General features: G+C 43.2%; 2 protein-coding genes across 3 annotated transcripts; one reads left to right on the top strand and one right to left on the bottom strand.

The window, feature by feature from the left end:
* Positions 1-24,448: 24,448 nt before the first annotated feature.
* Positions 24,449-75,385, top strand: slc25a26 (solute carrier family 25 member 26). 2 transcript variants are annotated; one of them, XR_009922040.1, is made up of 11 exons: positions 24,449-24,591; positions 26,054-26,210; positions 27,126-27,244; positions 34,220-34,324; positions 34,648-34,695; positions 57,540-57,584; positions 61,280-61,349; positions 64,000-64,064; positions 67,193-67,266; positions 68,461-68,623; positions 74,534-74,642. XR_009922040.1 is itself a non-coding variant. In XM_062397158.1 (10 exons), the coding sequence occupies exons 1-10, from the start codon at positions 24,559-24,561 to the stop codon at positions 74,628-74,630; spliced, it is 813 nt and encodes a 270-aa protein (XP_062253142.1). In that variant the 5' UTR covers positions 24,449-24,558; the 3' UTR covers positions 74,631-75,385. The 2 variants fall into 2 exon arrangements, 1 of the variants encoding a protein (XP_062253142.1); XM_062397158.1 differs by lacking the exon at positions 68,461-68,623 and having other exon boundaries at positions 74,534-75,385.
* Positions 75,386-76,705: 1,320 nt separating this feature from the next.
* On the bottom strand, positions 76,706-112,691 carry lrig1 (leucine-rich repeats and immunoglobulin-like domains 1). The gene is made up of 18 exons (XM_062397154.1): positions 111,686-112,691; positions 101,519-101,590; positions 100,615-100,689; positions 94,750-94,887; positions 94,281-94,424; positions 92,956-93,099; positions 92,249-92,392; positions 90,423-90,566; positions 87,726-87,806; positions 85,203-85,274; positions 84,646-84,717; positions 84,239-84,402; positions 83,568-83,921; positions 82,470-82,751; positions 80,420-80,854; positions 79,937-80,071; positions 79,416-79,694; positions 76,706-78,749 (listed from the first exon to the last, which is right to left on the bottom strand). The coding sequence occupies exons 1-18, from the start codon at positions 111,886-111,888 to the stop codon at positions 78,547-78,549; spliced, it is 3,141 nt and encodes a 1,046-aa protein (XP_062253138.1). The 5' UTR covers positions 111,889-112,691; the 3' UTR covers positions 76,706-78,546.
* Positions 112,692-129,995: the final 17,304 nt, after the last annotated feature.

Raw genomic sequence — 129,995 nt, 5'->3', positions numbered from 1 at the left:
TGAATATAATAGTATGTAATTTGCATACAGTTGGTCTGTCAAGTATCAGTCTTGCAACAATTCCCTCTGCCCATCTAAAATTCACAAGGGGCCTCTAAAACTATCAAACGGAATGCTGAATCATCAGTTCACCTGCAGCTCTGTGGTGCTTACAGCTACACAGTTGACTGTGCTGTTTATCCATTTTGTTGAAATGCGTTAATTCTCAACCATTTGTCCACAAGTTAGCAGTATCAATGCACAAGTTGATTATAACTGTCTCAATTCAAACCTACAAAGATGGTGGCCACGAAGGCTGAACTAATATGAGACGGACTGATCAACGAAGAATTTCCTATTTGTGTCACTGGTTTGTTTCGCTCTTACCATTGCATCATTTGCTACTTTGAGCGGTTACACTTACTGCAGCTCAGCCACCCAGGTAGCTTGCTCGTTATGTCGTCACTAGCGAGCAATGAATCCTGGGATAGGTTGACATGAGCACGATCCAACAGGTGGATCCTGTTACCTGGGAATGAAAGGGCGCATTTGTCGGCCTTGACTTAAAGAGTATGGTCTTGTCGCACCGCTGTTTTGCAATAACATAGCAGTCTTCAAATGTGGCCTCCAAAGGATGAGTCAGTGTTGTGTTTAACACTTGTTTCAGATGGCCTTTAGTTGCCAAAATAAGGCCATCTGAAAATAAATCTGGCTTTATAAATTCAAAGAAAGATTTTATAACATTTTTCAGACCCGGAAAAGGTTCTTTCCTTTATAAAAGTTATTTTCACCTTGTACTTGCATAGATGATTCAAACAAAAACTATATCCCTTCAAATTATCAAATTATTGAGAACCTTTTCTGCAAAGCCAGATCAAATGAAGACCATAGGAAGGAAGTGAAGAAATAGGAAAAAAGGGCAAAGCAATGAAAGTGAGAGAGAGGATGAAGATCCCCGATGAATGGCTATGCATGAGTGAGATCACGTGTGCCATGTTAAAGCATAAGTAAATAATTCAAAGTCACACAACACAACGTCTGCACAGAGCAAGGGCTTTTTCTTTGCCTTCTATGCGTTCACAGATGGGTGGTTAATGTTTGGACCATATGAGCTATGCCCTCTCTGCCCTCCTTCCTCTTGCCTCAAGCCAGTACTCTGCATTTCTCCTGATTTCAGATGTGATTACATGAAGATGCTCGGCCAGGCCACATGAGCGATGCAGATGTCTCTCCTCCTCTTCCTCCTTTTCCTTTCATTGTTTCCCTGCCTCTTTTGCCATCTTCGCTATGTAGAAGTGTGTTTCGACCTGTCACAGCCGCTGATCAGAAAATTCTAAGAATAAAACGGATTATCGATTGTTGCGAGGACAACATGAAGGAGTATCATCTCGTGGTAACATGTGGAAAAGTGTTTTTACAGACTAACTAAAGAAACTTAAACAAAAAACAAGCCGTGATGTTCAGGCCCTGAACCTAAAAATCCGGTCAACAACTTGGCTCTCAGAAGAGTGCATATCTCCACAAAGGCCCAACAGTCCCCTAAATCAAGCTGCTCCAAATTACACACACTCATAGATCAGCTCCCTTTCATCAAGATCCATGAACTATTCCCAGGGAAATTAGTGAAAATGTGATCTCAATCTGTTATTTACAATGTTAAAAATTGTGCAAATCAGTGCCAACATTTACTGAGTTCTTTCTTAGTCCATCCTTCTACCAAGCTTTGTGGAAATCAGTTCTGCAGCTTTTGTCTAATTATGTTGATAAACAAACAAACCAATGGACAGGCCTGAACACATAACCTCCTTGACTTGATTAATACCATGTAAAGATACATGGAGTGGATCTTTTAAGCTTGATGACTTTATACCTATTTGGTAAAAACTTGACCATAATTGCTGATACTGGAGAAAATCCCTGCTAAATGCAGTTGAGTGTAGATATGAAGCAATTCTTAAATGAGCATTCCTTCTGCTCCTAATGTATTTCCACATAAAAAAGGTTATGGTTGAATTGAGTTATGTGACATCTCCCATGCTGGATAACTTTTGCAGATTGTTTTGAGGACACTTGTGTTTAGTTGAAGATGAAATTCCGACTTTCTGCAGTGGTGTTCAGTCAACTTAACCTGTTCTGACTTAACTGTGAGGGAATCTCTGATCCCTAGCGTGATTACCAGTTCTACAGGGTCATACCTCCTTCTCCTTTGGGTGTGGCTGCCAGCTAGAACCAGATTTTTTAGAGAGTGTGACAGAACATAGATAATGTATTTATTAACAATTCAGGTCAACTGGTTGTTTCCCTAACCCCCCTAAGGAGGCAAGAGTGAACCCTCTCCTGAAGAAACCCACCCTCAACCCGTCTGAAGTAAACGACTGCAGACCTGTCTCTCTTCTTCCTTTTCTCTCCAAAGCACTCAAGCGTGCTATCTTTAATCAACTGTCCTCCTATCTCCACTATAACAACCTTCTTGATCCTCAGAAGTCTGGTTTCAAGGCAGACCACTCAACTGAGACCGCCCTCCTTTCTGTCACTGAGCAACTTCACATCGCTAAAGCAGCCTCTCCTCTTCTGTCCTCATACTTCTAGACCTTTCTGCTGTGTTTGACACAGTGAATCCTTATTTCAGGATCTGGGTCATAGGCTCTGATATCTCCCTGTTCTCCTCCTACCTCAAAGACAGTGCCTACCGGGTAACTTAGAGAGGATCTGTGTCAGAACCTTGTCCTGTCCTGTGTCCCCTCCTTTTCTCTATGTACACAAACTCTCTTGGCTCTGTTACTCAAAAGCTTCTCTTACCACAGTTTGCAGATGAAACCCAACTAATTCTCTCATTTCCCCAGTCTGAAACACAGGTAGCAGCCTGTGCCTGTCTGACTGACCTCTCTCAGTGGATGACACACTACCTGAAAATCATCCTTGACAAGACCGAGCTACTTTTCCTTCCAGGGAAAGGCTCCCCCACCCACGACCTGACTATTACCTTTGACCACTCCGTGTTAGCCTCCACCCAAACTGCTAGGACCCTGGGTGTGACAATCAACAGTCAACTCTCCCTACCGCCAAAACATTACTGCAACAACCAGATTTGTAGATACACCACATAAGGGGAATAAGTCCCCTTCTCTCTCAGAAAGCGGCACAGGTTCTGGTGCAGGTTCTTGTCATCTCACGCCTGGACCACTACAACTCCCTCCTGGCTGGTCTACCTGCTAGTGCCATCCGACCTCTGTCGTTCATCCAGAATGCAGCAACTCATCTTCAACCTACTGCCTAAGTTCACTCCCACTACACTGCTACTCCGCTCCCTTCAATGGTTACCAGTAGCAGCCCGACTCCCCTCAAGACGCTAGTACTTGTGTACTGTGCTGCGAACGGATTGGATCCAGTTTTCATCCAGGATATGGTTAAACCTTCCACCCCAGCCTGTCCACTACGCTCTGCACCAGCCAATTGGTGTGATAATAAACCATTGTCAACTCTGGTCAAAATGGTTTTGAACATATTGTATTTACATGATTCTTGCTGCACTAGGTTTGTACCTTCATGGTTGGATGCACATATTGTAGCTCGCTTTGAATGAAAGCGTAAGCTAAATGATAAGTAATTTAATATAATTTACAGTTCTCTCGTAGGCTGTGAGTCAACACTGACAGACAGCTTAATACAATCCGAGGGAGCACTTCACCTCCTGCTGCCTGCTCTCGGCCTCAGCCCTGAAATACCTGTCATGCTGTCACATGACGGCAGAACAAGGTGGCTATTGTGTAAAGGTGCTGCTTTGTTTGCTTGACCGAGCTGGACGACTCGGTTGGCATGACGGAAGACTAAAGTACACAAGGGGTTGTATGCAAGGGTGCTGATGGCCTTGGCAAATTCCTCGCCACATCAAGCGTGACCCCTACCGCTGCTCACTTTTGGATTTGGTGGGAAAGTTGCCTCAAGGTTCTGGAGTTGCATGATTGACAAACTCAAACATGTTATGAACACTATTCACAGCCCCTTAAGAGTAACTGCTCTGCTGGATTTGGTATCAAATTTCATATAAAGCGTAACAATATCCTTTTTCCTAAATATGTAAATGTCACAGTGTTTCTGTGGCCTTGTTTCCTGTCCTATTTCACCCAGCCAGCAGACACACAAGCCTTTCTGCAGCGTCCCTGTAAAACTGACAGTGGAACCAGTGGAATCTGGATGTGGTCCAAAGCATACTAAAAAGGTTTGTGTTCATACTTTATTCATACATTAGTGACATAATGGTAATTTCCCATGGCTCCACCAGATGGCTCTAAATCAAACTTGAAGGTAATCCCCTTTTCAAAGTCGTTACATCAACATTACATCGTTGTTTTCCCAAGCAGTGGGAAAGCAATATTTTGGCGTCAGCTCTGAAAATGTATAGGCCCCTATATTTGTCTGCTGAGGTCGACGGATGACTATATTTTCAATAAAGAAAACATTGGATTCCACAAGCCGCGGCACAAGGCAGGTTTGGCCAAATTTAGCTACCGTGCAGGAAGCTTATGGGCCCTTCTGTCACTGTGCAGGTGGATCTCCTCTCAAAGACTGGAGAGGCTCCATCAAACAGCCAACACAGAGCTTTGTTCCACAGCAGTGTAAACTGATATATCCACATCTGCTCTGTGCACTAGAAAAGCCACAAGGTTTATGATCTATAAAGTGTGCGCCATGTTAGTGAGGTTGACAACTACATGAAACACACTGATACATATTGTGATAATGTTTGTGCTTGATGGCTGTATGCATGAAATGTTCGGACTGAAAAATCATGAAACTTTCTGAAACACTGAAACTAAAGAGGGTTAAGGGTTAGGGTTAGATTTATGCAGCCTCATGCAATTATGTTGTTGCTGTTAACATGGTGCAGTGAAATAATTTCATGTCTTAGTTGTGAGAATGCAAACATGGCCTGATGTACTGATGCACAACTAATGCACCAGTACAACAGTAAGCGATTTGCAAACAAAAACACACATGGTTAACTAGAGTCCATATAGAGAGGGTTATCACACCAGCCACGACGTCCCTTAAGGCTGTGCTGGCAGTTTGTGATTGACGTCTGATAGAGAAACTGTACTGTATGAATAAGTGTGTAAATGGATGAATGGCAATACAGTGGTCATCAAGACTAGAAAGATGCTTCATGCAGGAAATCAAGTAAAAAACAATATGTACATGGATACAAAAATGACAAAGTACTTAGATGCACGTCTGTGGTGGTTAGCTACTGTAAGTGTCTCCACTCTCCAGGACCACATTTTGCCAGGATGGCACACACACAAGGTCAAATCATACTGTTGTGGCTGGGAATAGTTTGAATGGGAAACAGGGAGCAGTAACAGTGGCAGGCAGGCCAACACGACCGCAGCTCCACTGACTGCCAGCTGACCTGCCTGAAGCTGCGTGGCACTACCCACCCTCCGTCTGCAGCGCTGCACAGAGCCAGGCTTTGTGTCTGAACCCAACGCTGATCAGAGGAGGGTGGATTTAACGTTAAGAAAAGATTGTTCTCTCGAGGTTCACTGTCCGGGCCCCAGTTGATGATTGTCAGGATATGTACTGCTGCCTGTCAACACAACAAGTGGCTGGGATATATATAATATAATTTGGATCTTATCAAATGCTGCGACATATTCAGCAACCAGTATCAACCAAAACAATGTTAATGCAGTATAACGTTATATTCTACACATTGGGTTTGACTGAACAAATAGAACACATTACAATATAATACTATATAATAACCTTGATATGCTATCGTTTGTGAATCATGGAGGTTTTCATTTCTGTTATCTGAGTATTGGAAGGACTACGCGAAAATGACTGAACCGGTTTTCTTTGGTAGGAGAAGAATTTGGTAAAAGACTGGGGTATGGCCAAAACATTTAGTAGCTGATTCAATTACGGAGGTGAATCCTGGATCTTATGTTTGTCTGCACCAGTGTTGCCAGATGTTCGATAATTATTGTATTTGTATGATAATTTAACCCTCTGTAATATATACGATCAACAATGCATCATGTATGATAAATTTATAATTTTATCACACTTTTAACATCAGTTGTAATCTGAAATATAAAATATTGATCAAATATTGATTCGCATTTCTTCTCACGTGACGTCTTTTCAAGCAATCATGCTTGTGATGGTGAACCCCCAACCCCTAACCCTAAGGAAGCTGGAATTTTCTAGATCAAAGACCAACAGTCAACCTGTCATAGCCAATGTGCTGGCAAAAGGTTATCTATTGGCACATTCCTCAAATATGGGGTGACTTTAGCTTTTATTTGGTTTTAGGTTTTTCAGCCACAAGTCAAATACCTTTTTTTGTCAGTTTATCACTAGCAAAGGTGTGATGCACAGTACAGTGGATTAATCTGCACTTTTTAAATGAAAGCAACCCCGACAGCTGCAAACTATAGCGATCAGCATGAGAGTAAAACAAATTATTGAAGTTGTGGACTATAAATCATGAGCAATGGGCTGATGGTCAGTAACAAAAAACAGTGAACAGGAAACTGCTGCAACTTTACACCTTGTTATTTGACCCATTGTTAATACTGTATAAAACATATACATAACTGCACCTTTAAATGGATGCAACAGTCTTTAACTTAAGATCTACTATACAGATCCAAATCAATATGTACCACAACAGTAAAAGTTTGCTCAATCTGCTATCCCCGTGGTGGATGAAGCCTTGGCAGAGGTCCAGGAGATGTAGGGGGGAGACTGAGCGAGATGTCCCCCAGGGAGAGCATCTGTAGGCTCGTAGGGCGAGGGCCGCAGGACCTGGGCGTGCCTGCTTGTTACTGTGCTCCAGTTATGTATTTCACGGCTGTATAAGGTTTCACATGGAGAGGCGGCGGGAAGTAGCCTGGGAGAACATTCAACTTCAGGGAAGTCAGCAGTCAGGAAGTGGACAATAATTCAAAACAGAGCCCCAACAAAAGAGGCCCTTCAAATGTATTGACTTTAAACCATATCTTTTATCCACACATGTATGGCATCACAGTGAAAAGGCACATAAAGACTGTTAAAAGGTCACAGAAGCAGTTTGAAATGGAAATAGTACATCTAAGCAAGTTTGGATGGAAGCAAACGTTTTTTGGAATATACTGATATTGTGCCAGTAGATCCTAGATGTTTATTATAGTGTAGGAATGGAAAAATTGATGGATATTTTCATAGATTTTTCCTCTTCTGCTCACATCCATTGTAACTGACTTGTTCACAAGCTGACCACATCTGCGTTCAATGAAGAAAAACAGTACAAAGGTATTTTCAATCCTACAGGGAGTGAGTGATCTTCAAAACATTGGATTATGGGTGGAGTATCACTTTAGGCTCATTATCCCTATATCAAAAGTCATGCGCTGTTTGCTTGTTACGTAAATGGAGCCGTGTCATTGTCCAACACACCACATCCCTCGTATTGTCAACAGATGGCATGGAGTCTTTTCCTGCATTGACACTACACCACAAACAGGCCACACAGATGTTTATATATATTTTAATGCATCTTTATGTGAATATTTTATGCTTTAGAATTTTCCAAGTGCTAAAGTTCTGAAATGCATTTTTACCAGAGACATGCACATGCCAGACCACATGTATGTAACCACTCACTCACACACACACAAACACACACACACAAACACACACACACACACAAAGAGGCTTCTTTTCATGCCTGATGTATAACTGTGGAAACAAAGTGATCCACTTCAGTGAGCAGCCAGTAAAGCATGAGCGTCTCTATGTGCTGTTCTCTGTGCTGAGCGGGATCGTCTGCTGCATCACGCTGTGCCGTGCTGCCCTCACCGTCCCCAGTATGAAGCTGCCTCGCTCACTGGCTGATTCTCTGCCATGCTCCCCAGACCTGCAGGTCCTCACTGGCTTCTCACTGTGATCCGATGTGGCACCGCGGATCAGCTGACTCATGTACAGCGTTTGTGTGTGTGTGTGTGTGTGTTTGTGTGTGTTTGTGTGTGCTTGTACATTCAAATAAAAGGAGAGGGTCGTGTTAGTACTGGTAAAGTGTTTTATGTATTTGTGAACATAAAAAAGTGTAGTTGCACATGAACATGAACATGCATAGACAGGATCTGTATTTCGTTAGTGTCCTCAAATGTGTGGAAGTTGTTCAGGCCAAGGTTCAGCTGCATGATAATTTAGAAGACTGCATTCTCACAGTGAGGCAACTTGTTGTGTCTAATTTCTTGTAGGAACATCACTCTCATTATCGGTTTCTGGAACCTTTGGGAGGAAACCATTGCAGATGTGAAGCCCAGTGACTCACTAACCCAGAGGACAGTATAGATCTGTGCTTTTAAAATAGAAAAATCCACACTATAATATAATTTGTTTCAGAAATTAGATATAAGACTTTTATCTGACATTTGTATACATTACTTCAATGTAAAGTGCCTTGAGATAATGATCATTATGATTTGGCTCTAAATTGAATCAGATCTTTCAGTCAAGGGTACATCTTGGTATCTCACTGCCTCTTCCTCAGTAGTTTTCTTGCTGCTTTTTGGTCAGTAGAAAGTAATGAGGCCAGCACACTGCGATGCTCTTTGGCCCTGAGGGAAGACCTCATGCTGTTGTAGTAAATTTGTAGCTGTAGCTAAAATGTTGTGACATGACCTGAGGTCATCTATGTTTGGCATCTAATCTGCTAACTGGAATATGATTTGAATCTCAGAACTATTGTGCATGGTGTGCAATTCGAAGTTGTCATCACTAAAAACAACTATGATAACACACAACTGAAAGTTAGGACTTACACTGTTTTCTCTTTAGACTTCTAATCAGCTATGGAAAGACAGGTAAGCTATTATATAATTAAATAATTAGTATTTGTACACATGACAAGATTATCTCATGACTTTCTATAAGTTATTCATCTTTGAATATTATTTGACACGCTGCAGCACCACCTGAACCTGAACTTTAGAACTCGTTGGGTGTGTGAATAATAGTTAATTCCAGGGAGAACAAGTATAACCTTTCAACAGCCTCATGCACCGTGAGGCTGTTGCAGCTGCCTCCAGACAAAACAACAATTTCACTGATGCCTTTGCGCCCGGTCCCCTGCCACTATGGCTTACACATATTGATCTCCATAAACATACTCATAAACTACCTCTAACACTTCTCGCCTTTGAAGCTTACACAGTGCCACTGGGGCCGGGACAGCAGATTATGTGATGTGGTTTATCTAATAACCTCTTGGCAGCATCTGTCCTCTCTCTCTCTCTCTCTCTCTCTCTCTCTCTCTCTCTCTCTCTCTCTCTCTCTCTCCCTCTTTTGATTTACCACTCCTGTCCATCCCCTCTCTTAACCCCATCCGCCCACTATCACTATTAAAGTGGCTGCTCATCATATGGGCAAATATATTTCTTTTGTTGCCATTTGTGATATTAATCCCTTTCACACACACTCTCTGGCTCTCTATCTCTCTCTCTTTGTCACACACTCACAAACACACAGTCACACACACACACACACACACACACACACACACACACACACACACAAATGTTCAGTTTTGATGCAGGCACAACACCCATCAGGGATCATGGCAGGGCAGAGAAAGACAAAAAACAAACATACAATGTGTGCGTGTGTATGTGTATTTACTTGCCTGATGAACATTGTGGGATATCATTTAATGTTTTATAACTCCAAGCACCTGCTATTATGTGTTTGTTTGCTAGAGTCTTGTTCGTCTCTGTTCCCATTTAAAGTTTTTACCCAGCACTAACCTAGAGGGATTTCCAGATGTGACCGACAAGTGATCACTGCTGTAAGTTCATGAAACTGGGTTGAAGTAACATGTATCTGTAAAGAGATTCCCAAATGAGTTAGACAACTCTGGTGAAGGTGAGTAAATGAGATCCCACAGGATCAAATGTACTGTGAGACTGGTCATTGTTTATACGCACAGTGTCGAGCAATTCCTCTGTGATGTGGAAAGATTTTTAACACAAATGACACAAAGTGTAATATCTGTATATTTTGAGAGGTGAAAAAATGTGTGGCTACTGGGACCTTTACTTTCACTGCTGCTAAATTATAACACACTGCAACGGTTCTTGCATTGACATAGACTTGTTACTGTCAGCTTAGTTTGTAACTGAGTGGTAAGCTAAATGAACCATAGACTGAATATAAAGATGGATGACATGACTACAACACAAAAGTGAAGCCAAATGGTCTTGATCGCCACCTGGTGGATGGTTGCAGAATAGGTGCAAAATACTGCATCTTTGCGAATGAAAAGGGAAAATTGGACATGGATCAAACTCAAAGGTAAACGTTTCTTAAAGTAGGCTAAAGTTTAGGCAGTTCTTATCATACTGATGTTTGTTTAAGTGTTGACTCTGACTCAGGATTGGTCGATAGCTCAGGGCAGACTCCAAATCTGTAAGATGGCAGTGTTCATATTCAGGACATTTGGGCTTTTTTTTTATTGTGGGAGGAAGTTGAGATATGCCATCCATCTTCATATACAGTCTATAAACTGAACTATCTGACAAATAGTAAAACATTTTAATAATGGATTAATGAATAGTGAGATAATTCAATCCTAGTTGTTAAACCAGTGCAGGAATGAGTTAAAGTGCTGCCATCTGCTGCTACACCATGCAAAGTGTGAAAGAATAATCTCATTGCCAGAGATTTAGCTCTCTGGCTGCATAACTCCTCAATCCAGTGGCTATTATGTGCCCCTATTGTGATGACAAGTTATCCAGAACCCCAACAAGCACTCTCTCAAGTGGAAATACATTAGTGGGCCTGTCTGGGACAATGTAGCTTGACTGACGGGTGAAAGAGAGGACCACATTCCCCTCTTTCTCTGCAGCCTTTTGATGGGATTACAATTTGAACCACTGGAGGGAGGATCACTGCATATATTTACTATAGAAGTAGCTTAATAAGATTAGTTTTATTGTATCCTATCAGTCTTAGACGTGACGCATTACTGCCTCATGCTTTGTACAATCTGCGTATCCACTGATGCAATCTTAACAACCCCGAGGTTCTGAAATCAAAGGATTGAAGTATAAGGCAAGAGAGCATGAGACAGTTTCTGCTAAAACTCGTTGTGCCCTTGAATATTCAAATAAGCTTTTGGGGGGTTAGCAGTAGCTCTTAAAGGATGGCGCTGCAAGTCCGTCACTCAGTCCAACAAATTGATTCAGACTGAAATATCTCAAAACTATTGGATGGATTGTTATTAACTTTGATACAGGGATTCATGTCTTCCTCATGAAATTATGATTAGCAGAGTGATTCCCTGACTTACTGCATTATCATTGGGTTAAACTTTACTTTGGCCATGCGAACATGCTAAATCAACAAGGTGAGTGTGGTAAACCCTTCAGCTACCAAACACCTAAGCACCATAATTGCGCTTTTACCATAACAACTATTTCACTGACTGGCTACTAGTCTTTTATTGTTTTTATAGTACATCATCATGAACTGGCTGACATGAGATTTAGACTGGGTCACATTTTAATGGACTGTTTTCCACATTTAAAACAATATGTCTGTTTTATTTCAGAGAATTTTAGACACACACACTAACCGAAAACTAAAGCAATACTCTGTGATACAGGTGCAGTGTTATAGAGGATATTAAAAGCTATTAATCACTTGGTTCTGTAACTGTTATTTTATGCTATTTGAGAGTAATTCGATTTGAATTGTGTTATATCTTTTACAATTGAAGGTTCTTACACAAATAACATTGTTAGTTTTAATGTTAAAGATAAAGTTGATCTATAATTTGGCTTCAAGTCTGCATCGCCACTATTATGTTTCCAAAATTGTCGTACTCATGGGTCAGAGGTAGCTTACAAGTGCACACATTGTCCTGTTAAGATTGTTTTTAAAGATCACAACGTTTGCGTAAGAAATGCCGTACGTACAAAATGGGCTCTGAAAGATGTGTATGCAACGGTAATAAATGAGGCCCCTGATCCTGGAGGTTCAAGTTTCAGGTACATCAGAAAAATGTCAAATAAACTAGATTTGAATCTTTCATCTCGAGGAGAAGGCCTCAGATGAAAGTGCGTCTGAGATCATAATGAGTAATCTCCTTATACACTATTTCACTGAACTATTATTATGCAGAAAAAAACTATTCTCATCTGCAGAACTTTGCCTTGTTTCACCTGGCCTGCGTCAGCCCCTGCAGCTCTCACTGTAAATAAAGCCAGAGAAATTGATTAGTGGTGAAAAACATCTACTTTAGCTCAACACTTGTGTGTCTGAAACTTGTGACCCTTGTGAGACTTGCTTCACCGCAAGTGACCACCCAAACTGCCCCTCAGCCTCGGGAACCGGACAGGTGAAATCTCTGTCCATTATGAAGCTTTTGGCATATCCACCCATCCCTCTCCCTCGCTCCGTGTCTCTCTTTTACTGTGTCTCTGAGCAGGTACAAAAAAATAATCCTCATATCCAGGCTATTAGTCACAGAGGATTAGACCCCTGGCAGACAACAGGCAGAGATGGTAGGTGAGCAGAGAAAGAGAGAGATTATCAGCCGACAGTTTTATGATGTAATGCTCAGAGGCCCCAAGGAAGAGTGTGATCCATGAAACTACTGTAGATACCATAGAGTAGACTCTATATCAAGATGGACGACACAGATCTGCTTCTCCTACTATCGAGAAATAAAGCTACAATATCCCAAATACGAACAATTAAGTCTGCACTCTGGCTCCAGATGTGATCAGGCAATGGCGATGCCCATGCTACACAAATCGTGAATCAGTCTCAGCTGTAGATCGTGACCTTGCAACCTGTTTTACTAGCCTTTAAGAACTTAAATGACAGAAGCCATCTTTTGAGAAAGATCTTTTGGTACATGTCCTTTTATGTTGGTGATCAAGACACGCTGGTTTCACTTTCGGGGAGCTGTCATTGTCATTACGGCCATCTTTATATACAATCTGTGGTAGATACATTTTGATGAGGTGAAATATTCCCAACATGACAGTGAAGCTTGAGATACATATATGTACCTTTGGACAGGCCTTGGTCACATACATGTTTCTCACATTTACGTGACAGCACTTCAGGACTGTGTCTTTGCATGAGTACATGTTATGTGTTGTTAACAAATCCATCCCGCTCTTATAGAGATTCCCTGATGAATGGCAGCGTTTATTATCAACATGGATCGAGATCTCTCCACCTCCAACCTTTTCAAAAACTCATTTAAAAGTCCACTCTCATTTGTCAGCTTATGATCCAATTAAACAACCTGGAGGGACCAAATATGATCTGCTCCTTTAGCCACAGGCGTGTTATTAGTAAAAAAGAAGCTCCCATCCTTCACAACTTTGAGACAACTTTCTCACTGTTGCTGGTCCTGCAGCAGTTTTTTTTTAAACTCACCTTTTATTGTCTTTCTGCTGGTGTTCTTCCCTCTGTTTTCTTCCTATCTTTATGTTTCATATCGTTATATCCTGAAACTAATCGTGCCAGAACCGTTGACTGACTTTCATGAGAATACTCTGCAGGGTTTTATATGAGAACTGGGCTTCAAGTGGATTCATGGTTTGATGTTAATAGCCTTGAGTCAGTTTGGCCTGGGGGTCAAGAATCCACTGTTTGAGCTTTGGAGGTTTTCACAGTAGATCAGAAAGACATGTGCCCTCTCTGCTGGTGACTTTAGGTATTGCTCTTCTTTTGCAACATGGGAAACCTTGAAATATGAGGCTATAAACAGAAGAGATACATGATTCCTGCTGTAAAGATTTTGCCAAATTGAATTAAATTTGCCATCCATGAAAAAGCCATGTGTTTATTAGAATTGTCTCTAATTGATGTCACTTTTTGACCCGACTTCTAGCATTTGTTGTCATGCTCATGCATTATTATGCTGCCACCAGCAATTTCCTATATATCTATGGCCTCTTATGTTGATTGCTCACTGCTGTTGTGTGCTGAGCATATCCAGTTATCATTGAACACATTGCCAGTCATTTTGAGTAGGCCTGCAGGCATCTAGGAGCATTACCATTGGGAAAATTAAGTGGAAGCAGTTTCCTAAGATGACAGACGATGAAACGACCAATTAGGACGGCGGTCCCTGAGTGAAGAAAGATAACGACGGAGGAACAAAAAACTGGTGGACCGTAATTAGCCATGTTGGCTGTCCAAGCTATTGCTATTGCTTGCAAATAGGTTGTTTAAGGTTATGGGATATTGTCTTGGTCATTAGAATTAACAATAATCTTGTCTTAATAGTTATAGTTATATGCATGGTTCAATTAACTGACCAGACATCGTGTTTTAAAAATAGACGTCTCTAAAGGGCTGTCACTTAGTCAATTAATCATCTGTGAGTTTGGCAGGTTGGTAGTGGGGGTGGTGGGGGAAATATTAAGACCCTGTTCTTCAGTAAGAGCAGCAATATAACAGCCTTTCAAAAAAAAATTTGAGAGGTAGAGAGTTTCATGATTCAAAGATCTTCATTATCTTCATATTCAATTAAAATGAACCTGAAGGATGATTCTCGCTCTAAGATATCTATATATACATGTAAAGATTTTTTCCATATTTCTACATATTTTGTAAATATTATATGGCTATATTTCATTAGATTTGTTTAAATTATATTAAACATATAGGTTATAATAATTAATTTGATATATTTTTATAAAATTTAAAATATCTTTTAAAATATATATATATATATATATATATAAACTGGTGGTTTCATGATTCACTGTAGTTACAGTAATGATAGTTTAAAAAACATATGATAATGTTCATATCTTTAGATTGATAATTGTGACAATAAGTTGAAATGTCCTTTATAATGGAAATAGTTATTATCTGAGACAAAATGTAATCATTTACGAAAATCTGTGATACCTAATGTTTTATATTTTAAAAGAAAATGGAATTAAAAAAATCCATTCAGTGCAGCTCTGTATGCAGCATACAAATAGAAAATACTTTATATATATTTAATATACAGGATTTTCACAAACAAGGTTTTGAGTTTGTGTTAAACTTCACCATAGAGATTTTTTGCACTTCGCATTCATCTTCGTCTACTGATGAAGAGTCTCTGGTTTGACATGTGTGCTGACGAGCGTGTGCTCAGTCAAAGTCATTGATCAGCATCAGGCAGCAGATCTGCTCTCTACAGGGTCACCACTTTCCCAGATCCACACAGAGCTCTCCTGGGTCCAGAGTTCCTCAACCAGCAGCCAGACTCCAAGCTGGAGAAAGCAGACATCCTGGAGATGACCGCTTGCTTCATGACACAGCTGCTGCAGCAGAACCAGCAGTAGAGAAGACTGGTGAAGCACTTCAACAAGCTGCAGTCTTCCTCTGAGGAGAAGCTGAGAGAGGCTGACTTCTCTCCTCTGAGCTCCACAGTCCACAGCAGTATCACCAAAGACAAGAGTCCCGTCAGTAGTGCCCCCTGGAGGCCGTGGTAGACTCCTACAGACTGGAGTTACCAGCAGACAAACTGGGACGAGCTCAGTGGTCAGAGACGACTGGAAGTGAATTCCATGACATGTAAGGACTTGTTCTTCTGTATGAACAGAAACATGTATTTGTGTGTTGGACGTTTCCTGAGGAAAAGAAGCAACAATATCTTTCAAGTGAAGAAAGAAAACATCTTGTCATGCATGTTGCATGAATCACATATGATTGCATCAGCAATTATTATTGTACCTCGCTGTATAAGTGATATAGCATTACTTGATAACATTTATTAATATTATACCTCACTGTACTTCATGGTTGAAGAAACACAGTAGAAACATTATAATATGTTTCATCAATATAGATCATTTTGATCAGAAACGTTAGATCTTTTAATCTCTGTTATTTGCCAAATTTGATCTTTTGTAAGATCCAAATGATTCTTTTTTCTTAATGATTTTGTTTTAATGTCACTTTGTTACAATTTTCCAGTGACTATTGTGTTTTTATTAGAAACGCTGATGTAGACAAATTGTCAGAATATTCTTTTCTTCACTTTAATCTGTCTGATCTATTGTAAGATCCAAACTTTTATCTCTTTGCTTCATATCAAAGCAGAAGCTTCTTAAATACTTTAGTGTGTTTATCAAATTTTCCCTTTTGAGAAAAAAGTTTTATTTCCTGGCGTAAATAATGAAAAAGAGCAACTTATCTTTTATATTCAGAAAGTATCTTGGTGCTGGTGCATGAGTTCAGACAAAGGTGAATGACTGTTCACATGTATATTAGTGTACCATCACTTTTTGGCATTATTAGTATTTTCATCCTTTTGTTTTAAAAGGTTTGCTCTTTAGGCTGATACATCCCAGTGTTTTTTGTAGTACAAAAATGTTCCGATTTACAACCAGCATTGATCACTTTGTGATTATCTTTAATGATCTGATCAGAGATCAGTTTAAAGGTCATTTAGAAAAGGTTGGTGTAAAACTCGATGATGATGATTCTCATTTGCCTTTTGTGAAGCCAGAAGTTCCTCTACTCATTTGACCACAGTGTTTCTTGGAAATGTCACAAAGTTGTTGTTGTGATGCATCATCACGTGTCTGCTTCGATTAGAAGCTGTTATAAAACGTTTGACTAAGCTCAACAAATAGATTTAATACAAACTCTTTTTGTCCTCAACTCATTTTTATATAATTGTATCATTTTTCTAAATTAAGCTTATTTTGTCTTTACTCACATTGACTGATGAGTCATCTTCCATCCACTTTATTTGTTTAAAAAGTCAAGTGGAGGATTCCCTCAATCCTCTGGTGAAGATAAATTATTCATAGTTTTGGTGCATTCCTCAGTTCCTGGTGCTGGAATGTAAAAACCTCAAACAGAACTGTGATGGTTAAGGAGACTCACATCTATTGTTGGTCTGGTGAAAGCAGAGACACAACAGATTGTGGGAGAGACTCTCACAGAGTCTGGAGGGACAGTAGATGGAGAACTCTGCTCCCGAAGAAGTTAAAGAGCGAATGTGGAGGAATCAGAATGAAAACCTGACCAGAGCTAAACAGAGGCAATGCCAGCTAAAATGAAAAGTTCAGAAAATCATGCAAATCTAACGAAGACATATTGTTTTGCAATAGTGTTTGTATTTTTTTGTGTACTCTTAATGCAAAAAATGTTTATCTTCCAAAATGTACATGCAGTGTGTATTTGAGAGTATAAACCCTGTTACATTGCCTGATTAAAGTGTCTATTTTAGATAAACAGTACAGTGTCAGAATAACAATTGGCCACTAGATGGCACTGCGATACCACGGTAAATCAGGCCAAGTTGTCCAGATGTTATTCAGATGTAAAGGTCAGCTTCTCCCTCAGTGCTCACAGTGTCTCTGACTCTTTGCTATTTATAAGGTCATCGTTTGCAAGCAGAGGACAATTTGATGTAACATTTTTGTTGTTGAATCATAATTATTATAATGTAGCATGAAGGGGGCAGTGGGGAGACAAGAGGGGTCGGGCTTATGTTTAAAATGTATCTCCCCTAATGATAAGTCTCCGGTACGAGTTTCCCAGCAGCGTGGAATCGTTTTCACATCCTTGGTAACAATGTAGGAGTTCTCCTGCGACTCTGTGACAATGCAGTGTCAGTGTGTCACGCTGAGGCCAAATTGGGGCCAGTGTATCAGCACATGCAGGGATGAATCAAATGTCAGTGTGACAGCGAGCGTACGAGAGCAGATCCATATTTCTATTAGGCTCCACAGACGGAACAGATAGGACTGGATTGCCGAGCATGTTTGTGCATATTTTACAGTAACACAGCTCCTTCATCTTCATTGACTCACAGGGGCGGTGATAGAGAAACCCCAGTGGAGTTTACAGATGCATTCACTAGGCAGGCACACACACATAGTCACGCAACTGACACTTTTCCTGTCCTCCTCTTTCATTTGATGGGCATGCCCTGAATCGATCCATACAAAGCGAACAGTTCTGTTCAGGCTTTTTGCCACAAGAGCCACTCCTAGACTTCTCATTCTGGCTTTGACAGGAGACTGGTTTTATTGATCCATCTGCAGCTGCCTGAAGGGACTGGCTGCCAGTGCAGATGAAACCCACTTGTTCACATCTGGTTCATCTGCTGCAGAGGCCTGGAGCACAGTGTGGGCTATTGGCAGGCCACACATCAAATTAAAGCTCTCAGACCTAGATGACACTGGTGGATATTGACTGTGCTGTGCACTGTGAGTTGCACTAATAGAAAAGACACGTGGTGCACCACAGCTGAACTTAGATTCCTCATAGAAGCAAAGAGTGTTGTGGTGTTTCAGAGGAATCTGAGGAGTTAGAATTTACCTCATTAGCCAGATTTACATTTGGCTGTTAAACACGATGATCAAACTGGTCCGGCTTTAGGTGCTCATTCCAATTAATTTATTTTCCTGTATATGAGTGTAGTGTACATGTTACTGGCGTATTCCACCAGAGGGCACACCACAGACCACATGGAACCTCCAAAATTGCTCTCTGTAGATAAAAACATGGCGACGCTGGAGGTCACACACAGCCCAAATCCAGCCAATACACGGCCCTTACAATTCATCTGCCTATTGCATCTTGCAGACAAGTAACATTAATTTCCGAGGATGTGCAAAATCAACGCACTAGATGGACACATAATGCATGAGGCAACCATCTTTCTGGCCTTAGATTCTGAGTAACAGAGGTGATGACACTCAACACTCAACTCTCCTTATCATTCTTTTGAAGAGAAGTGTTAAGAAGAGTTTGGGCAGTTCTGTTACCTGGAGCACGAGTTAACTCCAGAACTTCGTCTGTAATTACCGAAGCCAATTTTAAATGTTTATTTTATACTTAATATTTTTACCATGCAAAGCATGATGGTATTTATTGTTCAGTTAGATTGTTCAAGAGAGTCACTCGGGGCACATCATGTGTGTATCAAAGTGGCAACCATGAGAAAAGCTGTGCACTGTTGCATAAGGTTTTGTGGAGCGTTTAAGTAGCGATCAGGCATCAGCCACTAGAGGGCAATCAGGATTGGCAGGGATATCTGTCACTGCAGTCACAAAGACAGGGTGGCATTAGCCGAGTCAACGAGGTGTGGGCTGTGCTCACTTCACACACAAAGGTTCTCTAATGGAAACGAGCACATTATACTATAGAAAAAGTTAAAGGAATTGTTTGAGTTTTTCCGTCCTTTGAATTGTGCTGTTTGAGCCGTCGTGCGTGTGAATCCATTCTTCTCTATCAGACCATCACCCACTGAATGTGTGTGTGACCCAGTCTATAGGGGGAAACTGTGTGTGTGAAAGGAAAGCATAAGGCAGCAACAGCACGATTATAAAGAAGTGAGCTTCACTGGAGCGATTCATCACAGGGTACAGGACGCTGCAAACAAAGCTCACACGATTCTTTTTGCAGCTCTTTGTGAAATATTGCTGTTCGGGTGCTCTCACCTTCTCCTGCTCAGCACTTAGGCCGTGACAAATGCAAGTGTCGCCTGTGACTGGGAGCCAATGCAGCGAAGGCCAGTCAGTTAACACCGGCCGAGGGAGGACGTCAGCCACACTAGTAGTGATGAATAGATACTGTATCTCCTTTGTGATCATTTTGTGTATTTGGCTTTCTGGCTGTACGTGTGTCCTGCTTTAACACTGGTCAGCACATTTGTTCAGAGACACTTCAACCTACTGGTTGTTTCTGTCCCACCAGTGCCCTTTCACATTTGTAAAAACATTTTGATAAACAGAAATAGTTTATCTTTGTAGAGAAGAAGCAGTTTTTGTGACATTTATATATTTCCTTTGAACCATGATTCTGGGTTTTGAGCAAGTCTGCATTCTGAAATAACTTTCAAAGCTTAGTCTTTGAGTCTTGTTCAAAAATGACAATTCCTCAGTGAGTTTTGAATTTATGTAAATGTTATAAAATATCGCCACACCCTGTGTCTCTAATATTCATGATCAATACTGAACATGAGTGACTGATAAGTAATCTTAATATCCATGAGAAAAAAAAAGCAATTAAAGATAATGTAGACGTTAACTTATTCATAAATAATGAGGAATCAATTCTTTGACAGAAATGAAACAATTTGTTACTATATAAAACAAACCACCAACCAAAGTAGCGGCAATAGTAAACCTATAAGAGCACCTATGAGACTTGTTATGAGGCCTTTACAATGATCCTTTGTGAACCAATTAAATTAATTAATATTATAATATAACTAAATAGTTGATTTACAACCAGCATTAGACATCTGATGCATAATATTCAAACTTCCTCTTCATTAGTGTACTCTACAGTGAGACAGGTTTTGTCAGCTGATGTCTCTGCAGCAGAAGTGATGATGACACACATCCTGACGAATCCAAGGCCTCCGCTGTTCCACTTCTGTGTGTCAGCCCTTCCCTCGGCTCACCTGCTCTTTCTGAGACGACGACAACCAGAGCACAGAATTCATCAGCATGCATCGTGGTGAAATTGATCACTGCAGTCGATATCAACTAGTGAAGCCACTGGCACTGGCGCTGCAGAGGAGGAGGAGGAGTGGGCATCAGTAGTGCTTTGCCTCGTCTGTGATCTATCTATCTTCAGGTGGGAGCAAGGTGTGGGATCAATATGCTACAGGCAGCTCATATTTCAGTGGTGGCCCAGCAGGGAAGAGAAGCCATGAGGTGGGGGAGAGAGGGGGAAGTGGGAGATGGGATGATGACATAGGCTTGCAGGGCTGTCGGGGTTCAATCCAAAAAAGCAGATAGCATGGAGCAAAGGCATGGGATGTGGTTGCAGCCGAAAGGTGAGGAAAGGAGAGAAAACTTTTAGGTCTGTGACGTAGGCGTCAATAGTGCAGCCGAGGCTTATACGCTATATGGACGGCGGCCCAGCCTGACAGCTTGTCGATTCAGTGAATTTATAATGAATGTTCTTTTATTCTCCGCTTTCTCTCTAACCTTTCCCGTCTCCTTTCCTCCCTTTATCTCACCTCCCTCCTTCCTCCCCTCCTGTCACCTACATGCTCTCTTCATTTGGACCATCAGTCCTCTCTTCCACCCCCTCCCCTGCCACGGGCTCATGTAGCCTCTCAGCCCGAGAGGAAAAAACGAGGTATATGAAAGACGCTTAGTCGCATCTCCTCCCATCCCTGCTGTCGCAGTGTCCTAATGATGCAAATGTTAGGCCGGCTAATGAGCAGGAGTTGTGTTTCGGCTGAAGTTTACCACGCTGCTTGACCACCCTGCCTCATGAATAATATCGCCGTGTCAGAATCAAGATGTGTGTTCCTTTCAGCTCGCGAATAATGACCATTACAGATGGCGCTTCCTCAAATTACATACAGGAAAAAAAACGACAATCGCTCGTCTGTAACAGCGTCCAAAAGGAGCAACTGGGCCCTCAAAGACAGATAATGAAAATTCATGATAAAGAATTCAGAATGTAAATTATCAGTTACATCACACACACTCTCAGATAGAAGCAGGCAGAAAATAGTTCTAAAAACTTCAGGGTGAACTCTACGCAGCTTCTCACCTGTTTGAGTCACTTGACCTTTTGACCCAGGGTTCATTTCGGCTGTCGCCTAACACACGCGTTCCTCTGCAGGCGAGCGAAACCATTAGATGTTGCCTCTGTTTTTACAATAACCCTTACATCTGCCTGCATTTCTCTCACTCCCCACCTCATGGCTTAATCCTCCGTGCTTTTGCCCTTCAGTTTTTCAAAGACAGCCTGCAGGCTAGAATTGCCCTTTGCTGACTTGTGGCTGACGGTGAATAAGTTCCCCTCTCGTCTCCTCCCTTTTATCTCTGAGATCATACTCGGAGTGGGTCAAGATCAATGGTGCTTCCTGCAAATCTGCCCAGGCTGCGGGTGCCTCTCATTGACCTTACACAGGGGGAACTGAGCACCCTATACTCTCATCCAGACAGATTTTTACATTCACTTCTGTGGGTAAATTCACAGGCCAATGCCAAACTGTTTGTTGGAGTTCTTCAGTTTCAAACTGTGAGATGCCCTCCTGACATGTAGCCAGGGACTCATTAAAGCGACTTTCAGACATGCGCAACAATCCTAAATGTCTTTGTTCTCCCTTGTGAGAATACAGCAGGAAAATATCCAGAAATATACAAAGAGCAAGTGGGTGTGTTTTTTTTCCACACATTTTCCGGGGCTCATGTCAGGAAAAAACGCTCAAGATCAACTGACGAGCAGTGAGTGCAGGTGTCAAAAGGTGTTAGGTTGAGATTTCACCACTGATCATTACTTAAATAACTAGAAGCTACCTCAGCCCCACATGGTCTTGTTTGGAAACTTTAACACTTTTTAATACCACCGTAAGGTTTTTTTGTGTGCGAACACTCCACTGAGACAGATACAGCGATCGGTGCGCAAATGACAAAAATCTCAATAACCAAGGACGTGCTGTGACAGGCTGATAAATGGCTTTGTATGATGGAACAGACAGTACTCTGGACAAACTTCTCAACAACAGCACAAAGGGAGAAAATCAATTTCAGGTATGGTATAGAATTAATGTGCTGTATTGACTGGGCTGGGGGAGAACAGCCTCAGTCTGTGTGCGAAGGGATGGAGCGTTTAGTGTGGAATCAAGTCAGCATCACAAGTAACACAGAGGTAAAACATGACCAGACAACATGACGAAAAGAGACCACAACAGCCCTCGCACATGTGTTCCCTGAACTGTATCTTCTGAAGAGCTGCATCAAGACAATGGAGGCATGAAAAGTACAGAGTAAGTGATGCTGTTGTCATCCTCGGGCCTAATACAGAGGGAGACAGAAGAGACAGCAGCCCGGTCCAGACCCAGCTGGGGCTCACGTTCACTGGGATCCCTGCGAGACCCGCTTCAACAAGATGGATGGCGAGCAGAGAGCTTCAAACTGGGCGCACTCAGCCCAGACATCATTAGGTCCGGGCTGAATAAAGAGGTGGCGGCCCCTCGCCTGCTTTTCCCTAATAGGAGGGGCAGCCTGTCCGAGAGCAGCACATAAATAACGCAGTGAGCGTGTCACTGGAAAAAGAACACATCACTTGAGCACACTCACTCACTGGCATCATGAGGGAGACGCCATGTTCTTACAAAAGAATATAAGGCCCTACAGTTATTCTATAACAACATGAGTGTGTGTGTGTGAGTGTGTGTGTGAGTGTGTGTGTTTGTGTGTGTGTGTGTGTGTGTGTGTGTGAATGTGTGTGTGTGTGTGTGTGTGTGTGTTTGTGTGTGTGTGTGTGTGTGTGTGAATGTGTGTGTGTGTTTGTGTGAAGGTAGGTCACAAGCACAGTTTTAAGATCTAATTTTAATATTACTGAATACATTTATTTCCGCCGGTGTCAACAAGTACAGCATAACCCTTGATAAATCTCAAACTACAGTCTTTACCACCTCTAAAATGATTTTGTGTTCTCATGGTTCTTCTCCCCTAACCTCCTTTTTCTCTTTTTTCCTCTCACTACCTGACTTTGTCACAGAACAGATCTTTTCTGCTGGAGTCACTCACCTCTTATATTCTGTTTCTTCAGCAGTGGGAAGTAGATCTAGCTCTCATCCCCTCAGGGGGATGATCAAGACCTCTCTTAGGAAGATGGAGGAATCTGATGAGAATAGAAAATGAAGTCAGAGTTTAGTTTAATTAGACAATGTTTGTGTAGCTCAGTATATGAGTTTTCCCTGGCCAGTGACTACACCATCTTTTGCAATTTGGAGAAGACAAACATAAGTGTTATTAAAGAGTTCCTACGCCTCAACTTTTCAACTTTTTTGGAAAGAATATTCCTGACTTGTGGTGCCAGGTTACTTTAGTTTTTTATCTCTATTATTATTATTATTATTATTATTATTATTAGGGCGCAGAAGCAGACTGCGCGCTTCCTTCGCAGGATTCATTTAATTTAAAAAATATATTTTTTCATTTTTTAAATGTATTTATTTATTTTTGTTTTTAAAATTTACATAGTGTAAGATATTGTGCAATTAATAGGTGGTTGAAGCTCTTCCAATTTTAAACATGTTGTTACAGAATAACCCAGTAGTTGCAGCCTTGGCTTCTGACGCATTACAAGAATCACAGTGAGGGTAACAATTAATTATTATTATTATTATTATTATTATTATTATTATTATTATTATTGCTATCATCATTATCATGTACTTCCTTCTATATTTTAAGAATTTGTTTTCATGTCGTGCAGCACTTGTTGAAAAGGTCTCTTTACGTAGATATTATCATTATTATAATTAACATTCTGTTCACTACCAGTTTGACTAATTATTATATAAAGAAACATACATAACATTACTGCAAACTGAAGTCATATCATTTGTGTGTGATGTGAACTCATAACCTCAACTCCTGCATAGAGCCGTTGGGAGCCAATCTTTTCTTTCAAAATCACGTGAACTGCGTGCGTCATGACGTCAGGTTGACGTGCGTCGGGCAAGATGGCAGCGTCCTTGAGAGGCATGTTTATGCCGCAGCGGTGTGCAACATGCTGAGCAGCTGGAGATGTGAGGGGCTGAGCTGCTGACAGCGATACAAGAACATGGAGAAGCAGGGGTTCGTCGCCTCTCTGGTGGTGAGGCGCTCATATTATACACAGTATTAGTGTAGGTGTCCATGTTGCGAACAGCTAATTGCTAATTTAACCGGAAGTTATTCCTTTAAGCTGCTTAACAATAACCAGTGTGTAAAAGAATAGTATCAGACAGAAACAATGACTGTGGTCATGTGTTCCGTGGTTTGTGAAAACCCGCTGACACACACACACACTCACAGTGCAGGCCATTGGAGCGGAATGCAACCTGAAGACAAACGATGAGAGTTTAATGAGACTGACTATGGACGAGTGATTTGATTTCCACACGGTTTTCACCTCATTCTTGTTCATGGTGACCCCCACTGTCAGTATGTCAAGTCTCAGTAGATTTTACTTTAGAATGTCTGAGAAAATCAAAAGCAAAGCTGGTTACTTTTTCATTATGACACTCATAACGTTCTCATATTTAATATAAAGTGATCCTTAAGAGGAGACAAAGATATTTCCCCTCACTCCTCCTGTTCATAGTGACCCCCACTGTCTGCATCTCAAGTTTCAGAAAATTTTACTGTAGAATGTCTGATAAGATTAAAGGTAGAGTTGTCTACTCATATCTTGCTCATATTAAATACTATCATAAATAATACCTTGAGAGGTGATGCAGATATGGCACTTTTTCACAATTCTAATACAGACATTTTTGTCTCAGGTTGTTAGAGGCGGTAGCGCCCCGTATTGACCAGTGGTGAATTTATTATTATCTAATGGTGAAGTTTTATGTTGCAGCTGAATACCCCTCACCTCACCTCCCCATCTGAACATGCAAGGGAACCTGTGGTAGCCTTCAGTTGTCATAAGAACTCAAACGGGTATAATTTGTCCAGTCTGGGCTACTGTAAATAACATGGCGGCCTCCATAGAGAGGACTCGCTCCCGATGTAAATATAAAGTGTTCATGTTTGTGGCTATTTTCTGAAATTTAATATTTTATTTTAACGACTAAACAATGCAGAAAAGTTGTGCATTTTTGTTTATATTGCATTTAAAAAACATTTTTTTATTAGTTCTCCATATTTAGTTGTTTGCGTGTTTTTCTTTATTTTTTAATGATTGTTCTTTAGAATGAAACCCCTGGTAAATCTGTAAAAATACATCATCAATACATTTCTTTGTCATAAGGGTTTGATAATGAAATCTTAGGAATCATCACAACATTATTTATTTCTTAATAAATATTTATCGTCCAATATATCTGTATCCCTAATTTTTTCTTACTCCTTCAGTACCTGCATCAGCTCCTTAAATCCGATTTGGTCAGATTCTGCTTTTTACCATATCAACGATGATCTGACAGCGTTGTTTATTGCTTTTTGTGCTGCCACCAAGTGGCCAAACAAACCACTGAATGCAGATTTAAATAGATGATCAGAATACTTGATCCACCACTGGTGGAGTGTGCAGTGAAGCTCTGTGTTTGACATAGTGATTGAAATCTCCTCAGGCTGGAGGCTGTGCTGGGATGTGTGTGGATCTGACCCTCTTCCCTCTGGACACCATTAAGACCAGGCTGCAGAGTCAGCAAGGTTTCTATAAGGCAGGCGGCTTCAGGGGCATCTACGCAGGGGTCCCATCTGCTGCTGTCGGCTCCTTCCCCAATGGTAAGACACTCACTGATAGCTGGATATATGTTCTGATGTGAAGGACGTTCTCCCAGACGTGGAGACTGAACAACAAAGACTCTTGTTTGTGTGGGATCAGATTGATGCTCAACCTCTGTTTTGATCGCAAAATGCAGAGTAACTGTTTGAGTTCTGTGTCAACCGCTTGTTTTAGTTACTTGGTTTACTCATCATGCCTCAACAGTGCAACTCTGCAGACTTGTTTGTGTTGTTGCTCAGACAAGTCTAATAATCCACTTTTAAATTAGCTTTATTTCTTTGCTTTTGCATTACTTTTATTGAGGTTGGATGCAAAAACATAGTTTTCAAACCATTATAGCAACTATAAATAAACCTTTTCCATCCATGTGATTTAATATGCACCATTAACATAGTAATTCCAAGCAGATCTCTGTATGAAGGAAATTCTAAATTCAGATTTTTAAGAACGACGTTGGATTCTATTAAGTGTAGGGTACCAATACAAGTAGTGGTATTTGATTATCAATAGATCATTTAATCAAAATGTCACACAAATCTGTTGATTTTTATGGATCTGTATAAATAATCCTCAACTCAATTGTAAACATAGTAACAAAGAAAAAATTAACAAAGATGAGATGTTGGAATCCCATAATATGTGTATAAATACATGTGCTTATACTATATATGTGTATGGAAATAGTTTGTTGAAGGTGGCAAATTAAAGTTTGAACTTTTTCTGTATGAGACACACTTTCTTAGCTTCACACACACACACACACACACACACACACACACACACACACACACACACACACACACACACACTCACACACCTCAGTGTCTCCCCTGTCAGTGGTAGTGAGGGATATTAATTGCTGTATGGTGGTTGACTAATGGGCCTTAAATGGCTGTGGTTCTGCTTGGTTTCAGCTGCTGCTTTCTTTGTCACCTACGAAGGCACAAAGTCCCTGCTCAGCGCTGGCGGGGCACTCGCAGCGCCTCACATGGCACCTGTCACTCACATGCTGGCCGCCTCCCTCGGTGAAGTAGTAAGTCTGTCTGTCCATCACTGTCCCTTTGTGTCTCCTCTTGTGGATTTGGACTCGTGTTTCACTGTACACCTTTAAAGCATGTTAATAGAGGTCTTGTTGTTTCTTTCCCACTACTCCCAAACGAACACCACGTTGTGTTAACGTTGTTGCCTTTCAGATTTCACAGACCACTATATAAGGGAGGGCAGCAGGGGAAGGGCGGGGGCGGGTATGTGGTTTTGGCTGTAGGCCCCAGAGTCCAGCTGGGTGAGTTAAGGGGGCTTCCTCTGGACAGTCCTAGCATTTCCCCTCCACCAGCTGGGTAAATAAGATCTCATTACTGCATACTGACTCATGCACTTTCCCAGCTCAGGCCCCCTGACTATGCCAATTCAGAACGGGGAATTTGGACTTGAAAGCAACGAGGAGCAATTTCCTCAGTCCGTCCCCTCCCAATCACTCGCAGGGAGCCGCAGTGAGTCCGAGCCATATGGGGTCCATGGGTAGTCTCAATGGCATGTAGTGGGGGATGGCATTGAGGGGATGGGTATATGGAAAGAGCGATGCCCCCCTGGTATACCAACACAGCTTCCTGTAAAATTCTAGCTTGTCAGTATTCATGGCTTTTGGATGGATGTAATTTAGCCAAGTGTTGCATGTTTATGAAATGGGATTATTCCACACATACCCGGCCCTAGTATTTTCACTAGGGCTGGGTGCCAATCTGGTTCCTACATGGCCAGTACCGTCCGGACTGAATCACAATGCAGATTTCGGTGCCTGAGCTCAGTACTGAAATAGTTGCCCTGCTCACAGGCAACATTAACATCACTGCTCATGTCTAGTTGACGTAACCCTTAACTCTGGTGGCAAAACACTCTACATGGCTAAGACGGCTCGTGGCGTTAGCTTACGCTTAGCTGCTAGCTAGCTCACACTTGTCGACCTGACAAAAAATGTCCCTAAAGCTAAACAATCAAAAGTGTGGCTGTATTTCATGTGAAAGGATTCCTACACTGGGACCTGCAGCCAATGTTTGAAAATGGTTCAGTGGAAAGGGAGGAACACGACAAACTAAGCCGTTTACAGTTTAATGTTGTTGTTGATTGTCATTTTGGGTATCTTTAAAGAAAAAATGATAAGTTCTAATATTGTTGAGGCAACAGAACCATTGTAAAATTATCCATTTAGATCCAGTATCAGAAAAATAAAAAACAATATCCAACCATGGTTTTCCTTGGACTTATGTTGATCTTGGTGTGTCACAGTGTTGAAGAGGAAACCATGTTACTCTCAGATCGGCACAAATTCAATAAGCGTGTCTCTTGGTTTATGTCCGGTAGTTGTCACAGACAATATGCCAATTATTGCAGATACTGTATAAGTTTTACAGAGTCGGCACAATTTTCAACTTTTTGTTTGTGGCCCAGCACTCATGAGAATGAAAGGTGAGGCTGAGGTTACATCTACGTTTAACCCCTGTTCCTCCTGTTCTGGATTTGAGCACATCAAATGCACAAATCCTCGGAGATGAGCTGAGCAGAGCAGGGGAGGGAACCCTCTGCATCCAGGCAACGGGATACGTCTTGTTCAAAGAGGGTAATCTCAGGGTTTAGCCATGAAAGGTTTACCCCAGTGCTGCCCCGAGTCTACGCAAGGCCTTTATGTCTGCTCTCTGATGCAACTCCTGCCACATATGCTTCTGCATCTCCTCACTCATCGTTAATGACTTTAAATCAAAAATGATTGCACTTAGGGTCTAACAGAGGTGGTGGCAGCCAGACTAGCTGGGGTGCAATAGATCTGTTATGTCTGGTGCTGAGGCAATCTGACGATTGATCAATTAGCTGATAAGAGAAATGGAAGGTTATCAGTTGAATGAATGTTTTTGCTGTTTACCAAGGGAAATCGTGTTGTCAGGTTCTCGCCTCTAAGGTGTGGAAATTTGTGGCGTTTATAAACGTTATACCTTTTAGGTTTCATTCATTGTTCATTAGTTCAGTCTTAGATAATTTTAACACTGGATCATTTGTTCTCAAAAAACGTTTTCCTTTGCGTCTGGCCCTCTCGTCCATAAGCAAACATTTTAAAGATATATCCAAATGCCTTCCAAAGTGCAGATTTTCAAAAACTACTAGTCATTATTATTATTAGGCTCAGTGTATCAGCGATTAAATATAAGACGGAGTGTTTCCATCACAGGACATGACGGTGTCACAGCTCACTTTGCACATGCCTACTGTTTCTTTGTGTAATGAGCTCGCATCAGACTCAACAACAGTCGTTTTTGTTTATTCTTCTGAATGGAGATAGTTTGTAAAATGAAGGTGTGTGATCATATATATTTCTTTAAATGGAAGGGAGAAAATCCGTCAAAAATAATCAATAGTGGTGTGAATCAAATAAATCTGGATGAATGTTCGTCAATATGTTATCGTGGAAAATGTTCTCTTCTCTCTGCCCTACCTCAGTAAGAATCTGAATTATTCAGCACAAATCACATTGATGCCAACATTAATGTAGACTGTAACAGATTTTCATTAGCATTATGTTTCATCTTCCACTTTGCGTAATTGTTCTATTCTGCCAATGTTAGACAGCGCCACATGTTTCCAGTGTGTTTCTCTGTGGCTCTTCCTCCTGCTTGTCTCGCGCTAGCTGGGAGCAGCTGGTTGCTGGCAGCTTTTGACACACTGGAATTTAAAGAAGAAGAAGAATAACCAACTTTTTTGATTTGGGTCTGAATTCACCAGTCAACCCCTTCATCAGCCCAAGATCCTTTCCCCAGGAGTCTATTTAGTTGTGTTTAACCAACTGTTTCCACTCAGCAACATTCACAACAGAAGCTTTGTGGGAGTTATTGCTTTGCTAATCCCATCCACAAGCCTGTCTGGATGATGGGCTCCAGTTGGCACTAACTTACTACATGTAGACTGAATTCAAAGCCTATAATGATTGTACCACAGGGAGTAGATAAAAAAAACTTCCTGTTGCCTATATAAAACAAAGAGTCTTGATAAAGATGGGTGGTGCATCTCCACTTACTGCCACAATCCAGAACGGAGGGGGGGCGATCAAGATGCTTGGGCTTCATGTTGGTGAGCTGTCACCCCGTCCATCTTTATATATAGAGTTAATGATATAAGACGTGACCATGGTAACAACTGCAAAACAGGATTAGACAAATTATTCATATTAATAATAATGACAATGATGATTATGATGATAACGTTAATAATTTATTTCTATAGCACTTATCTAAACAAGGTTACAATGTGCTTAACAAAATACATGGTTATAAAACCACACAGAAAATAAGACAACAAATATAAGAAGGATAATATAAAAGAAAATAATAAAAACAAACCAAATCCAGTAAATAACTTAGAAAAAGGACATTAAAATGCTCTCCCATAAAAGTCTGTTTAAACGATGATTTAGAAACTGGTAGAGTGCTGGTAAGTCGGGCGCGGGCTGGGTTCACACATAAAAAACGGTTTCTCTCAGATTCAGGTTTTACAGTTATTGAGCTGACCTTATAATGTAGAAATTAGCTTCTGCTTTTGGGTGGTTCTCACAGGTCACTTTACTATGAACCTAGCTTACTCCTGGTATAACTTGTACCCAAAGGCAGGACACGGAGGAGGAAAGTCAAAAGATGCGACGAGAAACAACAAGAGGGTCAAGACAATGACAGAAATCCTCTCCCTGGTGTTTGTGCGACTGCGGTGGCGCGGTGCTCCCATAAAGAATGTGTAAGCTGATGGCGTCTGTCAGGCTCTAGCAGGCTGTTATCCAGCCATTAAATCAGATTTATCTTCATTCCCATTCGCTCGACGTCGGCCCTGAAAGCTCATTTGTCAAGGCACCCCCCCTCTCACCACCACCATCGCCACACGTCTGTGGGAGGATGTACTGGAAAATACAGTGTGACATGACAAGATAGGGGGACGGAGAGAAGGAGGAAGCATGAGTTTTTTTTTGCAGGCGGGGTGGGGGGGGGGGCTGGCAGCCACTTAACTTGGCACCGAGAAATAATCCATGCATCGCCTTTGAGCAGCGCCACGCTCTGTGATTTATTGGCTGTTGTTTCAAAGTTGGAGACACTCGGCATCCTCATCTCTTCCCCTTTTCTTCATGACCTTTTTTTCCTTCCCTCTCCTCCTTGCTTTTCTCTTTGCCGTCCCATATTTCAGTCTCGCCGATGCTTTTCCACGACGGGGCTTACGATCAAAAACCCAGAAAAGGCCCGGGACTTTGGTGCTGATGCAGACTGTGGCACATGCTGTGTTTCATAGGGAGAGGTGCAGATTGTCTTGTCTATACAAGCTTTACTGTGTTGCCACTGAGATTTATCTTTAGAGCAGGGTTCTGGTTTTGAGCTAATTAATTCTTAAATAAATTAAGTAAGGGATTAAGCGCTTTAGCAAATGTTTTCAGCTGGAGTTCATTTGTCTATTGGATCGTGCATTGCTACCAATGTATTGTATAAGTGAGTGTATAAGATGAGGATATTCTGACGCACAATAATGTTCTGCTCTGTTTTTAGCAGATTGTGAGTTTAGTCAATTTTAATGACAAGGTCCAAAACATTTGTCTGTTTTTCTTACCTTTTGTCTCCCTGCAGTGTTTAAACGGTAATCTCTCTCTCTCCACTACGTCCTGATGGCCATGGGCGGTAAAAGAGGGACGGTGGAATGGACACAGGGATGCAATGACTCAATCTGCAGATTGATCCGCTGGCTATACAGATAATGTGCTCTGAGGCCCTGCTTATTTCCCAATTCCTGCCGTGGTTTTGCCAGTGATTGAGCACCAGCGTCGTACTCTGCTGTCTGGCGGGCAGCGCTGGAAATTGAAAACACGCTCTGTCATTTGGATTAACTGCAGCAGGCCGAGGGAAACTGAACGGCTCCGATCAGGGGCAGACAGCCTCCTAATTAATGCTGCTTGATGAATCCAACAGCTTGTAAATAAAGATGAATTGTAGCAGGAGTTTAAAAGGCTGCCAATGGGTTTGTAATACGTTTACGAGCCAGAGGGAAGCATTGAGAACGAAGGGCGAGCGAAGTAGGTGAAGAAACAGACGTCTGTCTTCCTGACAGCCTTCCGCCTGCAGCCCTCCTCAAAACGTGAGGTAACAAGACTGATTTCTAATGAGGGACATCTTCCTTAATCTTCCATTCTCAAAGAGGCTGCAGCTCAGACGTTCCCCAGCCGTATTTCATCACGGCCTGATTCATCACCAGCAATTCCACCGTTTTGCTGAGATCTGAAATGGCCTCAGAGACTTCACACTTTCTCTTCTCTTCACTCAACATTCTTCTCCCCACCCCCTCGACGTGCAAATTACTCCCAAATAAACAATGTCCCTAATTTATTTGGTATAATCTCAGCCTCATGCTGCCTTCCCCTCTGTTGTGACAAGAGAGGAAAGGCTGTCTCCACTCCATGCCCTCCATCCAATTACGTCCGTAATTACTTGTCATAGCCACTTTCTTTCTGTTTAGCCGCCTTATTCTTAGCCCTTTGGAGAATTGGTTTGGGGAGAACATGATGTACAATGTATTATAAATGGTAACTTGACCAAAGGGAGGGCAAATGAGATCTCTGAGATGGATGCAGCCAGCCTGGTTATTGCAAGGGAGGTGATGCAGGTGTAGGTGTTGCCACTTGGTGGTGCTCTTGCACTGCAGTTTGGCTGCAGCTGGAAGTTGGTCACACTCACCTGAAATACAAATGAGAGGCGCAGTGAAATCTTCCCAGAAGCTCATGCAAGTCTTTTTTGTTTTTGCTCGTATGTAGAGAAACTGAGGTTGATCTGCTCGCTGCGTTTTGAAAAGAGGGAGCTGCGTTGGCCGCCAGCAAAAACGATACATTGCTGGAACAAATAAAGCTGTAAAATGGTACTAATAATATTCTATAGTGCACTGGTATTTTGGATATGCAGAGAAAATACTTTTTCGTTTGATGTTCGCAGGTTATGTCAACTCAGTTTGAGATTTCGCTTGACTTAGCCTCTCTCCTGTGTAATCTAGAAAAGTTCTCGCTCTGGCTCGTGAGGCGTCCTTGGTGTCTGGCAGAGGAGCCGACAGAGAGGACAAGCAGCTGACAGAAATGAGCCCTTGAACAGCCGTCCGGGCAGCCTCCTCTCTGCTCCCCTTGCCATGGAGAGCGGAAGAGCCTTCTCCTCTGGGTCCCCATCCCTTCTAAAACCTCTGCTGGGGGCCCAAATCGATATCTGAATGGAGAAGGAACACAGCAGAAGAAGTGGTGCATTTCATCTTTGTTGCATTGGCTCCATCATTATCTCTCTCTCTCTCTCTCTCTCTCCCTCTCTCCCTCCCTGCTTCTCGTTGGTGTGGCGAGGGTGGCACCAACACACTGGCAACTGTGTGACCGAGGGGATTCGCAGCAGGGGGTGGCTCACCGATCGCTCTGTGAGATTGCTCGCTGTTTGCCGGTATTTCCGCTCTGATGCTTGATAAATGGGAAATCAAGTCACCAGGTGGGCAGCTGCGCCTGCCTGCCTTTAGGGCGATGAGAGTTATGAGGCATAAATATTCATGTCTGTCTTCACTAGCTGTTGGCAGTCCATATTTTTGTTGACATATGGTAGATGGGTTGTAACTTGTGGCGGGGAATGTGGATCTATCAGTGTTTGATGGGAGTTGTTTGGACACAGTCAGCCTGATAAATCTTCTCAGTCTTCATGTTTGCAACTTGATTCCTTCTTACTCATTTTGTTAATTGGCTCAATTGCACATGATCTAAAACCCTTGTTGTCATGGCCACCTGCCACAAAGCAAAAACACTATCATACAGCAGCAGTGCAGTGGTGTGTAGGGCAGTGAGTGGTCCTCTTGCTCACAGGTTAATGCAGTCAAATGCAACATGTTAAGAGTATTCAAAACCCATAAGATGGACACTACTGTAGATTGAGATCATAAATATGTGCTTGTTTGTCTAACTCATGCTCTGTCCATCCTGTAGGTGGCGTGCCTTATCCGGGTTCCCACAGAGGTGATCAAACAACGGGCCCAGGCTTCTCCCTCATCCACTACCCACCACATACTGCTGGCGACACTCAGAGGAGAGGTACACAGCAGTCGATGTCACTTTCTGAAGGGATTGTTCTGGTTTAATGCAATTAATTAAACAGTTACTTTAAATATGTGTCATCATGAACATTATAGAATAGAATTATAAATATTAGAGGTTGTAAAAATCCAGAATTATTCTGGAATCCTATTTTGAGATGTTTTGACTCTCTGATTGGTTTGAAATTCTGTTATAAATTAATATTTTGCATATGCTCTGCTTGCTATTTAAAAAATATAGAAATATAAATATAAATTTTTCAAAAAAAATTGAATAAATAAATAAATATGTGTTTGTGAAACTTTGTATTCTCTGTGCAGGGTGTTCGAGGCTTGTACAGAGGATTTGGGAGCACAGTTCTCAGAGAGGTAGGATTAATTCACATTATTTTTGTCATCACAACCAATACTATCTGTTTTAAAGCTGATCGCACACATGGTCTAATGAAATCAATTTAATGGGTTTATAGAAAGGAAAAACAATTTGACTGCTTGACGTGTGTACAGTGAATTATTACTGAAAGAGTGGATGAATATCTCGTCTTTCCAATCTTGACAGAAGACATTTTAATTTCTCTTTCGCTTTATTGAAGTTGGAAATATTGATTTACATTTTATTTTTTTTCACCACTTTCATCTCATTCAATTACATGTTGGAGACACTCTCCCTCCTACTGGAAGCACATCTGATTAATTAATGCAATTAGTTGCGTTATAAATGCAAAACAAAACAAGGATAAATGAGCACTGCGCTGCCCTCACCTTTTTATAATGAGAACAACACTGGACTTCTTTGATTCATGATCTTGTGTTTAATTGCACCTGCAGTGCGTGATAATGCAAAATAATTGTAGTGAAAGCTGCGTTGATCTCGCACTTTTGGCTCCTCCCCTCCATCCTGCTAAGATTCACTGGAAGTTGAAAAGACAGATGAAGAGGGAGAAAGGAGTATTTGAAGGTGACACTTGTCTTCCCATCTTTTTTTGTGGGAGGTGGGAGAAGGTGCAATCGAGTCCCCTCCGCTGTGCTGGCCTGTACTTATTTTCTGCCTCACTAAACTGATGTTATTCACGCAAATTCCATCTGGACAGCCAGGGAAAAAAAGGACAACAAGACACTGTGATTTCTCTGAGGGGCTCTGAATAAATGAATACATTTGGAGGCTGGTGCCCAGCCTGTATGCATACTAACACTGGCAGATGAAACGTGGCGGCGGTGGCGACAGGGATTTGGGGGCGCAGGAACAGCAAAGGATGCTCTGCAGTGACGCAGCCACGTGTGTCGAGAAGGTAATTCATTTTCTCTCGGCCTCCTTCACTATCCACGTATCTCGCTCCTATTGGCAAATCGACCCTGTCAGGATAAGTTTGTTTATGTGTTATGGCGTGCCTCCCAAAGCCCCCCTTGACTGGCCCACTAAATTGAAGTGCTCTCTTCATTAGGGCTTTTCTGCTGTGCATGGTATCACATTCGTCACTGGTTTGGAGTTTGTGGCAAATTTGGAGATTGCGTTTGCCCTGTAGCACTACCAATCGTGATTCATATCATTGCACCTACCATGTTGATTTTTACGCTGCACACCCATGAGAGTTCCTGTTTTTCATTTACAATCTGGAATATTGACTCATTTTTACTTTTGCCCAACATTAAGCTTGACTATGGTCCACTATGGTCCACAACTGAAGTTGTCGGCAAAGTCAGCACCTTTTAGGTTATAGCTGAAAAAAGCAGGAAATCAGTGAGATTCCGATTTTGGTGAATAAAGTTGTGTCCCTGTGACAAAGAGTTTTATTCCGCACTGACAAAATGACATATACATAATCATCAACCACAGAGCACGACTTTGTTCTGGTCTCCCTAAACCCCCAAAACTCCCAGATATGAGCAGTTACTGTTAATGTGTGGGTATAAACCTGATTGTTTTTATTGTACAACAATATGTCATCATCTAGTGACGTCTGTCATTTTGTCAAGATCTCTGAAGTTCACGCTCTTGTTGAATTCATTTTTTCCCTCACCACTAGATGGCATGCTTAGATTAGCACTGCATCACATCCTGACTTGTTCCCGTTTCCACTCCTCACCCCTCTCTTTACTTTATGCCCCCCCCCCCCCCATATCGTCTGCTCCACCACAACACCAATCCACCACCAATAAGACATTTATGAGCTGCAGTAACGATGGTGAAAATAATGACTTTTTTTTTTATGGCAAACACTTTACTTTTCTGATCAAGAGCGTTGTGAGCTGATCTCAGATTTCGTCTAAATTGCTCCAATTTGAGTTTGAGTAATGAGCCTGAGATAGGTTATTAGATAGTAATTTATTAAATGCAGTGTGGTACAAGGAGTGTAAGTGAAGCTGACAGGGTCTGACTCTTTTTGACTCGGGCACCTGGAACATCACCTGATTCACAAGCATACGGCCCTGCTGCACGTCTCTCTCACTCTTTGCTCTTTCCCCTACTAAGTGTAGAAGCCACTTCATATGAATCCTCCTCTTCACACATTGAGGTAGAAAGTGAGGAAGAGACGAAGGGACCTAATTGAGCTGGGAAAGAGCGAGACTGAACCGTTCACTGCATAGAGGAAAATGTGTTTCTGCTGTTGCCTTTACCAGCGTTTACTACAGGTAATTTTTACAAGGCAGCCTGGGAATCAGCTTCAGAGCCTCTCCACCCCGACAGCTGGAACCTGGCAATCCGAGGCAGAGAGTGTAGCGGCAGGGCTTATGAAACACCTCTCCATCCAGACTCCTCCCCACCACACCTCTACTTCCTCTTTTTTCTTCTCCCCTTCAATCCTTAGCTGATCCCTTCTCTGCTTCCTCTATCAAGGTTATGGCTGCAAGGAACCCATCTCACATAACTGGTACCAACAGGTGCAATTACATTGATCCATCTGGAGTCTGCAGTTGTGGCCCTTTTTTTATAACAGATTTTGAGATTCTACACCTCTTATCATTTGAGGGTTGCATGAGGAGCTGGAGCCAGCTGATGTAGGTGAAAGGCGTGTTGCACCTGGGACAGGTCACCAGTGTTTCACAGGACAGACATAAATACACAGACATTCATTCACACTCAACCTGTTGGTCGATTTTAGAATCTCAACTTAATCTTACCCCAGTCTGCTTGAGTTGGGACTGTTTGAGAAAGCTGCAGAAATCCTGGATCAGCCCATTTTTACAAATACACTGCAAAAGGCAATGGGTGGTTCCTTACATCGTGTGAAATCACCGCCATGTACCGACAATTCAGGTGCCATGGCCTAGTCACTGAGTTATGATTGTCCAAACAAAGCAGTGAGGGAGATGTGCTGTCTCCGCTGGGATGCGGAGGTTGAAACCGTATCAACAAGCAAGCAGCTGAGCAGTGCTGACCCCTCTTTGGCCCTTTTCTCTTTTGGAAAGGAGCCACTTTTCACTGTCTGTGATACAGGTTCAAAAAGGGAGAGGTGAGGGGAATCTCTCATATCCTGCCTCTGCGAGCGCTGATCCACGGAGGCTCATGTTTATACACCCTCATATGACTGAGACAGAGCAGAGGAGAGACAGAGCAGAATGAAGGAAGGGCGAGGGAAGAGAAAGGTGTTTGTTTTCCTCTACAAATATAATTTGTGGGACACGTGTGAAGGAGGTTTTCCTCTTGCTTTGTGTTTTAGAGTTGGGCCCCGTCAGAGCAGCTGCTGTGAGTTTGTCAGAGCCAGACAGCAATCCAGTCTTCTAAATTACACCTTCAAACAGTTGAACAAGGCTGGAATAAATAACATGGAAAATAACACAAGATTGGATTGGAAAAGGGAAAATATGAAACGGTATTTTTGAAACGAAATGTGATACCAGCCAGTGCGATGACTGCTCACTTAGCTTTTGCCTTTTCTTGATTCATTTTGGACTGTTTGTAAGAGCCGTTTTCATTTTGTAGCTCTCTGCATTTACACAGCGTTTTATCAGCCTCTGAAAGCCAGTAGAATAACTGTCTAAGCCTGGCTCTATTGGTTTCTAGAGAAGAGGAATGTTTGAAGAATGTGAGCTACTGGTGCTACCTTATCTGTTTACACTGTGATCAATGAGTGGCCTAAGAAGACTGAAAAACCTGTTGACCCTTGACATGACTTGACCTACAGAAGTGTGTGTCTGTGTGTGGGTTTGTGTGTGAATGGGCGTGTGTAGTTGTTCTCAATGTATTGACTAGTGTAGGACACAATGATGGTTCAGTCATACACATGGAAATCAGCAGTAGGATAAAGGGTAAGTTGGTCATTTGTCAAGGTATCTTAATTCACCTATCAACACACTGTAAAACTTGCTATAGTTAACTTGTTGCGTGTGTATGCGTCTGCACAAAATCTGTGTTAAAGATAAAAATCAAAATCAACATAAAGTCTCTGAACAAAGTGTTGGCTTCATTGGACATCGGCATTGATGTGACAGGTGTCTGGACTCCAAAACGATTTCTTCATTGGTGTTTGAATGATGGTGGTGCAGTCAAACACTTCAGGTTCACAACCTCCTAATGTTCAAATGGTTTGAGAACTGGTGACTGTGAATGTCAGAGCATGTGATTCACAATATTCACGACAAATTAAGACATTTGAAGACATCACTTTGAAATGGAGTTCGAGATTTTAGCCTGGGACATTTCCTCTGCTGACCACTAAGCTAGTTTACAAGGACAAGCAGTTGGCTCTTTTTTAAGACTGGGCTGTGGTCATTTCATAGTATTAGGAGTCCATGATCACCGAGGGGGGGAACTAGAGAGGAGGATGGTAATAGCTTGTTTGGGGGCTTACATTGAGCCTCACTTTCAGCGGCTAGCTCAAACTGATCCCCATCGAGCGGCCAACCAAAATAGCGTGCGTTGTTGTTTTGTGGTTATGGTTGGTCCGAAGTAAAGCATCCTGGAGATGGGCGGCTTAGCAGCTCTCAACAAGAAAAGGAAGAAGGCAAACAGGTGCAGCAGCTGAACTAAGAGTCTCACCATGCCCCTATGCATGATCCCTTTAATACACCTGCTCCTTCAGTTATTTGATAAGATCTGCCAAGTGTCAGCCGGCCAAACTAAAGAGGGAAACTGATAATATCAATCTACCTTACACATTTTTTTGCTTCAAATGTTGTTCTGTGCTCTTTAAATGTATTATTATTAAGCTCAATATCTCAGTGAAATGCTTAAAACAACACACATTGTCATTTATTTTTTTATTTTATTACTTTGGGTAAATTAGCCAGGCTGCCGAGTCAAAAAGTTACCCGACTATAGAAAGGATATAGCCTGATGTGTCTATTCCCATTTTGAGCAGTAACCGTTTTCACATCTGTGATGAATCTGTCTACCTGCTTGAGTAATGGGATCTGAGTGTTGAACGCCATCCCTGTTTGAGTTGTTTGCAGGTCGAGCTGACCCTCGTTAAAAGAGAGCTGGCTGCCTTCAGCCACAGAGAACAATTTCTCTTTGTCACTCGATGATCTCTATCACTTTACCACACGTGTCACTCCGGGGATTAATGGTTTACTCCCACCGTCACTGTGGATAACGGATGGAGGCGCTTCTAGTCACAGTGGCTGCAGGCTGCACCTGTCATTCACATTAGTGTAGTTGAAGTGAAAACAATCGTATCTTCACATTTTTGTTTATCTGTGCTTGGCGATGCATCCCCCTCATATATCCAGTCCCATTGGGGTGCACGTTGGCGAGACTCAGGCTGCAAATCTGTCTAAACATCAATAACCTTCCTTAGATCAACATGTGGTCTTATTGATGAGTTCTACAGATGGACAGGCTTAAGGAGCGAGCTGCCATGCTGTCAGACCCCCACGTGTGCTTCCTGCTCCTTGCATATTTGGCTGGGGGGACAGTGCTGGGCTCTGTGTTTCCCTGTAGAGGGTGATGCATTGGAAGCCTGTGCCACTGAGACCCATGGATCACACACTTAAGTACGTTTGTCCCCACTGAGCTTTTCAATCCACTCAAAAATCCATCATTGTGGATATAATTCGTAATGCAGGGATTCTATTTGAATTTCTGTGCGGATTATCAAGTGCCAGACATTTCTTTGGGTAAAAGACAGCTGTTTTTGACAGCTATAATTATTGTAATGCCTTTTCCCCTCCACTTAATGGTGACTTTGCGTGTGTTTTCATCTTGCGTTACCGCTTACGAATTTTTTCAGAGAATTCTCCCGGAGTTTACCGGTAGTTTGCTGTTCACACCTGCACAAAGCAGCGGGAGGTTTTCTGCACAGATACGTTCACAACAAATCCTCTGCAGTATTATGGCGAGAGGTGGAGCAGCCGTGTGCAGCAGGCAGAGCCAGGAAGTAACGTTTTAACTCTGCTGCAGAGATCACATGATACAGACACCAGTGTTGGCTCTTATCACCACAAACTCTATTGACATCTTCGTCGGTGTCTGCTACTTGTGTGTTACCGCTTTTTCAGCAGGATAAATTACTTTTCTCTTAGTTTATTTATTTTTGTGTCAGAAGCGTCATCAACACCCCCACTCGCTCACAGTGAACACAGCAGGGGTTCCATGATGTGTTCACACATGGGATTCTCCTGGATGTACTGGACATACTGGAGGCCAGGCAGAGAAAGTCTGCAGAAAACTGTTCAGCCTCTCACTCTGAAATTTGCGCTCACACATGCACCTCCGCCAGAAAAGAGGATCTGCTGAGTTTAGTGCATTTTGTAAAGCAGCTTTGGGGATAACAGCTGTGTCCCCAAGGGGGGAGGGGGGAAGCAGATTTTTGGGTTTGTGGTCAATGGGTTCGATTACTGTATGGTCAGGAAATTATATTCATGACTCGAAACTGCATGAAATTGCTCTGGCTCGGGTCTTTATCAAGACGGTAGTAGTTCCCTTTTGCTTTGGTTGCAGTTAGGCGTGCGTGCGTGCGTGTGCGCTGTGCACATTGTCCATGTTAATGTGTGTGTTTCTCAGGGACGCTGGGCTATGTTTGCTAGTTCCCACAACTTCATGCATGTTTGTCTCAACCCAAGCAGAAAACCTTTGGCGCTCCACATGTGTTTCTAATCGCACACAGTCCCGGCGGCCTGGCAAGGGACTGGGGGACTGAGTGAGGGAGGGGCGGTGAGAGAGGGTTTTAGTGATAGGGGAGTAGGTCTGGGAGGGAGGGGAAAGGGACAGTGGTGGTTTGGATGTCATCTGGAACGAAATGTGTGTCAAGACTACGCTCCTGTATGCTGGAATGTGTGTCGTCAGCACAGATTGAGAGTGATACATTATTCCCCTGATGCAGTCCGCTCAATGCAGATTTGATTTAAATTGGGCACCTGTTCCACTTGAGTTCAGCAGACATTAAACTGACAAAATACCTTTACTGCCCAATTACAAGGCAGCCCATCTTAGTCAATCAGCCACTGAATGAAACCCTTGCATGAATTAATTCTTCTGTCGCAAGGACTAGAGCAATTTTCTTGTCATAGCAACCACTCAAAGTGCGTTAAGGCTCATTTATGCTGCCTCTTCTGTACAAAAAGAGATATTTCAATTTTAAATGACCTAACCGTCGCTGTCCACACTCTTTCAATACATCCACTAGAGGGCAGCACAGAGTCGATAGTTTCTAAAAAACAACAAACATGGGAACATTGGAGAAGGTTGGGATAATGCATTGCTTAATACGTGATTGTCTCATTCGCATTTTCAAACAGCACTTCTATGTTCTGTGCTTCTCTACATACGCTGCCAAGTCTTGCCCAAGGACACTTAAACATTTAGGCTGGAGGAACCAGAGATAGAATCGACCACCCTGCTCTCCCACCTGAGGCCCAGCCGCCCAATTAAAAGTAACTCTTACATCTTATTTACACTTTATCTTGGACTGACAGGAGACAGTGAGAGTTAAGGGAGTGGAAGGAGGATAAATCAGTGCTGTGCAATAGCCAGACAGAGGGAAGCACCCAGTAATTAGAGGTTAACCTAACTCTTTTTACAGCACCACTGCAATTTCATGAGGCAACAATGCACATCCTTCTCCCTCTCTTCCCCCCTGCTATCCCAAACCAGCCTCTCGTGAGTTCAGATGACTTTCTGAATTTAAATAATTTTAAACTCAGACTCTGTGGTGGATTCTTCAATTGCATTACTATTACTGCTATTCTAGTCTGCAGGATTTTCTGATACGTAAGCGCCCCTTTTTTGTTCAGACGGTCATATGAGATTCCAGAAGAAGCACCTGCCCCCAAACCCCTTACTCTGCCAGCTGTGCTCCCGCCCGCCTCAGCCACAATCATCGTCTTGATGGTAGCAGCGCTTACACGACTCAAAATCATCTGGAACAAACCACCTGAATGTCAAGGGTCAAGCTGTGATGTCACTGTTTAGTGTTCAATGGAAAAAAAGAAATGTAAAGTGTCGTGCTGCACCACAAGCATTTACCTCACTCAGCCCAGCAGAGGTTAGGAGTTCAAACCAATCCATAATCAACCCTCATCTGCATTCTTGGCAAACTGAAGCACTTCTTTATGTGTAGAGAGTTTAGTTTAATATTTGAGCCTAATATCCAACAATCATATTAACAACGTCAGATGGATCATATATTTGATCAGTTGTCGATGGTGATAGTTCCCTCACTCCTTGTCTACTGGTTCAAGCAGGTTTGCATTTGTGTGTCAGGGTGAAACCTCTATAGACTGTTTCCAATTTGTCGTTTACACAAAATCGAGGTCAGGTTGAAAAACACATTATCTCATCATTATAGCTCATATACAATCTTATTCTTAATTATCTAATCAATTATTCAATTAATATTATTATTAAATAAGACATTAGCTGTTAACCAGTAAAATGGCTGTTGTGAGGTGTGACATATTTTTAACCACACCCCAGTTTGAATTTCTGCGATAATTCGTTAACACAGGATAACACATTAAGACAGCTACATGTTTTTATCTCAAGTTTTTACTCTCTAATGATGGTAAAGTTCAGCTGTGTGTTTAATGGTGGCCTCTAACAAACTGATCAGCTCCATACATGGTTTTGTTTTGCATAGTCATCTATTTGTGTGGAAGTGTGTGTGTGTGTTTTCAATCAGGTTGTGTCACTGCCAGTATACACTTCTCTCACTATGGAGATTTTGTTATGTCCAACTGTGCTGCTGCTGTGCTTATCTGATTAGCTAATAAGATATATGTTTGTGTGTTTTAGTAAGAAACAAGGAGAGAAACATTTGAGTTCGCTTTCAGGCAGTGATTGGTTCCCTGGAATACCTCTCGTCTGTGTTTTATTGCTATGGGCATCGCTCCCAGAGGTGTGTGCGTGTGTGCACTGCTCTGCCATATGTGTTTTCACAGATGTGTCTGTGCCATGCTGAATATATCAATACAAGCTGCCTTTTTCTGGACCTTCCTGCCTGCTTTAGGCTAGTTTGCTCTATTTCCTTAAGAAGTTATATTGATACTGTGGCTATTTAACAATGTTTTCATATATAACCTTGGAAAAATACATACAAAACATCCTCCTTTTAGCCAACATGGCTATTTTCACATGTAGTATTCATTGCAAACACACTGCACTGATATGATGGCATCTACTAAACCAGTGCTAATGCTTTCCCTGACACACTGTAAGTGCAACCACAGTTTTACATGATCAGATAAAATACAAAATAATACATCTGCCTTTTTTGCGTGATTGGGAATTTTCGGACCAAATAATGACTGTGTTCAATTCTAAAGGATAGTTTCCAGATAATCATATATTCATTTCATGACGCTTACTAAAAACCCAAAGAAACCTTATAAACATTATATACAAACACAACAATGGATAAAACTAAAGCTGAATTTTTAAATCGATTCAGAAGCACAAACATCTCGCTTAACATCACATGGAAACACGCATACATTAGCAACTAACCTATACTGACAAGGTGAGCAGCAACATACGTTTAGAATCTGATGGGAATATACAGCCAATGGTTGAGTTTGGTCCACCGTAGTGTCCTTGTTTGGTTGGTTAGTGCTGGTTTGGTGTTGGTTATTCCAGCTTCTTTTTTTGCGGCTGGCTATGTCAACATTTACCTTTCATGTAGAGCACTGTTGTTGATTTACAGTAGGCAAAGGCTTCATAATGCTTCCTCCCTGTCTATGTTCCGTTCAGTGTCTGTGCACTTGTATCCATACAATAAATCACCAACACTGAAACTCACTCCATCCTCATGTTTAGCGTTGTTGGCACCATTCAGCTTATTGCTTTGTCGAGAATCTTACTATAGGGAAGTATTTGTAAACACAATTGTAAAAGGCCAAGTCAAGTAGAGATTATATCGAGAGTTGGCTGCATTTATAAGAAGCTAAGAAGCGTGCTGCTCTGTAGCCTCTATGGTCCACATTCAGCTGTGTTGTCGGGCAAACTGTGAGGTATCGAAGCCGTCGTCTCGTCCACAGTTCAGCATTTACACGTTTTCTCTCAGTCCTCTCTCTCACGTCTGAATGGCAGCCTCAGCCACATCCTCAGGCAGCCATACATCTCACTTCCTGTCAGCAGCTAATTGGTTGACCCTCAGGGCATTCTGTGTCACACCACTCCACCATTCACTGGCTAATATGCACTCTGCCATTGATGTCATCCGCCAGTGGCTATGACGGATACAAACTGCCTTGTTTTTAACATCTGGGGGGAGGAATGGTTGGATTTATTTTCTCATGCAATTAGCCACTGTTAGCATGTAGACGAATGGCTTTTAGATGGGGTTTGATTTGCCTTTCCCCCTCATTTCTTGATCTTCACGTGAATATTCCTTGTTCACTAGCAGCGGCCCACACTCAAAGGCTGGGGAGAAACAGAAGCATCAGGTGTCTGTTCATGACAGAGCTTGTGTGTTTTCCCTCCGCACGCCCGCCTGTTACTGCCGTATCATGTTTTGAAGCAACAAGCTTCACACAGGTGGGAGGAAGAACAAATTTCAAGCGCAACATAAATATTATTCAGAATATCTGGGAAGCATATCTCTCATGGCCTTGGAATAGCTCTCTTGAATATTTGCCATCATGCTGTTAGTCCACCCCCCTCCTTTTCCTTTGCTTCCTCTATCCCCCCCCCCAGCTCAGAACAAGTCTCAATTTGTCAGGAATATTACTGCCCTGTGCCGACATTAGCCGGCCTCTGCAGCTTATGGGAACCAGGGCCAGTGACAATTTGATTGGCTCTTGCGAGAAGTGCCGTTGCTGAAACCTCTTGGCTTGTTTAAACACACACACGGGCATAAACACACACACACACTCACATACTCACGCACACTGTGCCGCCCTTGGCATTCAAAACTGTCAGGTGGAATTCTTCAGCAAGTGCAGTCACACTCATTCTCGTTTCTACAGCGCCAGTGAGTTGGAAAGGTTGGGTTGAGTGATTGCTGGTCGCTTAAGGCTGAACACTCCTCATAGTTACGCAGTATGCGCCTTAAAGGGACATGTGCACATGCTGGAGGATGCACACAACCGTTCGGCCTCCAACACACTCCCTAATCTGTGACAAATTTCGTTTTTGAGGAACTGGGCTGAGCACACGGGGGAGTTATGCTTTGTATGTGATATGGGTTTAGGTTTGGATGAGCATTTGATTTGTGTGAAGTCTGCCTCAGAGGAGTGTTAAGGTGTGTGTGTGAACTGAGATATGAGAATATGGGGATCTGTTTTTTGTAATAGCGAGAGCAGGCCTTAGCTTCAACTAACCATCTCTATACAACCACCAAGAGAGAAGTAATCCAACCCTCTCTCGCTCTCTCGCTCTCTCTCTCTCTCTCTCAACCCCTACCCCCGGTACTCTCAGTTTCCCCTCCCTCCCCTCCATCCTCCCTCTCGTTCTCCCCCAGGCCTCTCTTATGAAGTGAGAGGCCAAACACAGGCCCGGAGTGCCGGATCAGGCTCCTTCTATTGATTGACTTTATTTATGTGTTTGTTTATTTATTTAAAAGGCCCTGAACCCCTCTGTCCCTGAGGTGTACTTAGAGCTGCCACACACTGGACTGTATTATACAAATTCCTCCTGTGCTCCCATGTTTATCCAGGGGTTTTGCAGCATCACTGTCAGGTGTCACGTGCGACGTCACTGCAGTAACAAGGTGTGACATGAGTCCACATGCACATGCACGAATTGGGTCTGGTGTTTATCAACATAACATGGGTAGAGCTGCCCATAATGAGGAAAAGTAATAAACAGTCCAAATGACGTTGAAACAGGGACCATGTTGTATAATTCAAACGGCTAATACAACCTTATATAATGCCAATATCTTTAACAGACGACTTTAAGTTAAAGAGATGTAACAGTTCCAGTTTCTCAGAAGAAGTTGTACAACTGATATCAACATTAGAAATGCTCTAAATGTGTATCATTTGTGATTGTTAACATGTTTTATATCATTAATAACTAACAAAACAAAATATATTTCAGTAAACACCAGTGAGAAGTTTCCTTTTACATTTCCTTATTTATTTTAACTGGAGGTAGCAGTGGTGCACGAACGTCACACACAAAACAGATCCTTAGTAAGAGATCCACAGATAAAGAGTGAAACAGAAGTTCTTGCATTACATAGAGAAACTGCATTGCGTGCCACTTTGGGGAACGTGCACAGCTGAAGATGTGAAGTCTGCTTGGATGGTGAGAACTTCATGGACGATAGCAGAATCAAGCGAACAAGTACTTGGCAAAGAGTAAAAAGTACTTTGAGTCATTTATGAAACTGGCAGAACAAATTATAATATGGCAGGGTGCCACAGTCTAGATAATTAATGGGAGGCACTGTTGTTGCATGGTGAGATAGGGCATTACCCTTGGTGGAGGTATGTGCTCTCAGTGTGCCCTTCTAGTTTAGCATATGTTTGCCATATCCAGACCATATCAAAATAAAAAACATCCTAAAATGTGTGTTATTTCATCCCCTGGTCTGAATTTATATTTGTGACCAGCTGTTGTTATTTTGGGGAAATGAGTGCATCCCCCACGGCATTCACTCAGAGCTCGGGGTATTTCAACATGCATCCTTATCGCACATCTGTCATCCTTCATTAGAGTAGCACTAACCAGCAATGTGCCTCTGTGTGTGTGTGTGTATCTGTGTATTTGCTTGTGTTGACTCACTTGCTGTGCAGTTTTTTTGGGATGCCTGTGCGTGTGTTGGGTTAATACAGTATATTCGTCTGCATGGTCCCTCAGCTGACAAACAGGTCTGGTTTCCTCCTGCTCGTGGATTCTCTTAACACTGAGGTTAAACACTTGGCAGAGGAACATATACACGTGTCCAATAGCACCTGTCTCTCTGACATGATTAATGACTTTATCAACTTTCAACTTATTAAAATCTGATCTCTGTCTGTTTGTTATCAGTGTGTCACCACAGAGAGTTCCTCGCCATTCTTCTGTGTCACGTAGCATGAGGAATCTGGGTGTGTCCGATAGTTGCGTGCATGTGTGTGTGTGTTGGCCTTCATGTTGGCCATAGCGATTCCTCGCAAAGGCTGCTGTTGATCAGTTCACCTTCTCACTTGCATCTGCTTTCTCTTAAAAAAAACGTTCTTCTCCCTCTTGCTCTCCTATCTCCTTTTCCTCCTCTCGCTCCCCTCTTCCTCCCCTCTTCCTCCCCTCCTCTCCTCTCCTCTCCTCTCCTCTCTGCTTTTCATTCTCTACTCTTTTCATCCTCCTCATCGTCCAGGGCACTGCTACTTTCCAGTCATTCCTCTTGCTTCCATGAAAAATATGAATAAAATCATTTTTTTTATCTGGCTATCAGAAAACTGAGTTGGAGTATTCAGATGTCCAAGTCGTAGTTGTCTTATTTATATTTAGTGTCCGTGCTAGAAAAATGTTGGGTTCTGATTGTGATGCAGTTTGAAAAGGATGTGGATAAAAAAAACTAGAAAACTGTAAATACAGTGTTGTAATCTCAACCAAAAGTCTTTAGTTAGTCACATTATAGAACATGACAACTTAAACATTTTGAAGAAGCCATTTATTCTGGAAGAATTCAAATTGAAAGAGTACATATTGTCCCATTCGACATGGTACATTTGGTAAATTCCACATCCACAGTTTCAAAGGTTTTGCCAAATGGATTTGGAATGGTCCCTCGGTATCGGGTGCTAACAGAGGATCCAGCAGACTGCTCTGGCTCATGAATCATTTGCTGTTTTGCTCATTTGATCCACATCTGGTGGCAAGAACGCAGCAGAGCAAGAAAGTTTTTGGGTTCAAGATTGCACCACAGTTTCTTGACTGTCTTTAGTTAAAGTGTGAGTCTGTGTTTTCACAATACTGTAATTTGTGTGTGGGATTTCATAATGAAGCAGTACAAATGCGAGAGGCTGTACATTACTGCTACTGTCATTTAACAGTCATCAGACTTGTTTAAACATGTAATGTTTAGGGCTGTGAAATGATTACAATTTTCAATCAAATTAATCACAGGTTTCTATGGATTAATCATGATTAATCACATTACTGATTTTCTCTGTATATTTTTGTTGAAACAAAACATGTATGACAAAAGACGGATATATACATTTAACATGTTTTCTTTTTATATTCATAAATAAACAAAACAATGGTGCTGCAACTCAGCAGTTCTTTAGCAGTTCTCTTTGCTATTCCATATGGAACATTATCATAATCTTCATCCTAAACAAAATTCGGGCTTCTTAGCCATTGTATGGTGGTACTTTAGGCGGGTATTACTACTGTGAAACGATAATGTCTTCCCACAGAGTGTACATATCACCTTGGTTTTATTGAATGTTCGATCTTAGTTTTTTTGGAACACGATCTTCCCGTCCAGAAGGTTCTCTGGTTCATCAGAATTATCCATGTTGTTTGGTTGTTTGAATGGCAGCTGCCGTCTGACTGCATTAGAGCGGCGACTAGTGCAGAGTGGGCGGAGTTGTGGGTATATTGGAAGGTCCTTCTGTGCATGCGTTAAAAAAAACAAAAAACGAATTAATCTTGTAATTTAATCATAACGCGTTAACGCGTTATTTTTCACAGTTCTAGTAATGTGTTAAACATATTGCATATATGTGAGTTGTGATTAGGTTTCTGTAACATGGGAGCCTCCGCATGTGGAGGAAACAACTAATTGAAGTCCTGTTTAAACCAGGATAAGAATTATCAGCTTCACTGCAGGGTACGCAAACTGATAAGATCTGAAACAGCCATTGTGAAAAGTGACATGTTTGTAAAGAAATGCCAGAGATTGAAGTCAAGCTTTGAGATCATTTAATTAGTTTTAATTAGGTTGCCCAAGTTAAAAGTAGGCTGTGTTCAGATCAACGTATGCATGGCTGTAGAGATGTCGGTGTCAGTGGATCCCAGCAGTAAAGCCTTTGGACCCTACTTTGACAACATAAGAGCATAGTCAGCAGCACATAGTGCCCATATCCACTTGCACCTTATTCAAGAGTCGGATGCATGTTTCAGGAAAGTTGTACATAGTCTACCAATTAATCACATGTTTGTTTTGGGCGTAACTTTCCCTTTCCTTTTAAAGATCAGACAGACTTCCACCTTGGCAGAGTGTTGTTATAATTACCCAGGTATGAAAGAGTGATTTTTTACAAAAGAAAACCAGTCTGTTTAAATAACTGTGTGTATCCCCACAATTGGTCCAATTGATATCCATCATTGGTTCAGGCTGTCATCCTGTGTGTGTGTGTGGGCATTATGCATCCATATATCACTGTCCTTAAAGTAACTATGAACTGCTGCACCACTGACCTCGGATCTGTTTTGTTTGGCCTATTGTGCAACCCTCATGAGGACAATGTGTGAACAATGCGTCTGATTACACCGACAAACACACCCATGGGCATTTGTTATTTAAACAACGTGGGCACGGGATGAGCGGTGACACCTGCGTTAGTCTGAAATTTGCTCAATGGAAACTTCACAGAACAAACAATGCAGAAAAGATGTGCATTTATTACACTATACATTTGGTTGTATTTGATTAGTGGTTTGTTAGTTGGCAGGATTTCTCAAAAACTACTTGACGGGTTACCACGGAACTTGGTGAAACAATGTTGTGTATATCAGGAAATAACATATTAGATGTCAGTGCAGATATGCATCATGGGGCGGACCCAGGATTTTTTTCTCCTACTTCAAAATTCCATTCTAATTTATAGTAAGGTTTATGGTTACCCTGTAAAATATCAAGCCTCAATTAAATTTCTTTGTGATCATTTGAAAGGGGTTAGGGTTTGTATATCGGTCTTCTTGCACCGAAAGCGTCACACCTTTAGGGTATAGCTGATTAAAATAAGTCTGGTGGTGTAATAAGCTATTGCCTCAGCCTATACCTCTCTATTATTTTTTGAATGATGAGATCTTTGATATTTATATCATGGCCTTGTCCCTTAAAATCCTAGTCTGAAACTAGCAAAGCAACTTTGAGCTTTGTGCTGGGTGTAAGATGGAAACCAGAGTCTTGTTTGTTATTCCTTGTAAAGTGTGTAATGTTGTAGCAAAGGTGCTGTTCATCAGCAGTTTAGAGTCCAGTGGACCAGATGTTGTCCAGTTGTAGTTAACAAACACTACTGTGTTGCTGTTACGTTAAAGGTAGAAAATAACAACATGTAATCCTAATGAAACGGTATTATGCTAAATATTTGACATACTGAGAAACATTATCACAATTTGTAGGAAAGAAATGTGAGATCTGGTTTTGTGGAGTCATTTCACCGTAGCAGTTGATAGATGTTTTAAATTAGAGAAGCTCTGAACAGGCACCTCTTGGAAAAGATGAGTAATGTTTCTCATCAGTTCCCTTGCTATCCATACATTTGTCTGCTTGTCTCCCTGTCTTAATATCCATCTCCCTTACTCTCCCTCTAAGAGCTCATCAGTATGCAAAGGCTGCAGTCTGACCTATTAAAAGTCATTTGTCAAATTGCAGCCAACTGGCTTGCCTGCAATCAGGCTCAATGTGAATATATTTTGACATGTGTTTTTCCTGCCCTCCGCTGAGCGCCTAAGGACCTGTGACAGCTCGGAGCCTCTCTGAATACTAATAAAGTTAGCGCTAATACAGTTGGCAGAGATGCATGTACACACACACACACACACACACATGCACACACAACCTTGAGTACTGTCAGCAGAATTACACAGCAGACGCAATCTCCATATTCTTAATATATTGTACCTGTCAGTCGAAGCAAGTGGGACTGTCACATTTGATAATTTACGTGTCAACCAGCAGACATTTAATGCTGCTCTTCAAACACACACACATCCAAGTCCAAGAGTCTCCCTACCCTGTCTAGTGCCCCTGAGCAAGGCACAAGGCTGTACAAGGCTGCTCACTGCTCTGTGTGTCCTGCACCAGATGGGTCAAAAGCAGAGATTAAATTTCCCTACCTGCATGAGTGTGCCTTTGCATGTCTGTGCATGTGTTTGGGACTAATAAATGCATGTTAATCTTAATCTTAATCTTAATAATACACACACACACACACCTCGATGGAAGCACACCAATATTTACCAAAAATGTAAGAAACACACCTGCAGTTTAGCCGGTCCGTGTGAGAGCTGGTCATGAGTTTCCCAGCAGGGGGTCCTGTCCCCAGAGGCCGGCTGGGTGTCACAGATGTTTGTGAGCCGAGCAGATGCTGTAGAGCTCCTGGAACATGTGTTTAATGCTAATGCCAATAAGACTGTGCCTTTAGGTGTAATCTTAGAGGTGACTTGTTGTTAGGATCTGTTCTGTTTATTTCGGTGTGCATCAAGACATGGTCATGAGGGGAGAGAAGCTAGATAACTTTTGCATTCAGACATTCACTGAACTTCTTGAGGGGCTGTATGTGAGAATGTTATTTAAAAGAGGAGTTATACAGGTAGATTACGGCGGCAAGATTCTCGAGCTTTTGATGATAAGGGCTGGCGTCAGTGTCCATGTGCTATCGGGAAAAAAACTTGATTTCAGCTGCATAATTTAGACGTCATGTCCTGCCTCCTACAATCTCCTGCTGCTTTCTTCATATGCGAAAGACAAAATCCAGAAGAAGACCAGACTGTATTTTCCAGAAATGGTCTTGGAGTTCATACTGAAACAGAGGGTCAAAAGATTTGTGCGAGTCTGATTTAATCATTTCAGCTGAGCTGGAGCACCGGGCCAATAGTCTAATTGGTCATATTATGTTTTTCTAAAATAAAACAATTATAATGCAGTCATAGTTGCATGAAAGTGTCAGGAAAAAACTGAGGATGCAGTTAATGAATACCATGAATAATTAATGAAGCTGGTGGTTATTCCTGATTGATGTCACCAATTGTTAAAGAGGTCCTGATATGTAGAGCTTTTGGAAGCTTTCAGTCAAGGCCAAAGTAATTAACCAACTGAATAACCACTTAACCTTGCTACACTCCCTCTTCCATAAATGTAGAAATGATTACTTAAGCATCTGTTGTATGGTCGTGTTCGCAGCCCTCAACAGCATGTTAAATACACTGTGTGTGCACTGTTCATCTCACTGGTTGTCGTTACAATTCTTTTGCTGCTCATATGGCCATGGTAGTGTGTACTGATTGGCATAAGCTGGAGCTGAGCGAGCTGTAAAAGTTTTGGCAGGATGAGGAAAACCTCAGTCATTTTAAAAGGACATAAAAATCAGTGCTGCTCTGCCTTCGGATCTGTGATTTCTCCTGTTAACGGATCCTCGAAATAACAGCCACACGTTTTGTGTGATATTCAACACCGAAACAAGGTTAAAACAATTTTTTTTTATTTGTCTACCAGTGAACATTCTTATGATGTAATGTGGATTATATGGAAGATGCACAGATACAGGCACGTGCATACTTACTGGCATGCACACAGGAGTTTGAATTGACTCCCATTCCTTGTGGACAGCTAAACCAAACATTATCCCTAACCTTAACTAACTATTGACTAACCTCACCCTAAACTCCCTTCAAATTTTAGCCCTAACCTCAACCATCACAACTAAATGCCTAACCTTGTCCTAATGCTAACCCTGAGAGCAAGTTTTAACCCTCCAAAAGGGAGGACCGGCCAAAATGTCCTCACTGCATAAGATCTATGCTCAAAATGGTCTTCACAAAGATATAGGTATGCACCCGCACACATTGAAATTGGCTTGACTTCCTGGCTGTGAATTGGCCCTGGTAGCTGAGGCATTATACGAGTCAGGGGGATGAGGCGCGGTCGGCAGTTCGCACCACAGAGCATTGTGGATTTTATGCTGCCTCGTTTCCTTCATGCCAGGCTGGTGTAGCGGGAACCTGGCTGCCTGTGTGGCTGTGTGCCGTTCTACCATGACGTATAGCAGAAGTCTAAAAATATGCCCTTAACTCTTGTAGCAGACCTCTCTGTAACTCTAGAATATCCAAACCATGCAATTTGCCCACTGGCCAAGCAGTTAGAGGAAGTTTCCTTTCTTGAATTTAGGTTCATCACCTGCAACCAGTTATAAGCAGGTGTCCTAAAGCCATACAACAGACCCCTTAGCTCCACAGAGTAAATGTAACTCCTTAATGTAGACGCCAATGCCAATTTCATATTAAATCAGTTTTATAAATGTCAAAATGATCACTGTGTAGGATATTTACAGTTGCTTAAGAAGCAAAATTTACAATGTGTGATACTATAAAGTATACAGTCCTATGTTTTATAAAAATAGAACTCTTTGTCCCATTGCAATGCAAAATTATTTTTCAATTGTAAAATTAATAATCTATATGTGATTCACAGATCCATAAAATCTTGAATCGTGAAGAAATTGTTGAATTCCCCTTTACTGTCAGCACAAGTTGGATGAAAAGAGCTTTTGTTACGTGTCCAATTCCCAGATGACCACAATATCCTCTATACTGGAGCTTCAGTCAAACCACAAACATCCGGAATCATTTAATCAATAATTGATTAAAAAACATCCCTAAAACTTGTCAAAGGATTTATTGCATTTCAAAACCCATGAAAATAAGTGATAAACGAGGAATGAAGCAAAGGACTGTTGGTCTGTTTCAAAGTGGACTTTGACTTGAAATAAAACAACGAACAGTTTATGAAAACCAGGTTTATCCCCAGTTTCAACATATTTTGAGTCAATGATGAAATAATGTGAGTTAAAGTAGATGCAATGTCGCTGCTTTCCCTGTAAGTCACACATAATATATAACCTTTAAATTAGGTAATGTGATAATCGTCATGTATTTTTCATTATACATCTCAGTTGTGCCAGACAGTGAGTTTTAAATTTATTTGTTTGCAACAGGAACGTGGGGATTTTGTGGTGAAAATCTTACGAAAAACAACTCTTTGTGAAAAACACATTGCCCAATAACTATCATATTAAATTCCTGAAGAGCTGCATTTTAATATCTCTGATGTTAGAGATCTGGTTGTCTAATGTCTCAACTATAATGTTTTTGAAATGGCTGATTATACGTGTGGGGTTTTCTTTATCATATTTTATTTCTCCTCTTCTAAGTTCATGAAGGTTTAAACACACAAATGATTACGATTTTAAGATTGAACTTCAAAATAAAAGCACCTGTGTAATGTATCGTTTGCATACAACCCTTTCTTATCATCTCATCCTCGAATGGTAATATTTTTATTTTATTTTGTCTCTAGCAGGTGCAAACATGTCACATGTGTTTGTCTCCATGGTTTCCTCACCTCGAAAACAAAAGGAAGGCGAGAAGAAAAATCAAAACCTGCTCGTTCCCCTCGGCTGTTTTTAGAAATCTTGCTTCTGTTTTCATTGCAAGTCAGAGCAGTGACACAGGGCTTGCGGTTGTGGTCAAAGCTTCATTCCACTGAGAGGAACACATCGCAGGCATTTCTCAGCTCAGTACAAAATAAATACACCTAAGGTTACTTGTGATTGGGATTGTCACAGTGTGAACTTGAAACTGGAACGTGAAGGAGGGAAAGATGGATCCTCTCTCTCTACCCATCGTCCCTTCTCTTTCCCTGAGAGATTCATTCTCATTATTAACTCTCGTCCCCTCCCATCACCAGCATCAGGTTGTGTGTTGAGTTGGTGAGTTGTCGCTTGTTAATGTGAAAGGAGCAGAAAGTGTTTTAGAACTAGATAAAAAACACACACTGCAGCGTTCTGCTCAGATATCCTCCACATTTCATTTCATAACTCGGATCAATCCAGTATCCTGCCATATGCCACATCTGGTCAGGTTTATTCACGTCACGTTTGTGTGTGCAACGTGCGTGTGCGCATCCTCAACCCTCTCAATAAATGGCTTATCAATTTTAATCAGACCACATCTGGTTGTCAGACGTTCAATCTCACACACACAAATATTGCAGTTTTATCAAACCAAGTCATAAATCACCGGTGGGTTAGTCCTTCCAGATCCTCTCCAGAACACATCTGTCTTTCTCTGTCTTTCTACAGAGCCACGAAAATCCACAGTTACTTTTGTAACTGTAACAGCATTACAGACTACCACAGCAACCTTCTCCTTTTCTGTCCCTATCGTTCTTGCTATCTTTCTCTCTCTCGCTTTCTTTCTTTCATTCTCCCTCCCTCTCTCTCTTTCTTTCTCTTTGTGTCTGTGCCTCTGTCTGTCCCTGGTCTGGGGAGAGCAGAACACATCATGGCCGTAATAAAAGACAGGTGCACTTTTGCACTTTTTTTTTTTTGAACATTCACTCTCATCTTGCCACAGTTGGAAAACAGATGTGTACTCACTCTTCATCAGGTAACACCCCATTTTGTGGGCCTGGATAACAGATCTCGAGTCTGTCAGATAATAAAGATAATCTCTGAGGATTGAGAGAATTTGCTTGTGTCTGTATGGATGGACCTGATGGATCGTTTTGTCCGCTCCATGTGAAAGTCAGCGTTACAAAACAACATATTTTATTTATTTCCAAAAACATACATTAAATTGTATACATTTTATACTGTGGTCACTGTAAACTCTGTATTGTCATTGGCTGAAATGTGTGGGTTCACTTTTAGTAACCGGACAGTATAAGAGGGCACCTAGGAGTTTCTCTTTTCATCCTCTGTCTCAAACACTTGGTTTTAGCTCCTGTCTCATTAAGGCAAGAGTGGGTCAATTGCTTCCAGCATGTGTAGGACATGTCAGCCTCAACTCTCCCTTTAGGGCCCGGTCACACATAAGAAAATATTTCAATGGCAAACCTTCGCCTCCCGTTCACTACCAATCAGTGCAAGGCGATTGATATTTGCTTCCTGTCGTATGTGTAACCCAGACATGTCAGACTAGCCATGGTGTATGTTATGCATGTCGTATGACATCCCGATTACCCAAAAGTATTGGCCGGACTAGTGACACGGTGTTTCAGAACTTCAGAACCAGCGTTTTCGGGGAAGAGTAGCTCCCTCTACTGTGGACTACTGTGAGGTTCCAGATTACACCTTGCCTGATGCTCTACATGTTTCCCAGAAAAAGGCAACTTTATTATTACATTGGGTGCTTTTTATTAATCCCTCCTCTTTAGCAATAAAACGACATGCTTTGATTTGTAATTTGATTTGTTCCACTCAATTAAATGGACTTGTTTTGAACACTCATATCTTTCCTTTTGTTTTTAAATAGCTGGTGATAAAACTGTTAATAAAGATCCTAAAACAGTTTAATGTGTAACTGTGTGGGAGCAGATGCAACAGATACCCTTTGACTTAATCTACTACAGATTGAGTGTTTATATGAGGTCACTTCATTGGGACTAAGTGCTTAATAAGCTCATTAAGTGGCATAAACACAGTTTGTGTATTTTCTTTGTGCTGCTGCTGACTCACAGTTGGATGAGTGCAGTTTGTGCCCATGTGTTTAGCACAGTGTGATGGAACATGTTGGCGGCAGCGACTCAGATGGATGAATGATCCTGTTGTTGCGGTGATCAAAGACTGATGACACAACTCGCTGTCACTTGATTTATTTCTCTCTTTGCTTTTGGTTTCCTTTCCCTCGCTTCTTCCGTCCGGCCCCGCAATGTAAGATGATAGGAAGTGTGTGCGCGATTGTGTGTCTTTGCGTGCGTGCGTGCATGCGCATGATTCAAAGGCAATTTGAAGGTTTTCAGTGGTGACACTCACACCACAACCATCGCATCTTTCTATTCTCTCCATCCATTCATTGATGAGTGCAAGGAAACGTAAAGAAAGGGAGGGTAAAGATGAAACCCGAAACTACATGAACCTGACAATTCAAACTTTACATCTTCTGTTTTTTTCAGATCCCATTCTCACTGGTGCAGTTTCCACTTTGGGAATATTTAAAGGTATGTATCAGATCTATCCATAAACTGTATTCTTTCTCCGTCTTTATTATCCATGTATTTATTCCTTCGCCATCGCTGCGCTCTCCATTTCTCCGCGGCACCGCCATTAACAGTAATTATTCTTAGTGGTAAATGCGTAGTAAAGTTAAAATAGTGTGCTTATGCTGTGACACATTCACAGCCGCCTCACCCACTGCATTCCCCTGTATCATCATGGCAGGCGCGAATGGGACTTAACGCCCCGTTTTATTAGGTTGTTACGACTCCCATCAAACCGGCCTCCAGTTTATCATGAGTTTTCAGCATATCCACTCCTCTTTTTTGTCTCCCCCTCATCTCTCGCGTGACCTCTTCCTTAATGTCTTTTATTCTCACATGTCTCTCCGCTCTCCTTGCCCCCTTTGCCGCTTCATTGTGGCCCTGAACACTTAAAACGCCATCTCTTTCTGAAAAGACGTTTTGTTGGAGTGACATCATGTCTCAAGGCCAGGAGAGTCGGACAGTCAAGCATTTCATCAGTGGTCGGAGCTAACGGCCAAGCTAAGACGTGAACAATACACGACACAGCTGTGTGTGTGTGTGTGTGTTTTTACATTTGCGAAAGTTAGATTTTGTCCTTCACAAGTGTCTCTTTGTCCCTCAGTCAAAAGACCCTCTCTCTCCAGGCCATCTGGACACGTCCGTTGGCGGAGAGCTGAACTGTTGGAATCTGGACTTTCTCCTCTCCCATCGATATTCTCTTCTTCATCTGGCTCTCCTCTCTTCCTCTCCTCTTGATTCTCTCCTTTCCTCTCCTTCTCTTTCAAGCGAACAGGTTTTTTTTTACTGCCATTCCTTCAGAGTGACCACCTCGATGTTCAGAGGCTTTCATATAATTGTGTGATTTAGTTAAAAAAATGCCAGAGTGAAGGAATTTGGGGAAGTGAGTGTGTGTGTGGCATGATCTCCCAGCTGCTCTGCGGGATAGTAATGTGCTGCGTTATGACCTCTTTCTTTCTATTTCTCACCGAGCCAACACAGCTGTCAGTGAGAGAAACAGAAAGACGAGAAAAGGGGAGAAAAACCAACTCACCCAACTTGCTGCAGGCCAGTTGGAAGAGGAGACAGCAGACAAATCCTCTGCATTAACTTCATCTGGTCACTGAGTCTCCAGGATCATGGTTCCATGCTTGGAAAAGTCAGAGAATTTGGTCAATTAATTGAGCAAGTCACAGGATATGAAAGAATTTGACATATTAGTCACTACATAGATTTAAGGCTGTTTCACACCAGCCACCAACATCCATCTGAGTCATTCTTACTGTTTTTCTCGCACATTAATTTCACAGTATTGTGGTTTTTAACTGTGCAGTTTACTCCATCTGTTCTGAACTCCAAAACAACATGAGCAAAACAGGAGGGTGTAACACTGTTGGATTATGATTGAACACCAAGAAAGAGCCACAAAATATCCACGGAATTGAGCTTCGCAGGCATGATGGGAACGCAAATGAAACCAGCCACATATGTATCACAGGGACACAAGCACGCAGACCCACCGCCTCTTCCTGTGGGAAGTCGTCCAGGTGCAAAGTGCGACCCTGACACGAGGGTTCACAGGTCAAAGAGTTTGTTTTCCCAGGTTTAGCCCTTATTATTTATTCATGAAATGGAGGGGAAGAGGGAGGGAGCGACTCAGAGAGGCAGAGAGACGGAGAGGAATCCCCCAGTGAGAGATCTTTGATGTGAAAAACAAAATCTCCTTTTTTAATCTGCCCTCTAATGGAATACACATGACGCCTCCTGAGCTCCTACTCACTCTTCCTACTTTCTTCTATGTGTTTACTTGTTTGCATTTGCATGCACATGCACGCACACATAGTCTTTCTCGTGTGTGAGGTAGTAGGAGAATGAGATAAGATGCTGCAGATTAAATGTGCAGGGGGCGGGCAGCCGGGGATGAACAAAGAAAATATTAGTAATCGCTCCATGCTGTTTCTCTATTGCTCTCCCTGAGAAGTAATCATACCTTGCAGTGCCCGAGGCAGCCCAGCTGCGCATTTATACAAAGACTAACCTTGCGTAGTCTGTCTCCTCTTTGCCTCGCTGAAACTAGTGGTGGGAGAAAAAGAGACAGGCCGCCTCCCCATCCTGAGTTCATTCTTAAAACAAAAACATCAGGTGGTTTCACTCAGTGGCCACTTGAATATGGGGAAAGCAGTCCTGTGACCTGAGGTTGTTCAAACACAGATAATGACTTCTGTTTGACTCACATTTAATATTACAGTTTCATTTTTCAATAATCGACTAAATGCTGTGCGGTTAGTTTAGTTTTCAGGTAAAAGACCTGTAAAGCCTCTAAAGCTCTGCAGTCCATACATGAAGAAGTTCATTTTGAAACCGATGTGATGAATAGTTTGGACAAATTGCACATAAACTGAATTGTCAAATGTCAGTCATTCATATTATGCATGTCAAAATGTGCAACATGATGCAAAAAGTTATTTGGTCTGTTACTTTCCCAAATTAACTCTGTTTGTTGTGATTTGCCCATAGCATTCATTTCAGCTAAAACAACATTTCCCAAATGTGTGGGATTTATTTATCTATTAAAGACATAAAAAAATATGAAATTGGTACATTTGTTGGGCGCTAATTTCACCTGCAAATTAATACATGGTTTCTTACTGTCCATTCATTTTAATGAAGGGATATGAAAGTAATGTGTGCGTGTCTGTGAGTTTTAGAATAATCTTTATTGAGTATTGTGTAAATTGCAATCGTGTGTGTGTGCGTGCGTGTGTGCGCGCGCTTGCGTTCCCACCCGCCCGCCTGTCTGTCCCCTCATGGTAAATGTCGTACTGGACACACCTACTGTTGTGGGAACTCTGTCTGTCTGAGTGCTTATGTGTTTATGTTGTAATGAGAATCATGTTGACGAGCATCCCTGTTGGTGGGATCCCATCAGAAGCTGCTCTTTCTGTTTTGGAACAACAGTGGAGCTCTGTGGCTCACAGCAATAACATTTATCAGCCTTTGGCGCGCGCACACACACACACACACACACACACACACACACACACACACACACACACACACACACACACACACACACACACACACACACACACACACACACACACACACACACACACACACACACACACACACACAATAGGAGTCAATAGGATCAGTTCATTGTGGCTTTTGACCTTGACACAGAGCTTATGATGGTATTGGAACAATAGAAAAAATCACCAAGATCACTTGATTTATTTATTTCACGACACCAATCAATATTTGTAAAAATGGTTGGACTTGATGCCATTCAGACCACATGTGTGAAGCATTAGGATGACGGAGTGGGAGCGGTGCAGCGTGGTCTCCTGCCTCCCTCTTGTCCAGTCACAGTTCTTGGGAAACAAGTATCATGACATCATTGGGGAGAAAAGGCAACAGGAAAATAGCAGAACAAGCATTTTCCCAGCCGTGGGTCTGGACCCCAGACCAGACCAAGGTTCACAATGTGTTTTCACTGTGTCTGTTATCTCCACTAACTACAACCTCCTCTCTCCCTCTCTTTGTCTCCCTCACACTTTCTCTCCTTTTTTCTTGCTATTTCATCATCCTCCTCTCTCTCTCTCTCTCTCTCTCTCTCGCTCTCTCGCTCTCTCTCGCTCTCTCTCTCTCTCGACATTTCTCTCTCTTTCTCCCAGACTCTGTGGTCGCGAAGGCAAGGTCACACACTCTACCCTTGGCAGGCTGCAGTGTGCGGAGCTTTTGCAGGTGCAGGGGATTATATGGTGCTTTTGGAGAAAGAGGGAGTGGGGGGTAAAGGGGGGCAGGCAATAGATGGATAGATGGACGGATGGATGGATGGATGGATGAATGGGTGGATGCAGCCGGTCTGCAGAAGAAAAGAGACTCTTAGACTCAAAATGACAATCCTCAATACTGTGACTGCATCACTGATTATCACACTATACCATGATTTGTATTCGTCTGTCTCAGTCCGGAAGAGCATCAGGGGAACGAGGAGGGATGGGGAACGGGTACGGACCCTGCAGCTGTGCGACCTCCTGAGTACTGGGGCTTGAAGTGGTTTAAGAGAGAGGATGAGAGGAAGGCACAAAAAAAAAGAGGGAGAGAGGGGAAAGGGAGCAGACTAACATAACAATGAATAGAGGAATGTGTTTAAGGATTTTTTTTCTCTTATTTAAAGAGTTCCATCTGACGACCAACATCTCCAAAAACATATCAGAACTTTTGGATTTTTAAATTACTATTTTGTTATTGTGAGAAATCTCCAATATTATTCAAGGTCACGTGACATTTCATTTTGGTCCCCTTTTAATCTGCTTTACCCGAAGCTTTTATAACTCTTATAACATCTTAGGCAAATATGCCTAAGATGTTTCTGTCCGTTTCTGTCTGTGGTGCATTTGCAAAACTATGTGATGGATATTTGTCTTATACAGTGTCAGTATAGGGGGTAGAGATTGATATATATTCAGGACCGTGCACCTCCAGTGTTCGCATAACAAATCTGTCACATCACCTATCTTTTCACACGGTCTTCACTTTAGCAATGAGAAAGTAGAACCACGATCAAACCGCATATTTCAGCAGAAGAACTTTCCCGCACTGGAATCAGCCCGTGGAGTTGTTATTAGACGGTTGTAGCTTTCAGTCCATAACTCCTGCAACACTGTGGCGCACCAGACAGGGCAGGACAGGAAGATGGAGGCTCGGTGCTCTGGGTGCGTGGAGAGATTGAGAAATGGAGCTGATGGAGACAGCATGCCGAGGAGCTGAGATGAGGCTCTGTGCCTCCCCACCAGGACTTAATCCACCCTGGGATGAAGAGACCGCAGAGGAATAGAAGAAGAGAAGAGGAGACAGGAGATGTGCTTGAGTAGGCGTGCAGAGAAAGAAAATGTAAAAGAAAAAATAAGTTTCCAGACAGAGCTTTGACCATTTGCAAGACTCTGAGATTCAAATCTTTATGACATTGTCCTAACTTGTTATCTTTATGGGTATATATGTGTAGTATATGTGTATTTAGAGTTAAGCAATCTGACGGCTTTTATATCCACTATAATGACAGAATTGATATTGTGATATAAAGACAAATGATTAAGAAGTTGACAAATACGAGAAGGTAAGACAGCCAGAGGCCAAAAGCAGGAGAAGGGAGGTATAACATGGGGACAGGGGTCTTGGCTTGGTTATGGGGGAGAATGGGGGTGTGGGTTCAGGGTTAGGAGTCAAGTTCACATCCCTCTGCTTTCCAAGAGGGATCCTCAAGTTTCAGCCACATCCCGTTTTACTTTGCACTTCACACTCTCTCTTTGGCTCGTCCATAATCTGCCTGACACTGGAAATGCTCACACAGGCGCGTTTAATCACCGCAAACATCTCCACTAGTGCGCCGCGCTGACTTACGACGGACTTGACCCTGTTTGAACCAGCCGGAGAAGACTGCCCGAGGCGGGGGGATTACATCACCGTCTCGTCTAACCTTCATCACATCACATGGCATTTCCAGCCAAATTTAGATCCTCCGATTCAGCGCCCCCACGTGTAAGATTTATCGGGATAATGCCTCCTTTTTATTGCTCTCCAAGAATATTACAGACCAGGCCGCTCTGCGAAGCCTGTGTCTTCTCTATTTCGGCTGAAGTTTGAGTTTCTTCAACCTAAGTAGGAGGGAAAAAAAAAAAATAATAATTTAAACCCGCTCTTAAAATCAAGCAGCATTAACTAGTAAAACATAACAGTGTGTTACACCACACTGATCCTAATGTTTTCCTGTGTCCTCAACTCGCCTGCGTCACATTGCTCCTTGGTGGCCCATATGGATATGTTTACCCTGGAACAGTTGCTATGTTTGTGGCAGAGTGACACACACACACAGTTTCTTACTCTGACACACTGCGGCCCAGTGGGGACACCTCTGGAGCGCAACGGCAGTCTAGCTTCCAACTTGGAGCGCTGGAGGGAAGTTGGGGTGTAACTGCTCCAATGTAACTCTTCTGAGGGAGTGGGCGTGTGTTTGTGTGCTCATTTGCATCGGAACATTTCGAAATAAGCTTCAGCAGGTGTGTGTTTGTGTGCGTGTGCTTGTAATAGGAGGGAGTGTGTGTGGTTTGGATAAGGCGGTGTAGGAGAGGGGTGGCGGTGGGAATAGAAGTGTGTCTGTCTGGTTTTTTTGGTCTAATAATGGGGATGGTTCTGGTTTGGAAATACCCTTTTTATGAACTCAGTGGAGACGAGAGCCAAGAGTTCTGCTGTTTACTGCAGAATTAGAACATTACTGTAACTGTGGTTAGGTAATTGAACTCTTTTATGACTTTATTTTTAGTATTCAAAGAGAGCACGGAGAGGGTCTTTTCATGTTTGTACTTTGTTAAGCGTGTGTATGTGTCTTTTGCAGGAGCGATAGCAGCATTTGTTACCACTCCACTTGACGTGGCGAAGACCAGGATCATGCTTGCGAAGGTATACACACACACACACACACACACACACACACACACACACACGCCACTGGCAGTGACTTTTAAACACTGCTGTCAGGTGATGCCTCGCAGGCAGAGAGCAGAGCACACAGCACGGAGCAGGCCGATGTAGCACTGGGACAGTAGTGACACACACACACACACACACACATACACACACATTTATCACCTGATCTGGAACATGGACAGTGTTGGGAAGAAGTGTTTGTATTCATGGTTAATGTTAGAGTCAGGACTTGCTGCTGCTCCAGAGGAATTTCCATCTCAAGGCTGCTTGTCACTGAGAGGTGAAGCAGAGGGCCACTGAGTCTCTCTCCTGTTAACTCATCTACGCTGTGTAAAGTCGTCGCTTCCACCCCCCCCCCCCCCCCCACACACGCACACCCTATGTGTGCTGTGTGGTGTCCCTCCTCTTCCTCCACATATCCACCTCCTCTCTTACTTCTGGCTCACTCTAACTGTAAGTCTGGCTTCCCTCACTATGTCCTGTGTGTGTGTGTTTGTGTGTAAAGGGTAGTGAGTTCAGAGTTACCCCAACCAGCCTCTCTCCACAAACACACACACCAACACACCAACACACCAACACACCAACTGTCCTTGGAGAAGACACAGTGTTCCTCCTCCTCCTCACCTCCCTCCATCCTAACTAATGAGATACTGGAATTAACAAAACACTGTCTGGCTTGATCTCTTGCGAGAAGCCGTTGGCTGTAGGTGGACGAGCTCGGTACAAACACTTCCTGTAAACATGATCTGAAATGCAGCTGCCGTAATTTACCACCAGCAAAGGACTCGGCCTGTGCTGCCTCAAAGCTGCTCGGTTATAACTTTATAAGGCCAAGTTTTTTGATTCACTAACGGCTCCACAGGTCCGCAGTAAAAATAAAGGCTTCATTTGATTCAGGGGGAATAAAACATCTGTATTAAACAAAATAAAAGCCAGATGAGAATTCTGCTGAACAGTTTAAACTCCCCCTGTCTGAACAGAGGTGTCCTATCTAAAAAAGAAATATGTTAACATTGCTGTACATTCAACATGTATAATTTCACTTTTACAGAAATTACTAATCATTAGATATTTGCTTTAAAAAACAATTTTTACCCTTATACGACTCCCCAATGACACTTACAATTGATAGGCAGATTTTGTTCTCAATTAATGATCAATAAAAAGCAGTGGCAAAAAAAGGAGCAAATTGTTGAGTAGCTGGAACCATGGAGGTGTTTGGTTTATCTTCTGGAAAAGTACAATGTATGGATTATTAGATTGTGATTTCTGCCAATCTCCTAATGGTTTAGCATAGGATAGGATTACATTTATTGATATCCAGGACCAAAACAAAACATAAACAATATATTGACAGAAACGTTATGTGCTTTCAGACCTGCTTTGAACTCTGGATAATGTCCTGACATAATCTGCAGGGGCTGAGAGTAAGAACAACGATTTCTGGGTGCGATGCTCCGGACTCTCTGGGGAGTTTCACCTGACAACCCCTTATTAAAACCTCCGGAGAATGTCCGAATGAGTTAATCAATTAATATAATCCAGACACAGAGAGTAAGATCTACTTCCAATACAACAAAAAGAGTCAGTCAGTGACGCTAAATACATTCTACTAGATCGAATCGATATTGCAAATATGCTAAAGAGATACAAATTTAAATGTGTGTTGTATAAGTTATGTGGCCCCATAAGACTTTAAAGTAAAATATGACCTTACTTAACCTTAGCTGGTTAAAACCTGTAAAGTCACATGTTATTTATTTGATAAACTTGTCATACATATTAGACCTAGGTCCCACAGCAGCAGAGGATGACAAGTCCAGGCGGAGAGACAGGCAGAGGGAGCAGGGCTGGCGTTGATGGGTATGGATGGTTTAGATTGGACGGAGCGGAGGAATTGTGGGTGTTGGAGCTTGTCACATTAGTTTCCTTCCCACAGCAGCCGAGGAGAGGGTTCTTTCTTCTCTGCAGCGGGCGGAATGAAAGAGCCGTGTTGTACAGTAGTTGCAGTCTGGCGCGGACCAGACTGACCAGGGCCGGCGTCCAGGGCACAGCTGGACGTGTAAAGCCCCTCCAGCGCAGGCCTCCTGCCACAGCACCACCCTGCCTGCAGCAGCAGGATCAAGCCTGGCACACCTCCTACGCTGCTACTGTACAACACTGCTCTTCTGCTGCTATAATTGTCATCTTCACCATCATCTACACATAGTCAGGGTGGCTCGATGAACCCCTTCATGTCACTGTATGAAACAGTAGAGATGCTATAAAGTTTGGTAAGAAGCCTCTTTTCAAATCTGTCATCATGATTTTTAGGACTTCATGACCTCAACGTGAGCCAATGAAATATGAATATGTTTTTGTGTGTCAGCGTAAGGTACACAGGGGCCGTGTGTGTGTCTGCCTGTGTGTTTTGGACACCCTGCTCCTCCATTCCTTCCTTCCACCATTCCGCAGCCGTAAAGGAAAAGAAAACTTGTTGGACGAGAAATGGGGAGACTCATTTCTCAGCCACCTGTCTTCAACAGAAACATACAGAATAGGGGTATTTTTTCTCTCCAGCTCACATGAAAAAAGGGAGTGAATCTTCATCTTGTTTCTGCAGATCTGGGCGTCACAATGCATAGCGGACATTTTTCCTACACACTCAGTGAGCTGTGGCGTGGATTGGACGTGTGCACCTACACGCATACTCCTTCTACCCTACTCTTATCCATCCTTATTTCGGTCTGCCCTCCATTGCCCCCTTGCTTTCCCCCCCGTCTCTTCCCTGCTGCCACCACCCACTCTCTCTTGACCCCGGCTGGGCCTTATCCTGCAGCTCTGCCACTCCGCAGTGATGGATTAAAAACTCTCCGGCCAGCTAAGCCGTATTGTGTAAATACAAGTGCCAGACGGACGGGTGTGGAGGAAGACAGGGAGAACTTGTTGAGAGTGTTTTTTTGGGTGGGCAAATGGCTGGGTGTGTTTGCAAGCTGGTGCGCGATGGAGGTGTCACCTGCGCTGACACAGCTGTCCGTGTGGGGAAGCAGGAAGCGAAGGAGACAATCCATCCATCATCACACCTCTGTTTGCTCTCTCTCCCCCTCTCTCTCCCTCTCTAGGCTGGGTCGACCACAGCGAGAGGCAACATCCCGACGGTGCTCTACGACGTGTGGAAGAGCCGAGGCCTCACTGGGTGAGCGTGTGTGCCTCTTCATTTTGGGGAAACGTTGAAAAGGCAAATGGCCTCTTTACACAAACACTTTCCTCCCAGCACATTTAAAAACCTCTTACTTTACATGATCTGATTTAAGTCGGCCTGATCCTGCCTTTAATCAAGTTTGGTGTTAGAGCGCTCCTCTCGGGAGGGTGAATTTACAGCTGCAAATTAAAAAATGAGACGTGTAAAAGCTTCTCCTGCCGTCTCGCTGCACCATCCTATTGATTAAGGTTCTACAGGGGCCAAGTGGAAGGGTTTATTTGAGTGTTTTGATGCGTTTATGATGCACAGCAGACAAAAGGGCCGCTCTAATGGGGCCACAGAGGGCTGCCAGCACTAAAACAAATCCTCAGCCACAGGGAATGATTGGCCCGCATGTGTACAAGCTGCTGTCATTTAGTTAGGATGCACCTCGGCTTACTACTCAGAGGGGAGCAGGCCAAACACCAGTGGGACGTCGCCCCCCTCCCCCCCCCCCCCCTGTTCCTAACCACTGTATCAGTGTTTGTTTGTGTAGCTGCAGAGCGTCAATCTAATCAGAGAAATTACTTTTCTGAACTGTTTTAATAAAAGTCGAGGGAGATCTCGTCAGCCTCTTCATTAACAGGCTCCACCTCATTTTGATTTAAAATCACTTTTAAGACACAATCTCAGGGAGGTGGGAGCAGGCGAGCCCCGACTACAGATCCCTCTCTCCTCTCACTGCAACAGCAACTGAGTGGTAATGTTCAGGAGAACTCTTCGATGCCATTTGCTTCTGTGCACCACAGGGTTTGATGGCTTTGTTATCTCACTCTTCTTTTCACCTTTTTCTCCACTAACTAACTCCTCCTGGTGTCTCTATTATAACGCAGAGTCCAGAGAGAATGTGCCCAATGTTCTGCAGAACGATGAGCTCCTGTTAATCTGTCTCTCCCCTGATAATGATGGAGGAGAGAGGGCAAAGGGAAAGAGGAGAGAATGAAATGTATAGACAATGGAGAGTGTGTTGAAAGTGAAAGGAGGAGGGAGGGAGGGGGAGCTGTTGTTCCGCAGGGCCAAAGGCCTGGTGGTTGCGCTGGTGCATGCCTGATACAAATTGCTGGAGCTTTAAAGCTGTAATTATGGTAATAGGCCCAATTGCAGTGTAGTGAAGCTCTAAAGTGCTTCCATGTGTGTGCCATGCCCCAGAGACCCCGGGTGAGCGCAGAGCGGTGCAGCCTCCCCCCAGTAACCTGCAAAACAACCACACTGCACCAGGAGTCATGTCAAAACAGAGACCAGAGGCAGCGCGGCCTCCAGGCTGTGTCTGCTCTGGGCCTCCTGTTAACCATAATGGAAGAACAGTAAACATGTGAGTCGAAACACACAACACAAGCAGCGTCTGGAAGCTCGTGGTAATTGTTCTTTTACGGCTGCGGCAATATTTGTTTTACAGCTGAGGAAATGAAGCTGAGGAAAGTGAATACATTTCACCTTCCTAACACTGGATGTTTCAAGACTGTTTAACTGGTTCTGTACAGTGATGACACTGTGATGAGAAACTGTCCAATCAACTCTCCCATCAACTGAAACAAAGTATGTACCTGTACAGATCCTTGTGGTTAGTGAGTCCTCCTCAACCACTCAAACAATATACTGTCTCTTTTTATGGTTTTATGTGCAGAGCTTTTTATAAACAGTCTATGGTGCAGTCAAGTTAGAACACGTTGTGTTTATCCTACCTGGTTTATCTGCAGTGTAGATTTTATTCTAAAAGTTTTTCATAAAGTGAAAAAAGGTTTTAATGACAAAAATGGAAAAATATAAATACCATTGTATTGATATATTCAACAGGTTATTTTCTTAAAGAAAAACATCTAAGGACTCAGTTTCATATGCACCTTTTTAAGCAATTCTACAGCATGCGATTCTAAGAGATAACCCACCCACGGCAGACAACCGAACAATTCATGTTGGCTATTTCAGAGGTCGACACAATCGTTAGACCCAAGTTGACCATGATCTTCAGCTTAATGTGCAGTAACTAAACAAATGTAATTTTACTTTAAAGACAAATTGGTGACGAGTAGGTGATTCTATAAATGCTGCTGCCAAAGCAGAGATCAGCACCTGCTCAACCAGTGAATGTCTCTTTCAGTCCCATATGGTAAAATATGACTAATGAAGTTATTCAAATAATGTGACAGTCCAGATAATTAAAAACGTCATTATTAATAACTTTCGTAAGCAAAGGGGACATAGAAGACAGAGTATTTTCATGCGGTTGGCCGACAAGATAAATGGCTCTCGATATAGACCTTACACACACAGATAAACTGTTGAGGAGTTAGGAGGTAGAGAACCCAGATTTTAAACTAAAGATGGAAATGAATGTTTTTTAGAAAGGATTTGATGCAGCTGTTCAAATGAAGCAGGAACTACTTCAAACTCTAAAGATTTCTCCATCTCCAGAAAAATAACACAACAACTTCTGTATTAACAGAAACTAAAAGCAGGTTTACAAAATCTAAAAATAAGGCTTGTGATGTTTTATCAGAAACACCAAAGATAATTTCTTTACATCAGGCAAAGACAGTCACTTAGGATGATCTGATGAGTATTTAATTAACGGTGAAAGATCAAAGTTACTGTCACCTCACTAGACCCTTTTTTGCCTTGTGAACTTATCGTTATCCTAAGGATGCCTCCAGACATATTTTTAAATTTGGCAGAAATGTTCACTTAGACTCACCGTTTGTATTATACGATTTGGAAGGTGAAAGGTCAAGGTAACTGGGGCCTCAACAAGTTTTTGAGTTTGACCTCTGGAACATATCTCAAGTCTGCCTTTGGGGAATATATTCAAATTGTGACCAGTTGTCATCTGGACTCGAAGGTGAGGATGTCCCAATAAGAGTCTGGAAAATAACAGAGTTTTTCAGTTTAGTAGCAGACATTATTCAGAGAATTGGGAATGGACAGTAGTGAAACAGAATATTATGATGAATATTGTGAACTTCCTTCATTGTGGGTGGTGTTTGGATTCAATTTTGTTTTTAGTAAGAGTGCTCTAACATCTGTGTTTTTAACTTGACTTTTGTTATTATCATTCACCTTTTTCTCCATGAAATTCAAGTAAAGCCGCCCCCCCCCCCCACACACACACACACACTTGCAGGAATGTTGAAAACAACAAACCGTCTCCGTTTTGATTAAAAGCCACACAGGTTAGAACTGGTCTGCTTCTCTTAAACGTATCCAATGAAAGAGACTTATAACTAATAAAGGTAGTTTATTGTTACCTCAGCATTGTTCCTAGACACGAGCCAGAAATTTGTTCTCGCTTCAAGATTTAAAGACTTCAATCCTTCTCTCCTACCAGAGCACAAACATCTCTCTAAAGTGAAGCCGTGACAGTTTTCTTTGAGCTCATCACTGTTCTTCCATATGCTGCTGTCAAGCCCCGGGAACTATATTTAGTCTCATTCCTCAGTGGAGGTGATTGGTGGACAACGGGGAGGGGGTGACGGCTCTCAGTGGCCGGCCAGGCTGTGATGTCACAGTGAGTCAGGAAGCCGGGGGGGGGGGGGATATCGGAGCTGGCTCTGCTGAGTCCACAGGTGGGTCTGATCCCGCACAGGAAACGTAACGCCGCTCCAGAGCTGAGACAAAACAAGAGGTTAAAATTAGTTCATTTCTCACTGTGCTGGCGATCACATGAGGAGACGAGGGGGATGTGTCAGGACGTGTTGTGTCTACTGTAACGTCCTTTAGCTCGTCCAGCTGCCCAGTGGACACATTCTCCTCTCTTCTCTTTTTTATTTGGACGAGTTTTGGATCACAGTTAATGTTGCTGTGCAAGTCTTGCAAAGGCGAGCAGGCCCGCAGCTCGGGTTGCAGCAGATGGCGATTGCAGTGTGGAGATGGAAACAACTTGCGACAACAACCTCTGACTCATGTCTCCACGTTTATTTGGAGCTTTTACACCTGCCCATTCTCTCACACGCACACACACTCTTCTCACTCTTCCCTGCTCGTCTTTTGAAACCACCTGATCCGGGTCAGGGCCCTCTGTGGAGCCGTGCGAATGGCCGGGATGTGCGGGAGATCGCTGACAGACCTGGGACCAGTCGACAGAAGTGACGCACAGGCAGTAAATTCATTTGTGACCCAAACCTTCACTTTCCAGTCCAAGAGCTGCACATGTGCGCAGCCAGAACCATTAGTAATGTAGGTCAGTATGAAGAAGAAGAAGCCGAGACACCATGTGTTCAGATATTATTGAAGGAAAGATTTCCTCTATGTGGGGAAAAAAAAGGCGTGCACATGTTGGCTTAAAGGCTGCTAACGTTTGCACAATTTTGACCCTGTGCACCATCTTGTTTCAGCCATATCTGCCATGCAGCTCCAAGCAGCACCAGAAGCGACAAGTGTTTTCTGTGGGTTAGAAGCAGAAGTAGTGCTCCATGATACCCGTAACACCCTCAGTCCACTTCACTGTCAGCTATAACTCAGTCCTTTCAGCACCTCTCAGAGAACTACATGTTTTGAAGTTGTTCTAAATTGACCATGTACCGTATGTGATTGTGAGTGTGAGTGGTTGTGATACATTGGTGACCTGTCCAGGGTGAACCCCTTCTTTCTCCCAATGCCAGCTGGGACCAGTTCCAGTGCCCCTGCGACCCTCAAAAGGAAACACAGTGTAGATAATGATCGAATACATTTCAGACAATTAAGAAACGAATGTGAATCTGAAGAGATCACAATGTCTCCCGAGGTGTAGGAAGGCAAACTTCCAACAGTAAAACTTTCCTCAGGCTCAGACACCAACCATGTTCTTTGTGTTAAAAGGAAACAAGAGAAAAAGCTGGATCAGCTCATCATACACACACAAATATTCATCCAAACTCGTTTTTGTGTTCAAAACGGCTCCAGATGTCAAGTGTGCGAAATACAAATAAGAACTCAGATTGTGAGCTAAAGTCTGGTCAACAAAAAAAGAAACAAAATTAGAAAATATCAATCCTTCTCCTGTAGCTCCACAGGAAACTCATCTCATGTCATTGGGGTATATTGTTTGGGAACCATGAATGTTTTCTACCGTCACTGAAAGGTGTGACCTGCTGGTGGCGCTAGAGGAAGAGCAGTGGTCACCACTGTCGGTAGGATTCATTATCTAAGTCTCCTGACAGTGGATTCAAGTTTTTAATGGTTGAGATATTTCAGTCTGGACCAGCATGGTGGACCAGTATGATATTTACAGTGTTGTCCTGTAAAATATTCAAATGGACAGAATGTAATAACACACAAACCCACAAGGATGATGAAGGCAGACAGTCCTTCTCTGTGTGGAGACAGTTTCACATACTTTCTCCTCACAGAGGCACACACATCCATAAACACACAATCCTCTTCATCGTCACATCTGGCTTGGATGAGTCCAGACCATGTGAGCGTGGGGGCGTCTTGGCAGACAGGAGGTGCTGGTAGGCAAGTACAAGAGAGAGAGAAAGAGAGAGAGAGAAATAAAGGGAGAGAGAGAGAGGTGAAATGGCAGATGAACAGACTGGACAAAGCGTCGGAGAAGGATGACCCAGCAAGAAAAGGAGACGGAGGAGAAATCCCCGAACAACTGAGCCAGCTGAGGGGGCCGCTGCTGGACGAGGAGAGGAATGGATGGATGGACAGTGGAGGTACATGTGGGGATGTCATCTGGACATCCGTCATGCTCCAAGCGAGGCGGGGGGGGAGGGAGGGGGCTCCAGGGAGGCACCGCAGTGGGGGCTTGAAGCTTAATCCCAAAAACAGCTGTTTGTAGCTGTGAGGGTGGGGAAATGGTGGGAGTGGGGTGTTCTTGGGAGATTGGTGCTCTCTCGTGTCCCATCACATCCTCTGACCCAGCTTCTTGTCTTGTCGGGGGCACCGGTCGCCGTATTTTTTTTTGGGGGGGGGGGAACTCGCACTCGTCCTGAGGTGGCTCCACCGAAGAGGCCTCATGTGGAACCCGCTCTCATGGAGCCGTTGTGCCTGAGGCGGTCCCACAGTAAATCACTCACAGATACTGTCCATCAGCCGAGTGATACCTGATACAGTCTGTCCACGGCCTTGCTGCACAGACTTAAAGCTGCAGCAGACAAACGTTAGGAAAATGTCCAAGAAATACAAAAAAAACTTCTACTTTGAAGTTTGGGTGTGTGCATGTTGGGAAAAATGAAATGTGCTGAATGTAACGGATACAGTGCGTTCACTTCGCTGGGGAAGGGAGGTTCAGCTTTATTCCCGTTGTGCCTTTCCATTTCTTTCATGTCAGGTCGTCTGTGGATGTATTTGTTTTCTCTTGGTGCGGAGTAAGGACGACGCTGAGTCATGTTTGATTGGAATTAGCACTCATCCTTGCACTGAGCTTTCCTGCTTGTTTTTACACCACCAGTGAAAATAAACTTGTTAATGTCCTCGGCTTTAGACTGTTAATGTTGAGGGTCTTTTGCTACTTTTCTCAATCTTGGACTTTGACAGGGATTGCCAGCATCAGTGTTGCCTGATATCGATTTTTAAACCATCCCAAGTTCTAAAACTACGCGAATCTGCTCTGTTGTTTTATGCAAATGGTTCTGAAGTCAATAGAAACATAAAATCACTCAAGTGGGTGTTTTTTGGCTTTATTTTAGCTGTGGATCGTTGACAGAGTGGAGTGAGAGGGCAAATGACAGCAAAGGTCGCAATGACTCGGTATTTCCACCTTTTGTGGGTGGAGCTAAGTAGCTAGAAAAGGCTGTGAGGGTGGGGACACCATATCAACATAATAAAAGATCCCACTCATGAAATGAGGAGTTATATTAAACTTACTTGTGTTTAAGTGTTTAGAAAAGTCAAAAGACGTGGCGTAAAGGAAGCAGATTTGGAGAATTGATCATAATGATCCAGAACGTTGTCTTTTAAAACATCAGTTTTGTGTATGAATGATGAGGAGATGGTGAAATTCCATGCTCATGTTTTTCAGTTTCCCTGTCTTCCTTCGGGACGGTTTCAATGGCACCTGACTGGAAAAAACAGCAGCACAAACAGTTTTTCTAAACAAACAAACTCATAATATTCACTTAACAGTAGTGGAAGGAAACGCACATAAATTCACAAACATTTAGATGGAAATGTTCATTAATAGCATGTTAAACACCCTGACGCGATAAAGCTTAAAGCTTGGTCATTCATTCTTGGTAAATCTAACTCTGATTACAACACACACATCAAATGCTCTCCTCTTCTTCTCCTTCTTCTTCTGCAGTCTGTTTGCGGGCACCATACCGAGGATGGCCTTCATCAGCGTGGGCGGGTTCATCTTCCTGGGAGCCTATGAGAAGGTCCGTCACACTTTGCTCTGACCGTCAGTCCAGAGTTTCAAGTGAAAGCATCGCTGGGAGTAGCACCCTTGTCTCCTGGAGGGGCCCTACCCCACCCCACTGTGCCTCCATGATGCTGCCCCCCCCCCCCCCCCCCCTCCACCTGAGAAGCAAGGAACACCCGGTGCTCGGGGCAAGAGTCGGCCACGAGCGCGAACGCGTTACCCAGCATTCCTGCTCACAGCAGCAGTGGTTTGGAGAAACGAGGCCACACCCGGAGCACTGAGGGATCTCTACTGTTTAATGAGTGTGTGGATGAATGAGTTATGTTTTTAAAGATCTGATGATTCCTCTAGTTCCCTGTGGGCGGCTCGCTGTACTTTCTACGTTGGTTCAGGATTATTTTAGTGTTTTATCCATATTTTGTCTTCTCCATGAAGTCAAACCTCCTGTTAAATACCCACCTGGGAGAGACAGTGATGTCTCACCATTGCTACATTCCCACTGGAGCAAGACTGAGCTCATCCATCTGCAGCAGCTCTCGGTTTATACTGAAGATGCCTCCAACTATAGACCACTCTGTTCAATTAACAAGGCTCTGGTTTTTAGTAGGAGTCTCAGGTGTCCTCCGCCAGCCTGTGAATTACAGTCTGAGATACATTTATCTTATTTATTGAGAAATATGATCAGGCGACTGGAAAGAATTAAGTACTCGTTTGTTTTTATGATGTTAGAGCTAATTTCTATCAAATAAATGGTGACTGATTCTTCATATGAAAAATAAACATGTCTCCATACTGCTCCTGTGGTGTCATCCAAGTGTCCCTTAACCCCGACATGCAAATTCAACCGGAAACGGGGTCATTAACACTAAATGTCCTTGTCCTGTGATCCACGTGGGAACACAGGACGATATCAGAAGAAACAAATGACCAACCCCACCTGTAAATGAAAGGTTGGCTCTAGAAAACTGCTGCTATGAGGCAGAGGAAAAGATCAATTTCAGTCAATTACACAGATATTTCATATAGATCATTTGTCAGATTTTGATCCAGGTTTGGCAGATTTAATCAAATAAAACTATTCACTAACTATAATTTGTTTCAGATTTACTCTTTCCAGGGAACAGCTCATAAAGGAGCAGGTAAATCATAAAGTATAAATTCAGTCAAATGAGGAAATACTCACCATCCCACTTTCACATGATGGTGTGGAGCCGTGCACAGAACATGTATGTGGGTGTCCAGGCAGTATCTGTGAGTTAAACGACCTTTTAAGTATCAGTAGCTACGATGATAAAACATAAACTAGAGATGTAATTACAGCTGACTTTAACCAGGAAATGATGCGTTTCTGTTAATGTGTCATTGAGCCGTGAACGAGTGGGTTTCTCAGGGATTCATTTAATCGTATGGTGCTGATGTGAAAAAATACCAGAGGACCATTGAAGATACGTTCTCGCATGATGAAGAAAGTCCTCCTGTGTGTCGCGTTGAAGGAGAAAGCTCTAAATGACATGTGCAGGAACATTCAGCCTCCGTCAGTGAGTTTCCAGTGAATGGGCTCAGTGTCGGCCTTCAGCAGTCGGCACGGAGGCCAACTGAAGACCTGCTAAATCCTGCTGGGGGCCGGGGGAGACTGATGGCCGCACAGGTGGGAGTGTTTGTCATGCTGCCTGTCACTGGGCCCGTGGACAACAATGGTCGGCGTGTGATTGGTGGAGGCCACAGCCGGGGGGGCATGTCAATCACGTGGTGACAAATATCCATCTGGAATGCACATTCTGGCCACTCGCTGACCCTTGGAGTCCACGGCCAATGTTTTAGACGGAGCACAGAAAGACAAAATATGCCTGCTGTCTTTGGAGCTTCAGGGAACCTCCTGCTCAGACCATTAGTGTGTGAGTGTGTGTGTGTGTGTGTGTGTGCAGCTACTTGGCTGCTTTGAAGATCAAGGTCTTGTGTCTTCGCTCCATTTTAATTTATGGCTTCTCCATATTCACTGTGACATGTGTTCAGCGCTAAATGCTAACTCAGGTGTTTGTGATACAGTCAGCGTCACGAAACTCCTCCCCCCGGCACACACACACACACACACAAAAGAGAAAACACTTGTGATAATAGAAAAATGTGATTTTTTTTATTAGACTCTTCAATGCCATGTTAGACTTCACCGTTTCAGCTTTGACGCCATTACAACGGTTTCAGACAAGTTTTGTTTCAAATAAATTATTCAAACTGCACAACCATCGCTCCGTCTCGTCCCTTTCACCTGCTGCGTCCAGGGATTGTTATTTCCCCACCAGGGCTCCCTTGATTGGTCGTCCCGGTAAAAAATAAAATCTAAATCAAAATCACCCGTGACAGGTGTAACCAGAGGAACGTGTCCTCTAGTTCACCTTGATAAGGCCACTGCTAACAGAACACAATTCAGACAAGGGCACACAGAGGGGCACAGGATGCAGCTCCTCTTACTGGTGTCGAGCCCTCCGTGTGTCGGGGGGGTCGTGTAAGTTTGTGGGTTCGGGTTTGGTTCGAGTCCATTTCACAAGATTTTCCACTGTTCACAGCATCAAGCCACACCTTTATTCACCTGGGGCACAAAGCGTGATTCACCTGTAGCCTCACTGACACAGAGGAGGAATACAAGCAATGTGCTTCTGGATGCACGACGCTGGATCAGGAGCAACATTACAGCAGTAACATAACGACAGAGTACATCACTTCCATTTAGCTTCAGTTTGGCCAAATTACACGTCAGTGCTCCGAGGCCCAAAGCCGTAGCCTTCCTGACAGGTGTCCTGTGTCCACACACAGATCATTACTGGCTTGATTAAAGACACAGCTCCACGTTACAGCTGCCAGCTGATGTTCGGCCACATTTGGTTCCAAACGTGTGCCAAAGTGACTTTTTCCGGAAAAATCAAAATAAAGAACCTGACTGGAGTAAGAGCAGAATGGTTTCCCCGCAGAGAGCTCCTAGCAGCTTAGCAGTAACATGTAGTGATGTGAAACAGGTGGAAGAGCCTTAACGTTACAGAGTGGACCTCATGTGGATGTCTCCTCGTGCAGAGGAGGCTCCTGTTTTCCTATTGGCAGATGTCGTGGATCTGCTTGTTCATGAAGTGAGAATAAAAAGTGCTTTTCACCACCCGCTCCACAAATCATCGCACCATGAACCGTCTAACGTACCGAAACAAAATTGACAATCAAAACTCCTCCTTCATACAATAACGGCTGTGAACTGTGTTTTTTTTCCGTAAGGCCGTGTTTGGCAGCATTTGTCACAAAAAGAAACATTCAAGTGCAATCAAGTGTTTTGTTTTCTATATCAAGAGTGAACCAGTATCTCTCACAAACAGTCTGTTGATATATGTTATTACAGGTTGACTTTTCTTTGATCATGCAATAAGGCACCGCAGCTGGATGTTGGTAAAAGCTGAAAAAGGCTGTTTTTGTCTCTTTTTTTTTTTTGTTTTTGAATAAAAATAAAAATACCATCACTCCTTTCTTTGTCATGCACATAAATTCAAATACTCTTTTTGTAAAGGCTATATAATATATAATATAAGAAAACTCTTATGTACAGTCCAATGTCCAAAGGTATATTTCTCTTTTTTGCCCCTGCACATAAGTACACTGTACAAGATTCCCTACATTTACATGCTTCAAATGCAAGTCACATTTTTTTGGAGCTAGAATTTGTATTAGTCACCTCCCAGGGGAAGGTTATAACTATGTACAGCTGATACGCTCAGATGGGACGCCACCCACACAAGCTCCGCCTTCAAACTCCGGATGCCGCCTGCGTTTGATTCCCCCCCCCCCCCCGGCGCTTCGTGTCAGTCTTTATCCAGGAGGCGCAGGATCAATCACCTCGATATGAGGTAGCAGTTTATTTCCCAGTGCAAAAAAAAGTAAAATCCATCTCCTGTGAGTTCGTGTTTGGGTTTTGGACGCTAGTCGCTGGCTCTCCTCAGGGGGGTGCTCTCATTCGGAGACGCTCTGAGGGCGTGTCCGTTGGACAGCAGAGTCTGTCTGAGCTCAGGCTCACAGTCTGTGTCGGAGCGACCGTTGCTCGTCACGCCGGCCAGCTTCACCGGTTTATGGAAGGACTCCTCCTGCGATGGCGAGCACGCCGGCGTCTGTCCTGCTCTGCTCCCTGATGAACACAGAGGGGGAGGAGGGGGAATTAGAAACAGGCAGAGTCAATGACGTGTGTGAAGATGAATGTGCGATGTTCAGCTTTAGGATACAGGGGCTGTGGAATGTGTGTATAGGGCTGCGTGGACCTGTGGAGGTGAGAATTGGTATTCGGAGGCCAATTCCTCTGGTAATACTCCTCGCAAAAAAAGAAGCTGAGTCCCAGAACAGGCCCCGACGTGCAGCAGCAGAAAGAACTCAGTGCTGTGTTTCACTGTTTTACTGAGATATCCTGAGGGGCTCTGGGAACGCAACTATGATACACTCTCAAATGGGAGGAGCCAATCTATCAACAATCATGTCCTCAAGAATTTGTCTTAATAAAGATTTCTGCTGACACTTCCTCGTGGCATCACCTGATATGACTGATATTCTTAGAAGAACTGGGGCTGTAGAAGTCTACTGGATTTACCGCTACCTCCACCAAGAACTGTATTTCACCCCTGTCTGTTAGTTTGAAGGACAGCCCAAAGGCAAGGAAAGGACATTGGCAGTTTAACCAGGGAATAATCAGGCATGATTAGAGGACTAATATCTTTGAGTGGTGCAGTTTGATTGATTGGGAGAGGCGTGTGCTCTACTGAGTGTGATACTGGTTTTGCTGGTTTATCTCTGGTCGTCTCACCTTTTTTATCATGATGGTTCACTTGTAACGTATGGTGGTTTTCTCGAAACGTGGATCCCTGACTGTTCCGGATCCCGTTGGGCGTCCCGTTGCAGAGTGGCGTCGACCCTGTGTCATAATGCTCCGCTGGGTAAAAGTGAGAGTAGGGCGGGGGGACAGGGTGCTGCTGGTACTCCATGTCTCCAGCAGGGCCGAAGCCGTGCGTCAGGTAATCGGGATCTTTGGAGTAGCAGTTGCTGTTCTCCATACAATCTGTGCACACAACTGCACCGTCGAAACCTGCAGCCAGGGAGGGAGGGGGGGGGGGGGGGGGGGGGGAGAATTAGTGAATCACAGGCAAATAATAAACAACCGTGTGTCAACACAGCGGTTTGGGCGACTGCTGTAATTATTTCTGATGCTGAGCAGGCCTTCACGGACAGCAAGCCTTTTATCGTTATGCAACACAGCGACTCTGCTCATGGGAAGAGGGAGAAACTGCCGGCGAGCGCAAACATTTGGGAGAGTTGAGCGTCGGCTACCTGCGGTGTCTACGATGTGTCCGTTGGGCTGAGGTCCACCGCTGGCCTCCACTCGGATACACACATCCTGCCGCTCGGACAGAGTGCCCTGAGAGGAGAGGTAGCTGGGCACGTCTGGAGGAACGTTCGTCTCATCTGAGAAAGAGACGAGAAGATCCGAACGTGAGACAACAAGACCAGGGCTGCGGACACATATATATATATATATATTTATAAAAAAAAAAAAATGTTGTGGTTTCTGTGAGAAGAACCGAAAGCAATTATTAATTTGTAGTTCTAGACAACTTATAATTAAAAGGCAACTATTTTGATAATCGGTCAACTTTCTATCAAAATTTTGTAATAATAGTAAATAGTTGTAAGTTCAATGTAAAACGCTCTTTTTGAAATATTTTCCCAGAACTGTGCAGCTGGACAAATATTGCCACATCCTAAAAAACAACTATTTTGACTCTGTAATGTTTCCAAGTGAGCGCAGCTCACCTGTGTTGGTGACGCTGCACTCCTCGCTCTTCTTCCTGGTCTGGTAGATGATGCACACCCACACCAGCGACGTCACCACAATGCTCGTCACCACGGCGATGACGATGATCCCAATAGTGACCGTGCTGGGGCCCGGCGCCGCGGTGCAGGGACCTCGGCGCTGCGTCACCACCAGCTGGCTGTGGGCGCGCTCCGTGCCCAGCGTGTTGGACATGACGCAGGTGTAGCGACCGGCATCCTCGAGCGCGGCCGAGCCGATGACCAGCAGCTGGTTCCCCGGGGTGAAGTGGTGTCTGTCGGAGGGGCGCAGGGGCAGGTCATTGCGTAGCCAGGTGATACGGGGGGGCGGGCTGCCCAGGGCCTTGCACTGCAGGGCCACCGTGTCCCCGACCACCACGCTGCGATCCCCCAGGTCCTGGGCCAGGTGGGGGGTTTCTGTAGGGGACACGAGAGATAGGGTTATAATCGAGAGCAGGACTCCTGAGGTCGGTGTTTTCTATTATTCTGTAGCATCCGAGTTCTAGATTTCTGGTCTCAGGTTTCTGCCTCGTCCTCAGTCTCGGCTGCAGACTGTGGGATCATGGTGATTCAGCTGGACAGAGTGAGACCAGGAAGTTTGATATCCAACCACCGAAAGTCATCTCATGATGACGATCACGATTTATACATCTGAGCTCACATCTGGTACCATAACAAACTCTGTGAACATTTTACTTTAACTTTAACTAACACATTGTATTTATGACAAGACACAATCCTCTCACCCTCCATGTTTTCACAGTTTCCCCCGGCAACTTCCCTTTCGGCTGAATTGAGCACATAGAGCTGTGTGTGTGTGTGTCTGTGTGTGTGTGTGTGTGTGTGTGTGTGTGTGTGTGTGTGTGTGTGTGTGTGTGTGTGTGTGTGTGTGTGTGTGTGTGTGTGTGTGTGTGTGTGTGTGTGTGTGTGTGTGTGTGTGTGTGTGTGTGTGTGTGTCTGTAGGCCTCTCCTCTCAGTCAGAGCACTTCCCATCACAGTGGGACGTTCGCAGATTAAGAGATCTCACTTAACCCACTTCAGTCGCCTCTCACTGTTCTATCAATACTTTCTCCCTCTTCATCAATCCCCATTTCTCTCCCTTCCGACCTCCTCCCACCTTTCTTCTCTTTAAATCCCACTCCCCTACCTTCCCCCACACAAACACTCCAACCATTCCACTTCTTCTTTGGCTCCCATTTTTCTCCCCCCGCCACTCTTTTCCAGACAGGGGCCCCTCGACTGCAGCCCCTCCACCGCCGCCGCCTCCTCTCAAACCCAAACATCAGAGTCGGTGCGAAGGCCCAGTCGCTCGCTTCAATATTCCACATTGTTGAGTGGATTAGCACCGGACTTGAACTGTTGTGCAGTCGAACGAGTCGCACCACATGTGAATGTGCTGCTAAAATACCTACAGCACCAGTCATGTTAAATACAGACACAGTGTTGTTTATCAGCTCTATAGGGGGAATTTCAGGCTGCTAACAAAGCAATGAAACCCCCTCAACTCTTTTTAAAACTCTGTCCAACAAGGGGCTGCTTTGCTGAGTTCAAACACAGAGGACAAAGATGATCTATGTGCCGAGATGGTTATAGGAGAGCAGTTCCGTTTTGTTTGATTTAACAGTGTAAAACAGCCAATAAACTGGGAGCACTGAGGCCTGCAGTGAAGCAGCCATGACTGTCCCTCCCACCAAGACAGGGGGGTGGGGGTGGGAATGCCTGACAAACACCCCTCTATGAGTCCCTCTCACTCCCCCACCATCCCCCTTTGACCCCCGACTGGGACCTCTGGCCCCCGACCCGCAGCAAGGCCACAGCTGCAGAGAAAAGAAAAATATAAAGCTTCCCATTCTGCGGCCTCGGACTCTTCAAATCCAGACTGAGCGCGGAGCTGTGTACAAGTGCTCATTTTTAGGGGGGGGGGGGGGTTGTGGGAATATGATCAGTGCGGAAAGCGAGGTCGAAAGTGGGACTATATATTAGATCTGCAAAATAACAAGATCAACATATCACAGCAACACGCCACTCTTACCCAGAACAGTGAGGGTGGCGTTGGCAGACATGGTGCCTGCTGTGTTTTTAGCGGTGCAGCTGTACACGCCCATGTCTTCCGGCTTGACGTCCATGATGAAGAACACGTCGTCGTCGGGCATGACGTGCATTCGCCGCTCGCGGGCGGCAGGGAAGTCCGTGCCGCCGTCCTTCTGCCAGGCGATCTGAGGGGTCGGGTGGCCCTCAGCGGCGCACTCCAACCTGGCTGTGTGGCCTGTCCTGATGGTGCTGTCCTTAGGACTCTTCACAAAGGACGGAAGCACTGTGGAGGGAAAGATACACAAACCCCATTAATATGTGTCAATGTGGACATTCAGAGGGAATCAACCGTCCACTTTTTCCTCATTGATATTTGTACAGTTCTAAACTTTCACACCTGCGAGGAAGTAGTAGCTCCACTGGAGGACTCATGGGTAAAGAACCTCGACAGCAGTTGTTGGGGATTACAAAGCATTACTCATTCATGTCTTCAGACCACAGTTTTCCAGATGGTGCTGACATTCAAACCAGGAAACTTCCGGTCAGAAACCACAGTCTCCAAACTCTATAGGAAACTTTGGCAATTTCCGCTTCTTAACATCCATGAGAACAAACCAAGCCACAGACAGAAAAATGACCCTGTCAGAGTGTGAGTGAAGAAGAAGAGACTTGGGCAAAGTACCAAGCTCTAGATAAAGAATCTCTGTTTGTAAGAAAGCAGAATGACAGAGTGGAGAGGAGATGGCCTCTGTTAGCGCCGACATGCGGCTAAATCAATTTGTTCCGAATACCATCCTGGAGGAGAGCGAGGTGGCCGAGCAAGAGAGACGACTTTATTCAAGTGAACGAAAAGAACTCAGCAGGGACACTTATCTCACTCTTCTGTCAAACTGGACGATTCAAAATGTTCAGTTTAACATATGGAGGTGTTTTATTAAATCATGAAAACGATGATATCACACTGATCAACATCTTGAGCTACATACATTTGTTTTGTCCATCTCGTCTTGACACATTTGAGTTGCCATTACTCCTTTTATAACCACATTGATTTATCTCTCCTTTTAATAAATCTTTACAGGATTCAGCTTCTACCTACCGTTGACAATGAGGCGGGCCTTGCTGGAGTAGGTGGAGCCAAAGTGGTTGGTGATGATGCACTGGTAACGGCCCTCATGTGCAAAGGTGACGTGTCGCAGGTGCAGGATGGTGGTGTACTCCATCACGCCTCCGCCTGCACCGGGCACATCCTGTGTGGAGCCTTGATGGTGAGCTTGCACATGGGCGTAGTTCTCCGTCTCGGCGTGTTGAAGCAGCTCCTGGTCCTTTCGCCACGCAAAGGTCATGGGGGACGAGCTGCTGCTCGCAGCCGTGCAGGTGAGACGCACGTTGCTGCCGAGGACCGCCACCGTGGTTTCTGGCTGCACCGTGATCTGGGGCTTTGGAAGGTCATCTGACAGAGGAGAGCGATACAAAAGAGCAGGAGTGGAAGAAGGACAAAAAGTAGAAGAAGCGAGAAGATGGTGAGGGAAAAGGAAGAAAAGCGTGAGGACAGTTACAGGAGGGAAGACAGAAAGCGAGCATAAGGATCCATTAACAACTGCAAAGCTAAACAAAAACACCACACACATACACAAACAAATATGTGTGAGTATCTAAATAGCAAGAGCACCAAGCTGTCAGTGTGGCCCATCTGTGTCTCCCCTTGCTCAACACAGCCGCCCACATAAACACTGATTATGCATGCACACGGAAACACACACAACTCACCACACACAAAGCTGCTGCCCGGGGCCTGGAAGATGCTGGTGCCCTTCAGGCTCTCTGGGTGGGCACAGGTGGCATTGACTCCAGCCCGCAGACCACGTGTCACCAACCAGTCGGGCAGCCAGTGGAGCTGGCAGTCGCACAGGAAGCTGTCGCTCTGAATGAGACTGAGGAGGAGGAGGAGAGAGGAGCGGTAAGTAAGCGCATGTGGTATACATCACAACTGTTGCAGCCGTAACTGAATATGTGTTTCTGAAAAAGTGTGTGGGTGCCAAGAACACAGTGGGAGTGTGTTTCACTCTGAGCTGAGGCGTGTGTGTGGGTGTACATGCGCTGCTGGCTGTTCCTGTGTGTGTGGGTTTGTGCACATAAATTATGCGGGGTTGTGTAAATGCACCAGTGTAACTCACAGGGATTTGAGATTCTTCATCTTGCTGAAGGCGTCGGGCTGGATGGAACGGATAGCGTTCTCTCCCAGGCTCCTGTTGGGACATTACATTGCCTTATTCATCAACTGTATACACTTCACAGCCCTACCTGCATCCTGACTCTCATTAGCAAGGATCAGCCTTGTTAACCAAGGTGAAAATATATCTAGGTCTGTATCTCTGACCATGCGTTCCGTCTCTCACTGCCCTCATTTGACAAAGGCCTGTGAAAGAGCTTATAGGAATTCCATTTCTTCTACGGAGCTCGCCATATGCTCAATAACTCTGTTCCTGCGTGGAGGCAGGAAAAAAAGGCCAAAGTTGAGATTGTGCTACGCTAACGAGAAAGAAGCAGCTGGGCGCTTGCAAAAGCCCCTGTCTTCTCCTTTTACAAAGACGCTATTAAATTGCTAGCAGCCTCCCCTCTGCCAGCTACTTTTGGCAACACCCCCCCAAAACACACACATACACGCCGCTCTCTCTCCCTCACACTCACTCCGGCTGGGAGGAGGGGCAGCCAGGCATTGTGGGATACTCACAGGTGTTCCAGGGTCTCCAGGCCAGCGAAGGCTTTCTTGGCCACCGACTTGATCTTGTTTCCAAACAGAGTCCTGCCGTTTCCAAACATGAAGGGTGTCGATGGATGAAGAGAGAGTGAGCGAGAGGGAGAGGGGGAGAGGGGGGTGAGAAGAGGGGTTTAAAAGAGAGTGGAAGAGAGGGAGAGAGGCACAATTAGCGAGGCTGAATCTGATAAGATTGAGGGGATTGAGGTATTGGAAATCTGAACTGCATGGAGATTAGCCTGGAGGAAGGGTGATTGAGACTGGATGGGGTTGAGATGGGGGGTGGGGGCACCTGGGCTCAGCGCCGCTCTTCAAAGACCACTTTTATCTTTATTAGAATGTAATAGAATGACCAGGCGCTGTGTGAGTGTGTGTGTGTGTGTGTGTATGTGTGTGTTGTTCCCCCTGCAGAGCTAGTAGGGACAGGCAGTGAGTATGTGTGTGTATCTGTCCATGTCAAGCCTTGTTTGAGCCAAGAAGTGAGTTGCTGTTCCCTCTGATTCAGGGTCCTAATCCCTTCTTCCGCCCTCTACCCTCCCTCCCCTACCTCGCTCGCTCCTCTCCTGTTGTAGCCTCTGCTTCACAGGAAGGGGAGACACGGCTGGTTGGTTCACAATGAAGACCCCAGTGTTCAAACTCATCCACATGTTCACACAAACACATGGCTGTCTTGTCACAGAAATGACAAGATGGCTACTTTGTCATTTTTTATTTGGAATTAGAAAAGCCAATAACAACAAATAGAGACTGAAATAAATTATTTTCCTTGGCTTAGGGCTGTAAGGGTTACTTCCCTTCACACTGTGTGATGGACACTTGTCACTGATCAGATCTCCTACTAACATCTGTCTCGGGCGATCTGCCGACTAGTGGACAGATTTAAGTTCAATTCAACTTAAATCCAATTCAAAGATGGCATTGAAATGTGTCTCCAGCGACCAGTTGTAATCAGATCCCACGTCCTCACCCTACGTAAAAATAAAATAAAATAAAATGGATTTCTGTTCAAAGACACCATATATGAGGTTTATAGCTAGTCAGACTTTACATCTGTTGTACGTGTGTGTGTGTGTGTGTGTGTGTGTGTGTGTGTGTGTGTGTGTGTGTGTGTGTGTGTGTGTGTGTGTAGGTGAATGCATCACTGTGAGGGCAAGGGCTGAGCAAATCAATGCACCACATGTAGCTCTAAAAAAATGTAATGCTCCTGATTTGAAGGAGTTGAAAAGAAAAAAGAGAAATCAATGTATTGGAAAAAATGAGAGCTATAAAATACTTTGGGTTCATTGTGAAACTGTAGTGGGTCGGAGGACGTCATCTGAGTAGGAGGTCCTTGAATGTGGCCCAGGACACATTTGCGTTCACGCTGCTAAAAGAATGTGTCCCAGTCCCACTTGAAGAAGTCTGGCTGAGCCGATCACAAATGCGTCCTCAATGTATGTGTTCACACTTTTACTTGGACAGACGGATCTTAACGCTAGGTCTAAACAGGCCCTTTGATCACTCGCTCCTTCTTTCTCTTTTCTGTATCTCTTTTTTCCCAGGCATAGCTTCGCCAGCGTTGGGATGCAGTGGGCCGCTTCCGCCAAGGTCCCTACAAAAGGGGCAGGGTCAGAGGGCGGGGCGTGTGAGGCGTTTGATGTTGATGACTGAATACAGCCCTCAATTTCACCCTCTCGCAGTTCCTAACAACGGGGACTGGGAAGGGGACAAGAGGAGCGGAGGCATGGAGAAGAAATAGAAATAAGCCTATTGGAGAGGGAACCCCTGCCAGCTCGAAGAAAAGCCCTTTCTCCCGTTCTTTCTCTTTCAGCCCTGCTCATACTGGGAACCATCTTGGCTGGACACCATCTTTTCATTCTGCAGGTTGCTGATTGCCGCTCAATGCCAGTAACTCTATGTCCGATGTAATTCTTCACTTGCCAAGTTTTGACATTGAACTTTTTTTTTATTCATAAAAAATAATTCACTGCATGTTCTCCTTGAGCCATAAGCAACACAGAGAACCTGGTTAGGCCATAAAGCTACAGTGAAACAATGAAATCACAAGATGAAAGCCAGACTGAAGTGGAGATAAAAAAACATCCTGGGCTTCTAGAGGATGGGAGGAAAAAAACTTATTTTATATTCTTACCTTCCATGTTTCATGAACTAGCATTGTTAAAAAGTACGGGGGGTCCTATAAATCATCCTACACCATGAACACTTCCTCTCCAAGAGAACTGTGGGGTCTTGGTGGGACTGATATCTCGAACTCTTTGGCCTTCAACTGGGCTGGTTAAACTTTTCAATGAAGTGCGAGTGGGGGATTTGGACGGAAGATGTTGAATGTGGGAAAAATGAGAACGCTCAGTCCTCTGGTTCTCTGATCGTATGTCTTTGATAAACAGCAGCGAGAATCCCAGTAACAGTGACAGGCCCGGACAGAGAGATGAAAAGGAGGGGTTGTTAGAGAAGGAAAGCTAGAGGGAGTAGAAGAAAGAACGATGGGGAGACACTCACAGCTTGTTGAGGCTGTCCAATCCAGAGAAGGCCCCATTGGTGTCCTCTATTGTGCCCGAGATGTCGTTATGGTCCAGCTCCCTGTGGAGAATGGGAGAAAAAAGAGGGATAAGAGAGATGGAAGGAGGGAGGGAAGGAGGAGAGCAGGGACAGATTCTGCCAGCGCTGAAGCGTTTCATAGCCCTGGCAGAGGCTGGTCTGGAAGTCACGGGTTACCCCCTCTCACTATCACCCTCCCCCCACTGCACCTGGCCTTTCGTGGCCCTCTGCTCTGCCAACCAAGCGCATTCTTTCCCTAGAAGGGTGGAGAAGGAGTGTGCATGTGAGTGTGTGTGTTGGTGTATCGAGAAAAGCTCCAGCACAGGGAAACACATGTATAATTCATGGCGACATGGAAGGATTGGCACAAACACAATGCCGTGTGACAGTCCAGACAGTTGGGTTTGTTTGTCCGATGGTGGCAGGGACAGTCAAAGCCAAGAGTGACAATAAGGTCAAGGACCAATCTCAGCCATGGCCTGGCAAAGAGAGAATGGATCCAGTGAAAGAAGGAAAAGAGAAACCTGTTTTATTTAATTTTTATTTTGGATGTTTACAAATGCTTGTTAACGGAATATTATTCCTCCCTCACTACCTTTTAAGAAATACCTCTGTAGGTGAAGTCATAGTTGCGGAGGAACCACCACTCCTCACTTTAGCATGATAATTGAAAAGAAAAACACAGGATCAGAGGTCTCCTCTGAACAATTAAAGACTTGAGAAGGGCATTTGAGGTTATTGGTCAGCCACACCCTCCACCATCTCCACAATAGCACCCTCCGCTCCACCTCCTCCCTTTGGTTCCATTCAGTCTCTATTGGACGCTGTCGTAGTTGTACTGGACTGGGGCTGCCAATTTCCTACTCTTTCTGGCTGGCTGGATGTGAATGGCTGCTGTCTTGTTAAAGCAAAGCCATTGGTGGGGGCTGTGGAGCAGGGAGAGTGGGCACAGAGAAGGGGGCTCTGATGAGCCAAGGCATCCCCCTCCCCACCATGGACGAATTAGAGGGCAGGATGGCTTGTTTGGAGCTTTCACACCCCGATGCAGGCTCCAGCCCCATGCCAGCACGGCCGGCAGTGGACCCAATTAAAGCTCCCCGGCTCCTTTTCAGGGCCCAGTCTATGCCCGTCCTCCCGACCACTGATTAGATTAGGCCTGCCTCAAAGACACACAGCGCAGGAGTGATACAAGGAGAGAGGAAAGATTATGTAGAATCAAGACAAAGATAGCGACTGCTTTGGGGATGAAATGAGGAGATGATAGAATACGCTAAGGATATCAGAGGGAAGAAATGGGCTTTTAATGTGTCAACAAAAAGCCTAAAGTAAGCAATTCGAATCAAGACAGAAAAAGACGAGAGATGTGAGAGAAGCAGTGATATGGCAGACACAAGCTCAGCTCCCTGTCCCCGCCTCTACTTCCCTCTGTAGCTAGTTATCTAACACCCAGTGAGCCAGCAGAGAAAGGCCTTATGTGCCTTGGCTTGTCACCTCGCTGAGAGATGGAGCTTGTCTAGCAAGCTCTGGCACAACGCTCCTCTCTGGCTCTCTCACTGGGAAGAGGCACAGCCAAGAGGACCTTGGTTCGAAAGCAAGACCCCCAAGTCGGTCGCCGGAATTTATCCCCTGACTTTCTCCTTTTTATTCCCTCCTTTTCTTTCTTCAGCCCTGTATGTGCTGTTTGTGCAAAAAGTGGATCAGTTGGAAGAGAAATCACTGTCTTTATTCAAGGCCTAAAAGCAGGGAAGAATCTCTCCAGGGAGGTGAGTGACACAGAACTCTTTCAGAGCCAAGTTTGTTGGGAAACAGGATCGAGACTAAACAGAAAACCCCAAACAAAACCAGACACAAGGAACAAAGCGAGAAAGGACACGAAAAATAAGGCTGCTAATAAATAGGTTGCCACTGAAACCATGACAATAGTGATGCATCAGCACCTTGTAAAAGTTACAAAGAACTTGTGAATGGACACAAACGGGGTTGTCCAGTATGATGATTGTGTAACTGTTCCACATGATCCACATTTTTATCAAACTCACGCAAACACAGAGGATGATGAACGTGACACAAAACATGGTACTTCCAACCAGCCAAGACAAAATAAGAGGGTCGAGGAAGGGCTACTTCTGTCTCATGGGTGTGGTCTGGATATGAGCAAATCACCACTGACCTGTTTTTACCTTCAACACAAAAGTCATTTGAAACAGGACAGAGAGAGTTGGCGAAGGAGAGCCACAAAGTACAGCCGACTGCTCAAAGCAAAAACAAAACTCAGATGCAGCAAGCGGTTTTTGCCTGCAGGAGGTAAAAACTGTTACAACTCAAAACAACATCTACATAAATCTGTATGAGTTACAAGATTTTTCTGGATATGAAAATACTTGTATCAGATTGTGAGGCTTTGGTCATTTCTCAGAGCGTTAAAGGCCAATGAGATCAGACCTAGCTTGAAAAGTAAACAACCCCCACTTTCTAAAGTCAACTGAAGGTACTTTGTGAGCTAATATATCACATATCACACAGGCAACACCAATATTAAAGATCTCAGCTTTCACATTTTAGCCCTTATCGTCAGCAGGTGCAAAACCATAATGATTTGGTAGTTGGGGATTATTCTGGGCTCGGTTATAGCGGGCGGTTGCAGGAGGGTGTACTTACAGGATGCGTACGGCCTTGAGGCCTCTGAAGGCTCCCTCTGTGATGTGGCTGATGGAATTGTGGCCCAGACGGAGGGTGTGGAGATCCCCCAGCACAGCCAGGCTGCCTTCATCCAGACGAGTCAAGTTGTTGTATGACAGATTGCTGGAGAGAGAAACGGAGCATGAGACGGAGAAAAGACAACACAGGCAGACACAGAGACGGAAAGAGGGAGAGGGAAAAAAGGGGGGAAAGAAAGAGACGTGTTCTGTGTGAGGTCTGGAAGGAGATGACAGGTTGGCAGAGTGCTGAGGCAGCTCGCGACATCATTATACTTTAATTTCATGGCTGATTCAATGTCTATTTGCCACGCTGTGGCGAGTTTTTCCATTGTGCTTTTTTTCCGTCAAAAGATGTTAACAGAGAATAGGCTCTGCAGAACTTGGAGCTCCGCTGAGGACCTAACCATTTGACAGGGAAGAAGAGAAATTATTGGTCTGAACTTTATGTGTCTACAACCTCCATTTATAAGCCCACTTAAGCATGTGGTAAACCCCAGGGGAATATACTGCCAATCAGGTTTTCTGCAGCCATCAAAATATTATTCATTTTCACATCCAGCTCCCAGCGGGATGAGTTCACCACAAGGATTCAAATGCAGTTTTACTCCTTTTAGGGATTTGGAAAGAAATAATAATCAGTTAAGAATCAATTTAAAATGTAGTGAAAGATTGTTTAAATTACTTGAAAGGATGTTTCTTCATAGTATGCATATAATACGTCTTATTAAATCCTGTCTATAATCTATCTTTCAAACAGTGGTCAAAGGCAGTATTGTGTATTTCCCCTCTCTATGGGCCTCGCTGTCTGTCTCTGTAGCCAGACCTTAGGTCTGCTTGATCAGTCATGTGTGCAGAGATTCTCCCTGCTGACCAGCTCAGCCTGGCCCACTGGGAATGCAATAACAGGCTCCTCATAAAGAGAAGTCACTCTCCTCTATCAGCCATTGCGTTTAATCATAACTCTAGATAATAAAATCAGAACCACTGGTGCAGTACAGGCAAGATGACTCAAGGATGGCACTGGGAGCAATCTGTCAGTAATAATACCTGCGCACAGGAAATGGCATTGATATACACAGAGCATACTAGCATGAACGCCATCTATTGCATTATTCTTACTGTCTGTTACACGCAAACAAACAGAGGCGCCACACATTCCCAAGGCTACCTCGCAGTTAGCAACGCCTCAGCTGAGCAGAGCACTTTACAGGAGAAATATGACAGTCATGTCAACAGAACAGGAAAGACTCTCTGATAATAACTCCTCATTTGGTAGACAAAGGCCATGGAGGCGATCCCTTTGTGTAATTACCACAACACAACTGGAAGAGGATTACATGCCAGTTTGCCAAACCCCTACGCTTCAAACTAAAAACTCTTGTCGAAGTGCTTCAGTGCTGTTGAGCCCAGCTCTAATTATGGGATAAACAGGCTTATCCTGAGAATAGCTTAGCATATTGAGTGTTAAAGCACTATGTCATTTAACCCCGGGGAAGGTAGATGGATGAAATGGGTGGGGGTGGGGAGTGTTGGGTTCTTAGGCTTCAAGACAAGGGGTTTACAATACAGATTTGAATATACAAATTTGATGTTTTATTAAGAGTATACTCAAAGCGTGGTAGTTCTACTCTGAACTTATATTCTTTGTTGCCTCCAACTCTCCCTGATAACCGTTATCATGCCAGTTTTAGGAATTTTAACCACAGCCTGCTGGAAGTCGTTTGCAAAAGGACATCTGGAAGGAGGAGTTTGGGAGTTCAGGCCAATTTAAATGCTGGTACTCACAGTTCCCTCAGCTTCTGGCAGAACTTCCATCCATCGGGATTGATGCGGGCTATAGAGTTGTTACTGAGGAACAGCTGCTGAAGGGAAGACAGGCCGTACAGGGAGCCACTGTTCACCTCTGTCAGACTGTTATAGTCCAGGTGACTACATGGGACAACAAAATTGAGAAATGTAGGTATTAGTTTGAATAGTGAGAATCAAGGGAACTTTGTAAAGATGTTTACCAGCAACAGGATTTCAGGTGGCATTTATTTAAACGCTAAAATAAAATCTGCAGTAGCATTGAAATCTTACAATGTAATTAATGGCAATTACTGTGGACACAAATTGTGCATGTAAAAGTTGCATACTGGCTAGAAAATATGTGATTTTTGTGAATGTGCCCAAGTTCCGCCAAGTGTACAAAATAGTTTGTTGGTGAATGTTTCTTTAATAGTCACTAAGTGAGACAAATAGGATAAGCCTATCAGTGCTTGATTCAAATTAATGGCTTACAACCAAATTCAATAAATCAGGAGATTAGTTTGAGAAATTAGTTTAGAGATTAGATGTCTTATGATAGGGCGGCTAAATGTTTTGCATGGAAGAGGTTAGTTGCAATAAAGTGCTATGTCAGATGAGAAATGTTTTTTTCCAATTTGTCTGATTGTGTAAATGCATTATTGTGCATGTGTATCAATAATGTTTCAGTGTTTTCTATCACATACAGGACTTTCATCTTTGCCAGGTCCCAGAAGGCACCGTCAGTAAGCTTGCTGATGCTGTTCCTTTGCAGTTTGAGCACCTCCAGGCTGGACAGACCCTGGAAGGTCAGACCCTCCACCTGGCGAATACGGTTCCTGTTCAGCTCACTGAGACAAACATACAAGACAAATTAAAATGGTCATGGGAGAAATGCAGCAAGGCACTTAATCATACTTGGTAAACATTTAAAATCAGGGAAACCATTTCCCCTCATTTCTTTTCTTTTTAATGTTTTGCCCTCATTCTTCTGTGTATGAGCATCCATCAAACTTAAGTCAAAACAAAAGAATCAAGTAGCCTCTGCACTTCAGCTGACGCATGTGTCGTTAACAAACCCCCATCTTAACAGGCATTCCTCAGAGTGGTAAAGAGCCAAACCTGCAGACTGGCTTACAAACAAGGGTTACAGCTATGAACCTTCAAATTAAACCTGGTATAAGAACTGCCGTCATTCTCTCTTCTGTGTATATTACATTAAATGTTTACGTTACATTTCATTTAGCTGGCGCTTTTATCATAAAGCGACTTATAATAAGTGCAATCAACCATGAAGGTAAAAACCCAGAACAAAAATAATAAAATAAGTACAATTTGCTTCAAGAAAGCCAAGCTACAAAGTGTTATATGTAAGTGCAATATAAGTGCAACAAAATGCTATTTCCTAAAAATGTTATCCAAGGTATAGGTATAAAGGATGAGACGCCAATGAATCTGTACATCGGGTATGTGTGTGTGCGTGTATGGGTCTGTGTGTAGGCTGTAAAAGCCCCCAGGTTGGTAAAGATAAACCTCCACACAGGTTATTTGGTGTCTAATGTGCATCACCACTGGTATGAGCTGATAAAGTGACACCGGGGCCACCTGGCCGACAAAAGGCAATTGGGGAAACCACAATGTGGGAGACTTCACTCCCCAGAATGGAGGCATTGATCTACAATTGGGTCGACGTCACTGTTCCGCTGGAGGTAAGTTTTACAAAGATAATGGAGACGTTTTGGGAATGGAGTGAACAAACCACTTTAGGGATATGGAATAAGGCAATAAATCAGCAATAATGTTGCTCTGGTATTTACCTTGTCAGACCACATCCATCCCTAGAGTAAGAGCTCACCCTAATAGCATTTAAAATGTTGAGCACACAGAGCTCAATCAACAGACACTACAAACTCACCCTGGTTCAAACTCTTAATTCTTTCACAATGTCTCCAGGGGCTAAAAAGGGGAAACTCATCCATTTTCAGCCCTAACACAACTGTCTAAAATGTATTGTTTTTCCATTGGTACTCACAGCTGGGTGAGCCTTGGGAGCTGGAAGGCTCTCACGGGGATCTGGCTGATGCGGTTTCTGCTCAGTCTCAGGACCTGTAGCGTTGAACCCAGGTGGTCCAGAGCTCCGTGCTCTAACAGGCTAATCTTGTTGTTGCTCAGGTACCTGGAGATGGACGCAGCACATTGTGAAATCAGAGATTTATTTAAAGCCGCTACATTTTCATGAATACACTCTATGAAGCTTTGGTGTTGACATTTTGGACACAAATAATATAAATGTTAACTTGCAACACTATTGTGTGCACTGTTTTTGCTTTTATTTAACTTTTCTATCAATAATAACGGTTGCTACCTTGTTTCTTTGCAGGCACTGTTAAAGGTTTCACCTTATTTTTTATTAATAATACTTATTATTATCTTTAATTTCAGTTAATAAGGTTTTAAAGATTAGCTTGTTGTGTGTCACAGCTATAATCCATCACACTTACAGGTCTCGGATTTGAAGGCCTGCAGGAAAGCTGTGCCCTCGTAGCTCGGTGATGTCATTATTGCTAAGGTCCAGAGATTCCACAGACACCAGCTCTCTGGTACGCCTGCCGTCAATACTGCGGATTTTGTTGTGATGTCTGGAAAAAAACACAAATAAAAAAGGCATTAGGTGTTGTGGACAATCCCTCTCACAGACTTGCATCTTTTCCCTACGAGACGTCCACCTTGCAATCTCAGAAAATATTACCCTGCTCAACTTCGGTGTCCTTGTCCCATCACTCAAGGAGGGAAGACACTCCAAATCCCCCAACTCCTCTAAGCCCACTCAGGCACAAAGAAAGAAAGGTACACAGAACAAAGTGGTCTACATCCACCACAAAATGTGTACTTTAAGAGCTTCCAAAGAGAGGCTGGCCTTCTTTAAACAATTCCAAAGACACCTGTGCTTCTCCACAGAGCTCACTCTTAAAATCTACTAGATAGACAGGGCCTCCATGATCAACCAGAGCCACTTGAAGAGGTACTGAAGTACTTCAGTGTGTTATGGAATGGAGCAGTGGCTGTGTGATTCTCAAGAAGGAGCAAAGCTTCTATCTACTGAGAAAAGTCTTAATCTGCAAAGGACACAGAGGCAGAGACAACTGACTGGAAAAAAATCTAACCACTTTACCACAAAAAGCATTCAACCAGTTGGAGAAAGGACACCTTTCTACACCCACTACAAGACATATCATCCCTTGTCTTGGGGTCTTGGGGCAAGGAAATCTTGAACCCAGATAAAATGCCATCACTTTTGTGACATCACATTGATATGACCTTTGACCACGAAAATCACTTCATTTTTCAGTCCCAGTGAATGTTTGTGCGACACAGTTATTGAGATCCTGCAAACAAGCAGACCACCCAAAAACATAATGCCTCTGGCCATGGCAGTCTCTGGCACTAATGCATATAGAAAGATGCTGTCCCTGACATATCCTGCAATTTGAAAGAGATGACGCCTGTGGGAAACACTGGTGACAGTGACACCCAAACACAAAACCGCGTGTCAGCTGAGCTCCCGGAAGGCCACAGGAACCACAAGAAACCCAAATGAGAAATGAATACAGTAGGTATAAAGTATGCAAAGCACGGAGATGGAAAAACACAAAGTACACATACACCTCTAAGTCAAACCTCTGATTTTAAATGAACAGTTTTTAATCAAATTTGATGACTGCACTTACATGATGACTCAATTAAAATGTCCTATCTTTAGCATAATCCTTTCCAAAGCTTATTTGTTTTCTCATCAGATGATATTATATTGATATTACTAGTTGTAAATAGTTACTTGAAGGAATATTTGCTAGTTGCCTGGCAACCTCACAGTAGCGACTACACTCCAGGAGGTTACTGTGGACAAGGCACCTAACCCCTTGTAAAACAAAATATCACTATTATAAAATTGAGGTGACCTGCTTCACATTATTTAACTCCAAATCTGATGACCCACAGGCCAATAACACAGGCTGCAACCAATAGGCAAATCAGGCAGTGTATATGTGCGTGTGTGTGGCTAATACAAGGTAAGTGTTGTGCCAGTCAAACTTGTCAAAACAAGGTCTGTCCTTCCTTCGTAGCCTTTAGCCAGCAGATGGACACACGCGCACAAACACAGACACACAAACACACACACAAACAAACACACACACACAAACACAAACACACACAGTCATTTATTGGTGTCTGAGAGGAGGAGGCGTCTCACCATAGTGGCCCACCTGAGTAAACAGTGGCAGTAAGGATGAGCGATGCAAGCACGCCTGTGCAAACACACACACACACACACACACACACACAACACAATCAACAAATGCACACATGGCCCAGAGACAGTGGCTACAGTGAGCATGAGCAAAGGGGGAGGGGAAGAATTGGGGAGGAAGGAGGGGAAAAAAGGAGAGGGGAGTGAAGGGGTGAGGTGGGGTCAACAGCTGGTGACCTTTGCTGGGAAAAACAGATCAGTCTCAAACTGGTGGGAGAGGTTGACCTCTCTCACTCATTCTCTGCCCCCCCCCCCCCCCAACCGCTCTTCTTCCACTGCTCTAACCAAATTCCCTCTCCTCTCTCCCGCCCACATCCCAGAGCCCAGCTGTGTGTAAGAGACAGATAAAGCCCCAGCGCTCAGTGTGTTTGAAGTCCCGACACACAGATTAGAAGCGTTTATAAAAACCGATCATACGGGCAGTGACATTTCTGATAAAGCGAAGCTCGGCCCGCTCTTGTTCTTTTTCATGTATCAGGGTCGTATTCGCTCTTGATTCCATTTAATTCCAAATCTCATTACACTGCCCCATTGACCATCAGATCATAGTGGGCCCGGCTTGTTTTGACACTTCTTTTTGATGTATGGAAAGCAGACATTGGCTATTTCCAGTGTCATCTTTGGGGGGCGATTGTTTGGCCTGTTCCTTCCTGTTTGAAGCTGGTGGTCAGGACAAAAGGAGAATTATTTCAAAATCAGATGATCCAGTGGGCCAGATGATTTCCAACCCGAAGCTGTTTTAACAGTCCCCTTTGATGCTGAATGGAGTGGCACAATGGGAAAGTTTGTGCTGCTCTGCTGACACTGTGTTTTTAAACATTTTTGTTGCTTCTTTTTTTTGCCATCCTGCTGTGGCATTTTCGGAGTCTGTGGGATGTCAGTGGGCTTGCCAACGTGCATTGTCAGACTGTGGGAGCCTGGCATATGGGCTCTGGTTGGACACATGCATCTGCGCATCTGTTTTTAACGTAACAGCATTTCCTGATGAACGATTCTCAAAGCTCTGTCCCGATTGGTTGATGTACTGTGTGTAAAGATGACAGTGATTGGCTCAAAGGAAAAAATGAAAACTGCAGCAATACAACCCCATATGGTCAGCCTTATGAATTCCATGACAGCTGCAGCGATTGAAAAGAGCTGCCAGACATGTGAGTATGAGGGGGGGTAAAGGAAGCTGGAGGTAGGGAAAAGAAGAAGACTGATAGAGAAAAAAAAAGGAATCAAGTCCACTCAACTATCCCTTCTTAGTCCACCTACTTCTTCTTTTTATTTCAACACATGATTGCTAATCTTCCTAATAAAATTGTACATCGCGAACACCCACAGTGACAAGTCATCCTGTTCTTTGTAAGTACAAACTGTCCTAGATTCTGAATCAGACACTCAGAATAGCGTTTGGCTGAAAATATCATAATCTGATTATTATCTTGGTAACACTTATTCATCGGTTATCTTGATATTTGCACTGAATATTGAAATGTGTAAAGTTTCCTTAGAAATTTTTGTATTGTATTTGAATTGTCTTTCCCCCCCAAAAATAGCAATTTTGTCTAGTAATTACTTACAAAGCTGTATCTAGGAAGACAACATCAGTATTAAAATGTCCATCACTTCTAGAAACCTTGTTTGCCACACACTGCAGAAATATACGAATAATTGAACATTTTACAGGCCTTAAATCATGGAAGCCTGACAAGTACTTCAGCTATTGCATAAATTAAATTCTAGTTACTTTAATAACTTCTTTAATTTCCTTCAGACAGAGCAAACCTTGTCAGCAACTGGCTGCCTGACACTCAAGAGTCAGACAGTCAGACAGTCAGACGGTAGAAACCACATTTAATGGGCACTGAGCCTTTTGGAGTGTTTGCTGTTGGCTGAGGGGCTGCCGACAGATTCTGTGTCCATTTGCTTAAACAAGAGTGTTTGTGTGTGTGTGTGTGTATGCAAGCCGCTCTCTCGCAAACTTGTAGTCAGACAACATTCCAGACTATCTCAAACTAATGGCACAGGAACACTTTCCTGCATTCTATCCAGCTGCCTCTACTGGGGCACACACGCGCTATCACACTCCAGGGGACTTGGTGGCAGTCGAGTCGGAGAATTGGATTTAATTTGAGTAACCCTGAAGCTGAGTTCTTACTTCTCTTTTTCTTCCTTACGAAATTCTCTCAAACTATTCCTCTTTAACATGATGTGATGTCACCCTGATCTGACATATTCACATCTCCCGTCCCTCACCCCCTCCCTGTTTTCTCATTCTTCCTCCCCCTTGCTCACCGTCACCCATTTTACTGTAAGCCATGTGACTGACAGCTGCAGCTGCAAGTGCTTCAGCGGGCCTTCGCTTCAGCTGCATGGCTTTGTAACGATCTGACCCTCCCTCCAGCCTCCACTCCCATCAGGCCAACAGGCCTCCCCCTAGCAACAGGCCTCAAGTCAGGCCAAAAAAAGACACCCCAATCATTTGGAGGGGCTGTGACTTGGCACAGTTCGTGCAAGTAAAGGTTAACTTGCTTCAATCCCTTCTGCACCAGAAGTGAGTGGGACGTTTGTGCTGCCTACAGTTTTTGAAGCCTACAGGTCCAGGCAGATAGATATCACATGACACAATAATAAATCAAACCTGCAGGAAACATGACACACTTTTAACATACAGCTGTCAGAGTTGCTTACTCAAACCTCAAATGTCCCCTCTTACTAACTGCCCACAGCCTACAGACATACTCTGACCACCGATCGGTGCATCATGATAATTCTGAGAAGCAGGCAGATGACACACGGGAGAGGCAGAGGTACGACTCCCACAGTGCTCACCACAGAAAGTGATGACGGTGACACAAACAACAGCTGTGTGCTGTACTACCAGGAAGTCTGCTGGCAAGGTGGGAAAGAAAAAACTGAATTAACTTTCTTGTGTAAGGTTGAGCGAGATGTAAGAATGTTATCTGGTCAAACGAGGGAGGAAAACTGCAGCATGGTCGAAAACAACAGTCCACCCAACAGATGATTTGGGTGGAAAACTGTGTGTGTGTGTGTGTCTGTGTGTGTGTGTGTGTGTGTGTGTGCGTGTGCGTGTGTGCGTGTGTGTGTATCTTGTAACAGAAACATAAGCATTGCCAATTATCCAGTTAAAAGATTTTTAACAAGTCTTCCTATCAGCTCCAGCCTTTTGTTTTTCAACACTTATTTTGGGCTAATCTTAGAAAGCCTTTCATTGTACCGTGCTTGTTTTGTTACCCTACATTCCTTGAAACATTCTTGAGCATCATACCAAACAGAAAATTGTCTGTATTGAGATAACACTCAAGACTCAAATAAAAATTGTGGATCATGAGGTGTGATAAGTATTTTGTAAAGGAATAGTTCCTCAATTATCATCAACTTTTATCCAAAATAGTTTATGAACTCCACCTGTATTATAGTTTAAATTTTTTTTAATGAAACATTCCTGTGCATTTACCACAAATGCTGCATTCACTGACTTTAGCTTGACTTTAAATGCCCAAACTTTTACTTTCTTGCCATGAGCTTCCTTCAGCGGTGATAAAACCAGAGATTTAACGGACTACCGAGCTCACGTTTGTGACATGCACAGGCGCACAAAGTCCTTCCCAAGTAGGGCAGTAAATCCCCAGTGAGATGCCAGTGCGGGCAGTCCCCACAGGCAGTTTCACAACTGGGAGCAACCATGCTGGAATTATACACAAGCTGACACACCGAGCAGCGAGCGCTGCTCGAGCACCGCCAGCTAACAAGTCTAGTCAGTTACCTGACCACATGCTAATGGCTCATGACAGAGCTCCATATTTACGCCAGGAGAGCTCAAGTTGAAAGATTTTTTTGTAGTAGTAGTTTTACATCATTAAGTTACCCTCATTGGTTACTTCACATTTACGCAGTGTTACCTCTGAGACGTACAGGCATGTGCATCCTCCACAGATGTCAAGAGACTATTTTGAGGGGCATTTCAAAGAGGCCACAGACCTAAGAATATGTTAACAGAGAGCCAGATAATTCTGGTACTATGTCAGGCCGTAAATGGGGTGATACTCACAGGTAGAGCGATACAATCTTGGAAGCAGCCGGTCCTAAATGTGGTATGGAGGTCAGCTCATTGTGGTCCAGCCGCCTGAAAGTTACAAACACGCACAATGTAGCAGGTTAGAGAGAACATAACTGTGCCCTGAAAGGAAAACACAAAGAAATACACAAAAATTATGTTGTTTGGGGGTCAAAGGCAGTATAACAAACTGCTGCTAAAGACAGAAAAACAAACAGAGATTGTGTCAACTGAAGCCACACTCAGTAATGGTCAATCGGTTTTGTAATTTCTACATAAACTGTGTATCCCACTTGTGATGCGACAACATTTGAGGCTGAATTCAATCAACTCTTATAAATCAAAGGGTTTCCAACACAACTTGTCACTTCTGCCACAGAGCAAGTAGCAAATCATCCTTTAGAAAAATAATCTAAAATAGCATGGGACTAAAACAGATGTCGAGGAGTGTATGACTGGCTGGCCAGCCTGCCAAAGATGTCACCAGGGTGTGTATCACCAGTTAGCTTGTCTATGTGTGTGTGTGTCTTGTGTACTGGTGCTGAGTGACACAGAGCCAAGCCCTCTCCTCACCATATAAAATATTTACAAGGCCAGCGTTGGCCACAGTATCAGGTGGTGGAGGGGAGCCTTAATATAGAAAACCACCAGTTTATTCTCAATTGGACTTAGTTCAAGGCAACACATACGAGGATGCTGGTAGGAAGTGGAGCGGCAACCATGGCGAGGCAGTCAGAATAAAGTCATTGATGAAGACAACTCACAACTCATAATCGTGGTTTGGATTCAAATCTAAACCTGAGTTTAAAATCTAGTGTGGTTCAGTTAGTCCATCAGAATGTGTTCAATTGTTCGCCAACTGTTAAATCATGTGAGTACTTTGTGAATGATTACTTACAGCTCTCGCAGGTTGGGCAGGCTGGAGAAGGCTTCAGCGCTGATGGCCGTCATCTTGTTGTGCCCAAGATTTCTGTGAAAAAGAAAATAGGAAATAGTCAAAATCCTTGATTTACAATATCATTGCTGAATAATTAACAATCAAAATATCAGCAGTGCCACAATTGTTATAATTCAGTAGTTCAAATAAGGAGCACTGATCAATAGCAAGAATTATTTCACCCATTTGACAAACAGCCTCATCCGTCCACATTAAGTACAGTATGCCTGAAAACACTGCAGTACATCAATTCAGCCGGCCTTCAAGAGGGCCGGGTCGATACTATTGATACAGAGCGTGTCTCTCTCCTGGCTCACTTTCCAAACATAACCCACAGGCCATTCATCTGCAGCAGTCAATTTGCACTTTAGGCTAACAGTGTATTTAATAGCTGGCACTTGACTCGTACAGATGCTTATTAGAGAGTGATTTTTCCAGTGATATAGCGTTACTGCTGTCAGTTAGGGGCGGAGGGGGGTATGTGTGCGCTCCTAACACACATCTGCATTTCAGATTGAGCTTCCCACGCTTTGTGAATCAAATCCATTTCACACATAAACAAGTCCTATCTCTGTCAAACACACACACACACACGCACACACACACACACACACACACACACACACACACACACACACCTCCTGCTTGACTGGCATGAAGCCTGCCTTTTGGCAGGGAGGAGGCTGCAGTGAGAGCGGTGTTTGTGTTTGTGTACTGGGGTTAGGCTGGGCCAGACAAAGGGAGCCCACAGCTCCAGGGCCGCCTGCCTCCCATCCCTCCGTCCCACTGTCCAGACGTGAGAGACACACCAGGAATGTTTCACAAGCCTGCAGAGAGATGGCTGCTTGTTCCCAGAAGCTGGGGACACTTTTACCTGATGAACATACATTCCTCATGCTCTTGTCCCATTGCCATAAAAGACCATGACAGAAGCAGAAAAATGCTGCTTCATGCTGCAGATGCCTAATTTTAATAGACATAATTTGTGAAGATTGGTCAATACTATAACAAAAGACAGTTTTTAATACTATATGCTTATCAATCTTAATCTGTGTCTCACTTTGAATTTCCCTTTCTTGTCTTCTCCGCTTGATTACAGATAATGACAGTCTCCCTCCCCAGTTATTTCGCTCTACTTGTGTGGTTGTGACAAGATAATAGCAGAGCCTGTGTCTGCCCTCTAGGCACAGGCCTGACGAGGAGGTGAGCACATGTGCCTATGTTATGATCGTTTACCAGGGCACCTCCCATTGTTGCCCTGATCACTAAACTGTCGTCTCCTGCAAGAGAAGTTAAGTGAAAAATCACAAAGAGGGACTAAGGAAAAGAAAGTCACGTTTGAGGGCCAAACCTGTCGTACTGGTGCTAAAGGCCACAGCAGTAAACAAAACTGGTCCTTTGTGTGCATACGCAGACGCACATGTGCCTCGTTCTCAGTCCCCTATGGTGTTTACATAACTTTTTCTCTACATCTCATTCAGCCAGATTGATTTTCTTTCCTATCAGATGAGATAAGTTTCATAGTGTTTTAACACCTACTGTCTGAGGGGATGGTGATAACGCTGCTTCTCCCTCCTACTCTTGCTCCCTCCCCTTCTCTCCCTGTGGAAGAGGGGGTGGGGTGGTGGCGGGGAGAGACGCCAGTGCTATGCGTGGTTAATGCTTTCCAGAAAATGACCTTACAATCGTGCCGTTTCTGCAGGAATTTGCCGTGCTGGGATCAGAAGCCTAGAAGTCATTAAGAGTCTCTGACTTCTTTACTGGGGGGGAGGGCGAGACGTACACACCGCGAAACAAACATACTGAGAAAAAATAAGAACCATCCAAATAACCTGCCAAACTCTACACTACATGCAAAGAACAAGTTAATGAAATATAATTCAACCAATCAGGAGGCATAGTTGAAATGGGAACTGGCGCCGTGATTAAAAACATGGCAAATACTACAAAGCCATTTAGTTCTGAAAGCCCCGAAAGTTTCAAACACTGCATTCCACTGTATGGTACAACTAGTTTATACAAAGGGGCAGCACTGTTTGACATTAGTCAGCAGGATCAAAATCAAAAGCACTCTCTGCCAGGTACTAAATCATAGAAAGTGAGTGATAATTTAAGTCTGCATCTTTAGCCCAGTACTACATTTTCCCCACTGAATGGCCATTGTTTATTAATATAACAACTAAACAAACAGAGAATATTAATGATAGAAATTATCATAATCGATTTGGAGCTGCTTGATACTCCCTACATCCAAACAAGCACAGAATAGGCCTGTTCAATTACTTGTCGACTTTTCATACAATATATAAACCTGAACTCGATCATTTTGCCGACTTTGATAAATCGCACTTTTTGTTTACATGCGTGTCCAAGTAAACCATTGAACACTGAGCATGGAGGTCAACATGACCTTCTATCTGTCAGCAGAACTGCAGAGGCACAAAAAAACTAGGGCAACTGGAGTGAGGGCTGGTCTGAAAAACCCTTCCCCTCTCTAACCCCACAGAACCAGCACAACCCAACCACCAGCTCAAGCCCACACACACACCTCACTAACAATAACAACAAACACTGAGAGTGAGTGACTTATCAGGAGGAAGAAGGTTCTCTATTAAACACAACAGAAATGAAACAACTAGCTCCCAACGTATTAAAATCGCAAAGATATACAAATAATCAACCACCTGTTGGTATGAAGACAAGTCGCTATACTAGTCATTAAACTAAAGGTTAGTTAACTAATTAGTGAATCTTTTTGGATGACTACTTAATTCAATGATTGAGTAATCTATCAAAAATAAAAACGGCTGTTACAACTTCTAAGTTTGGTTGTTACAACTTCTAAGATAAGAGGTTCTTTGCTTTTCTCTCGAGAAGGGCATTTATCATCATTATTATTATAGGCTGAACAAAAGGAGTTGCTGGATAAACTGATCATCAGTCAACTACTGGAAGGAAACATTGGCTTCAATCTTAACTCTGCCTGGAAGATTAATCTAGAAAAATAGGGCAGGGAGGCTGCAGTAGACGGTCACTGCTGGACCATGCAGCTGAATTGACATATAAATCTCATTAAACAGCTTTAAGAAAAAGTTGTCATATTGGTGCTGTGGGAGTAGAGGAAAGCTGAGAGTGCAGGGTGATGTCATAGCATATGACACTATCCTTGTAAGTCAGTGTTAAATCTGCGTGAGGGACAGAGGAGATGTGGGCCAGGAGGATGAGAGATGGAACTTACACACAGGGAGATATATCATCATTATCTTTCCCTGTTTCTAATGTAGATAAATGCAGCGTGAACTTTGCTCACTGGAAGTGTGAAGTGATGTCAGTGATGAGCCTTCTGCAGCCCAGCTGGGAGACAAAGGCCCTTTAATGTGGTCGATTTCAGAGGATCATAAAACTGGTCAAATAATAACCTGTGTCAGGGAGGAACACACACACACACACACACACACCACTCTTCCTGTCATTAAAGACCAGTTTATAGCCAGGCAACTGCAGTGAGAGTGTACACAGGGCTTCAGCTCACCATTTTTATACACCAGCCAAACAGAGGAAGGAAACTGCCAGAGAAAAAGACAGACAATGTCTTACCAAGTGTGACAAGGTTAAAAGCTTGAGCCGATGACCAAGACGAGCCAAGTATAAGGATCAAAGATTTGTAGTGCTGAAGGGGGTCAGCATATTTAAACATTCAAATTAGAGAACCCCACACACATGCACAAGCGAACACACACACACACAAGACAACAAAGGAGCAGCTCAAGCCCTTGAAATCAGCGTAGGAGCGTGACTCAGTTTCTGAAGTTTTCCGAGGCAGGAAGGCGAGCCACATCTTGGGGCCATGTGCACTGCAGCTCTCTTCTGCTTGGCTGGTTTTGGGTCCGAAGCAGGAGATGGAAGTGGAGCACTCAAAACAAACAGGGACAAGGTTGGGAAAGGGGTCTGCACTAGCTCCAGGCACTGTATGAACCGATGGCCAGGCCTTGCGATGCCAGCCTGGACACTCCAGATGAACCACAATAACGCTCATACTGTCCACAATGCATGTCCTTCAGAGTGTGTGCACACACACCGTCCACACACAAGATCATGCTCATGCATTAAACACTGGATTCTGGTGCGATAACACTGTAATTTGCAACGAACAGCGCCAGACTACTCATTAAGAGAAAAAGGAAATGAGTTTCCACAATTAATCTGAAAAAAAAACATAAACACTGTATGTCTCTATAGTGGGACTGTTTTAGTACTGTGCAGACAGCTGACCTTATGCTAGCAACTTCAAAGTGAAGAAAGAAAGAAGGATTGTTCGACATTTTTCCCCCTACTTATTGTTTATTATACTAGCAGAGAAATAACTAAACTCCAGACAGTGGAGAAAGAAGTGTCTAAATAGTGGACCATGCTATCTTTACAATCTAATTGCATGCAAATGTGTGGCTGTCTAGACAGTGAGATGCTCCTTTCTGCAGAATCAGAAAGTACAAAGGCATATTTTGGGGGGAGGGCTTCAAGAGAACAAAATTGGCCAGATTCAGGCCTCACAGCCTCACTCACTTCCTCGAAGGACTGCCTGTTTTCTGGGGTTTAGGAGCTGCTTCGCTTGGTAGGACCTCTCACTCGCTGTCTAAGTCACGCTTTTTCTCTAACCCCTTCTCCAGATTTCCAAACTCTTACCAGATGTAGAGAATTCACAGATGATTCATCGATCAAGCCCCCTTTGTAGACACCGACTTCAGGGGAGAGGGAAAGGTGGAAAAAAAACTTGGCACACCGAAGTGTCTTCACAAAAGGGCCCATCCATTTCAGTGACTGGATTCCTGCTGGATGACTTGTGGCAGCAGCTGTTTGATTGTCATTAAAGCCAGTGCGAGTCCATGAGCTCATTCCATATCTTCATGTTAATGTCAGACTTTATCTGTTGTTATAAGAGCAGGAGCTCAACCTTAGTGCTTCCTTTGTAATTTGTTCATAACTTGTGTTTTGCATGAATCATCTCAGCTGGTTAAAAGAGGATCATATAAAATGAAACAAAATGTTTGCTTCAAAATCTGCATCTGGGAAACTCACTGTACACAAACAAAGCAGATATGGGAGGAAAAAATGAAGAGCAGCTGAAAATAAAAAACTGTGGCAATTAGAATATCACCCCAAACCCTTTCAAACGCTTGAGTTGTGACTTTTAAAACATCTGCGAGAGAATGTGCAAGTCATGAGGCCGGGGAAACTATGACAATAAACAAAGTTGGTAAAAATCACTTGCAAGACCACAAAATTACAAGGCTGCGTAGTGAGAAATGCCCTCAAAACCACAAGGGGCACAGCGCTACTGAGTGTTGCTGCTGCTGCTGCTGCTGCTCTGCAACATTTGCTGAAAGGCTCATCTATATAGGAAGTATTTATGAAGATTATTCTTCATTAATCAGTCCTTCTTGGTCAAACTTATAAACAGCAGAACTGCTCGTGAAAGAAAGCCAACCTATCATAGTCATATTGTAAAAGATTAGTTAACATGCTTATTATCAAGAAGTAAAATTAAGTAAAAGACTGTGACTAATATTAATAGTGACAAACAGGTAGACAGAAATGTAATGTTTCATTTCTTCTGGGTTTCTCACTGTGTTAAACCACATGTGACGCTGGATGAGGTTTCTGACCAGCGACACGACTTTCACAAACTAGTGGAACCAGTCTGAAGACAGAGGCAGCAGCAGCAGACCGTGACATTGACAAAACACCTCCTTTCAGTGAGCGGAAAAAGACTCCCCCCTTCTCCCTCAACTTTTCCTTCAGTCCCCCCAGGCCAGGTGATGTGCATCACCACCCTCTTCCGACCAGTCCGCAACCAGCCAGCTAAGCTCACAGCCTCTCTCCGGAAACCACCAACACAAACCCATTTCCTGTGGGCAGAAGCCAAAACCAGCTGCTGGGGGTAGTGTTTACCAATAAGGCTGTACTGTGAGGTTTAAGGCTATGGCTTGGTGTTGAGTCACAGAAAAAGTTTTTGGTGTACATCATGCATTATGCCCAGTACTTTGGGAAACCTTGGAAACCGCCCGGTAAATGCTAGGTTACGTGGGTGATCAATCAAGATCAGGCTTCCTCTTGCTTCTCACCAGAGTGGCCGCAAGTCGGTTACCATTCTGGTGAAGGACACAACATTGACAAATGATAATAACAGACAAACCTCATACAAATCGGTGTCTTTTCTGTAAGAGTAAAAAGGATTTTACACTCTAACATAAGAAAGACTCTAAAGCTAACAGGAAACATGTATCTGCTTTATCTCTGGCCAACCACAGAGATCGCAGGCAAAATCAGTCATGCTCATGCTTTTATTTAATCGCAAAATCCCATTACGCCTGTGGCACTGTGGGCAAAAATGAAATTTACACACATTACCGTGGTCACAAATAAGATAAGGCACCACTCCTGAGGGGCTATATGTGACTGCGTGAGAGTAAACTTGCTTTGAATGTTATTAGCCTATTCATCAGCCAGAAACCAGGGGTAAACATCTGAGGCTGGTGGTCAGTTTATTAAATGTTACACGCACTGATGTAAGACAGCACAGGATGCGTCCGAAAAAGAAATTTAGGACTGCAGAGGATTTAAAGAAGAAGTTGGTTTTTTTAAACATCATCAAAGTTAGCCCTTTAACCTCAAGCGTTTGCACCATGCTGGGGAATACAGTGACGGAACAAATGTGAAGCAATAGAATATGGTTAGTGTTCCTGCAATAATTATCAGTGGATTTAGCATTCCTATACGTGGTTATTATGCTCTCTTCTCAAGGGTATGTTTCATTCTAATTCAAGCACACGTCTTAACCACAACCCTTCACCATCCATCCTTTTTAACTCCGCCTGCAGAGCCAGGATGTGCCAACATGATTGTTTCCCCGATCCTCATCAAGGCCACGCTCTCACAGGGGACCAATAAAATCAGGGTCCTGAAGGCAGATTATTTTGACAAGTGGAAAGCATTAGGTTTATTTCCTTCACCTAAAGCCACAGGACAGCTTGTGATGGATAAACTACCCCGATGTACCCTCTAGCCATCTCTCTTCTTGGGACAAACATTCATTCAGGGTTTAAGAATAACTCCTAAAAAAACAAAACACTAACAACATCAGAGCCCAAATGCTGACACATGTTTGACCTACCACTGTGTATTATGCATTAGCCAAAACAATTCTTTAATGCGTGCATTAACGTAAAGGCAATCTGGATGCAGTCATCAATTAGGAAACTTCTGACTGTCTGTGCTTTATATACACAGGCATTTCAGCCATACATCAAGGATGTCCGTATTCTTTACTACCTGCAGAAATCTCAAAAAAGTCTTCAACTTCCCTGCAGCCTGGAGGAGAGAGGAGGACTTCCCTCAACAAATGTTCCACTCTGATAGTATTAATGCAAGTTCTGAGGAATCCACTGCAGTGTTAATAACTGTTAGACCAATTTTAAGCCTGTAAAGATATAACTGCAACAGCTACCTGACAGTGCAATCATTCTTCACCCACAAAAGGGTGGGAAATGTCCTTTCGTTTTTAAGCTGGATTGTTCCGCTCTGCTTGAGTAATCTTAATTTTACAGAGAGACGAGCAGAGTGTGCAAGCGGTTGTACAAGCCACATGTATAACTAATTGGCAGGATTCTAACTGATTAACAACTGCAATAACACATGTTTTAGCCTTGTACTACTACTTACTTCACGGCCAAAACCTACAGGTGTTTCAGGTTATTGAGATTTTACTCCAAGTCTTACATCTGCATTATGTAGAACAGAAATCCGCCCGATACTTTCCTCCCTAGTCCCTACCACTGCTGCTGCTTCTACTGCTGTTGCTCCCTCCCTGGGGTAAATATAACAGAGACAGGCGACTCCACACTGATTTCACTTGGCTCAGATGCACTAACTACTAAGGCACTGTGCACACTACCGTTGCATTGTCCTATAATCTTTTGGATATTATTTGCAATATTATCACACTTGTATCCACAACCAGCTCATATGTACTTCTCTGCACAGGCAAAACTAAACTTATCTACAACACAAAGTAATTCCATCCATGTGGACTTGGCCTCGAGTAAACTTATAAGATCGCATTAGGCTACAAGTGAAAATGTTCAAACTTTTGTCTTCTGGGTTTACAGTAATCATCTACTGATCCGACCCATTCAGAACGCTCAGGGAAATTGAGACAGGTTCCCTTTGAGTTACCTGCCAACATAATGTTACTATCACAAGTGGTGTGGAAATATGCAACCTAGGTGTTTTAAAAGATAATGTAAAGCCATAAAGCCATTCCCTTTGAGAACAAAAGGATAGCGGGACCTTAAATCTCGGCCGATAAGGTTTAGGCGAGATAAAAAGAAGTCGGCATGGAGTGAGACTGGACTCACAAACCAGAAGGTTTAGAGCAGCTGTTTCAGCGGGGACAGGCGTCCAACAATAGTTGTCCTCTCTCCAGGAGGACAGGAAGAGCAGTGTGTCTGTGTACGTGCGTGATAAAAGCGTCTGCACTTGATCTTGGCTAAGTGGTGCTTCGAGGCAATGAGGCTACCTGGACACAAGTGCAGTTATTCATGTGTTTTGAGAACTTTTTTAAAAGTTGCATTCCTCCCTTCCCATGAGAAGAAAAACAGCCTAACACTGGAACCTGGGAGCCAGAAGAGTATTTGCACCACGTTCGCAGAAACACATACAAACAGATGCCTGAAATGTCAGTGAGGATTCATAACTGCCACTGGTCGTAGTGTTTGCAATACAGTGCAGTGGGAGCAGGAGGACAGAGGGTAATGTTGTCTGTAAATAAATTGTTGATAAGTGCTTAAGTTCCCTAAGCACCGGAGGATGTTTCATAAAAATGCCTCATTTTCTAAACGAGTCAGCAAACAACATTTCAACTGTTGTCCTGGTGGACCAATGCTTCATTTATAAGAAATGTGATTTGTGAACTATGGCTAGAAACACTGAAACAAGAATTAGTAATACCCTTCATAAATCTGACTGAACAAAGCAGACGTTTATTTGTTATGACATGTTTGGGCCCATTTGTTTACACACCCTGAGAGGACAGTTTGTTCGTTTGACACTGTAAACAGGAATTCTTTTTTAGATAGCTATGTTAGAATGCACACGTCTGGTATCCATGTGTCAGAAACCATGAAAGCTATCAAACTTCACTGACTGCACAGGACATTGATAAGGGACGGGCTGTAGCATTAAGTGAGATTTCTATTACTACGTTTGAATGAAAGTTCACTTTAAATTAAGGTATATTATACTGGGGATCTGATAAATAAAAGCCAATCTGTTAAGAAGTTATGGGCGTCAAAAGAATGCAGACTGATTTCTCAAAGGAGCAGACACAATCATTTTCTATGCTCTTGAGCAAGGTATTTCACTGGTGAAGAGTATTCTGATGTGCACCATCATACTTTATATGGAAGGTTTGTGCACATCATCCTTCTTGCAAGTTACATAGCAACTATATGACTGACAGTCACTAAGTCCAATTCAGTAAAAACCAAATACAAAAAATGCTCCTAGATAACGTTGAAAAACACGATAAATCCTAAAATACTACAGGTGGTTTACTCTCAAATAAGTTTCCAGTTTGCCTGTTGTGAAAGTTTATGAGAAATCAATGTAAATCCTAATCAAAACACAGTGGGTAACAACTGCCCCAGCAAAGACAAATGCTGGTAGTGGAGGTGTTCCACTGGTTCCCAGAGTGGGGTGCAGGGACCTCTGATGGGACTTCGTGGCGGTAACAGGGGGTCAGTTTCATTTTACTCATGTCGAAGTGGTTATAGTGAAGAAGGAATTTACATAACTTGTGTGACTGGTGTTCGCCCTCTCCCTGCTGAAGATGAGGGACAATAATGCATCTCCACATTACCACAAAAATCTCATTAGACCAGATTCCTGGAGAGAAACGCCGCCGCAACTTGGGTCCGTTTATAATTGCAAATTAGTTGTGTCGTTGACTTGAGAAAGTTTTGAAAGTCTCTCTGCTATCTTGCACTTTCTCTTTTCTTAACAAGCGGTGGTGGTACCCCGTTATGGGGCTGGTCAATACATAGTTGCGGGGCCACTGAGCGCTCTACTTACAAGGAGACGGTCCGAGCAGGAAGGTCCGCGGGCGTCTCCGTCAGCTCCAGGCCGCTGCAGTCCACTGAATCTCCGCTGCAGGTACAGTTTCGGGCACAGGGCAGGTCTGAACCCAGTCCACAAGTACCGAACAGTCCGACCGTCAGGATTAAATAAAAAACACACGCACAAACACATCCAAATCGTCCCAGGGAAGCCGCCATTTTGTATCCAGCTTTAATAGCGCGGCCGCCGAGCTCTCTCCTCGCAACCCCACGAACCGGGATATTAATGTAGCTTCGTTGGGGCTGAATGGCGCTCACAGCACATTAAATCATCTCCTCCAGCGTCCACTGGCCAATACACGACACAACTCGGGAAATGAAACCGTTTCCATCCCAGTCAGTGTAGGACACAAGTTCCAAGTCCAACTTTCTCCTCCGCTCCCCGACTCAGGCTTAAAAAAGAAAAGTCAGAGGTGGTTCACAGCAGGCAACTTTAATGTCGCTTCACTTCGGTTCCACTTGGAAAGAGTTTGTCCATACAAATGTTAGAAGTGTACTCTCTCCGCAGCTCGGGTCGGCATGTTTGGAAACATGCACCAGCGGTAGAGGACACCGGGCAGCGCTGAAACTGTGGATCCGCGGAGCAGCAGCGGAACTGTTGAAACAAACTTCACCGGAGCTGGAGCCCGGTGTGAAGCCCGCGGAGCGCCGGTGTCCACCATGAAGTGGAGCTGGTGGTTAATAAGTGAAGTCCCCGAGTCCCTGGAGCCGAGCGCCGCTTCCAGTCCAAATCTGCGCTGCGCTCCTCCGCCGCCGCACTAAATCCAAGTTTGAGATAAGACAAGGAGTCCGCCGACAGGTTATCAGGTGCGATGTGTGGCCGCCAAATCCCGACGATCCGATTAACAGTACGACCCAGTCCGCCTCCTTCTGTCCGTGCACCTCCACCATGAGTTTCCCCCTGTCTACGGTTACTTTTCCTTTCTCCTGCTCGATCCTCCGGAGTCCCACGTTGGATGCACAACAGCGATCTCGGTGAGCCCTCCCCCCCCCGGTGAGAAGCGATTGGCCAGTTGGATTTGACGGGCGGGTCAAGCTCCGCTCCCATTGGTCGTGGTGGGCCGTCGGCGCCTCGCGGAGTCGGGGAGCCCTTTGAGCGGCCGTCACTCATCGGTTTGTGTCCCCGCCCCCGTTTCCCACCCCGGGGTGTGAAACCGCACCCCCCCCCCCCTCTCCTCCCGCCCCCCTCACTCTCACTGCTTCTTAAAGAGACCGTCACCCAGATCAGGCGCTGTAATCGCATTATAACAAGCCATAATAACATAATTGGTTTGTGCCGCCGCAACAGTTCTGTGTAAAGTGTTTTTCTTCATATGTGTAAAAAAGAGAGCAGAGTGTGTGTGTCATGTTTTCCTCCTGATTTTACGCTTGGGAATTGCAAAGCAACTGGTGTTTGTTTATAGCCCAATCCTGCCATCAGTTATTCATCATTTATAACATCCTCAAAAGATAGATAGATAGATAGATGGATGGATGGATGGATAGATGGATGGATGGATGGATGGATGGATGGATGGATGGATGGATGGATGGATAGATAGATAGATAGATAGATAGATAGATAGATAGATAGATAGATAGATAGATAGATAGATAGATAGATAGATAGATATTGACAGTAAAATGATTTAAGTATTAGGTGATTGAAAGACACAACTAACTGAGGCAGAGTATTGGAGCCAATGGATATGAAGTGCCCTTAAAGTACTATAATCTGATAGTATTATAGTGTGATTTATCAAGAAAATATGAAGAGACGGTGTATAGCTGGAACTGAATCAAACTGCATTGTGTGTGTGTGTCTAAACTCATTTCTAAATGTAATGCACAGTCCGACAAAACTGGATGCGTGTGTTCCGTTGACAATGTGAATTTTTGTGTGCATTGTTTGTTTGTTTTGAGTGTGCAGCTGCAGCAGTGGAATACAGTATAGGCTGCATTTATTGAAATATGGTACTCAGTCCCGATCTTCTTCTAAGGCCTGACAAGCATTGTGCTGTTCACTGCACTTATTACAGCTACTTGCTTTGCAGATAAAGTTTTAAGTACTGTTTTTAAGGTGTGATTAATGATTGGCATTTTGTAGGAGCAAAATAGTAATAGGAGTATATTTGTAGTAGTATAAAGAATCACACTTCATAGTCATATGTAGTTATTTGCTTTTATTTTTAACCCAAGTGCCTATGTGCACTTTATATATTACATTACATGTCATTTAGCTGATGCTTTTGTCCAAAGAGACTAACATAAAGAAAAATATTATTATTATTAATATTAACACGGGACCCATTTAAATGCAATAATAAGCAACACATTTCACTCTTTACCTGGAGTGGCGAAAACAAGTATAAGGATCATTATATTAATTAAAACAAACAAAATCACAAATGTGCATCAAAATATACTTAAAAGAAACAAAAGCAAAAGTCATCATTATGTAAAATGGTCCATTTCACAATAATACATATTAAGGGATTATAACTACTGATGCGTTCATGTGCAATCATCACTAACGCTGTGGCTGGGAAAGGTGAGGCTCACATCAGTTACTTTACATTGTCTACTTCCACATTGTTTGATCCATAACCATTAAATAATGATTCGTTCATTAATTAAAACTCTTAAAATGTTGCTTATAAGCTTTTGCATGAATTATAATGTTCAGTAATATATATAAATATGTATAAATACAATGTGAAATAGGGTAATTATACATTAATGACAATTTCATTTTTTAATAATATGTAACATTTTACTAGTATATTTTTATAAAATTTTGACTGCAAATGTTACTTGTTATTTGTGAATTTAGATAGGGTTGATGTCATTTTATGTGAGGAGCTGAACACCACCTCCACCACTGGAGTGTCCGAGCATCTTGCCTTCCTGCTTGTGTGCTAACAAGGTGTGTATACCTGTCTGTGCAGGCACACCCATGTCCATGTGTGTTTTCTGCATCTGCTTGTTATTTCCTCCATCTCAGTATATGCCACGTAATGGCAACATGATAGCACAAAAGTCCTCCCAAATGCTGAAGTCGTGCTCTGACGTTTTCTTAAAAAATACCATCTACAGTAAATCAGTGGTCTGGTCAGCCTCATGGCCGTGTGAAGACTTTTTTTCTCATCACATTTTTTCTTTCTCCTCCCACTGACGGATGGTAATGATCTATGTCAGAGCCATTGTGATCACTTCACACTGGGAGAAGTCCCCACATTTCATTGCAATTAATCACAGTAGGCGAGGACACAGATATTCACACCTGTAGCACTGCAGGCAGTTCAGTGGCACAGTTCCCTGTTCCTTTTTCAGTAAGGTCTCACATTGCACCACGCATGTGTGAGTGAGCATGGTAGCCTACAGGTGAGGCCTCCGACTCTTCGTAGCAGAGGAAGGAAAATATTTGAGAAATGAGACGCTGTTAAAACATGAATTCACAGGTAATGGAAAAAAAGAGCAATGGAGAACAACTCATTTCAATGGCTCGTCCGGATATCGTAATACTCGGAGAGTTGGAGCTTGTTTGTAAAACGCCTTTGGAAACAAGACATGATTAATGGATCCCAGGATTACAAACGTTATCTTAGACAGTGAAATGTGAACTTGACAATAAATTGTCCATTGAGATGACAAGAGTACATTTGAAAAGTATGGAAATATATTATGGAAACTTATTATAGAGGAAGAATTTAAATTATGCATGAGTTTTAATTAATCAAGTCAACAACTAAACATTTCCGATTGTGTCTTTCAGAACTAAGATCGACCATCTACTGCCACTTTGCATCTATGAATAATAGACATTTAAATACAAACGGCTTTTTCACAAGATTTGATCAAACTGAATTGCTGCTCCATTTTCTTTTCTTTATTTCAGGTCTGTCACAGTTTTTCAGACGTTCTGTGCACATTTTGGTCCCTAGTGTCAGGGTGCCTACAATTTCAGCCATCCCAAGTATGCTCAACCCTGCATTTTGATTCCATTCCTTTAACAGTTGGGACATGTGGACCAGGTATTTTGGGGAGTCTATTTCGAGGGGACTGTTGACACGTCTTTTAATGTGATTTATTTGCTGGATGACCCGCTCAGGATGACTTGGCACACAAATAACTTTACTAATACACGCGCTAAGCTCAGGTTCAAGGGTCCTTCGCGAGAATTGTTTGTAAGTTAATATATAAGTTTGGGACTTGTTGTATTTGTGAATCCAGCCTGATAAAGATCAACCAATTTCTACATGATGAATTAAATTTATTTGTCTTCTCACTGATATAGCACATGCTGCAATGTTCTGCATTACACAGTAAGTCACGATTTTCCATGTGTTGTCGCTGCAAAAACACAATTTTAAGTGATATTATATCTTAATGAGCATGGATATTTTGCTCATGCGTGCACTGTACTCATTTTATACTGTATTTGTCATAGGTTAATGGCAGGGAACATGTGCGCCCCCTTTTTTTACACCCACGAGTGTCTTTCCCTGGGCTCAGACGTTTCACATGGCACCAGCCTGAGGTGATATTTCTCTCTGGGTATTGATTGATTTATTGCATGATCTGAGAAACAGAGGGTCTGACAAAGAATTCACACTGTAAGGAAAGCATTAGCAGCTTTTGCTACCATAACTGCCCGGCTTATTCTCCCGTGTGCTGCTGTGTGAAGTTGTGACTGATGTGAAGAGTGCATGTCATAAGCGTGCATTGTAAAGAAGATAATGGCTGCACCAGATGAGCCCTTGTCTCGTTTCAAACAAACCATATTAGTGTTTACACATCTTGATTAGAATGAAGGTGTCAATGTGGACTACAGATTTTCAGGCTGGTATAAGAGAAGAGAGAGCAGTAACTTTTTAGGTGCGTCTGATGAGTCAACTACATATTGTTCGCATTTCACTTTTTCTTATGCCTGAGGGGTAACGTGAGGTGGTGGTGGGGAGATGGGGGATGGCTGTGTAAGGCCTGGAGAGATTCATCACGCTCGTCTTGCTGGAATCTTCAAAGATAACAAACCATCTGCTGCAGCTATTCATCAACTATAAAATGGAGAGGCGTGAAACCCGGCCAACTCATCATACTCTTACTGCGTGGCTAACGGGTGTTGCAGGGAGCGCGGAGATGCCTGGCTAATAGGAAGCAGGAAGAGCGTGGTCATTTCTGTCGATAGCAGGCCGACTGCTAAGTGGCGTGATGCGTGGCCGACAAGGGGGAGAACATGAGTGAAGAGGGGGAAGAGAAAAGCAAGACAGATGTAAAGAAAAGGAAAAATGTAAAGGGACAAAACGCAGAGCGATGAGACTCATGGGGAACTGACCAAATCTCTTGTCTAACACAGTCTGAACTAAAGGCTCTGTTTTACCTCTCCTGTTTGGCTGCAACACAAAAGTCACTGATTACTTGATTAGTAGTTCATTTCCATTAATAACTTAAACTACATATGTATATAGGTCACTTGATGTGGCCTGAAACTTTAATAGGGGTTGTATTTGAGAGCACAAATTTCAAAGTCAGATGCTTTTGACATCATCCAAATCCTTTCCTGCCAGCCCTCTATAGAGCTAAACAGTGTGGTTCTGCAGGTAAAATTCCCATTGATTTTCTGAATATAGATTTTCATTACTGGCCATAATATTGAAACCATCCATGGTAGATCTCAATCTAAGAGATTGTGAAACAATGTTATTTGCTCCTGTAGTAGCCACGAGTTCTTTAATATAAACTGATGTGGAAAAGGGAAAGGAAAAGGAAAGGGTTTTTTATTCGCAATGAGAAGTACCCACAATTCTCAGCTGTAATAGTATGTCTGGGATGTTGGAGCTTGCTGTAACCATGGAAATGGTAACTACAACCTCAGAAATAAAGACGGCTGTCGATTTGGACAGACAAAGAGATTCAGGAACTTTTGGTTATAATAGGAGGTTGGTGTTGATGTTCTGTAAATAAAACACTTCCCACATTATAATGAAGTGTTGTCGTTGACCGCAATCAGTCCAGTGAGCTGCTTCTACATCTGCTTCTTCTTCTATTGTTTAAAGCTTTCTCAACTTCCTGCAGATGTTCCAAAACTCCGATTGATCCCAAAAAGTGTTTTCAAGCTTCAAATGAACTGAACCCTGGTTTAGTTTGATCAGAGCCAGACCATCCCTTTTGGTTTGGACTGAAATGAAAGGTCTGAATGTCCAGACCAAACAAGGTAGCTGTGAAAGCACTCTAAAAAGAAAAAGGTAGATGTTGTCTAAAAATACAGTTACAATATTGTAAATCCATTGTTATTGTATTATACTACTACCCTATAGTAAAGTTTTTACTAATCCAAAAATTGGTAAACAAATCAATTGTTGTTTTGACCAATTAGACCGGCCATATGAAGGACTTCTGTTTCAACCAGGTCATGAACTAAACGACTGTTAAAAGAAGCTTATCTGAATAAAGGACACTCAACTGTGGTGCGGCCGTTCGTTTTCAACACAACCACATGGTGTGCAGGTGTCTAAACAACACAGCTCTGGCTATTCTTCTCCCTGTAATATTTTCTTTGTCTATATTGAAAGTGTGTGCTAACATTTACATTTCTCATCACTGTTTGTCAAATGCGGAGAGTGACTCAGCCTGTGCCCTGCCAAGTTCCTGTCAGTAGGTAAGGCTCGTGGCTCGCCGTTCCCAACGGCAAGCGATGAGAGACAAACCATACCAGCTCCCCAACCTGTTCCATCATGAGGTGGGCGTGGCTTGGAGGTGCTCGCCCAGTCTGTTTTGCTTACACTTCAAGCTGCAAGTGTCAGCCACGATGAAGGTATGCATTGTTGAATGTAGGGGCAAAATGGCAGTTTGTTTCCATGTCCTTTCAGCAGGTGTTTACCTGTGTCCACATTGCTCACATCCTCACCCCGCGAAGACAAAAATCAAAGCCATGCCTTGTTGGTTTAATGCTTCTTTTGACAGGCAGTGTGGGGAAGGGCCACTCTCTTGTGTATTTGGCCATGGTTGTTTTAATAGGCCTTGTTAGTAGAATATTTCATAAAAGAAGCAATGGCCTGGAACAGTTTTTGTTCGGTGCAAGGAGAGGAATGTGCTCGTTTCACTCTTTGAAAGGTGACTTCTGTGTTGCACGGCTGCGGCGGCCAAACAATTTCATGTCTGCCAGCACTCTTTGTTTCTGTGTTTTTAGTGTGAGTGCATTTGCACCAAGAAGCTATCCCATTCTCTCTTTTGTCTTTTTCTCACTCTTGTTCTCTATACAGTGGTTTAAACATAGCATTTGTTGTGTCACGGAATAAACTCTAATTATCACTGGTGGAATCGTTGAGCTCTGTGCCCCTTCTGCATATTTCACTACAAAAACCTGGATTGAAATTGCAGTACGAAGCAGAATTGGGGCTATATTGAAGAGACAAATTTTCTTGAGATTTCATGAATAATTTTGTTATATAAAGGCGTAATGAGGATGAAGAGTTGTAGTGTTAGGACAATGTGGTTGTACTTTAATGATGACAAATTATATAATATTACTTCAGGAGTTGGACAACATACGCAGCTGGCATCGCTTGTGTTTCTTGAAGACGTTTCATCTCCTGAAGATACCATGAAAGGGATGTCTGAGAAGCGTCACAGATATTTGATAATATTTAAAAAAAAAGTCTAAATTTTCAAAGAGAAATAGAGAATTTTTTTTTTAAGAATAAGCAGCGAAGAGAAACCATTTCTTTCCACTCTTTCTGGATCCAAAATCTCATTGTTTCTTGAGAAACTAGGAAACCCCAGATGTGACTCAAAACCGCCTTACAGTCGACCACGTCCAGACGTTACCTCCACAAAAGAGGCAACATCCTCCAAGTCTGTGTTCTTTCTTAAGAATAGACTACGTTTCCTGCTCAAGTCGTAATAATGATAATGTGATGCTGATGTGCGAAAAGATTATGTCATTTGTGAAACTTATACTGAAATATAATTTAACAAGATGCTCCACATTCCCCCTTTTTATGCAGATCTTCTGATATTCCCCCTGTAAAAAATAGAGGGTTTTAGTAAGACTTTATTCTTGTAAAATTACAAAAAAAATTCTAGTACAATTATGACTCCTCTTGAAATCTCAGAATTTCTTTCCCTTTAATTGGCCCTATTACACCGTAAGAAAAGCCATTTTCTTATCTGGTGTTTCATATTGAACTTTACTTTATTTAAACCAATGCAGAATAAAATTGGCAGATTTGCCTCTGATCTGTCACATTTCACGGTTGGTTACATATTGGCCCGGCTTGCAGATATCTACTGAGTGGTTTAATTAGCCAGCTACATCAGTATGGTCCACCAGTCTAAATTCAATTAGGCTTTCAAACACACTCAATGGCACCACAGGCCAGAGGTGGAAAACTCAATTTATTTGAAGTAACTGGATATCCATTTACTGCACGGCTGACCATATGGCCTCTCACTTGGTGCTCGATGTGTATGTTTATGAGCAATTCATTCAGCATCATTACATTATCTTGAGTGTATCATTAACTGTGGAGAAATGGCAATTAGATGGTATGTTAACTGATGCCAAAGAGAGAGAGAGAGAGAGAGAGACACACACACACAAACACAAATAACAGTGATTGCATAAAAAACGCAGTTAGCTGCATTTGCACTTGTGCATTTTAATAAAACATTTAATTGCCATGTTCTCCATCGGAATACCTTAAAGCAGGTGTACACAGACGCACTTATAAAGCAAAACCACCAAGTTGGCTAATGAACACAAGAATGACATTCCATCAGTGAGGAGAATGAACCCATATCAATCAAACCTTTTCTCTTTCCACAAACCTGCTTTGCTCTCCACTCACAACACCACGGAGGCCAACTCATTAGCAGAGGCTTTGGGGAGGCTTGCATGGCTATGCAGAGTACAAAGAGAGAAAAGGGTGATCCCTCCTTTTTCTCTGCACTCCCTTGCTCCTGACAAAGTAGGGCCCCGGTGAATAGCGGAGGCAAAATAGCGGAGCTGAATGGAGCTGGAGGAGTGGGGCTCACTCATGCAAAGAACTCCCAGCCCCTCTATACCTGCCCTGGTGAAAAGAGTGGCCAGCTGCTGCTGCTGAGCCTTTTTCCCTGGCTTCAATAGAGACCCTGTGAAAGGAACCTGGACAGGGTGGCTGAATACGGGGCGAGAGAGTGAGGAATGGAAGTCGGGGAAGGAAGGAAGGAAGAAAGAAAAAGCGAGGAGGGTTGAGGGTTTGCCTGTATTTGTGTGTGTGTGTGTGTGAGTGTGTGTGAGTGTGGGGGGTAATTGGGAGTAGAGAGGGTACAGAGTTTGCATAAGTCCGTCATTATGCCCCTGCAGTGCACAGAGCTCTTGGGGTTGGTCTCTGACAGAGAGGAGGAGCAGTTTAGTTGAATCAATCATAATGGAAATTAGCATGTTATAAAGAAGCGGTTGGAGAAGTCCATTATTTGGGCAGTTCAAAGGGGAGATTGACTTTGGAGTTGGGATCTGCGGATGCCGGCCAAATCAAGCTTGGCAGAACCTCTGCCGAAACTCAAAGAGAAAATAAGTATTTTAAAGAGCTTTCAAATGCATGAGTGGTACAGTACAAACGATTTTCATGCAGCAGCTCCTTCTTGTTCGGCCTCATAAGGACATTTGGACATTTCTGTGGGTATATCCCGGTTATAGTAACTATTTGAGCTTTAATTTTAGAGCTCAATGTTCTTCACGCCATCTTTGTCTCATTTCTCCTCCATTTTCCTCTATCCTATATGAATCTGTGTCTTTGTCATTAAAGATTCTGCTTTTACTGTTGCACAGCCGTAGCCACAGCTGCTGAGCTCATGTCAGCTTGTTTTCCTCCCCTGAGCACTTCTCATTCCTCCTTCTCTACCTCCCTCATCAATACCTGCCTCCCTCCCTCCCTCCCCGTTTTCGGCCAGGCCGCTGCTTCATCACCTTCCGTTGACTGTACCTCTTCTTTTTTTAGTGCCAGTTTCCTCGCTCCTTTCTTCACTCCTTCCCCCGTGCCTACCCCCAGGGCGCTGCTGCTGCTAATAGGATAATGGCTGCCATGTTATGCACACTTAAGACCCACAGAGCAGTGCTCAGGGCAGTGTGTATGTGTATGTGTATGTGTGTGCCTTCCTGCTCCATCGGGCTGACAGGGAACGCAGGACGTGTTTAAAAGTATTTGCAGGGATTGCACAGGGGTGCGTGGGGGGGGGGGGGGGGATTTCTACATCTCCTTTAAAGGTCTAACTTAACAAACTGACACACGTAGCTTTAACATTCAGGATGCCACAAGCGATTAAACATCGTAACCACAGTTACGAAGTTTTCACCATTCTCTTCTCAGGCTTTATTTGCAGCCCAGTTAAGGGTGTTTAATCCCTCAGCCATTTACCGTGGCTCCTCAGCCCTTGGGCTTTGTGCTGTAACTCATACTCTGTAATTAGGAGCTTGTTAATTTCTTGTCAACTGTATATACATTCTGAATAGAGTTTATTTCAACGTTTAGATAATGTAATCAACAGCTTTGAAAGAAAATGTATCCAATAAATATCCAGAGGTTGGCTTTTAATTTGTGGAACTGGTAGGTCAGAGTCTTAAAAGAGCAGTAAGAGGTTGGAGGATAAATTGCGGACACTTTTATAGACTGTATAAGATAGGAATTTAACAGTGAAGCAGGTGAGATAGAACCTGATTTACAGTGTATTGAAAATATATTACATTTAGCTGCATCTGTTTATTGGGAAACACGCAGACAATAAAGTTTCCTGAGTTTTTAGCCAGATTCTGTGGTTGCTGTTTAAACTGCACAGCAGATGTTCTCTGCTCCTGGTGCACGTCCAAGTCCTCTGCAGCCCAGCAGACATTCTGCCACACATCTGAACTCTGATGTCGGCAAGTTCTCCCTGAAACAGTGTCTGAGTCAACCACCATTGCAGGCGTCTATAAGAGACCCAGGGAATGAGTGAAAAGGAAAAGGTAAAGTGAGATTTCCTTCTGGCAATGTCTTCTCCCCCATAAAAGAGCAAACACTGGAGATAAAGTGGAGCGAAGGCAAAGCCAGAAACGGTCAGGTCTGTGCATCCAGCTGGAAAAGTTGTCAATCAATGCTCATGACATTTCAGCATGAACCTCTACTTTATTCTCTGGAGCTGGAACAATGCTGGTCTCACAGTGAGACCTTCACATGTGAAGCCAAATTCATATGAATGCACACACTTTATTATTGACATGTGCATTAAAGAACGTGGTCGCTTTCTTACACACACACTCAAACACCGCTAGAGCTCCATGGCTTCAGGGAACTTCAGATTGACTTATTGGCTTATTTCCTTGGGACTCTCTTATCTAAGTAAGACAGTCTTGAGGATCAAGCCACTAAGTCAACCCTAACCTAAACCTGAACCTAACTTTAACCTAACCTTAAATCATGTCTTCACCTTAAAATGTAATGATTATGTTATAGGGACTTGATATGTGTCTCTATAAGGGAAACAAGTCCATGAAATGCAAGGGGAACAGGTTTAGTTCTACGCAACATGAGTACCAAACACGCACACACACACGCACACACACACACACACACAGTTAAATTCAGGGATAGGAAAGCTCATTTAGATAGATAGATAGATAGATAGATAGATAGATAGATAGATAGATAGATAGATAGATAGATAGATAGATAGATAGAGAGAGAGAGAGATAGAGAGAGAGATAGAGAGAGAGATAGAGAGAGAGATAAATAGATGATAGATGATAGATGGATACTTTATTAATCCCGTGGGAAATTTAGGTCATCCAGTAGCTTATACACTTAACCGACATTCAAACATAAAACACATGTACATAGGTAGAGCATTGCAGATACAGGTGCATGAATGGGTCTGAACCTATGTAACAGAATGCAATGATGTGATTGTGTCAGTGTCTAGTATGAAAGTGTTCTTCTGCTGATGGAGTGGATACTACAAAAATATATATATAAATACAAAAACAACAAAATATATATATATAAATATATAAGAATATGAAGTGGTAAAAGGTAAAAGTCTGTGGGGGGGGGGGGGGGGCAGTATAGCCAGTAAAGGGATGGTAGATGTGAAACATAAAACTATCATCCTCTTAAAGTTAAAAATAGGAATCAGCCATATGGTGTAAATAGACATAGACAAATTTGAAATGCCGCTCACAACAAGTTTGCTAAATCTGATTTTCCACGCCATCAAATGTGATAATTGAACATCTAGCATTACACACACTCACTCTTCACAATGTCTTCCATATGCCAGACTGCAAAACTCAGTCCTCTACTGGCTGGTGGCATTTGGCATGATGCAAAAAAAAGCCACAGAACACCCATGAATAAGACATATCTCAGTGATTTTGGGTTGCTCAATATTGTCTGGAACTACAAATCTGCAGCAGATGTCTGGAAAGAGGCGAGGCATTAAATTCAAGTTCATAATGAGATTTGGAAATCTGAGACCCATATTGTGAGCATCACTTTAATTCACTGCTGAAGTCATTCAACAGGTTGCACATATTCCCCATTAGCTCATCACAGCTTCTGACGGCAATGAATTGTCATTCACACTCGTCTGGATCTTTTCCATCTCGACTTAACTCCTGCTGATCAGTTTAACCTTGTGCACTGCGGACATGACGTGGTGATTAGTTGCTGCCGGTGAGGTGCTGCTGCTACTTGTCAAGCCTGGCTGATGTTCCCCATTCCTGTTCTCGCACACACACACACGCACCCACACACACCCTCCTGTGATGAATTTGTTATGCTTATTTAACGTTGGCAGCTCAGACTGTTCGAGTGTGACGAGGCAGATGCACCACAGTTCAGCTCTCACAACCTTTGTCTGTCTCTTGCTGTATATCCTGTTCTCCTGTATGCACAGCCTGAGAGCAGAGGCCTAAAATACACTATAATATAACAAACAACTTTATTTTAATAATTCAATTGTGGAGAGAATATTTTAGATACCCATTTTGAAAAAACACTGGGCACTCCTGTGTATTTTATTCTGATAAAACAGCATTCCTGTGATAGTAGGAGCATAGTTTGAGCATCCCTTCCTCTGCTGGATACTTCACCTCGTGCAGGTGGGAAGTCAAACATTGTGTCCTAAGAATAATCTAATTTCTCGACACCTGTGAGAAGCCTCCAAGTCAAACAGGGCGAGGCTGATTAAAACATGACCATAACAGGAAATCTGCAAAGGAAATCGAATCCAGGGTGTGTTGGAAGACGGGGAGTGCTGAAGTGTGGCAGTCATTGAGGGGAGAAGACCAATCGTCTTGGATTAAAACACACTCATCTCAGATTTTCTACTGGACTGGTCTGGACTGGTGCATGCGTTAGATGGAGTTCTAATTATTTAATCAAAACAGACAGTTAATTGTGGTCTCAGCATTTCGTTTAAACACATTAATTCCACAGTGAGTGGGCAGTTTGTTTACTTTTGCTGTCTGTCAGGTTTCTATGGACATGCATGCTTACCATATTGTGTTTCTCTACACGCCCTGCGCATTATGTGTGTGTGTGTGTGTGTCAACATGCATGAATGCATACATGCAGGCATGTGAGCCAACATTCGGTCTGAGTGTTACTGACCCGTATGCAGGTGTGAATGTGGGTGTGCGTGCCTGCAGACATGCACAATCCGCCGCAGTAATGACACCAATGTTTCCTGCATGCTTTCTCCCCATCTCTCTCCATTATTGACCCTTTCATCTTCCTCCCCTCTCCTCTTCCCTTTCCTCTCTTTCTGACTTTAGGTCGGACAGGAACTTCCTACCTGATTGGACAGATTAACGAAGCATCTTCAAGCTGCTGAAGAGCTGTGTGAAGATGCGAGAAAGTAAGAGGAAAATCTCCCCCGCTGTGCTGCCAATGTATGTCCTCTAAAAAAAAAAAAAAGAAAAGAGACTTAAGGTTTCTCCTGGTGCCTGTTGGGTAATATAATGCTCTGACACCCTTTCGATGGCAAGTGCACGGTTGGTTTTTCATTGCACTGAGCAAAGTGAAGGCACAGTGCAACTTCAGCATTGTTGAACTTTCACATGGACGCACTGTGACGAACACCTCCGCGTCCAGTATAAATCAAGCATCCAGCCAGGTATGGTATGTGCAATAGAGGACAGGCTGATATTGTGTAAGAGTTTACAAAAACAAGACAAGAAGAATTCATGGAAATTCATCCTACCTTTATTGAGATTTTTCCCTTTAATAACACAAATGTTAACCTGATGGTGTCACTAGAGGGAAAGTCAAGGAATCACCACAATCCGGGAGCAATCAACCAAGTTGTACAGTGCCATGAGACCAGGGAACCTTACTGGCATGTCTTACACTCATCAGGTGCTTTTGGTTTTATTCCCTCAAGTATTGAGATAAACTGTACGTACACGATTACTGTCATCAACCCTTCAACGCTGGATTAAAATTACAGTATATGTGGAAGGTAATTGGTCAATTAAGACAGACAAAGTTGTTTAACCTGCACATTTATGAAAATGATTACCCTCTCTTACTTTACACTGCCACTTTGTCATCATAACTCTACAGAGTTTAATGAACACTGCATCTGGTGACAGTTATATCACCACATGGGAGTCAGTGTGTCTCTGACAAGATTACGTCCCCAATGTAATTCCACTTTACAAGATTATCAATCAGACTGTGGTCAGGCTCAGCAGACTGTGCGTCATGATTTGTTCTGCTAAGTTGAGCACATATTTCACATTTTTTCTATCTGCTTTCGGTTTGCATTACAAGCTTTTCATCTGGCGGAACTCGTGCCAGAAACAGTGGACGGGATTCTACTGGGGCTGAGCTGACTTGAGAAAAGTAAGTCACTGTTTTTCATTCTTTCCCCAAACACATTTAACAGCCAGCTTAACCTTGTCGCGACATCTCTGAAGTCTCCGTATCACATGACATAAACAGCAGATGTATCGAACGTGCAAACTCAGCCGTTCCTGCCTTTTCAAACAATTAGAACAAAACAGAAGATTAATAATGTATTGGAATGTGGAAACGCTACGCAAGCATTTGTCATATAGCAGAAACATTTGATCTGCACCTGGGATAAGCTGCTTACACAACCTTCACACCTGCATGCCCCGGACTTGTTTGGTGTGTGTGCGTGAAAGTAGGAGGAAGAGAAAAAAGCAGGTCAGAGTAACAAGAGAGAGAGAAGGAGGGAAACGTGCTTAGGGGAAACAGACAGTGAAAGAGATGAATCCAAGACAAACAAAAGCAGAGTAACGTATCGACACAGGTGGCTGAGGCTCCAGGCGGCCATTTTCCCCCTCGCTCTCTCTGGGAGAAGCTGTAAAGTTTCTGTTGAAGTGTCTGCAGGATGTTTTCTGGGGCCTCTGCTCCTCACGCAGCCCGGGACCGGCTCTTTTATTTTCCCTCTGCACAGTTGCTTTTTCAATCAGCCCAACAACATTCTCCTACATGTCAGTGGCCTTGTTCCAATCAACCTGCAAAGCATTAAGTCCTGCCTGAACGCTCATGTCTCTCGCTATCTGGTTTACAATTTCAGAACCAGGCAGACTGTTGTGGTAACAAAGAACAACAAGTCCATCCTTCAACCGGTTTTCATTCGTGTTCGCTGCGCATGGAAATTTGCAAAACTATATCTTTCTCCTTCTAGGTGCGACTTCTCCAACAATTGTTTTTGTGTGTGCTATCCAACTTCTGAGCTGCTGCTGCACGCTTGATGTTACACGCTTATGACTGGTGCGAAAAGTTGTGGCTCTGAAGTAGTTTCTGTGCTTCGAGAACACTGACGCTCATTCACGAGGCTCAGCTGCCGAGCGATGCACAGACAGATGGGAAATAAGCCGTCATTACTTACTATTGCTCATTTATCTTTAAACTGCTGCATTTAAACATAATTATCTCTATCGCAGAGGCCATCAGCACGGGACGACACAGGACATCTGTGTGTGTGTGTGTGTGTGTGTGTGTATGTGTGAATGTTCACTTGCCCATTTGCTGTTGAGCCTGTTGACTGCTGGAAAATTGAGATAATGATGTTCCATATATTTTTCTTGGTGTGTAATTGCTGTATTTCTTTCTCTTTGTCTTTCATTCTCTCTCTCCCTCTCTCTCTCTCTCTCTCTCTCTCAGACACATACATTCACACACACACACGCACACACACACACCAGATGTTTTCACGTACATCGCCTTGTTTTAACAGCTTTAAAATAGTCATGGCCCCTTCTGATAATTCATCTAATGCGCTGTCGTGTTCAGCTCCGGACCCTTACTTCATGCTTGTTAGCAGACCGCTCTGCTGTCTGAAAAACAGGCTGTGCATTAAGGAGCCTGTAAGATGTCTATTCCTCTACACATGCAGCTGGTGGAAGAATTATTCTGACCCTTTAGTAGCAGTTGTACAATTCTATCATTAAAAATAGAAATAGTTTGTCATATATGATTACTGCAGCTTTAATAATCATTAGATGTCTTCCATGATGCATTGAAATCAAAGCTGCTATTATTGAAGTTGATTTTTAAATGAATTGTCAATTAATATATGCCAATTCCTAATTTTCAGGGATTTTTTATATGGTGAGTAAACTCCTGTAGATTTTACTTCAGTTTCTAGCTGTTTATTTTGTTATGTTCCATTATTCATGATAAATCACGATGATCACAACATTTGCTTCCCACTGTGCATTTAATTCGCCCTAATTGTTTTTGTATGCCCCCTCTCCTATTTCATCCTATAAGACACTGCAACCATCCACAGAAAATCATTTGCCCATAAATGTAGGACATAATTTGAAATTAGCTTTAAATGACATGTGGCCAACAAGCAATCAGGCCTCATTGTGAAGAAATGGAAGTCACCCAAAAGCTGTAGAAATGAGCTCTGCAGCTTCTATAGAAAATGCTTCACTGGCCACACAGTTCGTACAATGGGCTGATGGGAGGAGGAATGTGTGCAGCAACATGTTCAATGTGATGATTAGTCTGCTGTAGCCCGAACTCAGAGGGTCCGTCCTTTTCAAAACAACCCAGTTGGACGTTGGAGCTCCCAATCCGGAGGCACTTGTAGCACAGGTGCAGCTCTGGTGGCTCCCTCTGAAAAACAGACAAAAAAAGACAAACGGCCCTATGTCATTCAAACAAAAACAAACACTGAGCCGTGCACCAATGGTGGCCGTGGTTTTCTTTGCATTTTTTCCCTTTTTCTCCCTGCATCTTTTGGGGGCAGCCTGCGCTCACAGAACTACAAAGCAAACACAGTGGTGTGAACAGTGGGTGGAATAAGGGTAAACACGGGTTGTTGTGACGTGTGTGGTGAGTGAGTGACCGTGTGTGGGGGACATTCCTGATACTGAGCCTCTGGTGCTATTTTTCTTCCTCTTGCCGGGGGTGAGATGTTTTGAGAAGCCTGCTCCCTCCACCCAGGGCTCACCTGTTGAGCCATGACAACCAAACAAATGGCTTCCATTGCTGCTCACCTGACCTTTGACCCCTGGGCTTTGAGTTGCCCTGCAGAGAGGGGCGGTTTTAGAAGCCTTTTCTGGTTCAATAACATTTTTTCCCCCGGAGCAGCTAAAGTGCTTAGCTGTTTAACACCTGTGGCTCCATCACCCTGAGCTCCAGCACAACTGCTCATATCTTCCATAGATCCTCAGACAATGCCCAGTCGTTTGTCACAGCTTGTTCTCTGTACACTTTAATGCCCCGACATTTGTTCGAATTTTGTGAGCAACAACGCTGCATGAGAGCCATGTATATATTCAGAAATAAGGGTGAAAAAATGCAGTATGTGCATAAATACTACTTATCCAAATATTCTATTTGCATATCTCCTACATGTTCCAACCATTTCTTTAATAATAATAATAATAGTAATAATAATCTTTAGAGCCTTATCAACAAAAAGTAACAAAAAAGCTGATGATTAAAATACAGAAGGAGGTACATAAAGAACCCCCCCCCCCCCACCCTACTCCCTTAGTTTTCAGCCTATGAATTCAAGAAGTAACAGCAGACCGAAGATTGCAAACTGTGCAGTTGTAGATTGGGAGGTCCAAGTTTAGAATTATACTCTGGGGCTTAAAGGTAATCAATATGATTACCTTTAAACCTTTAAGTATATCTTGTAGTCCTAGTTATTAGCTTAGCGATTGAGTTGTTTTTCATTTTTTCTATTCACTCACCTACCGCATGAAAACCAATCCCTTACATATCTCGTGAATAAAATAAATGAACAACTCTGTAATTTACAATGAAAATTTCTCT

This window comes from Platichthys flesus, chromosome 2 (assembly GCF_949316205.1).
Source record: "Platichthys flesus chromosome 2, fPlaFle2.1, whole genome shotgun sequence".
Taxonomy (NCBI): domain Eukaryota; kingdom Metazoa; phylum Chordata; class Actinopteri; order Pleuronectiformes; family Pleuronectidae; genus Platichthys; species Platichthys flesus.
This window is presented reverse-complemented; position numbering and strand designations above follow the sequence as displayed.

Bases quoted from the DNA above. Each gene is read 5' to 3' on its own strand.
- lrig1 (XM_062397154.1), bottom strand. From the start codon at position 111,888: ATGGCGGCTTCCCTGGGACGATTTGGATGTGTTTGTGCGTGTGTTTTT. The intron at 82,752-83,567 runs GTAGGTAGAAGC...TTCCCTCCACAG, and splicing joins GGCCCGCCTCATTGTCAACG to TGCTTCCGTCCTTTGTGAAG. The intron at 80,855-82,469 runs GTAAGAGTGGCG...TGTCCCCTACAG, and splicing joins CGCCACCCTCACTGTTCTGG to AAACCCCCCACCTGGCCCAG.
- slc25a26 (XM_062397158.1), top strand. From the start codon at position 24,559: ATGGAGAAGCAGGGGTTCGTCGCCTCTCTGGTG. The intron at 34,325-34,647 runs GTACACAGCAGT...TTCTCTGTGCAG, and splicing joins TGGCGACACTCAGAGGAGAG to GGTGTTCGAGGCTTGTACAG. The intron at 67,267-74,533 runs GTGAGCGTGTGT...CTTCTTCTGCAG, and splicing joins AAGAGCCGAGGCCTCACTGG to TCTGTTTGCGGGCACCATAC.